The following is a 113,145-nucleotide window of genomic DNA, read 5'->3' as shown; positions in this document are numbered from 1 at the left end:
AGATTAGCCACTCTTCCTACTAAAATGTTTTCGTTTTACGAAATATACGGATTTTTGAACTTAGAAAATGTGTTATTAATATTAATGTGCATTAATATTAAAGTGAGATCATGAAAAAAATGTTTTTTAAATTCTCGGTTTTGATTTCTAATAGTTATGGAGTGCCTGGATGCTCAGTAGTTAGGCGTGGGACTCTTTATCTAAGCTTAGATCTTGATCTCAGAGTCCTGAGTTTAAAACCCTCGCTGGGCTCCCTGCTGGGCATGGAGCCTACTTAAAATAATGATAATAATAATAATTCCTAATAGTTACTATCTGTAGATACAGCCCACATAAAAGTTTGGTGGGGAAGGTCCTTAATAATATTTAAGAATGTGAAGGGGATCTGAGATCAAAAAGTTTGAGAAGCACTGTGCTAGCATGGTAAGTGGTGATTAAGTTCTCTTCTTGTGTCCCACCCTCTCAAATCCTAGCTTACTTGGCTTAGCTTTAATTTCTTTATGGAAAGAAGAAATGACCTACTTTGTTAGTTTGGTTCTTGTAAGGAGTTAAGCACAGAGCCAGGAATGTAGTCAATACTCTTACGGTTGTTAATATTACCACTGTTTCTATATACAAGTCCTTGCGTGAATAAAGGTGAGAAGGATTACCTTCCCTCCTGGAGTCTTGCATTTAATGGGGAAAGACAGACATATCAACAAATTAGGGTGACCAAGTTGCCTAGGAAACCCTTCGGTCCAGATAAAGTGGGACAGTTGGTAACAGTACAACAGATATACACTTGGGAGAATGAATTGGGTTTTATAAAAGACTTGCAAGCAACGTGCCAAGAAAGAACAGCCTAAATAAGAAACCCGACGTGGCATCCTGAACAAGTTGACATTGAAGCTGTCCAGTATAATAGCATTTCCGTAGGATACACTGTCAAGAAAAAGTATTTCAGCATTAAAAGTGAACAAAGACCCTTATGTGTGAAGAGGGGAGATGTATTACAAAGATAAAGCAGTTCCCCCAAAAAATTGTCACAGAGCTGTGCTTCTTCCTTTTCCTGCAGAATACACACCACAATTTGTAATGCATTATTTGTTTGTTTGCTTAATATTTTCAAGCTTTGGGAGGATAGGGAGCAGATCAGTTTTGTTCAGCCTTGCATGGTGGCTACACACCAAGGCATTCCATATATTTGTCCAGTTAATGAATGGAGAAAGAGTGGTATCTAGGGCAAAAGGATGCCTTCTGTGAAACCAAAAGTAATTTCTAAAACCATTCAAGGTCTTTACTTGTAACTCTTTACACCCACAAGGGGATACAGAACCACCACGCATTCTCCTTAAAACCCTTCACCAATTAGTTATTCTCACACACTGCAGGCCTTTATAAACTCCTCCAGCCCTGGCCTTCACCGTCCTGTAGCGGCATTTCTTCTTGCCTCCCCATTTCCTCCTGGTTGTCTATGGAAAAGGCCAAAGGCTGCTCTGGAGAGAAGGGCTCAGCTCAGCAGGCCAAGTTCAAGGCCAGAGAGAAGGAAAAATAAAGAATACTCTCTATGCACATTCAGGCTGTCACATAGGAATAAATTAATTCGTTCATCTAACATGTCATATTTCTATTGTTTATTTGCCTACAGCCTTGGCTGTAATAGGTGCTCAATAAATATCTGCTAAGTGACTATCAAATAATCAAGTATGGCTATAACTTAGGGTATCTGACAGGATGTAGCAGGCTGTACAGCTAAAAAAGTTGGAACCTGCTAGTAGGAAGGACCCTGCCTTGGCATTTGAGTTTTATTTTGGAGATAGAGACAGAGATACAGGTATTTCAAAGCTCCCTATCTATATATAGCTTGGTAATCTGTTTCCCACTAGAAACAGAACTAGAACTGGTAGGATTGCCCTCGCCTGAGCATTTCTGTAACCCTCCCCCACTCCCACCTCTTTAGTTCGTATTTGTCTGGTTCTCAAAATCTGCTTGTCATGGTTCGTAGGGACGGAAAGTACTTTGGGTTTCAAGTCCTTGGTGCCCTCTATTCTCTCAATGTTTTCTTAGATGTGAAAAGGGCCCAGGTAGAATTTTTGAGAGAGGGAGCATGAGTACCTTTCATACTGCCCCCTGGGGCCCTTCCTTTTTCTATCTCCCACCCACACTGTCATCACAAAAGAGTGGGGACTCTGGACCTAAATCTAGAGCTCTCCAGCTGCTACTTGATTGCTGTGTGCCTCTGAGATCCACATATGAATGTCCTGTCAATCAGAGACTGGGGACCGTTGGGGGTCCCTTGTCAAGTGGATCTCAACTTGCTGGCCAGGCCACAGGACTCTTATTGCCAAGCAAGTTCTTTTCAGAAGGTCACTCACCAGCCATACCACAGGAAGACAGGATATGTGGTCAACCCAGAAATCCAGGGCTTTGTCTGGCTGTTATCAGTAACTACCCTTGCAAATTTAAACTCTGATCCTTTATCTTTCTAGTCCCTCACTTCCGCTTCTGTAGAACGTAGAGTTAGCCAACCCCTCAGTCTCTACATCTGGGAATCTTGGAATCCTGCCTTGAGCCCCACTACTAATTTTCCTCTCCATCAATCAACAAATATTTGTGGACATGCACACATGCTCATGCTCCTTGCTTTGTGTGTTTGGTTGCCCATTGCCCTGATTTCTTTAAGGTTTCTCTTTTTAAGCAAAATAATAAAAATGTATAGAGATCTGAGAAATCTGGGAGAAAGTTTCTTACTGGGAGACACTTATTCACCCCCAGAGGAGGTGCTGGGGGATCACTCCAAAGCCATGGCTCATGGAGACAGAGAGGAAGGAGGCCACAGATTTCCCAAGGTTTCTCAGGAGCAGGCCCCAGCAAGCTGTTTCCCTCATTTTCTGAACCTTTCAGGAACCTCCTAGACATACATTCTGTTAGAGATGTTTGAAACTGGGGCTTTGCAGCATTGTAATGCACTGGCATTCACAGGCTTTGGCAACACCAATTTTATCAGCCCTTTCTCCTGACACTTCCGGTAGGTGGGTCAGTGGCTTATTAACCCTGTTTCACAGCTAAAAGACAGCCAGGAAGCAGTTCACCCAGGGTCAGTGAGAGCAGGAAGATAAAAAAAATAATAATAACACAGAGTCTTAAATCTATAGCTGAGGCCATTTCTGCCTCTGATCTCCTTGCATTGAGAGCATCCAAAATGACTTGACACCTCCCCAGATCCATTAACTTTAAACCAAAAATCCACAGGAGAAACTCTCAGCAAAACCCATACTAGACTCTCAACGCAATGAATGACAAAATGAAACTAATCGGAGGCTGCAGGTCTCCGTGGATGCCTGTTGCTATGCCATGAGTCACTCTCCCTAAGATGTCAAGGGTAGAGTCAAGCTACTGAAAGAAGAACTTTACCTATTCTGTATTTTAATATTTTAATTTCAAAGGAAATTTGTTCTTTAATAAGTGCTCAAGGAGATAACAAGGGCATTGCCTGAGATAGGCTGCCAGTCAGAGTCCCACAGGGTACCTAAGCCTGGTGTCATCACACCGCAGAGAGCAGAGGCTTCACCTGCAGTTCAGGCTCTCAGCTGTTCCTTGGAGCCAGATGTGAGAAAGGATGGCCTACTATAATCAGTAGACTGGAATATAAACCTTAAAGGCAAATTCTTAATTTACAAAAAGAAATAGAGACGTTAAGCAGATTGACTCTTTTTTTTACCCCATTGGTGAGCATACAGAGAAAATGAGCTTGTCATCCAAAGAGTTATTGATGAGCATGTTCACTGTAAAGCTTAGAAGTCCAGCTCTACCCCTACTAGCCAGGTGATCTTAATGCCCACGTATAGACTTTATCTCTCTGTCCCACTCAATTTACATGGCTCCAACACTAAAATCCAAAAAAGTATATAATGGGCAGCCCGGGTGGCTCAGTGGTTTAGCGCCTGCCTTCAGCCTGGGACGTGATTCTGGAGTTACACGTTGGGTTCCCCGCGTGGAGCCTGCTTCTCCCTCTGCCTTTGTCTCTGCCTCTCTCTCTCTCTCTCTCTCTCTCTGTGTTTCTCATGAATAAATAAAATCTTAAAAAAAAAAAAGTATATAATGAAACAAAATATTTGTCATCCATCCTGTCACCCAACAGTTTAGTTCCCACTGCCCACCCCCAGGGGGGACTACATCATATTGTTTCATGTTTCTATCCAGGGACTTTATCAATATAGAAGCTAAGGAAAATAAAGATCTTTATTCGGGGAGGGCACAAGTTTCTTAATTTTTCAAGTGTTGACCTCTTTAATGCTCATTAGTCATTAGCCATTTTTATTTTTACTGATAATAATGTTGATAAATCTTCCCAGAGCTCCATATCTCCTCAGGATATGGTCCGTGCCCCCTACCGGCTCCCAGGACCCTCAGGCTTGCCCCTAAGGACCAGCTTTTTTTTTTTTTTTTTTAAGGACCAGCTTTATCTTGGGTTCCCACTTCCTCTTCTATCAACTCTTCTGTAGCTTTTGTTGCTTGAAGATGCCATGTTCTCTAGGCCTTCAAACATACTAGGAACATGATTGGAACATGCTTGTCTTCCTAAAGTGCAGTTCTCCCCCTGAGACTCTATTCCCTGGTTGGTCACCAGCTCATGTTTTAGGCCTTGGCTTAGAATCATTGTGTTTGTGTGACACCTGGGTGGCTCAGTGGTTGAGCGGCTGCCTTTGGTTCAGATGGTGATCCCAGGGTCCTGGGATTGAGTCCTGCATCAGGCTCCCTGCTCAGCTTAAAGCCTGCTTCTCCCTCTCCCTATGTCTCTGCCCCTCTCTCTCTCTCTCTCTCTCTCTCTCTCTCTGTGTCTCTTATAAATAAATAATCTAAAAAAAAAACCAAAAATGAATCACTGTGTTTGTGCCTGTCTCCTTCCATCAGTACCATGCTTTTTCAACTCTCATGGCACTTCACCATTCACACAGTCATTCATAGAGAGTGCTAAGTACATGCCAGGCACTGTTCTAGGCCCATCTGTCACACCATACACTGTCACTGCTTACTTCACTACTTTGTATGGCATTGCACTGTCATTCACATACCATCAAGTTTACCCTGTTAAGTGTGTAATTCAGCAGTATTTAGTATATTCACAAGGTAGTATAAATATCACCATTATTTTTTTTTTATCACCATTATTTTAAAAAATATTTTATTTGAGGGAGGAAGAGAGAGAGAGAGCACAAGTGGCAGAGGTTGCGGGGGGGGGGGGGGCAGAGGCAGAGGGAAAAGCAGAATCTCTGACAATGCAGGGCTTGATCCCAGGACCCCAGGATAGGACCCTAGTGCCACAACCTAAGCTGAAGGCAGATGCTGAACCAACTGAGTTACCCAGGCACCCCTCACCTTTTTTTTTTTTTTAAAGCAGGTTCCATATCCAGTGTGGAGTCCAATGCAAGGCTTAAACTCACAATCATGAGATCAAGACCTGAGCTGAGATTGAGTCGGATTCTTTTTTTTTTTCGAGTCGGATTCTTAACTGAGCCGTTAGGTGCTCCAATAATCACCATTATTTAATATAGAACATTTTCATCACTCTAAAAGGAAACCAACCCATCGGCAGTCATTCTCCATTCTTGCCTCCCCCTCAACTCTGGCAACCACTAACCTCCTTTCTGTCTTGGTGGACTTGACCGTTCCAGAAATTTGATATAAGTGGAATCACACAATACATGGTCTTTTAGGATTAGCTTCTCTTACTTAGTGTAATGTTTTCAAGGTTCATCCATGTTGTAACACATATTAGCACAGAATAATAGTCCACTGTATAGGTACACCACATTTGCTTTATCCATTCATTGGATGATAGACAGTTGGGTTGCTTCTATTAGCCATTTTGCATAATGCCACTATGAACATTCACATACAAGATTTTCTGTCCATATATGTTTTCATTTCTTTTGGAAATATAGGAGTAGAACTGCTGGGTCATAGGATAACTCTTTGCTTAATCTTTTTGAGGAATTGCCGGACTATTTTCCAAAGCAGCTGTACTATTTTCCATCTCCACCAGCCAAGTATGAGAGTTCCAATGGCTGCGCATCTCACTGACACTTGCATTTGTCCTCTTTGATTGTAGCCATCATGAAGCTAGTCGGCATGAAGTGGCTCTTCTGAAGTCCTGGTGAGAACCAGGACTCTGTGACAGATCAGCTCTTCTTTTTTTTCTTGGGGGTGGGGGTGGGGGGCTTCTTTTACTCTCTCTATATATACCTTGTTTTGACTCCTCGATGTGGAAAGGACGTTCAGAGCCAGAAAGTCAGACCAGGGACTGGGTGATGCTCATAGCCAGCCAGCCCCCAGCACTCGAAAAATAGTTGAATGAATGAGCGGATGGACGGACACGAATTTGGGAGAGAGGCATATTGCAAAGTGCAGACTTGGCCGACAAACACTTGTTGAGTACCTACTGTGTCCCACTGTGGTGCATGTTGGAATAAGAGGTAAACTAAAACGGGGATTCGCCTTGGACTAGGGAGTTTCTAAGATCGCCGGTTCTAGTTGTGTCTGCATCTCTGCACTTTCTATCACACGCCTCATGATTTTTCAGGATCCCATTTTAGCTCAGGACTCTACCCTTAGGAAGGAAGGGGAGATCTACTCAGCAACATCCCGGGTCACAAGTGCCCCAGGGCGCTGTGTACCCCCCAAAACAGCTAAGAATCCCCCCAACGCCAGGCTTCCTGCACTTAGGGGCTCCTGGTTGGGAAAGCGCCGCAAGAACGGACAGCACGTCCACCAGAGGGTGCTGTGGGGGCAAATCTGTGCCGGGAGGGAGGCTTGACCGGTGACCCTCAGGCCAGGTAGGCGTCCCGAGCAATTTTCATTCTTCCCTGCGGTTCCTTCCCAGCCCTTTGAACCGTGTCCGCCCCTCCTCCCGTAGGTGGTTCCCCCTCGATAATTAGCCATCTGGGGGGCCGTAAAGAGTGCTGGCCTTGAAGAGCCGCCTGGCTCCTGCTCCCGACGGCCGGTGGCTCGGGCCACGCGGGTCACAGGCCGGTCGCGCGGGCGGGCGCGCGCGGGGACCTCCCGGCGTCAGGGCCCGGCGCCGCGGGGGCCGCGAAGGGGTTAACCCGGCGGGGGGGAGGGGAGGGGGCGCGGGCCGCGCCTGCGCTCTGCCGCCCTCCATTGTCTCCACGGCGGCGAGGAGCGCCGGCGAGCGCAGCCCGGGACCGAGCGGGGCGGAGCGGCTGGCGGGGCCGGCGGCGGCCGGAGCGAGAGCGCGACGCGACGCGCCCGCGGCTTCCCGAGCTCCGCCTGGCCGCCCAGCGCCGCAGCCCGCCCGCGGCCTGGAGGGGTCCGGGCCGGCGTCCATGGTCGCGGCGTCCTGAGGCGGGGGCGGCGCGCGGCGCCCCCAGCCCTCCTCCGCCTCCCCGGGCCGGCGGGCGGCCTCCTCCGGCGCCTCCCTGCGCCCGCCCGCCGCCTCCCTCCTCCTTCCCTGCGGCTCCCCGGGCTTTCGGGAGCCCGGGGGCGGCCTGTGGCGCGCCGAGCCCGCTCCGGACTGCGCCTCTTTGGACCTTGAGGGGAAACATGCGTTTGGCTTGGATCGTTTTGAATTCTTAGTTTGGGATCCCCGCCCGCCTGCCTCTTCCGCCCCGCGGGGGTTTCTTTTCTTTTTTCTTTTTTTCTTTTTTCCCCCGTGTTTTTTTTTTTTCCCCCTCCCGGTCTCCTTTTTGGCGCCCTCCCCCTTTATGCTCGCCCAGCCCTCCCCCCGCTGCTGAGAAGTGGGGGAGGGTCTCGGCCTCCAGGTTCCCGCCCCACCGGGGCCCGGGCGAGCATGGGGGGCAAGCAGAGCACGGCGGCCCGCTCCCGGGGCCCCTTTCCGGGGGTCTCCACCGATGACAGCGCCGTGCCCCCGCCGGGAGGGGCGCCCCACTTTGGGCACTACCGGGCGGGCGGCGGGGCCATGGGGCTGCGCAGCCGCTCGGTCAGCTCGGTGGCGGGCATGGGCATGGACCCCAGCACGGCCGGGGGGGTGCCCTTTGGCCTCTACACCCCCGCCTCCCGGGGGACCGGCGACTCGGAGAGGGCGCCCGGCGGCGGAGGGTCTGCGTCCGACTCCACCTATGCCCATGGCAATGGTTACCAGGAGACCGGTGGCGGTCACCATAGAGACGGGATGCTGTACCTGGGCTCCCGAGCCTCGCTGGCGGATGCTCTACCTCTGCACATCGCACCCAGGTGGTTCAGCTCGCACAGTGGTGAGTCCGCGGGCGGTGGAGGCCTCGGAGGGTGGAGTGCAAGGGAGGGCGCGCCGGGGCGCCCCAAACCTTCGCGCGCTTGCGAACATTTGGATGTGGAGTGCGCGACCTGGGTCTGTCTGCCTTTCCTTTGGTTCCTGGGGGATGAATGGGCTGTCTACCCTTTAGAGAAGAGGCTTCCTGCGAGGCTGCGGAGCCGGGCGTTCTAGGACACCAGGCGTCGGTTCACTTGTGGATGAGCAGAGCGAAACCTGCCCATTGAAGTCCCATTTATCAGGCATCGCCGGCCCCAGAGAGGAGGTCTCCTCTGGTTTAGAGCAAGTCGGCCTTGATGCTTCCTTTCTGTCGCTGCAGCATTGTGCCTACCTAACCGTTAACAGAGAGAGGGATCCAGTTTGACCCAGCAGTTGTCTCCCAAACAAAAGAGTGTGAAAAGAAAGAAAATTGGGGCCAAGCGTTGTATGGATTAGGGCTCTCACTTTTGCTGGGAAGAGGGGTTGCCCAGTTTTGCCACCCTGCTGGAGATGTGTTTGAATTGTTTAAAATGGAGCAGCCGGAAGGCTGCTGCCATAGACAGGTGTGGCCTGCCGAATGGAGGGCCTAGCCAGGGAGCCTCCCTCTGAGGCTTTGCAGGACCAGGGCTCTGGTGGCGGGTGCTGCATGCAGTAGGTTTGGCTCCATGACTCTCACATCCCTCCATCTTTTTTCTTCCCCTCCATGCTAAGTGCTGGGTCTTCCTCCTAATCGGTGTCTTTTTTGTAATGGGAGGTGGGACTTTATTGCCTGGCTCCTGGTACACATTACAGGGGGAAGAAGATGCAAAGAATCCGGATGCATTCATTTTGTGAACTTCTGATGACAGGCCAGCAAAAAGCTGGAGGAGGATTTCCCAGGCCCCGACTGGCAGGGCAGAAAAGGCACTGGCAGGAGCTTTTTGGAAAACAGGTCTGTCTGCTCAGCTAACCTGAGAAGCCAGGTTAGGCTTCTAGAAGATTGGTCAAAAGGGGTGTGGGGCCACTATTTGTTAATTGGCAAGTTGGAGTGAAGAAGTTAGCATATTCAGACTTCTTTGGGAGAGTTAAGAAGATCTAGATATTGTGTAGAAAGAAGAAAGGTTGCCTTATGGAGGATGTATTTGTTGGATCACTGTTCTGGCTATTGTGAAATAGGGTAGACTTTTTGAATCTTTTTTTTTTTTAATTTCTGGAAATGGTCTGGCTTTTGTTTCGATTCTATAAATTTTAATTTGTGAAATAAGTTTTTGAGGGGGAAATAGTGACTAATTTGGGGTAACACTTGAAAGTGGATTTTGAATCGCTAAAGTGGTATTTTATTTTATTTTAATTATTTTTAAGATTTTATTTATTCATTTATTCATTTATTTATTCAGACACACAGAAAGAGAGGCAGAGACGCAGGCAGAGGGAGAAGCGGGCTCCTTGCAGGAAGCCCAAAGCAGGACTCGATCCCGGGATACCGGGATCGTGCTCTGAGCCAAAGGCATATGCTCAACCACTGAGCCACCTGGGTGTCCCTAAAGTGGTATTTTTAATTCCAGAACAGATCTCTAGATATCATCGGAGCTTCCTTGATCTGCATCAGTCTTTGCCCTAAATGAGATGCAAGGTGTGGCTGCTTTGGGCACTTTTAGACATTTGATCATTTTTAGACATCTTGAAATTAAAAATCTTACGCATAAAATTTGGTCCAGAAAATACAGCTAGCTGTATTTGTGAGATGACTGTGATTAACTTTTATTTATTTTTAAGATTTTATTTATTTATTCATGACAGACACAGAACGAGGGGGGGGGGGCAGAGACACAGGCAGAGGAAGAAACAGGCTCCATTCTGGGAGCCCGATGTTGGACTTGATCCCAGGTCTCCAGGATCACACCCTGGGCCCAAAGGCAGCGCTAAACCGCTGAGCCACCTGGGCTGCCCTGTGATTAACTTTTTAAAAGAACTGTCATTAGTATCTGATTTTAAACTGAAAAGCAGTATAAGACTCAAAAATCACAGAATTTTGTGTGTTGCAAAACACGTAATCTTATAGATGCCAATCTGGGGAATGAGTTCCCATTTTGCTAAAATTTCTTATCTGTCTCTTACTAGAAACTTCTTTTTCCTTATTCCACCTGGTACCAGGTTCCATGTTAGAGTTATGAGCTTACAGTTGGATTCCAAAATTTCAAACTCCTCAGCTGTGAAACCTGAATTTAATTTTTTTTTCCTCCAGCTGTGGTGAGGGTGGGAAGAGCCACCAAACCATGAGAATACAGGAAAAGCTGGGGCATGTTAATCCCTCTGGGGTTAATATTAAAGTGTGTGTGAGGCTACTCCTAGTATTTGGGGGAATACATTCTTTTTTCAGATTTTATGTATATAATATATAAAAGTAATCTTTATACCCAACGTGGGGCTTCAGCTCACAACCCCCAGATCAAGAGTCTCATGCTGTACTGACTGAGCCAGCCAGGCCCCCCAGTAATACATTCGCCATAAGACCATCCTGTCTTTTTATAAGATTTGCAGCATACCTGGCCCTGCCCACTACACGCCTCCACAAAATTTCCAAGTGTTCTTGAGCAGGATACCACCCTGATAGGCAACTACTGCTTTAGCGATTCATTTAGGGATTCATTCCTTTTATTATTTTTTTTTAATGGGATTCATTCTTTTATTCAAATAAAGTAATTCATTTTTCCTCTGCAGTTCATTTAAGATGAACCTTCATATTTCTACTCTTCTATGCTGGTGGTTCTCTCTTACTTTCCGGAACAGGCCACAGAATCTTCCTTCCAGGACATCCCTTTCCTCTCTTGTTTATTGCTGTAAGAAGAGAAACTTGTTTCTATTTTGGAGCTTTTGAGTGAGGTCCAAGCAGTTTTTGCTCTTGTGTCGTAAGAGTGGAAGGATAAGGACTTTGGTGCACAATTGACTAGATGCCTAGAAGTTGGTGTGATGCTGTTGCTTCTGTTTTTAAGGTGCTTTTGGGCACCGAAGACAGTTGTCATGGAAATAAGTGTTGGGGGGGGCGGGGGGGTGGTTCATTGAGCATGAAGCTTCCTCAAAGGAAGGGAGCAGATGTTGTGCCCTGAGGTAGAATACTGGGGTCTCAGGCCCTCCTTGGAGTAGCTGTGACCTTGGGCAAGACACATCACCTCTCTTGAGCCTCATCTTTGTTATTTTTTAAATAGATTTGGTAGTCTTTGGCAGCCAGTCTCTGAAGGTTTTCCCCCAAATCCCATAAGGTTACATAGCCATCCCATTTGTCGTCTTTCCATTCCTACACTTCCCCAGGTTGTGACCCTTGCACACCCTGGTCCCTATAATTGGAATGCTTTCCATTCCATTCTGTATATGGATAGCTCTTTCTGATCCCTCACAGCTCAAATTTAAATTTCTCCTTAGAGACCACTCTTAAAAATTGCCTCCTTCCTATTAATCTCTCCAGTCACTCACCTTTTATTGTAACAGCACTTTACACCCCTTATCCGTTTACCTTTTCTAATCTAAGCTGCTCTCTGTTGTCACCAAGCCATCAACTGAGGTTTGTAGAAGGTAACTTTTGGTAAAACTGAACATGCTAGCAGGACATTCACTGGATTTTAAGCTCCATGAGATCAGGACTGTACCTCTTGCTCGCTATCTTATCTTTTGCAGTGTGCATGCCTGGCACAGATATTTGTTGAGTGAATGAATTCGAGTGCCTCATGTCTGTCATCTCATTTAATCGTCACTATAACTCTGTGAGGTAGACGTTTTCATCCCCATTTTATAGGTGAGGAAACGGAGATGAAGGGCAAGGCAAGGAGCGGACACAGGGTCAGGTAGCGAAGAGGTGGCCGAGCTGGAATTGGAATGTGGGTCTGCCAGTGTCAGAACCTGGGCTCCTGACCATTTACACCGCACTGCCTCTCACCCTGAAACCAAAGGAAGCTGGCTTGTGTCCTGGAAATCATGTTGGCCGGCGAGCCAGAGGGCTAGGCTCATCTACTGGTTGGGCTACCAAATAACAGCCTGACTTGTGACCTTAGGCTCATGAGTCATTTAGCCTCACAGTCCCTGTTTTCTCACCTGTAAGATGGAGATAATGCCTGTCTTGTTCACCTTTCAGAGTCATCCTGAGGGTCTCATGAGCTAGTGTTGACATAAGCCAAATAGCCTACATAATGGAAAGGGGTATTCCTGTAGGGGACTTCTCTGACAGTCTGTGCCTTCTTTCCCCTCTGCAGAATTTGCTGGGCAGGGAGATTGAGAACTGTGTGAAATGTTTCCCCAAAATGGAAGCTAGTGCTCTCTACTGAAACCTGACCTACATTGACAGGCTGTTGAAAATAATGAATGCCATTGAGAAGGGTGAGAGTTAGTGTCTCTTCCTTTCCACATTAAAATGTCAAGTTTGCTATAAAGTGTTTAACCTCCACATGGTTTGGCCAGTGTTCTGGAGGGTCTGGTCATTCTTTTGTAGTAGTCTTATTATCTTAGAACGTGGATCTCTAGATGTGGAAGTGAAAACATAGAGCATTTACTATGTTGGAAGGAAGAGTTTGCCTTTTCTGGGTCCTGCTATGAAGTGTCCAGTCATTGAGGGTTTCACTCTAGCTTCTTAGTCACAGGTATGTATACATGTGTATATTCAGAAAAATCTAAACTTCTCTGTTGTTACCAGGCCATCAATGGGGGCTGATAGAAGGTAACTTTTGCTAAGACTTTGAACATGCTAGCAGGACATCTCATGGATTCTATTTGCTGCCATTGTAGGGTTCTCAAGTGATTTGTCTCTTCTTAAATAATTAAATAAAGTCTGGAGTGGATCAGAAAAGCCTCTATATGCTTCACCATAGGTGTGCTAGAGGTAATGATCCTTTACATGGTTTCTGGGGAAGGAAAGGCATTCTGTGTTCTTCAGAGAGCATGATGGGTCCTGCCCTGCAAAAGTTCTATTAATGAAAAATTTTCTATGAAGTGGAGTTTTATAGTACTGTATTATGATGAGGGCTTATTTTCTACAAAATAAAACAAAAGTGTCCTTGAGAAGCTGATAATTCCTTGAAAGTCACAGCTGACTCTTCCTCATTGGGGTTTGAAAGATGTTACAAGAAACAATGGTTTGACTCTTAAAAGTGTTTGTTTTATGGGATGTGTGCATTTTGCTATTAAATAAAGACACACCCCAAATATGTCATAAGGAATACTCTGAGCCAGGCCACTCTGCATTAAAGAAATGCAACTCTGGTTCCTTTTGAGAAAAGGAACATGCTTTGTATTTTACAAATGTGATATTCAACACAAGGTTCTTGGGCACTAATGTTTTAGTAAATCCAATTATAAAACTAATCTTCAATTTTGACAGTTTCTTTTTTTTTTTTTTTAAGATTTTATTTATTTATTCATGAGAGACACACACAGAGAGAGATGCAGAGACCGAGAGAGGGAGAAGCAGGCTCCCCTGAGGGAACCCAATGCAGGACTCGAGGATCACGGCCTGGGCCCAAGACACGCTCAACCACTGAGCCACCCAGGCGTCCCAATTTTGACAGTTTCAGGATTGGAAAAAACCTCATGGAGAAGTGGTCATAATGTAAACAGACTAGTCTTGCCCCTGCTAACCCTTAAATAGGGGTGTTTTTAGTGACCGTGTGTCACTGAGGTTATAGTACTAGAATCTTGAAGTTAGCTCACAACCTAAGGCCTAATCCCAGTCTTTTAGAATGCTGGATGAATATAAATTACCATCTGTTTCTTTTCTAAGTGTTGTCATGGCTTTGTCTGTATCAAATCGTTCCTAGTGATTACTGTGGGTATAGACTTGAGTGTGAGAAGGCACTTCTCATAGACCCAAAAGTTTTCACTTCTGAATCTTATTTTCTCATAAGGACAAAGATTTATTCTTGAATGTAACACTTGGGTTCCTGGTTTTGATATTTGAGGGGTAAGTTGTGGGTGTGAATGAATAACCTGAAGACCAATAGCCCTCAAGTGTAAAGCAAATAAAGAGCCAAGTTTAATCTTGAAGCACTAGCTGGGGTAGCTTCTAGACCAAAGAGACTGTTTACCCTGAGATCTCCCTGGAGTTGTTAGAATTGAGAGTACAGCCTTCATCTGCTGGCAATAAAGAGGAAGGGGGAATTCACTGGATCCCTATAAACACCAAGTCCAGGAAGGCATGGTAAGAATTTATAGCACACTCTTTGGATCTGTAACAAGGAAGCGGAAACAAGCAAGAGCTCTCTTGATTTCTGTGAATGGTTCAGAGGGTTTTCAAACTTGACTGCCCAGTATTCTCTGGGGGGATTGTTAACAATGCAGATGATTGGACCTCACTCCCAGAATTCAGTAGAGCTAAGGAGACACTGAAGAATCTGAATTTGTAGCAAATGATTCTGAAAATTCTTGTCCCAAAGAAGTAATTCTAAATGCTTTTTTGGTAGCACTCATTAACATTATCTTCAATATTACTAAATGAATCAAGTATCTCCTAAGCAGGATCCACACAGTTCTTCCTTTCATCTGCTCCCAGAGGGTCTATTCACCCAGCAAGAGCATTGCTCATGGTTTTGATGGTTTTCTTTTACATGGAACTGAGCATTTTTCTCCTAGAGATAGGCCTGAGCCCATCTGCCTTGGTCCTGAGAATTGAAGTTACTCAGAACAGAAGGTAATTGTGGCAGTGTCCCTTCCCTTCTGTGCTTGCCTTCCCCCGATTTTTCTTCTAAGGCACAGCTGCCTTTGGCTGCTTGTGCTACAGAAGGGCTGAGTGAGCTAGATTGTCTTTTACGTATCCCAGCCAGCAGCTAGGCAAGTTAAGATCCTAGAATGAATTGAAACTTTAAGTGGACAAAATACCTATTTTTTCTTTTCTCCTACAGACCCAAGAGTATAAGACTTTTTGAGTGTGTATATGAAGATCTTTTGAACTAACATTCACTTACTCAATTGGTATTTATTGAGTGCCTCCAGGAGACTAGGACCTGTGTTAGGTGCTGGGACTATAGATTTACTCTAAGGGTGTTTGACATTACTGTGTTCTTTCTAAGTATCTTTGCTTCCTTACCCCTTAAGGGGGAGTCTGAATATTGCTGAATATTTATGGGAGATTTTACCTTTTTCATCCATTCTTCTGTTGAATAAACAAATTCAAGGTTTTGTCCATGAGGCTGCTACACGGATGGTATTTGCTCCCTACTGTTCACTGACACTCTGTTCTTTCTTAAACTCTGTTTCTGGGCTGGAGCAGGTGATTTTTTCTTTGTGGTTCCAGCCAAGTGCCAGTTAAGAAATTCCTCATATATCCTAATACAAGTGGTCCTTTTATCTTCTCAATGAGAATATGAAAAGGAAAAACTGTTTTGTAAACTCTTCGTGTGTAGCTTTGGCTTCAGTATCTTTGTCATCCCTAGAGCCACTTATCTTTCTGGTCATTGAACACTGTTTTCTAGAAGCATGATCCACTACTTTAGTAATCTTTCCTCTGTAAAACTTGTCCCAAGCCACAAATACCCATAAGGAAATATGAGGAACAATTTTTCCCCTTGGTCTTGTATATCTCTGAGCTCCACGGTGTTGACATTTAGTGCTATTTTAAGTGATTTTTCAAGCTTTGGTTATGATAGCCAACATTGGTGACTGAAATGTCCTTCTTACCTCCTCCAAATAATTATTAAATGTGAGTTATATTTGAGGGTTGTTTTGTTTTGTTTTTGCTGAAAGTCAAGGGTTTAAAAGAACGCTTCATGCTCAGAGACCTAATGTGGACTTTGGCTATAAGGTGATACCTTAATTTTTGGAGAAACCTCACCTTTATATTTAGGAATATATAGTCATCTTGATCTTAGTGAATTAGGCTTGTCATAGCTTGGCTCCAACTTTATCGTTTGTAGTATCTTTAATCCTCTAAAAAGTATATTTAAATAAGCCATGCTTCACAAGGAGTTGTTCTGAAATTGGTCACCTTTGTCCTACAGTATCTCTTCAGGTCAAAATTGATTTGTTTGCATGTGGGAGAAACTTAAATCTGGAGTTGCCCAGATGATCTGGGACAGAGTGGGAAAGAACCCTAGACTGCAGCCATTTTGGTCATTTTGCCCACATTTCTCAACTCTTTGGAGATGTTTTCATTTGATTCCTCTCCAGTAATCTTTTTTTTTTTTTTTTTTTTTTTTTTTTCCCCTCCTGCTAAGAGGGTGCTTTTCCTTAGGGAGAGCCATTAGAATTCTTTTATCCTAATGCCTGCGTAAAAGTCCTCTGGGAATCCTACAAGGATTTGAGGGAGTCTTGGGATCCAGCCCAAGCCAATGAAGTACTTGCCTACCATAAATACAAATTAGCTTTCTGTGATATTGTTCTATTTAGATCATTTACGCTTGTAATGCCCTCTAAATAATGCCATCTAAGTCAGCTTTTCAGAGAAACTTTTTATAACACTTCTCACTACTGTAACAGGCATCACCAAAATACCAATGTACACCATATATTATTAGATTTCCTCAGTCCTGGTCAGATATGGTTCGGATAGTCATACCATTGCAGCCAATTGCCCTGGAGAACTATGGCAAATCCAATACCTCTGATTAGGGCTGGCTTGCACGCTAGCTGCCTTCCATCTTGGTACTTGGCAAGCCCAGTCTTGTTGGCTGTGTTTAATTCATTTATTCTCTACCTCCTCTCTCAGCCCAGGGGCCCAAGTGCAACATGAAAGGGTAGTGACTCTAAGCATCTCCAGTATTTTGAGGTATAGGAATTGCCTATGAAGTGGCAGACCTTTAAGAAATAGTATTATGAGCTGTTCTGTTTTTGCTGTGGCTTTGGAAAACCTTTGGATTCTTCTACTGAAAATTTGTTTGAAAAAAAAATCTTTTTAATGAAACAGTGAGTCACAAAGCAGCCACTCCTTCTCATAATAGCATTTCTCACCAGGGGAATTTTTGGTAGCTGTTGGGGGAGGGATTTGAGTAGGTTGTGGATGATAAATCCCTGGGTGGAACATAACCAGAGGCTGCCATATCAGAACTCTGGTGCTTTCCATGCTGACAGTGAGCCCTGAATTCAAAGGACAGGACAGCAGAATAGAATAGGGGAGGCCTGTGCTCAGAGAATTGCCACAGTAGCATGACCAATGAGATTGGAGTTTAACATTCAAACTCAGTTCATTAAAAAACCATTGTAGTGTGAAAGGATCATGAAACTAAGGCCTTGGGTCAGGGGGCCTGAGGCCATTTACAAGAAGAACATCACATTTCTGGATTAAGGGATGACTGTGGACCTAATGATGAGAAGAATATAAGAGTCAGGAGTATGCCTCCTTTTTCCATATGGTGAAGTGGTGGCATGGCACTTGGCACTGACCGTGGGACTCCTTTACAAGGAGACAACTTATACAAGGTCATCTGTGCTCTTAAGAGTTTAGGTTTTAATAAAGCCTTTAGAATGACACCCAAAGTACACACATTATCCAGTCAGCCTCTGTAGGATGGTGCAAAGGAAATGCTGGAGATAATAAGAGTTCAGAACAAGCCAGGATTATGCAGGCTGTCAGCATCCGAAATGCTGTCCTCAACCTCTCTGCCCGCCCAGATCTGAGTTTTAACCGTTCCCCACTTCAGTGACCTATAACTCTTTAAGTCCTCCTGTCTGAACCACTGTCTTATGTAAGCTACAGACAGAGGAAAGTCTGAAAGGTTATTACAACCGTGTTAAGATTTGCTTTCCGTTGGAAAGTCGTAGCCTTCTCCACTCTGTGTTTTCCTGGCTTTGTACTTTTCTTGAAAGCTTCTTACGGATTCCAAGGCCCCCCCCCCCCCCCCCCCCCCCCCCCCCCCGGCTCAATAAGGGGGAGCAGGAAGTCAGCATTTAATGCCTAAGAGCCAGCAAGAACTAATAGAGAAAAGGGCACAAACAAGGGACTCAGAGGGGGATTTCTGGGTCTTAAAGTTCTCAGGACTGTAGGATTCTAGATCTCTGCTTCAGGGAGGATTTCAACCAGGCCTTCAAACAAGGAAAGAGCAAGAGGAACCTTAACTCCAAGAGGACTTTTTCTTGGCTTACTTAGTAGAGGCTCAACATTTTTAATTGATGGCATAATTACAAAGTTTCTTTTGCTTAAGGAGTTCAAAACACTTAAGGAAATGGTCACTTTTTAATTAAGTTTTCAATTTTAATTCCAGTATAGTTAACATACAGATTTACATTAGTTTCACATGTACAATATAGTGATTCATCCATTCACTACATCATCCAGTGCTCATCACAGTTAAGGGTACTTACTCTCAGTCCCCATCACCTGCCTCACCCTTCCCCCACCACCTCCTCTCTGGTAACCACCATCCGTTTGTTCTTTAGAGTTAAGTTCCTCGGTTTGTCTTTCCCTTTTTTTTCTTCTTTTGCTCATTTGTTTCTTAAGTTCCACGTATGAGTGGAGTGGAGTCTTGTGATATTTGTCTTTCTCTGACTTACTTCACTTAGCATTATACTCTCTAGCTCCATCCATGATGTTGCAAATGGCATGATTTCAATCTCTTGTATGGCTGGATTAAGGGATGACTGTGGACCTAATGATGAGTGGATATTGACATAAATTATATATATTCATATATATATGTATTCATTATACATATATAAATATAATAATATATATATTATTATAATAAATAATGTTGCACTCTCCATTGTATGTATATACCACATCTTCTATATCCATTCATCTGTTGATGGACGCTTGGGCTGCTCTCATAGTTTGGCTATTGTAAATAAAGCTGCAGTAAACATGGGGGGGGGGCAAGAATCCCCTTGAATTATCATTTTTTTTACTTTTTGGGTAAATACCCAGTAGTGTGATTACTGGGTTGTAAGGCAGTTCTATTTTTAACTTTTCTATTTTTATTTTTGCTTAATTAAGTAATCTATACACCCCCCAAGTGGGGCTCCAACTCAACAACTCTGAGAACCAAGTATTTCTTGCTCTTCCAACTGAGCCAGCCAAATGCCCCTCTGTGTGCCTGTTTTTATGCCAATACCGTACTGTTTTGAATACTACAGCTTTGTACCATGACTTGAAGTCTGGATTGTGATGCCTCCAGTTTTTTCTTTTTCAAGATTGCTTTGGTTATTTGGGGTCTTTTATGGTTCCATACAAATTTTAGGATTGTTTGTACTGTGTGAAAAATGCTGTTGGTATTTTGATGGCCATTGTATTAAATGTGTAGACTGCTTTGGGTACTATAGACATTTTAACAATATTTGTTCTTCCACCCTACAAGCATGAAATGTCTTTCCATTTCTTAGCTTCACCTTAGATTTCTTTCATCAGTGTTTTATAGTTTTCAGAATACAGGTCTTTCACCTCTTTGGTTAAGTTTATTCTTAGCTATTTTATTGTTTTTGGTGCAATTCTAAATGAAATTGTTTTCTTAGTTTCACTTTCTGCTGCTTCATTATTAATGTATAGGAATGCAACAGATTATTGTGCATTGATTTTTGTATCCTATGACTTTACTTAAATTCAGTTATCAGTTTTAATAGTTTTCCAGTGGAGTCTTTCGGGGTTTTCTGTATATAGTATCATGTTATCTGTAAATAATGGAAGTTTTAGTTCTTCCTTACCAATTTGAATGCCTTTGATTTCTTTTGTCTAATTGCTGTGGCTAGGACTTCCAGTGCTGTGTTGGTTAAAAGTGGTGAGAGTGGACATCCTTGTCTTACTCCTGACCTTAGGAGAAAAGCTCTCAGATTTTCCCCGTTCAATATGATGTTAAATGTCGGTTTTTCATTTATAAGGCCTTTAGTATGTTGAGATATGTTCACCCTCTAGACCTGCTTTGGTGAGAGTCTTTATTTTGAATGGATGATGTTGTACTTTGTCAAATCCTTTTTCTGCAAGGTGATGATCACTTTCATAAAATAGCAGAAATTACTTCCCTACCCCTCTTTTCCTTGAGGATCCTCAGGGTACATCTTGTCATAGGATCCAGGCTGGAACCTGACCTTCCTTCTCCTGTCCGTTCACTTGTATTTGATAAACTTTAAAGTTTCAGTCCTGTGATTGCAAAATGGAAAAGTCACAGGAGTTTATACTATCTCAATTTTGGCTTCATTTGCACATTTCAGGAGATCAAATAGTGGTGTGACTAAATGGGAGCTCTGGTCTCTTGGAATCTTTTCCAAAAAACTGTTTTGGCATTCAAAAGAGATAATGTATTTACCTACCAAACAGATTAATAAATAAACCATTATATATGTAACTGCATAAATCCTGCCTAGTTCCTTTATTTTTCTTTCCCTCCCTGAAGGTAACCATTGCTTGACTCTCCTGTTTATCATCTTCTATACATTCATACTTTTATTGCATGTTTCTGTCTAAAACAATATTCATTTAACTCATCTAAATTTTGTCATATTGCCTCTATATGACATGTGTGTGTATATATATATGTACATATATATATATCAAAATGGATTTGAGATCTATAAATCCATCATACTACTTATTGCTCATGTTGACACATTCATTTTCACTTTGGCACTCTGTTGTATGACTGTACCACAGATACCACCATTTATTGATCCATTCTCTTGGATCAATAGTGGGAATTACAGTTGTTTTCAATTGCTTTGAGAATTTTTTCTGTTTCTTTACGTATTGAGTGAGAGATTTTTTAGGATACATCCTTAGTTATGAAATAGCTGGGTCATAGGGTATACTTATCTTCAGTTATTTTTTTTTAATTTAACTTATTTATTCATGAGAGACACACACAGACACAGAGAGAGAGAGAGAGAGAGAGAGAGAGGCAGAGACACAGGCAGAGGGAGAAGCAGGCTCTATGCAGGGAGCCCGATTCGGTACTCCATCCCGGGTCTCCAGGATCACACCCTGAGCCCAAGGCAGGTGCTAAACCGCTGAGCCACCCAGGGATCCCCTATCTTCAGCTTTTTTTTAAATTATTATTATTATTATTCATAGAGATGCAGAGAGAGAGAGAGAGGCAGAGACACAGGCAGAGGGAGAAGCAGGCTCCATGCAGAGAGCCCAACGTGGGACTTGATCCAGGGTCTCCAGATCACACCCCGGGCTGCAGGCGGCGCTAAACCGCTGCGCCATCGGGGCTGCCCCCCTATCTTTAGCTTTTAATGAGATATTGCCCAGTGGCTCTCCCAATATGCTTGTACCAATTTACATTCCCAAAATAGCATATTTTTACTTCCTTCATGCCCCTGCCAAAACTTGATATCATCATACTTTAATTTTTGGCAAGCTCTGGTGGGTATGAAATGTTATACCACTGTGATTTTGTTATTTATGTATTTGATAGTATGTATTTACATATAGTTAAGATATTAATATCATATATTTAAACAAAATGTTTCCTCTTCTATGAAATGCTTGCTCCTGTCTTTTACCCATATTTATTTTGGATAGTTTGTCCTTTCCTGACTAGTTTGTATGAATTTGTATTTTTGTTTTGTTTCCAGACAATAATTTGTTGTCATAAGTAATGCAGATGTATTTCTCCCTAGTTTGTGGCTTATCTCTATTTTTTTTGTGATTTGTTACAGTTAACTTAATTGTGTAATTGATTATTCCAGTGTTTTTCCTTTTGCCATATGCATTTTGTGTCTTAAATATTTTCTTTCCCTTAGGTCATAAAATATTATATTTTCTTCTAAAAGTTTTTAAATTTTGCCTTTCATATTTAAGTCCTTAATCACTGGAGAATTAAATTGTTTGAATGGGGCAGGATAAGGATATATCTTTCTTTTCCGTATGAATACTCTCCCAGCAGCAAGTGAAGAATGGTGAAGTCCTTTCCTACTGATTTGCAAAGCCACCTCTATCATGTATCAAGTTTCCTTCCAGGCCTGTATTTATTCCTGGGCTTTTTGTTCTGATCCATTGGTCAATTTGTCTATCCTTGTGCTAACACTTTCTTAATTACTGTAGTTTTGTCTTGCTTTGTGAAAGGGCAAATCCTTTCATCTTGTTATTCTTTTTCAAAGCTGTGTTGTCTAAGTGAAGCTTTCTAGGGGACAAATAAGGGAATCAGGGTAGAATAAACAAAATGAAGTACAAAGTACTAGGAACTGCTCTGTTTATAGCTGGTATTCTTAATGACAGGACATCTGGCAAACTGACCCTAATGGGCAGTTTCAAATTTTTTCCCTTACTATGTTGTACAAACAATAACATTTCCCTATGTCTTTGTATTGCAAACAGCAGAATAAACAGTTCCTTCTGTATGTTTCAGACAACAACAATAAAAACAACAAAAACTGGTTAGCTATTTTTGGTAATTTCTGCTCCCAGAATCAGCTTTGTCAACTTCTATGGGGGGAAGCTGTTAGGATATATATTGGAATTACATTGAGTTTATCAATTGCCATCTTTATAAACTTGACTCTACCTATGAACCTGATGGGAATGGATTTACAGATATAATAGAATTTTAAAGTATCTTTTAAAGCTTTGAAATAATTTCAGATTGACAGAAAAGTTGCAAAATTTGCACAAATATTGCATTTGCATCACTCAGAATCCTCAGTTGTTACTAGGGAGATATAAATAATTGAATGTCCATATAGTTTTTGACTCTGTAAAGCAGCTTAAGAAGTTAATGAATGAAGCTTCTCAAGTCTGAGGGATCTACATGGACCTGCTCCTGGGAATGAGCAAATCACACTATCTTAAAAGTGACACGGTTTGAAAGGGTGGCTAGGGATCCCTGGGTGGCGCAGTGGTTTAGCGCCTGCCTTTGGCCCAGGGCGCGATCCTGGAGACCCGGGATCGAATCCCACGTCGGCCTCCCGGTGCATGGAGCCTGCTTCTCCCTCTGCCTGTGTCTCTGCCTCTCTCTCTCTCTCTCTCTCTGTGACTATCATAAATAAATAAAAATTAAAAAAAAAAAAAAAAAAAGAAAAAAGAAAGGGTGGCTAGATCTAATCCTGGAATCTATTTTCGTGAGAGTTGGTCTGTATCCTTAGGATGAACTGAAGTGGATCCAGTCTCAACCTTTGCTCCCAAAGTTTGTGCTCTCATCCCGTCTGTTGAAATAGGGGCTTATTGCTCATAGTTCAAGTTAAGTCTGCCTCATTATGACCTGAAGACTATCTCTTGGAGGCTTGACTCAGCTGAACTAGAGATGCCTTCATGGGAGGAGTGGGGACACCCACTCTTGGGAAAGGCAGTGTAGGGTACCGGTAAAAGTTGCAGGCTTGGAGCTAGACTGCCTTAGATTTGAATCCCAGTGTAGCTGATTTTTAGTTTCAGAATCTTGGGCAAGTGACTTACCCTTGTATTGTAATTTCTCTAATTCTAAAGTGAGGCTAATAATATCTATCACATGGGACTATTTTATGAATTAAACTAGTTTACAGGCATACCCACCATTCAAAAACAGTGCCCAGCAGATAATAAGTGATCTGTAAATGTAACCTCATATTATTACTGAATTGGATAAAGCTTTATAATTTTTTAAGATCTTGAATCCCTTTTGTTAGATTTATCAGTAGGTACCTTGTTTTGGGGTTATGACTGCAAATAGCTTAAAATTTTTTTAATGATTATTTTAGATTTCTTGTGTAATCAGCAAATTTGCTGGACTCTTAGAATAATAGTTATAATGGGAAACATCTACAGAGAAAATCCAAGAGAATCACATCTGCAAATAATGACTGTAGTTCCTTTTTTTCTAATCCTCTTCTGTGGCACTTCTCTCTCTTTTAAGATTGCTGGCTGGTTCCTCCAGTTAAAAAGTTTACTTGAATCTGTAATCATGGGCATCCTTGTTTTCCTCCTATTAAAGGAAGTGCTTCTTGCCTTGGAACCATGGTCTGTTTTTGGTAAATTTCCTTTATTCTCTTCTATTCTTAATTTGTTAGGTATCACAAGTGGCTATTTTATCAGAGTTTTTCTTTGCATTTATTCAGATGGTCTTTCTCCTTTCATTTATTAATGATTACATTAATAGATTTTATAATGTTTAACTATCCTTATATTCTCGAAGTAAACCTTACTTGGTTGTGATACATATATTTTGTATACGTTGCTAGATGTAGTATGGCAGTATCCTACTAGGGATTTCTGCACATATGTTATGAAATTTTGGTCATAATTTTATTTCCTTCTCTTGTTATTAAGGTTAATATAGACTTTTAAAAGAAATTTAGGAATATGTATACGTTCATTCTTTTCTAGAAGAGTTTGTATAAAGGCCTGTTAGAGTTCTGGCTGCAAACAGGTGGCACACTCAGAGAGGTAATTGAATCCAATTTAATTGAAGAGACCATTTACAAAGGTGTGGGCAGGATTAGAGGAACTAACAGTGCATGGGTGGAGCATCTGGAGATTGGCCACATTGGCAGTTTCTTACCACTCCTAGATCTGAAGTGCAAAAGGGGGGAGTTGTTTCAAACCTGGTGAGAATTCTGGCCCTGGAAAAGATGTTCCACAGAACTGGGGTTACATAGTAGAATGAAACTACTGCCCATAGCATAGCTAGGCAAAGAGAGAGCCAGCGAATAAGTACCCCAACCCCTCTATCATCTTGTCCTTGTCTCCTGCTGGTGCTTTCCATTGGCAGAACCCAACAGAGATTTAGGAGATGAAGGAATCTTGTGCAGGCTTGTTAGCCTTGTGGAGCACAGAAGAGAGAGGAAGGTGGGTCTGGAGGAAATAGGTAGAGACAAGGAAATACTTGTGCTTTGAAATTCTACTTCAGTAGAGCTTGCATGTAAAATTCTCCTGTAAAGCTATCTGGGCCTAGGGCTCTTTCTTTCTCTCTCTCTCTCTCTTTCTTTTTTCATGAGTAGGTTTTTATTTAATATGATTCAAGTTCTTCAGTAGTATTGGTATGTTCAAGTTTTCTATTCTTGTGTTAGTTTAGTTTTGATAAGGCATACATTTCCAGGCAATTTCTGTGTCCATGCCTGTACTATGTCCCCCTATCCATTCCTATTATTATTTGTATGTTTTCTTTTTATTCTTGATTAGTCTTGACAGAGCTGTTTTATTAGTTTCTTTTTTTTTTTTTAAGATTTTATTTATTTATTCATGAGAGACCTGGAGAGAGAGAGAGAGAGAGAGAGAGAGAGAGGCAGAGACACAGGCAGAGGGAGAAGCAAGCTCCATGCTGAGAGCCTGATGTGGGACTCCGTCCCAGGTCTCCAGTATCACACCCTAGGCCAAAGGTGGTGCTAAACTGCTGAGCCACCCAGGCTGCCCTATGAGTTTATTTTCAAAGGACCAGCTTTTGATTTTATTGATTACCTTTTACCCCCTCTACTTCATTGCTTTCTGATCTTTTTTTAATAGTTTTTTTTAAAGATTTTTAAATTTATTTTTGAGAGAAAGAGCAGAGCCAGTGAGAGAAAACACGAGTGGGGGAGTAGGGGCAGAGGGAGAAGCAGACTCCTCACTGAGCAGGAAACCCAGTGCGGGACTCTAAGATCATGAGATCATGAGAACCCTGAGATCATGACCTGAGCCAAAGACAGATGGTTAACCAGACTGAGCCAGTCAGGTACCCTCTGCTCTTTTTTTTTTTTTTTTTTAAGTTTGTTTTATTAGAGAGCAAGCATGTGCGAATGGGGGGAGAGGGAGAGAGAACTCAAGCTGACTCCCTATTGAGCAAGGAGCCTGATGCTGGGTTTGATCTCACATCTTGAGATCATGACCTGAGTTCACATCAAGAGTCAGAGGTTTAACTGAGCCATCCAGGTGTCCTGCTTTCTGTTCTTCACTATATTTTATCTTTCCTTCTACTTCCCTTGGGTTTACACTGCATTTTTCTAAATCCTTGAGTTATCATCATACTTCATCCATCCGAGTTAAAATTCTGTCTTCCAGAGGCAGGCTTTAACTTTTTTTTTTCAGTGAGTCTCTTAATGGTAAACTTTTTTTGCTTGCCTAAAAGTGTTTTTATTTATCATAAATCACTGAATGATAATTTAGCTTGATATAAAAATCTGGATTGGCTGTTATTTTTTCTTAGCAATTGGATGCTTTTATTCTGTTTCATTATCTCCTGGCTTCTAATATCGTAATTGAGAAGTCTGCTTCTCAACTCTTACCCATTTTTTTCTCTTACTGCTTTTTTATCTTCTCTTTGTTCATAGTGTTCTACAAATTAACTGTTATATTGATTTATTTATCCTGCTTGCTATTTGTCTTTAAATCTGGGATTTTGTGTCTCTCAAAACACCTGAGAAATTCTCATTTATCCATTCAAATTTTGCTTTTATTTTTTTCCATCTTTCCTTTTGGAAATCCTAGATGTCACACATTGGACTTTCTTATTCTATCTTTCATGTTTCTGAAACTGTTTCATATTTTCCACCTCTTTAGCTCTGTATGCTGCACATACTCTGGGTAATTTCTTACCTGCACTTTTCAGTACACTAGTTCTTTCTTTACTTCCTTTTAAACCCATCCATTGGTTTTTATATTTCATTGAACTACATTTTAAATTCCTTGGAATAAGTTGATGGATTGTTTACCTATTGCCTTCAACTGTATAAAAACAAACAAAAAATGAATAAACCACTTTATTTCCATGGTTCTGACTTTCCTCATTTGGAAAGTAAGTGGGGCTGGCTAGTTGCTTTATCTTCTTGTCCTCAAAAATTCCATGCAACCGTATCATTGGCTTTATACCCTTGAGCAAACAAGCACTAGGCGGAACAGGGAGGTGGGAAATTGTAAGCCTGTCTTCATTGTAGTTCCTGCTCCCAGAGGAAAAGCAGCTCCTGAGTCATGGAGGGAAACCTTTTAGCGCTGTATGTCTTTGGCATGGAAGGGGGTTGGTTCACAGCTGTGACAAGGATCCGTGTCTATGGCAATAGGAAGCTTAATTCTTCTGTACTCAGGGCTTTAGAGCTTTTCATTTTCTCAGGAGGCTGAATTTATTCTCTTCTTTTAGGCAGCACTGTCCAATACAGTAGCCTTAGCCACATGTGGCTGTTTAAATTATAATTAATTAAAATTTAGTTTCTGAGTCACACTAGCCACATTTCAAGTTCTCACTAGCCACAAATTGCTAGTGACTGCTATAATTGGATAGCGTGGATATAGAACATTTCCATCATTGCAGAAAGCTCTTTCAAACTCTTGCATAGTATTCTTAGCAGTAGATAGAGAATTGGTAAACATGAAGTTTCAGGAAATGGTTCAAGTGAACTTGTTGATACCCAGAATCTAGAAGGTTCTCTTTAGAGTTACTAATTATTCTGCACCATCTAAATATAGCAAGAATCCAGAGAGGGCATTACATTCTAAGAATGATTTATGGGATGAAATGGTGTACTGAGGCCTTATGTGTCTTACCTGTAACTTGGTGCCATGGAAGAGGGAAAGCCAGGTAAGTAGAACAGTGAATGAACCCCTGATGTTTAATCAATTGGGAACGTGGAGAAAAGTGACTGCATGGCTATCCTGATTTTATGCAATTGTGATTGAGCTGAGAAGAGGGAAGATAGCCTTGTGAGGTAACTAGAGAAAACTAGCCCAAGTTCTTATTACTTGAAATTTGACTCAGGTTGGAAATTCCTTGTAATGAAGTCATCTTTTTCCGCCCCCTTAAATTGGCATCTCATTCTCCTTTGAGTTGCTATAAAACAGTTAAAGATTCTCAAGAAAAGAAATACTTTCTTTCTACCCCCCCACCACATACACACAAACACCCACACTTTCTTCAAATATAGCCACCTTTCACAGTGATTGGACTCCAGATAGACCAAGAATAAGAGCAATGTAGGTCACACCAGCCCTGGCCCCAACAGACTGCACAGAGAGAGAAAAGCCACTGACCCCATCTTTGTCTAGTGCCCATGGCAGACAGTGCTAAAGCTTACCCTCAGTGTGGACTCAGAATTCTTCTCCACACAGTGCTCTGTTACCTAAACCGTACTAACTAGCTGGTGTTAGCAAGTGAGACTTAAACCTGTTTACTGCCCTTTACTAGGGATCAAGGCTTGGAATTTACTGTTCAGAGAAGGGACATTGTTCTTGTTGATTTCAGAGTGTAGTACCAGTCATGTCAAATGAAGTAGTTGGAGTTCGCCCAGGAGTTCCTGGGCTGGCTCAGTCAGTGGAGCATGCAATGCTTGATCGTGGGGTTGTGAGTTCAAGCCCCATGACGGATGTGGACCCTACTTAAAAATAAATAAATAAAATATTAAAAAAAATTTTTAAAGGTCTATCTTGAGTATTTATGGCCCAATGTAAGAATGGGTACCAGAATAAAAGTTGTTCAGTGAAGATACACATGGGTGATGATTTTAGGGGTGAAGGTAAAGGGAATTCATAATGGAAAGGGGTTCAATACTTAGTTCATTCTGATGATTTTTGTAGAGTTGGCAAAGGTAAGTTGGAGTCAACTTTTTGAAAGAAACTGATCTGAAAGAAAAAGATGGCTTATAAGATAGCTGGGAGGGGTTTGGGAGAAATGCAGAGGCAGCATTTGTAAAAGGAGAAGGAAGTTCTACAAGAAAACAATACAGCAGGTGAAGGAGTAGGAACAGATTAACTAACAGGTAATAGGCACTCTGCAGAAACAAAAAAGTTAGCAGATGTTTGTGATTTCTAAGTCCGCGGTTTTTTGTTTTTTAAGCAAATCTGGAAGCATGGGTTCTTCCTGGGTTTTTTTTTTTAACCTGTCACAAAAATAAATCAGAATATTCATTGTAAAGATTTCAAGCATTAATGTAGAAAGCAAAAGTTTCACATGATTCCGCTGGTGTGTACCACAGACTTTTGCTCCCATGGATGAATGGATATATATAAGACAGTAGGAATCATGTTAACATTTCACAACTTGTGTTTTTTGTTGAATATATTCCTCACTGATCCACGACGTCATTCCGTGTGCATATGTAGATCTTCTTTTGTTTTTGTTTCTGTTGTAGTTTCCAGAAACTTGTAGCTGGAAGTGAAACCTATTCACAGCAAATCCCACCCTCACCCCCCTTGTCCCATAATCACTGCCTGTTTGAGTGAAGTCACAATCATTGTCTGTGAAGTTCGACCAGGAATGGCTTTTGCCCCTTTACTGCTTTGCTACAGATATATCGGCTCTTTGGTCAAAACTTCTCTGTAAGTTGTTATAAGAATATTACAAGGAGAGATCATGAAGCTCCTGCTATAAATTTAGTTCGTTCTCATAGAGCAATTAAATTATAAACTAGAAAGAGCTCAGAGTACATCCCCAGTTGCAGAGAATGTTTGATAAAGAAATCAGACCAGGCAATTGGATTGATCCCTAGGAGCCCATGTTGTCCCCCAGCCTTCAATTCTGAAGCAATCTGATTATGTCTCACCTGTGGGGGAGTTCACTGCTTTCTTTCCATTTTTCTTTCTGGTGAAATGAATGCTCCTTCCAGTAGCTAGACTTGGAGCATGAGAAATTTGTCTCTTGGATCTGCAGTCTCAGCTTCTCTAAAAGAAAAGCACTGATGGGCAATGAGGGTGGAGACACTTTAAGCCAGGCCTGTAAGAGGCTGCTAATCATGGCTCTGCACTTGGCCAGTACTTTTGCATCCTCATGCTCTTGCAAACAGAAAGTGTCAAAACAGGCAGCCGTCTTCTGGGACCTAGCAGCTGTGAGGAGTCTCATGTGGGCTTGAGTCCTATAGCCCCACGTCGGAGTAGCTGTCAGGTGACGGTCAGTCTCCTCCCTGTAGTGACTTGTGTGCACACTAATAACAGGAGCCATCACTAGGTGTCTTATTTGAACTGTAAAAGGAGTCTGGCCTGCTCCCAAATGGACATGTGAAATATTAACAAATAAGAAAAAGAACCCATTCCCAGAGTATTTTATTGAATATATTGCTCTTCCCTGTGGCTGTCTGAGACCAGCTGTGTGAGCAGGAAGGAAAGGCGCTGGCTCAGAACTGGAAATTGAGTTTGGAATGAAGTCGAACCCCTCAACAGCTTACGGCCTTTTTAGATGGTGCGTGTCATTTCTCCCATGCCCCCAGAAAGTGGAGAAATAGGAGAAAAGTGGGGAAAGGACTTGGAAAAATTCTGGAATGACATGGGACTCCACCAGCCTTAATACTTGAGTCTCTGAACTCTTCCCCATGGAGACTGTTGCTTTTACAACAGCCTGTTTTGTTGGTTATTGAATCTTTTAAAAATGAGAAACATAAAAAATAAATAAAATAAATAAATAAAAATGAGAAACATGCACAGTCTCAGCAGATATTTTTTTTTCTCAGCAGATATTAATGTGATTTCTTACTAACAGCAAATGTTTATTTATTGCTTACCAAGTGCTGGGCACCCTGTAAGTGGTTACTGTTACCCCATTTTGCAGATAACTGAGCCCCAGTGGTTAGGGAATTCATCCAGTGTTACACAACTAGGGAGTGATGTGTCTCTAATAGCATCTCCTACTGATAATACCAGCAGTTTGGCCATCACAAATTAAATGGTGAGAGTCTCTTTTAGCCCTGTGTCCTTCCTACCACTTAGGAGCCTACAGTATTCTTTGTAGTTTCATAAAATGGTGGAGAAATAAAACCCATTGTCTTACCATGTCAACTGTAAGAGTTGCCACTCAATGAGTGCATTTTTCTGCTCTTTGTCATAACATTAACCCAGTCAGCTGTCTGACTTCAGCAGGACCTGTAGTTTTTTTTTCTCCCTGTCCTTCATTCCCTCATGCTCTTACTTTCTTAAATAACTTTAAGAATTCCAAGGTCAGTCATTATAAACGCTGCCTCATGTAACACTTGTCACTCCCCTTTCCCTCTTCTGCTTTGCAACACTTACCTGGCTAACCACAACAGGTTAAATTTAAGTCTCTGCCTCCTCTGTGGATATATAGTTCTGGGCTGGAGGAAACACCCAGCACGTTTACAGACCTCACTCTTAATTCATGATCACTCACCTTTAATGCTACCAGGGAGTCCTGCTGTATTTCCACAATTCAGCCATTCTCCCACCATCCCAGAGGACTAGACCAGTCCATATCTACCTCTCCCTTCCCCAAACTCCTTTCTCAGCCTTTGCCAATGACCTTACTTCCTGTTTCATCAAGGAAACATGTTATTGACCCTCACCACCGGATCTGTCCACCTGCTTGCATCTCTAGTTTTTTTCTCCCTTTCCTGTAACTAGTAGGTCTGAGCTGTCCATGCTCCTGGCACAAGGGCCAGGGTGTCCACTTATTTTTTTATTTTTTATTTATTTTTTTTATTTATATATAGAGAGAGGCAGAGACATAGGCAGAGGGAGAAGCAGGCCCCATGCACCGGGAGCCCGACGTGGGACTTGATCCCGGGTCTCCAGGATCGCACCCTGGGCCAAAGGCAGGCGCTAAACCGCTGCGCCACCCAGGGATCCCCAGGGTGTCCACTTATGCACTAGATTTCATTCCTACTTGCTGAGTCAGGAGCAGAGCTCTTCTTAAGTTCCTTCCTCCTCCTGTCTCCTAAATGTTGCTCCTCTGGAGTGGCACTTTTATCAGCTCATAAACTGTGTTTCTTCCATCTTGAAAATAGTAAGAAATTCTCTTAGATCTCTTCTCCAGATACTACCCCATTTCTCCACTTCCTTTTGTAGCAAATTCCTTAAGAATTCTCTTCTTGATTTCCTTTTTTTTTTTTTTTAAGATTTTATTTATTTATTCATGAGACACACACAGAGAGAAAGGCAGAGGCATAAGGCAGAGGGAGAAGCAGGCTCCATGCAGGAAGCCTGATACGGGACTTGATCCCGGAACTCCAGGATCACACCCTCAGCCAAAGGCAGACGCTCAACCTCTGAGCCACCCAGGCGTCCCACTTTTCTTGATTTTCTGATTTTCCTTCTTCTAGTCTCTTCGAAGCCACTTCAATTGGGTATTTGCCCACACTACTGAAGCGAAACTTATCAAGGCCACTGAGGACCTTTATGTAGTAAAATCCAATAATCCCATGTCAGTTATCAATTTGGGAAAGCCAGCTGCATTTGGTCTCCTTGAAACACTTTCTTTTGCTTCCTGGGTACCACCTTCACCTAGTTTTCTTCCCACCTCTCATTGCTCTTATCTCCTTGCTCTCATCCCTCTGCCTCTAATGTTGGAAGGCAATGGAAGCTTAGTCCTTGGACTGTTTCTCCTTCTTTTATATGTCACAACCTTAGTGAAGTCTTCAAGGCTGTGGTTTTAAGTACCACATGTGTGCCGATGTCTCCAAAATTTACTGTCCTGCTCAACAGCTCCCTTCGCCTTTTTTTTATTTAACTGCTTTATTGAGATAGAAGTCATGTGTCATACAATTCACTCATTTAAAATGTACAGTTTAGTGATTTGTTGGTGTATTAGGATTGTGCATCCATCACCACAATCAATTTTAGAACAGTTTCATTATCCCAAAAAGAAACCCTGGAACCATTCTAATTCTGTTTTCCTCAGTCTACCCCAGCACAGGCAACTGCTAATCTATTTTCTACCTGTTTGTCCTAGACATTTCATAGAAGTGGAATTATACAAAATGCGGCTTTTCCCATCTGATTTCTTTCACTGAGCATGTTTTCAAGGTTCATATTATAGCATGTATCATTACTCCATTCCTTTTTTTAAAAAAGTTATTTATTTATTCATGAGAGACAGACACAGAGACATAGGCAGAGGTAGAAGCAGGTTCCCTGTGGGGAGCCTGATGTGGGACTTGATCCCAGGACCCTCAGTTCATGACCTGAGCCAAAGGCAGATGCTCAACCACTGAGCCACTCAAGACGCCCAGTACTCCATTCCTTTTGTGGCTGAATAATATCCCATATTACGGGTATATCACATTTTGTCTATCTGATCATCAGTTGATGGACATTTGAGTTGTTTCCACTTTTTGTCCATTAAGAACAACACTGCCATGGACATTCATGTACAAATTTTTGTGTGAGCATATGTTTCCATTTCATCTGGACATATACCTAGAATGACTGGGTCATACAGTAACTATGTTTGATATTTTTTAGGAACTCCAGGCTATCTTTCAAAGAAACTGCAGCATTTCACATTTCCACCCACAGTGTATGAGGGTTTTGATTTCACCATATCCTCACCGATGGATTTGCCTTTGATAATAGCCATCCTAGTGGTTGTGAAGCAGTATCTCATTATGGTTCTAAGGATGTTGGGCATCTTTTCACATGTTTTTTTATCCCTTCATAGAAATATCTATTAAAGTCCTTTGCCAATTATTTTATTTTATTTTATTTTTTAAAGAGATTTTATTTATTCATTCATGAGAGACACAGAGAGAGAGAGAGAGAGGCAGAGACACAGGCAGAGGGAGAAACAGGCTCCATGCAGGGAGCCTGATGTGGGACTTGATCCCAGGTCTCCAGGATCATGCCCTGGTCCGAAGGCAGCACTAAACCGCTGAGCCACCCAGGCTACCCCCTTTGCCAATTTTTAAATTGGATTTTCTTTTTGTTAAGTTGTAAATTTTCTTTATGTATTTTGGATACTAATCCCTTATCAGATACGTGATTTGCAACATTCTGTTGTCTTTTCATTTTCTTGTCACAGCTTTGAGGCACAGAAGTTTTTAATTTTGGTGAAAGCTGATTTATTTATTTTTTCTTTTATTATGTTGCTGGTGGCATTTAAGAAATTATTTCAAAAAAAAGAAATTATTTCATAATTGAAGGTCACAAAGATTTACCATTGTGTTTACTTAAAAGAATTTTATATTTTAGTTCTTATGCTTAGGTCATTGGTCCATTTTTCATTAATTTTAGGATCGTAATGTAAGGTAAGGGTCCAACTTCATTCTTTTGCATGAGGATATACTCTTGTCTCAGCACCATTTATTGCAAATGCTGTTCTCTCAATTAAATGGTCTTGGTACCCTAGTTGAAAATCAGTTGACCCATAGATATTTGGGGTTATTTCTGTACTGTATTATTTTCCAGTGATCTGTATGTTTATCCTTATTCCAGTATTACTGTCTGAATTATTATAGTTTTGCAGTAAATTTTGAAATAAAAAAAATATGAGCCCTCTAAGTTGTTCTTTTTTAAGATTGTTTTGGCTATTTGATGTTGCTTGCAATTTCATTTGAATTTTAGGATCATCTTATCCATTGTGTGAAAAAGGCAATTGGGATTTTGATAGGGATTACACTGAATCTCTAGATTAATTTGAGGAGTATTGCCATTTTACTAATATTAGGTCCTTCAATGCATGAATATGAGATGTATTTCCATTCATTTAGATCTTCTTTACTTCCAGCTGTGTTTTGTAGTTTTCAATGTACAAGTCTTGCATTTCCTTTCAAAGTTCATTCCCCTCCTAGTTGTTCCAGCACCAGATGTTGAAAAGGTTATCCTTTCTTCTACTAAATTACCTTGGAACCTTTATAGAAACTCTGTTGACCCTGTATGTGTGGGTCTACATCTGGACTCTGTTCTATCCTGCTCTGTAGTCTGTCCTTATGCCAGTACCCACACTTTTAATTCCTGTGCTATTAAAGTGAGTCTTAAAATCAAGTATTGTAAATCTTCTATCTTATTCTTTTTAATTGTGGAAGTATTCACAGTCCTTTGAATTTCCACACACATTTTAGAATGAGCTTATAAATTTCTAGAAAAAAAAGCCTGCAGAATTTTGATTTAGGTTGAATGAAATTTATGAATAAATTTGAGGAGAATTAACATTTTAATATTAGCAGATATCAATCCATAAAAGCAGTATACCTCTACATTTATTTAAGTGATCTTTATAATCTCAGCAATGTTTGTAGTGTTAGAATAAAAGTCTTTCATTTTTAAACATTTATCTTTAGGGATGCCTGGGTGGCTCAGTGGTTGAACATCTAGATAGATGATTGCCTTCGGCTCAGGACGTGATCCCGGGGTTGGGATGGAGTCCCATATCAGGCTCCTCGCTTTGCCTATGTCTCTGTCTCTCTCTGTGTGTCTCTCATGAATAAGTTAAAAAAAAAAAAACTTAAAAAGCTTTTATCTTTAAATATTTCATGTTTGTTTAAAAAATATTTTTAAATTATTTGTGATAAACTACACATAACAAAATTTACCATCTTAACTACTTTTATTTTTTTATTTTTTATTTTTTTAAAGATTTTATCTATTTATTCATGAGAGACACAGAAAGAGGCAGAGACACAGGCAGAGGGAGAAGCAGGCTCCATGCAGGGGGCCCGATGTGGGACTCAATTCTGGGACCCCAGGATCACTCCCTGAGCCGAAGGCAGCCGCTCAACCACTGAGCCACCCAGGCGTCCCTCATCCTAACTACTTTTAAGTGTAGAATTTAGTGGTGGTAAGTATGAATATTCATATTACTCTGTGACCTGCAGAATCTCTAGAACTTATTCATCTGACAAAACTGAAACTCTACCCATTCATTAAACAGTTCCCCACTTCTCCCTCACCCAATCCTTGACAAGCACTATTCTACTTTCTGTTTCTATGAGTTTGAGTACTCTTACTTTATTTACCTCATGTAAGTCAAATCGTATGGTATTTGTCCTTTTGCAACTGGCTTGCTTCACCTAGCATAATATCCTCAAGGTTTCATCCATTTTTTAGCAAGTGCCAGATTGTTTTTCCTTTTTAAGGCTGATTAATATCCCATCGCATGTATATACCACATTTTGTTTACTCATTCATCCATTGATAGGCACTTGGGTTGCTTCCATCTTTTGGCTACTGTGAACATGAGTGTGCAAACGTCTCTTTATGACTTTCCTTTCAGTTCTTTTGTGTATACCCGGAAGTAGTATTGCTGGATCATATGGCCATTCTATTTTTAATTTTTTGAAGAACTTCTATCCTGTTGTCCACAGTGGCAGCGCCAGTTTACATTCCTGCCAGCAGAGCACTAGTGTTCCCTTTCCTCCACATCCCCACCAACATTTGTTATCTCTTGTCTTTTGGATAATAGACATCCTGAGAGGTGTGAGGTGATATCTCATTATGGTTTGGATTTGTATTTCCCTAATGATTGATGATGTTGAGCATCTTTTCATGAGCTTATAGGCTATTTGCTCATCTTCTTTGGAGGAATGTCTTACACAAGCCCTTTATTTGTTGAGTTGTAGAAATTCTTTATTTTTTTTTTTATTTTTATTTTTTTTTTTAATTTTTATTTATTTATGATAGGCACACAGTGAGAGAGAGAGAGAGGCAGAGACACAGGCAGAGGGAGAAGCAGGCTCCATGCACCGGGAGCCCGATGTGGGATTCGATCCCGGGTCTCCAGGATCGCGCCCTGGGCCAAAGGCAGGTGCCAAACCGCTGCGCCACCCAGGGATCCCTAGAAATTCTTTATATGTTCTAGTTATTAACCCCTTATCAAATATGTGACTTGCAAATATTTATTCCCATTGTCTAGGTCGCTTTTTCACTCTTTTGTAGCCTTTGATGCACATAAGTTTTTAATCTTCATACGGTCCAGTTTATCTGTTTTTACTTTTGTTGCCTATGCTTTTGTTATATCTGTTGAAGATATTTTTTAAAACTTTATTTTTCTATAGTTTGTTCCTAGTCTATATAAATACAGTTGATTTTTGTACATTGATCTTGTATACTATGACCTTGCTAAATTAACTTACTGGTTTAGCAGCTTTTGTGTAGTCCCTAGAATTTTCTACACACATAATTACATTATCTGTGAATCAGGACAGCTTTACTTCTTTTCAAATCTGTATGCTTTACTTAATTGCACTGGCTAGGATTTCCAATACAGTGTTGATTACAAGTAGTGACACAGATATCTTTGGCGTGCTCCCAGTCTTAGGGGGAAGTATTTAGTTTTCCGTTAGTGTGATACTAGCTGTACGTGTTTCATAAAGTTTCCTTCTATTTCTAGTTTGCTGAGAGTTATTATTTTCAATGGCTATTGAATTTTATCAAATGCTTATGTATCTATTGAAATGATCATAGGATTTATCTCCGTTGTTAATATGATGAAAAATAACTTATTTCAGTTTGTTCAAATTTCTTTCAATTTGTTAAAATTTTGTTAAGGATTTCTGCTTTTATGTTTATGAATATTTTTTTCCATGCACTGTTTTTGTCTTGTTTTGGTATCAGTAATGTTGACCTCATGCAACAAGTTGGGAAATGCTGCTTTTCTGTTTTTTAGAACATGTTATAGAGTATTATTCTTTCTTAAATGTTTGGTAAAATTCACCCATAAAGCCTTTTGAGCCTGGAGTTTCTTTGTAGGTATAGAGCTATTCGGGTTATTTATTTCTTATCAAGTAAGCCTTAGTAATTTGTCTCTCTCTCTCTCTCTCTTTTTTTTTAAAGATTTTATTTATTTACTCATGAGAGACACACAAGAGACATAGGCAGGGAGAAGCAGGCTTCCTGTGGGGAGCCTGATACAGGACTTGATCCCAGGACCCTGGATCATGACCTGAGCCAAAGGTAGACGCTCAACCACAGAGTCACCCAGGTGCCCCAGTAATTTGTCTCTTCCATGTGATTTGTCCATTTCATCTAAGTTGTTGAATTTATCAATAATTTGTTATTATTATCATCATTATGTTTATAAATATTAGCAAAAAGTTGTTTACAATATTTCCTTTTCATTTTAATGACCATAAGGATGTTTAAGGATGACTCCTCTTTCCTTCCCAACATCGGTAATTTGTGTCTTCTCTTTTTTCTGGTTAGTCTGGCTAGAGATTTAGTAATTTTTTTCATTGTTTCAGTTGAACCAAGTTTTGGTTTCATTGATTCAATCAGTTTGTTTTTCTGTCTTCCATTTTGTTGATTTCTGCTTTTTATTTCATCCTTCTTTCAGTTTAATTTGCTCCCTTTTTAGCTCCTAAAGATTAAAGTTTAGATTGTTGATTTTAGACCTTTCTTCTGTTAAATATAAGCATGTAAAGCCATACATTTCCCTGTAAACACTGTTTTATTTAGCTCTTTTTGTGTTATGTATTCCATAAATTTTTGATACATTGTACTTTTATTTTCACTCATTTCAACATATTTTCTAGATTTTTTTTTCTATGGCTCATAGGTTATTAGAAGTGCCTTATTTGGGGTGCTTGGGTAGCTCAGTTGGTTATGCATCTGCCTTCAGCTCAGATGATGATGTCAGGGTCCTGGGATCGAGCTCAGTGTTGGGCTTCCCTCTTCAGTGGGAAGTCTGCTTCTCTTTCTCCCTCTGCTCCAACGACCCTCTGCTTGTGCGCTTTCTCTCTAATAAATAAATAGAATCTTAAAAAGAAAGAAGTATCTTATTTAATTGCAGATATTTGGTTTTCCAGATATCTTTCTGTTGTGATTAGAAAACATACTTTGTATGACTTGAATCCTCTTAAAATTTTTTTTATTAAGTTTTGGTTTTATTTTTTTATTTTTTTAATTTTTTATTTATTTATGATAGTCACACAGAGAGAGAGAGAGAGAGAGGCAGAGACACAGGCAGAGGGAGAAGCAGGCTCCATGCACCGGGAGCCCGACATGGGATTCGATCCCGGGTCTCCAGGATCGTGCCCTGGGCCAAAGGCAGGCGCTAAACTGCTGCGCCACCCAGGGATCCCTAAGTTTTGGTTTTAATTCTAGTGTTGTTAACATACAGTGTTACATTAGTTTCAGGTATACAATACAGTGAGTATTACTCAGTGCTCCTCGTAAGTGCACTCCTATTCCCTATCTCCTATCTCCCCCCCCTTCCCCCCCTCTGGTAACCACCAATCTCTTTTCTAGAGTTAAGAATGTGTTTCTCGGTTTTTCTCCCTCTTTTCTTCCCTTTGCTCGTTTGTTTCTTAAATGACACATAAGAGTGAAATCATATGATATTTTTCTTTCTCTGACTTACTTTGCTTAGCATTATATTCTCTAACTCCATCCATGTCATTGCAAATGAATCCTCTGAAATGAATCCTCTGAAGCAAATCGAGATTTGTTTTGTGGCTCAGAATGTGTTCCAGTTTGAACGCTCCACATGAATTTGAAATGAAAGTGTTTTCTGCTGCTTTTGGGTGGTTTTTCTATCAATGTCTGGTCAAGTTGGTTGAAGTGTTTTTCAAGTCTTCTGGAATTATACTGATTTTCTTTCTTTGTTTCATAGATTTATTTATTTGAGAGAAAGTGCTTAAGTGCAACCTGGAGGAGGGGAAGAGGGAGAGAAAGAATTTCAAGCAGACTCCTCACTGAGCAGAAAGCCCAATCATGGGGCTTGTGGATCCCACGATGCTGGGATCATACCTGAGCCAAAACCAAGAGTCTGCTGTTTAACCAACTGAGCCACCCAGATGCCCCATACTGATTTTCTGTCTACTTGTTTTATCAGTCACAGAGGCAGGTGTTAAAAGTCTTTAGCAATTATTGTAGCCAGTCCAGCTTTCTTTTGATTAGTGTTTGCATGGTTATCTTTTTACTTTTAACCTATCTCTGTCTTCCTATTTAAAGTGGATCTCTTAGAGAAAGCGTATAATTTTGTGTTGCTTTTGTTTATCAAGACTATCTTTGCCTTTTAACTGGAATATTTGCATTTAATTCAGTTATCCATATGATTGGGTTTAAGTTTACCATATTGTTTGTTTTCTGTCTTTCTCTTTTTTCTTTTTTCCTCTTTTCTTGACTTCATTTGGACTAAGAAAAAAATTTTTTTATTACATTTTATCTCCACTGTGGGTTTATTAGCTTTTTAAAATCTCTTTGGCTTATTTTTTTTTCCCTTTGGCTTATTTTATTAGTGGTTGCTCTAGGTTTTACAATATACATCTTTAACTTATCACAGTGTACCTTCCATTAGTGTTTTATCACTCCATGTACAGGGTGAGAACTTTGCAGCAGTGTTCTGTTTATTTGCCTGCCCCAGGAAATCTCTTCAGTCCTTTACCTATGCCATAGGTTTGGCGCCTGTACCTGGGAGGAGAGTGAATGAGTAAGCCCTAAATGATAAAATTCAGATTTCACAGTTCTTGTAGCAGACGTAAGATCTTGAGCAAATCATATAAAGTTGAGACCTGAAAAGCAAATATAGTTTGTTTGTTTTCTTTTTCTCTTTCTTTTCTTTTCTTTTCTTTTTTCTTTCTTTCTTTCTTTCTTTCTTTCTTTCTTTCTTTCTTTCTTTCTTTCTTTCTTTCTTTCCTTTTTTCTTTTGGTTCTGTGATTTCATTGGCTAAAAGAGTGCGGGAAAGTTTGATGTAACAGACAGATGGAGCCTGGGTTGTGATTAGCAGGTGGTTGCCATTATCAGTTTAATGCCAGTTAAAGGAGGAGAATCTGCTTACTACCTTATGTAAGGATCAAGAAGGGGTCCATAGAGAATCATCAGTCTCCTAAATCCTAGCTGAACTAAGCTCCTCTACCTGCTAGCATCCTTCTGAATGCTAAGACTGTTTGCCCTCTTTCAACGAAGGCCTTCCTCTCTTAAGCAGTAGACTCATTACTTCGTAAAGCTGAAGTTCACTAGCCAGCTCTCAGTTGTGAGTTGAAATCATTAAGACACGCACTGCTTTGGGCTTAGAGCTCATCTCTGCAGTTCTCCTTTTAAGGATCCATCTCTAGACAAGCACGACTTGTTCTCTGGCAGCTAAGTTATCTGCTCTCTCATCCAAAGTACTTTGGACAACCTGTCCAGAAATGTAGAAGCAACTTCATTCATTTTCTTTCTCAGATGTTGACATTTTGAACACCTGAAAGAGATAGTAACACCTGTATGGTATTTGAATGAGTAGTACCTGGATGGTATATGTTTTATATACATACATATGTTTAATTTCGTTGGGCACTATTAACTGAGCCATATGTGATTTAGTTCCTTTATTGTATTTTCTTAGAGTACATTCAAGAAAATCCTAGGGCTATGCAACACGTTATAGGTTCAGTTGCATTGATTTGGGAGGGAAGAGAGAAGAAAACATGAACTTGACATTTCTTGAGTGCTTGTTCAGGGCCAGGCCTCCCGTGGTACAGATAGGAGATGACAGAGCCAGAATTTGAATCTGCCTGACTCCAGCATCATCTTGTGCAGCTTTTGTCATGGTGGCATTTTAAATGTGGTTACGTTTAAACTCCCTCTCCTATTATAAAATTAATACAGGGTTCTTATATGTAGAGGGAAGAGCAGAATGTTTGATACTGTTGAAATCTACATCTTGAGGATCTCTCTTCCTGTTTCAGCAAACTCTAAAGAATGGAACCACATTGTAGGTTGGTGTGTAATGGTGAAGCATGTTTCATTTGGTCTTTAGAAAGGACATAAAATATTCATGTAACTTTTATTTCATGTAACTTTCTAAATGTAAAATTTGGAAAGCAATAAAACCTTTTGCTGGCAGACATGGAAAACTTCTGTGATAAGGAAGGAGATCACATCTGGCTCGTGAATATTTATATTCCCCCACCCCGGACCCTTACCCCCGGCTAAATTCAGGCTCCTCTTACCCCTGAGGTATAGAGATTAAGTCATACCTATTGACTACAAGCTGCATGTCAGTTACCAAAAAGAATGTTCAAGAGTAGGCTTGAAACTCTGTGTTGTCTGTTATTCGGTAACAAAACCAACTCCAAAACTTAATGGCTTAAGATCACAGTCATTGTATATCTGCTCATGATTCTGTGACTCAGGAATTCAGGCAGGGCTCAGCCAGGTGGTTCATTGTATGGCCACAGCAGGGGCATCTCATGAAGTTGTAGGAGTCAAGAGGGCGACTGGAGATGGAACATCTAAGATGGTTTCACTCACGCAGTATGTCTGGCACCTTGATAGGCATGGCTGGGAGGCCAGGACCCCTCCTCTACTTGGCTTAGATTTTGTTACATGGCAGCTGGATTCCAAGAGTGAGCATTCCAAACAGTGAAGGCAGAGCTGTAGTTTGCTCCAGGCCTAGCCTCCAGAGTCGCTTCCTCTGCATTCTGTGAGCCAAAACCAGAATCTGGGCTAGTGCTGTGATAAGGAGTGGGGAACAGAGGGGCAGTTGTGAAGGGCCATTGTGGAGTAGCTTGCAGGCTCTGGACGGTATTGTCTCGACTATCTTTAGGAACACAATTGAAGAGAGAATCCTCTTCCGAGGAGTGCTTGAGCCCCACCCTAGGCCAGTTCAGTCAGAATCTGATGAAACAGCAAGGTGCTATTAGGGAAGTCCTGTGTGTGTACTCTTCCAAGCACGTTTTACATTGAGGCCCTCAGTCTCTTTCTGGCTCATGCAACATGGCATTGCAGTGTGTGAGACTACTCCCACTCCTTTGAGCCATACTGATAAGAGAAATTGAAAATAATTTAAGTGCTGTTACATTTTTTTTCTAGGACACAGTCCTACTTCTATAAAAATTTCCCCCGTCTGTTCCCGCATACACTGATGCTGAGTACTATTGTTTTTGTAATAGTTGGAAAGTATGGTGAATTCCTCCTAAGAAGGAGGCCTTTTGTGCCTGTGACTTTTGTGATAGCACAGTGTTAGACTCCAGTAAGTATGTAGGAAATTGTAGAATTGGACCATTGGCACTGCTGCTACTGAGTGTTATTAGTGCCTGTCATAATTGTCTTCTTATAGATCAGACAATTACACATCCCTGTTAAGAATTCAGAAAAACATGTGATCTTGCACTTGAACAGATTTAAAATTAGATTCAACTTGAAAAGTGACCTAAACATTTTTAAAGGAGAAAACATTTTTTTTAATGTGGAGGCATATTTAGAATACCTTGAATAAATATAATTTACTTCTCTGCAAATGACTTCATTTAGAAGGGCTTAAGGCAGAATACTATTGACTTGGAACCACTTAAAAATATAGGGTATTTTTGGAGTGCCTGAGTGGTTCAGTTGGTTGGGCCTCTGCCTTTTAATTTCAGCTCAGGTTGTGAGATCAAGCCCCACGCATCAAGCCCTGTGTCAGGCTCTGCCCTGGACACAGAGCCCGCTTGGGATTCTCTCTCCCCCACTACCCTATCCCCACCCCCACCTCACCCATGCATTCTCTCTCTCTCTCTCAAAATAAATAAATAAATACACAAAATACAGGACATTTTCTTTGTCACTTTCAACACAGGAACACAGATTTTACTCTTGAAATTACTTATTAGTGGTCCATGTGAGTGTTGTAGCTCATGGAGTACTAAACCATGAGATTGATAAATCATAAGATTCTGGTCCTATAAGAGGTTTGATTCCCAGGTTCTCCTTTCCTAAAGGTCTGATGTAGTCTTGGGTGGGACGTTGGAAGCTGTATTTTTCCCTCATGTTAGAGGAGCTTTTTGGAAATGCAAATTAATGAGCCCCACCGCAGACCTATCTGGAATGGAGGGATATCTGAGGTGTTTCTCTTTCCAAGTGATTCTTACATGTGCTAAAGTTGGAGAAACACTCTTGCAGAGAAATCCATTCCTTAGTACTCTGCCTAAAAGTTCCATTTCTACTAGAAAGTATCCCAAAAGATTTTCACAGTATAGGAACCTGAAATTAGGGACTCTCCAGATAATACAGGTGAGATGGTTGGTTGGTAGCAGTTTTTAAAATTAAGCTGTAGTTTACATACTATAAAATTCATCTCTTGTAAGTGTACGATTCAATGATTGTTTAGTAAACATACAGAGTTGTACAACTATCACTAAAATCTAATTTTGTAATACTTCATCTCCCCGAAAAGTTCCATTATGTCTGTTTGTGATCAGTCCTGCTCCCACCTCCAGTCCCAAACAGCCCCGTATTCAGCCATCTCTAGATTTGTGTTTTCTGGAGATTTCTTTTTGTTTTTTTAATTTTTTTAATTTTTTTAAATTATTTTTTCTTTTTGTTTTTTTAATTTTTTTAAATTATTTTTTCTTTTTGTTTTTTTTTTTTATTTTTTAAAAGATTTTATTCATTCATGAGAGACAGAGAGAGAGAGGGAGACAGAGACACAGGCAGAGGGAGAAGCAGGCTCCATGTAGGGAGCCCAACGCGGGACTCGATCCCAGATCACGCCTTGAGCCAAAGGCAGCACTAAACCACTGAGCCACCCAGGCTGCCCTGGAGATTTCTTTTGAATGAAATAATATGTAGTCTTTTGCATTTGGCTTCCTTCACTAGGTTCATCCATGTAGAACATGTTGTTCCTTTTTATCGCTAACTAGTATTCTGTTGTATGAATTTACCACTTTTATCTATCCATTCACCAGGCAATAAGACATTTGGATTGTTTTTAGTTTGAGGCAGTTAGGAATGATGTATGAATTTACCACTTTTATCTATCCATTCACCAGGCAATAAGACATTTGGATTGTTTTTAGTTTGAGGCAGTTAGGAATGATGCTGCTGTGAACATTCATATACAGGTTTTTGTGTGGTCACATACTTCCATGTGGCGGGTTTGTGTTTAACCTTTTAAGAAACTGACAAACATTATCAAAGTGGCTGTGCATTTCAGCAGTTGAGTGAAGGTTCCAATTTAGTCACATCCTCCTAACACCTGGTATTGTCAGTCTCATGAATTATGGGCATTCTGGTAGGTATGTAGTGGTATCCATTTGTGGTTTTAACTTGTATTTCCCTAATAAGTAATGATGTTGAGCTTATTTTCATGTGTTCGTTAGCAATTCATATATCTTCTTTGGTGAAAAGTCTTCAAATCTTTGCCCAGTTGTTTTTTATTGGATTGTTTGTTGTCTTCATTGAGTTTTAAGAGTTCCTTATATAGTCTGGATATTAGTCTTTTATCAGATACGTGACTTGCAAATATTTTCTCCCAGTTGTCTTTTCATTTTCTTTTATGGTTGTCTTTTGAAGAGCAAATGTTTTTAATTTTGGCTAAGTTCAGTTTTATCATTGTTTTTCTCTTATTGATCATGCTTTTAGTATCTTAAAAAAAATCTATGCCTAGTCCAAGGTCACAAAATTTTCTCCTGTGTTTTTATCTAGAATTTTTCTAATTTTAGCCCTTTACATATGTCTGTGTCCCCCCCCCCCCTTTTTTTTTTTAAAGATTTTGTTTATCTGTTCATGAGACACAGAAAGAGAGAGGCAGAGACACACAGGCAGAGGGAGAAGCAGGCTCCACGCAGGGAGCCCGACACGGGACTCGATCCCCGGTCTCCAGGATCACACCCTGGGCTGAAGACGGCACTAAACCTCTGAGCCACTCGGGCTGCCCTGTCTATGTCCCATTTTGAGATAATTTGGGGGTATGGTGTGAGTTAAGGGTGTAAGTTCTTTTTTTCTTTTTTTTAAACATCAGCAGAAGCAGTTGTCTTGACACCATTTGTTGAATAGACCATCCTTTCCCCACTGAATGGCAAAACCAACTGGCCATAAATGTAAAGGATTATATCTGGACTTGATTCTGTTCCATTGACTTACATGTCTATCACTATCTTGGTTACTTACAGTTTTACAGTAAGTTTTGAAATCTGGTGGTATATGTTTTCCAACTTTGTTATTTTTCAAAATTGTTTCAGCCATACCAGGGGGTTTGTATTTCCATCTGAATTTTAGGATCAGCTTGTCAATTTCTACAAAATGGTTATCTGTTTTTAAATCTTGATACTTTTCATTCAGGAGTCTGAGACTTCTCAGAGAGGAGCTGAAACTGACTCACTGCTCTTTGAGAGGATATAATAAACGGTTCCTGAGAGACACTTGCTGTCCTGGCATTTCTCCAGGCTAGGCATGTTATGTTTAACAGTTAGTGAGAACACAGACCAAGGCCAACTCCAGAATAGCAGTGATGGGGGTGTTTCCCTTCACCTTGGAGTTTCACCGATAGTTGGCACTCCATAAATGTGTAATAGGGGTGAGAGAGCATCTGCACTAAAAAACAAGTTGAGGATGAAGCATTTATCTTCTTTTCTGTTTGAGCCTGCCTTATTTGAAAGCCATCTTGATACCAGTAAGTTTTGAAGCAGCCTGGCCAAGCATGACTCCTTTTCCATTGAGTTACAGGCAGTGTCTTGGCTGATTGCTTTTATCAGATTTTTTTCACCTGTTTTTGCCCAAGCCTGTAACACATTATCACTCAAACCAGACATGCTTTTATCTTTTCAGAAGCTTGCAAGAGGAAGCTCTGGTGCTTTCCTTCCTCAATTTTACTTAGGGGAACATTTTATCTCTTTCTTGCAAAGGTTGGCTGTTCATCTTTTAACATTTTAAATGGGCATTTCTTTTGAACAGGCTACCTTCCAAAAATTGTATAGTTCTTCCTTCTACTTCACCAGGCCTTTTGTGCCAGATTCACTTAGACCCAATAATATTTACTGAGTGTTTGATATATTCAGGCTATCATTTCAGGCCCTAATAGATGTGGAGAAATAGATAAAACCTGGTTCTTGTCCTCATGGAGCTTATAGTCTGGTCAAAGAGTGTGTACTGTGAGTACACAGGTAGTTATAGAAGGCAGCAGTATCAGAGATTGAGAAGATCTCAGAGTTTTCTGAGGAACCTGCTGTGAATCAAAAGCTACCTTTGCTTCATATTTTAAAACCATGATCTTGACTTTCAGAATTTGATTCTTGGAAATCTCTTGTAGTGGTTTAGCCTTGCTGACTATAGAACAGGTAAAGTGTTTGAATTCCGGACCTCCTTATCCTGTTGACTCACTTTGCTATCTGATTTTACAAGACTCTAGGATATATTTTTAATTATGGTTATTTGATGGGCATTCTGTCTTCTCTTGGAAAAAGGGCTGTCTATAGAACAAATGAACCATGAGCGACATGCTTATAAAGGGAGTAACAATTTTTTAAGCACCTCTTCTGTTATTTAATATATTATTTTTAAAAAAAGTGGGATTCTTTTCTCTAATGCTGTTTAATGCTTCCACCAAAGAGGGTGGCAGAGGATTTGAAATAGTAACTTTGTTAGCCTCCTCCCCTGTCCCTTTCTGTACTGTGGGACACCTTCTATAGTCGAATCTCCTGGCAGGTGTCCTGCATGGATCTTTGGGTGGTGCTTCACTGGTGGTCTCATGGATCCAGTTTAGAGACCTATTCTTTGAGCATTTGTTGAGAGAGTTTGTTTTTAATCTAACCCACACCCATGCAACCATGTTCCCCATGCCAGTACCAAAATAACCCTGGCCAGGACTCAAGAAAAACCTGGTAAGTGACCTAAAATTAAATGCATGAACTCTTCTTGCCCTCTTGCATTACATTTTTCTTGTTGTTAGGTATTCATGATTTTTTTTGCTCTTGGAAAAGTCTGAGATGTAGAAGTTTGAGTCATTATCCTAAGCATAGAGAAGGGATGGATGATTAGGGAAGGAAGGTTACTGCTAATAAGCACAGGTGGGTTCAGTGCAAATTTTACTGGATCTAAGATTTTCTTTTTAACTTAGCAATAAAGATTCCATGACATTATCAGTGACTGGTTTTGTCCAAGAGAGCTCACTGAGTACTCCCACGTGTGGAGTATGGTGTATTGAGCCTTGACAGCCTTGAAAAGGTCTTGGTTTTTATCTTTTGCTAGTTTTACCTTCCTGCTAGGGTAGTGGTAGTTATAGGAGTGAGCTTATTGTCTTCTGAAAAGATATGCAGTGTTGTGAGGCTTTTTTTAAAAAACATCATGAGTCCAGGGACACCTGGGTGGCTCAGTGGTTGAGCACCTCCCTTCGGCCCAGGGCATGATCCTGGAGTCCTGGGATCGAGTCCCACATCAGGCTTTGGGCATGGAGCCTGTCTCTCTCTCTCTCTCTCTCTCTCTCTCTCTCTCTCTCTCATCCCACATCAGACTCCCTGCATGGAGCCTGCTTCTCTCTCTGCCTCTCTCTCTCTCTGTGTCTCTCATGAATAAATAAATAAAATCTTAAAAAAAAATCATGAGTCCTTTAGAATTTAATGTTTGCATTTATCTAAATCTCAGAGTTGTGTGTTTCTACCAAAAAAATTAAACATTTCAAGTATATAGAAGAGTATAGAAAATAATGGGGCAAACAGCTATGTGCCCATCACCAAGATGAAATGTTTATATTAATTTTTTTTATCATTCCTGTGAACTTATCCTTACTTGTACCACTTATATGAATCCCTGTGATTTTGTGTGTGTTAAAAATGGATAGACTAATGTATCTTTGTAACTTGCTGTTTTGTTGTTTTTAATTTAGAGTAATATTTTTGTGATGTATCCATGCAGATCCAGCCCATATATATATATTTTTAAGATTTTATTTATTCATGAGAGACACAGAGAAAGAGGCAGAGACATAGGCAGAGGGCTATGCAGGCCCTCTTTGGGGAGCCTGATGGCAGGACTTGATCCCAGGACTCTGGGATTATGACTGAGCTGAAGGTAGATGCTCAACCACTGAGCCACCCAGGTTCCTTGAGCCCATTTATCTTAACTGTTGTGTAGTGTTCCCTTGATATGTGGATAAATATTTTTCAACTTACTTATCTCTGTGCACAGTGAGGGACAGTTAATAAATGCACCTGTTAGTTTTCTCATTGTTGGTATATAGGGAGGGGTGCCATTGGCTTTGTGCATGTGGATCTCTGTCTAGCAGCTTTTCTGAACTTCTGTTAGTTCTGGCCATTTGTTATGGCAGATCCTCCTGCCTTTCCTGATACATATCACACTTGTGTTTCTTCCTTTCTAATCCTTGTATCTCTTCTTTTTCTTATTGTGTTAGTATGCTAAGGCTGCCATAACAAGGTACCACAGGCTGAGTGACCTAAACAACAGAAATTTATTTACTCAAAATTCTAGAGGCTGGAAGTTCAAGATTATAATGTCAGCAGGGTTGATTTCTTCTGAACCTCCCTCTATGGCTTGTAGATGGCTATCTTCTCGTCTTCACATGGTGATCCTGTGTCTCCCAATCTCTGCTTCATTGGGATATAGTCATACTGGATTAGGGCCTGTTGTAGTGACCCTGTTTAACCTTAATTATTTCTTTAACAACCCCATCTCCAAATACAGTCACATTTTGGGTTACTGGGGAAAAGACTTCAATGTTGGAATTTTGAGAGGACACAGTCAGCCTATACCACTATGCTTGCTCAGCCACCTAATCCACTGAATCAAAGCAGTGATGTTGGGCATCCTTTTTTTTTTTTTTTAAGATTTTATTTATTTATTCATGAGAGACACAGAGAGAGAGGCAGAGACATAGGCAGAGGAGAAGCAGGCTTCATGCAGGGAGCCCGACATGGTACTCGATCCCGGGTCTCCAGGATCATGCCCTGGGCTGAAGGCGGCGCTAAACTGCTGGGCCACTGGGGATGCCCTGATGGTGGGTATCCTTGATTTGTTTCTGACTGCAGAGAGGGATTTTAAAGAAAATGTTCTTAAAGTTTCACCACTGAAAGTGATTGTTGCTGTGGATTTGTAGATATCTTTTACTAGGTTAAAGAAATTACTTTCTGTTTCTTGTTTGCTCTCAGGAGTGGATGTTGAAGACTTTCCAACCCTATGAGGGCTCCCTTTGCAAGTTAGAATTAGGAAGCGTAAATCCCTGGCCTTCTTTACAGATGAGTTTAGAGACATGACCTGGGATCCATCCAAAGGCTAATTTGGAAAGAGCAGTTTGAGGTGGTGGAGGCAGCACGCTGACAGAGTCCAGTCCTAGCACATAAATGGCATGGCGGGTGGTGGGGTGGTGGTGGTGGTGGTGGTGGTGGTGAATGTGATGGTGGCGGTTTCCTCAAGTGCCCTCCCCACCCACCCACAGAAGTGGAAGGCTCCTCATCACTCCAGTTTCTATGGTGTGGTATTTGGCTTTGTCACAAGAAACTTAACTTCCAGTTCCTGCTACTCTGCTACCATCCTTTCAGTTAACTTTTTTCCCTCCTGCTCACTGTGGTCATTTTCTGAGGGTTACTATGAGGAACCTTTTCTGGCCCAGTTATCCTCCCTTCCACTCTCTGTTCTCTGGTCCTTTCCTAGGTTTTGGAATTGGACACTCTTATGATTTTCCATTATGTTTATTTTCAAGTATGTGCATTTTTCACATCTTTATTGAGATACAATTTACATACAACTTACCCTTTTAAAGTGCACTGCTCAGTGGTTGTTAGTATATTCAGAGCTGTGTAACCGTCACAAGCATCAATTTTAGAACATTCTCACTACCCCAAAAAGAAACTTCATGCTCTCTAGACATTTCTCATTTTCCCCCAAGTCTCTTGGTGCTGGGCAGTGTACTTCCTGTTTGTATAGATTTGCCTGTTAAGTATATGCATTTTAAATCCCCCTTAGATTCTGCTTTGCTATGTCGCACAAACTATTTTTAATCATAGGGGAATTATTTTTCATCCCCTTTTATTGTTTCTTTTAAAAGATCACTTTGATATTAAGAGGTCTTATGCTTGGTAGGTTAATATTCAGGATTCATGGCTACTGAATATGTAATGAAAATATTATTCTTAGGTCTTTTGGTGAAGTTGGCAATGACATTTGCTTAGATGATCCAGTACAAATGCAAACTATTATCTGCTCTGTTTTAAGTAGTATGAAATCTCGATTCCCTGAAATAAATGAACTAATCGTCCCTCTGAGGAGCTCCCAGGGACTTCCTTATTTCTCTGAGTTACTTGGATTGGAATTCTAACATATCATTAAGTGTTTCCGGTGTTTTCATCCTTTTTTTTTTTTTTAACCTACCCTCATTGCCATATTTAATTGCCTTGATACATACACAGGCTTTTCTTTTTTAAATTTTTTTTTTATATATTTATGATAGTCACAGAGAGAGAGAGAGGCAGAGACACAGGCGGAGGGAGAAGCAGGCTCCATGCACCGGGAGCCCGATGTGGGACTCGATCCCGGGTCTCCAGGATCGCGCCCTGGGCCAAAGACAGGCGCCAAACCGCTGCGCCACCCAGGGATCCCCCAGGCTTTTCTGTTTATAGTTGTACACGATATGTTTTTTTCTTTTCCTAATCTTGTTACTTTGAAAATTTTCAATCCTGTGGAAAACTTGAAACAAACACCTACATACTTCTCACTCAGTCAGTTACATTTTGCCATATTTGAAGTTCTCTTCCATGTATGTCTCATTTTTTTCCTGTACCATTTATTTATTTTTTTAAAGGTTTTATTAATTCATGGGAGAGAGAGAGAGAGAGAGAGGCAGAGGGAGAAGCAGGCTGTCTGCAGGAGCCCAATGTGGAACTCGATCCTGGACCCTGGGATCGCGCCCTGAGTCAAAGGCAGACACTCAACCGCTGAGCCACCCAGGTGCCCCTTTTCTGTACCATTTAAAAGTATGTTGTAGACACCATGACAGTTACTCCTAAATATGATCTAACTAATATATCTAATATTAACATCCTCACTCAAATTTCCATTTGTTCCCAAAGGTCCTTGTTCTTTCCCTCTTTTCTTTCCTCCTTCCCTCCTTTACTTCCATCCTTCCATAGTATCTCATTCTTTGGAATTTTGAATCCTTCTTTATAGCTTTAATGTTCATATATATTATTTCACACTGTTTTCAGATTCCTGTCCACAGTGGATGGTTTCCCCCTGTGTTTTGTAATTTTTGATATCAGGCTTATTTTTTTTTTATTTTTTTAAAAATTTATTTATGATAGTCATACAGAGAGAGAGAGAGAGAGAGAGAGGCAGAGACACAGGCAGAGGGAGAAGCAGGCTCCACGCACCGGGAGCCCGATGTGGGATTTGATCCCGGGTCTCCAGGATCGCGCCCTGGGCCAAAGGCAGGTGCCAAACCGCTGCGCCACCCAGGGATCCCGATATCAGGCTTATTAGAAGCAGGGTCCAGGAGGTGCAGGCCTGTGGTCACAGGTCTCAGGGGAGATTCTTCTGTTCTTTCTACGTGTATAGACAAGCCTTTCTCTAGTCTCACTTTCTCTTTAGTTCTCTCTCTGTTTCTGGCACTTGGGGGATTTCCAGTCCTTTTCTTTTGTTCTCCAGTTGTATAAGGTACTTGTAGCAGTAGGGTTTTCTGGCCTTCCTATTACTGTAATTGGAAGTTCCCCTGACTTTCATTTTCAGAATTGAGACTTGGCACTTCAAAGAATTTAAGGCTCAGGTTTACTCTTCTGCAGACTTCCAGCAAGTGTCCAAAGTGGTTATCTTTCTCCCCATCTAACAAGTCTAGGAGTCTTATTATTAACCCCAGTTACAAAGATCTTGCAAATTCTTCTTATTTTTTAAAATTTTTTTTTTAATTTTTATTTATTTATGGTAGTCACAGAGAGAGAGAGAGAGAGAGGCAGAGACACAGGCAGAGGGAGAAGCAGGCTCCATGCACCGGGAGCCCGATGTGGGATTCGATCCCGGGTCTCCAGGATCGCGCCCTGGGCCAAAGGCAGGCGCCAAACCGCTGCGCCACCCAGGGATCCCCTCTTCTTATTTTTTAAATGACCTGGTGGGGGGCGGTGTTTGGAGAGAAGATGGGGTGTGGGAACGTGGTAGGGAGGGTAGAAAAGCTGTAGAGTCATCCAAGCCAGGAGTGCCTGGTTCTGCTTAATCTTTCCGTCCTTATGGGCGTCAGTACATCACCATTTGAATGTGTCAGAATGGTTTGCTTTTCAGCGTGATCAAGCCCCAGCAAAGTTACTACATTTTGTAAGATGAAAAGAATCGTGGTTCACTCCCCTGCTGAGGTTGTAGTTTGAAGGATTTATGACTTTTTAACATTTTCTTTTTTTAGACAGGATCTTATTTTCAACAACAGATGGAAACAGCTGTGTCTAGAGCATGTTCCCTCCTGTGTCTTGTGAAATTCACCAGCAAACGATGGTTTAGGAGCTCTCAAAGCAGAGAGAACCCCATTTTGACAAACCCAGGCTTGGGTAAGGTGGGTGTGAAACACTCTGGTTTAAAAAAAAAACTTCTTTATAATTTTCAGTTTGCAAATTTGCAGCAACCCCCATGTAACTATAGAAAACATCTGGGTTTTTTTTTTTCCTTCTTGTGGCCCACTTGACCTAAATCATCTATTGATCTCGATCCCAATATTTTATGTTCATATTTCAAGATTCCTATCCCAAGGAGGAAGGGAGGGGATCTTTAGGCACAAATGGCTCAGAAATATTAGTTAGGATTGTTGATAATTAAGTGTCCTTTAGTTTTGGAGTTAGAAGATAAACGTTTCTGTGATTGAGAAACCTCTATGGACTTTGGTTTTCCAAAGATGGTTTTCCATCTGTGTAAGTGGTTAGATGACTTTAGTAGTTCTTAACCAGGGAAATGTTTCAGAATAGTCTGAAGAACTTTTGTTTAACTTTCTACTTTGAAATAATTATAGCTTCTCAGGAAGTTGTTAAATAATACAGAGTGATCCTTGTACATTTATGTAGTTTCTCCCAGTGGTACATCTTCCATAACTTATGGTGTAATATCGAACTGAGGAAATCCACATTGGTACCCTAATATCCACAGACCTCATCCAGATGTCACCAGTTGAACATGCACCCATTTGTTTTTTGTGTAGTTTATGGAGCTTTATCAGATGTGTGGGTTGGAGTATCCACTACCACAATTAAGAGACAGAGTGCTCCATCGCTGCAGAGACCCCTCTGTGCTTTTCTTTATAGTCATAGCCACCCTCACTGCCATTCCTAACCCCTGGCAACCACGAATCTGTTCTCCAGTTTTGTGTGTGCTGTATAAATGGAATCATATGTATGTAACCTTTAAGGTTAGCTTTTTTCACTTAGTGTAATTCCCTTTCTATGTTGTTGTGTATATCAATAGCTCATTCCTTCTTGTTTGTGGGTTAAGTGTATTCCATGGTACAGACAGACCATACTTTACTTAAGCCATCTGTGGAACTTTAAAAAACACCCGCCCTCTGGTACAGCCATACTACCACTTCCACCACTGCCCCCTCAAATATATCTTTTACTGTGCTTGTATTGTTATTACGTGCCTATTCATCTGTCCACTCTTCTGTTTATCTATCAGTCTGATGGTTTTGATGCATTTCAGAATAAATTGCAGACATCCATATACTTTATTCTAAATATTTCAACATGCATACCATTAATTGGTATTCAGTACTTGTTTAGTTTCTCTTGATGTAAAATTTATATCCAATGAAATGCACACATTTTAAGTATATGTTCATTGAGCTTTGACAAGTACATATACAAGCACACCTCAGACTCCTATCAAGATAGAAAAATTACATCATCCTACAAGCCTCAGACTGTGGGTCACCATACTTTACAGCCCAAGCATGAGTTATTTGCAAAAGGTCTCTGATTTTGATAAGACTGATTCTAACGCATACCCGTCTAAAGAACTCCTGGTGAGTTGATAGACCTCTTTCAGGCCAGAAGACTGGCTTAAAGTAAGGCTGGATCTTCTGATCTCGACTGACATCTTTACTCCAGCAAAGCTGCTTCCATCTTCAAGCAAACAGGTCTGCCAGAGACAGTAAAATGGGAGAATTATGCAGCAGACACCCACGTGACCCCCACCTAAACACTACAATCAACATTCCCCCATGTTTGCTTTATCACGAACTGTTCATCAGTGCAGTCCTTCATCAACCCATCTTATTGTTTTGATGCATTTCCCCAAATGCAGTGTTAACCTCTGCATGATCTCTGTGATTCCACTCCTTTGCAGCACAAGCTTAGAGAATTAAAACAGAGCTGGGAACCCATGTGAAAATGAGGAGAATCTGAGCCTGCAGATGTGAGAAGCATTTTCGCTTGCTGCCATTGGGGATGTGACGTGTGTATTCCCGAGGCTAGCTAGACATCCTGTGACTTGGCTCCATAAAGTGTCTGTACTGGAAGCGAAGGAGGAACCTCCCAAGGAAATGGACTCTTTCTTAAAGTCCTGGCTAGGTAGGCCGACTGCCTTCCTGAAGCCCTATTTATAGATCCCAGAGGAAATCTAGGGGATTTTATCTCACTTCCCACCCTACCTTATAAAATTAGTTCAGGTGGGTGGTTAGAATCCTAATGTTAAACACCAATTATCTAAATATACACGTAAGGTGGGAACAGAGGGTCAGAAAGGAATTACATATGCTCCAACTTGAGGACTCCAGCCGACGAGATAAAAACTACAGCGCCCAATGTCTAGCTGTCAAAGGCTACTTGTGATTCCAGAGTTGTTCTTCTCTTTGCATCCGTGATTCCTTTCATGGGTGTGCCTCCTGCTGTAAAACACAATTCGTGTATTAAATAAGCAAATTTGACTCATCTAAATAGTTTTCCTCATAAACTCGGATTATGTCTTTTCAGTCTGCTTTGGTATGACATGTCACATTGTCAAGAAAATCTAGACCTCAGGAGAGAACCTGTAAGGTTCTCTCAACCAACCTGGTTGGTCTGGGGCTCTTGGGCTCCCTATTCAGGCTGCTTTTGCTATAGGGGCCTTTGGCTGGTTTGGTTCATCCTTCGTGGTTCAAATTCTGTTATATTCCCTTTGGTAGTCAGTGTCTTCCCAAGCTCAGGTCAAAACTTCGCTTCTCATTGAGTTAACTATATGTCTCTTTCTTCAGTTTATAGATTTGCTTCCATTTAAAATTATTTCTTCCTCCTTGTTGACAGTTCACTTGGTATTTCCCCCTCCCCAGCAAGGCCTCCTTGGTTTCCTCTGACTTTGTGGCTCCTGTGGAAATGGCAGGAGCCCACATGGAAAATAATCACCCTGCTCTGTGTGTTTGAACGACATGGCATCTTTTTGTACACTTCTTGTGTTCTAGAGCCCCTAGCTGTTCTGCCTACCTTTTTTTTTTTTTTTAAGATTTATTTATTTATTTATGATTGACATAGAGACAGAGAGGTGCAGAAACACAGGAGGAGGGAGAGGCAGGCTCCATGCCGGGAGCCCGACATGGGACTTGATCCTGGGACTCAGACAGGCACCAAGCCGCTGAGCCACCCAGGGATCCCTGTTCTGCCTACCTTGAGGACCTCTTATGGTCAGAGAACAATCTAAGCACAGACTAATGGTCTCAGATCCTGGGCAGAATTCCTCTTTAGACCAGGGTGAGCGGGAAGAGCGGGGAGGGGGTAAGGGTGGGGACACCCATGGAGGAGATCAGTGGGCTCTTGGGCCCCATGCTGCGTTTTCAGTCTTGACTCTGGTCTCTGAGTCAGGCACGTCTAATTAAGGGTCTGGAATCATTGCTTTTTACTTTAAGAAGCAATTTAATAACTTAAGAGTCAATAATACTAGGGCTCTGTGCTTCTCTGACCACCTTCTCCATCTAAGTGCTTTGATGGCATTATGTGTATTGCTCTATGATTTCTTTCCTGATATCAGTTCCATTGGGTGGTTGGCTTTACCTCTTCATGTGGAGCATCACTTACCCTGGAGCGTGAGACCTGCTCCCTGGTCATGGTGCCTTGGCTTTCACTGGCCCCGTCAGTTGGATGATCTCAGCCTCTCCTTGTCTCTCACACCTGGCCTTTCATACTGGTCAGGTCCAAACAAGAGGATCTAACTCTCTTCCTGGTCTGTTCTCCTGTGTAGCTCTCTTGTTTTAGAGCAGTAATTAAAGGAGCAGGGTGTCTGGATGAACCTGTTCCTGTGATCTTATCAGCTTCTCAGAGCAAATGCAGAAAGAAGGCCTTTGTAACAGGCAGAGGTGGGTGGGCCAGCATTCTCTTTCCTTTGTAGAGGGATGGCTTTCCTCTCTCAACAAGCAGGGCCAGGCATCATCCTGTGCTGCATTGATGCAGGAGAGAAGGGAGAAGTGTGGGAACATCATTTAGACTTTTCCCCTTGCTCCCGTGTTATCGTTTTCTAAAGGAACTATTTCTCTGGTTTAAATGAAAGTGACAGCACTGGTTAACTAGAATTGAGAACCATTCCTCCTTTGTTTGTACTCACTCTGCTTTTTCAGTCTCCCCTCTCCTATGATTTAGAATTTCACCCTTGTGCAGAACCAGGGTCCTGATTTAAGGTCCTGGCATCTCTTGTTGAGAAGAACTTGGTCCCCAGCACTTTTGTGCTACTGGCCCAGGAATAGGTCACGTTTTATCCTCAGACACTGGGGTCCTTTTGGACAGGCCGTGGGCTTGATGATCAGTACCGTTTGTCCCTCTGGGAGAGAGGTCTTTTCCTCTGCCCACAAAGCCAAAGATCCTGTGGACACACCAGCTGCCCTCTAGAGTGAGAAATGTCTTCTTGCCAATCTGTGGAACATCATTTCTGTTGGAAACACATAGGAATTGAATGCCAAGTGACCTCTTCAAGTGAGCTTGGAGACCAAAGACTGATTTTACAAAAGGAAAAGCAGCATAAACATGCAGTCTTTTTTTAAAAATATTTATTTATTTATTATTTATGATAGACATAGAGAGAGAGAGAGAGAGAGAGAGAGAGAGAGGCAGAGACACAGGAGGAGAGAGAAGCAGGCTCCATGCCAGGACCTGATATGGGATTTGATCCCGGGACTCCAGGATGGCGCCCTGGGCCAAAGGCAGGTGCTAAACCACTGAGCCACCCAAGGATCCCCCAAACACGCAGTCTTATGGGGGGTAATTACTGCCTTTCCAATGGAAAGGAGCTTACCCTGTGAAGGTCAGCCTTGTCTCTAACTGGATGTACCCTTGAAGGACCAGGAGGGTGTCTCTTGCACCACAAGCTCTGAAGAAAACAAGAAATGTTCCTGCTCCTGTATTTCCTCAGTAAAGGCATTTGCTAGTCCATGACCCAGAGCTGTCCCTGAGCTGCTCAGAATTTAGATCCATTCCTTTGCTGAGACGGCAGGTTATATTTATATATAATCGGGACTGTTTGCTAGTAGAGAAAATTCTGAGGACTGCAGTCATTTTAACTGTTAAAGCTGATGATTATTTCTATAGGTCCCCTTCCCCATATCACTTCAGAAGTCTTTTTTTTAATGTCTGTTTTGAAATATAAGAATCCATAAGATAAATTGGAATCTAGTTCTTCAGAGGTCAGGGCTTAAAGAAGTTGGCTAAAAGGATCATCTTTTTCTACAGATCCCAGTGGCCATTTTAGTTCACATTCCCATCTGGCAGCTCTGGCCAGAGACCCCATAAAATAAGGTATTTGGGTGAGAAGTCTTTCTCTTCTTTTCTTTTCTTTTCTTTTCTTTTTTCTTTTCTTTTCTTTTCTTTCTTTTTTCTTTTCTTTTCTTTTCTTTTCTTTTCTTTTCTTTCTTTCTTTCTCTTTTTCTTTCTTTCTTTCTTTCTTTCTTTCTTTCTTTCTTTCTTTCTTTCTTTCTTTCTTTCTTTCTTTCTTTCCTTCCTTCCTTCCTTCCTTCCTTCCTTCCTTCCTTCCTTCCTTCCTTCTTTCTTTTCTTGACACAGAGAGAGAAAGAGAGAGAGAGAGGCAGAGACAGGCAGAGGGAGAAGCATACTTCATGCAGGGAGCCCGATAAGGGACTCAATCCTGGGACTCCGGGATCATGCCCTGAGCTGAAGGCAGACACTCAACCGCTGAGCCACCCAGGCACCCAAGAAGTCTTTTTATCAATGACAGTCATGTTCACAAGTTCTAGTGCTCATGGCCAGAGCAGTTTGAGAGTCACATACATATAGTTCTACCTAATATTGGTGTTTACCTTTCTTGGTTAAATAGTAAATCAGACAGTAGCTCTCTAACAAGAATGGAACTGTGTACTCATACAAAGTCTTGAAGGTCTTGAGGTTCACATGTCGTATACAGGAGAACTAACTGCCATGGATTTATCTCATGAAGAGACTTTTAATACCTCCAGGTTCGACCACGCACTATGGGAATCCCTTTGAGAAGCATCTAGAAAACCCAGTAGTTCTCTGCCTCTGGCCATTTTTTTGACGGAAAGGTAAGGCCAGGGCGCTCATTTGGTTAAGTGGCTGCCTTTGGCTCAGGTCATGATCCCAGGGTCCTGGGATTGAGCCCCACATCAGTCTAATTCTCCCTCTGCTCCTCTCACCTACTCGTGCTCTCTTGCTCTTGCTCTCTCAAATAAAATCTTTTAAAAAATTAAGAAAGAAAGGTAAAATGAACAGGATTGCAGTGTATGGACATCCTTCATTTCTTAGAACTAACCAAAGTGAAAATGAGTCAGAGTGTTACCTGGCTTACTGTTTTTTTGTTTCATTTTGTTTTGTTTTTTTGGCTTACTGTTTTGAGAACCGGTTGATGTCCTTCCACTTGTTCAGAGGTAAAATTCCCCAGCAGGCATGTTTTTAGAATGACCCTCCAGTGAGTGTGTAAAATGTTTAATCTTTGAAGGGCAAGTGAGCATCCACTCGAGCCCATGGACTGAGCAAGATGGTGAAGATGAGTCTTGGCTGTGAGACCCTGACTCTGTGTAGACTTCTCCATTTTCTCAGGAGAACTTTCCTCCCCTGTGCATTCAATCCTGCGGCAATTTGTGGTTCAGTTTCTTGGATTGTTGAAATTCAAGATCTGGGATTTTTATTCTGATGGCATTTCTCCTTACAGCCTCCTCTGTTGTATTTTCTTTCATATTTGTTCAGAATTTCCTGGGGCTTTCCCTATTCAGAATCTGATAGCTACAGGGCTCCTTTGAAAACCTCCGCCCTCCCAGCCTCCTCCTCCATTGCCCTGCTCCTTTGACTTCCTTGTAACTCAAATGCTTGTCTTATGCTTATTCACGCTAAACAGATTTGTTTTTTTTTTCTTGTTCTTTTTTTTTTTTTTTTTAAGCAAAGTGATGGAAGTTTATTAAGCAGAGAAACAAAGAAAGCTCTCAAAAGTGAGAGGGGTCCTCACAAAGTTGCCCAAACAGATTTCTGATCTAAACAAATTTACTGAGGTTATTCCGGTACAAATATAGATGGCGACAGAGTTTTGTTTTCTTGTTTGCTCAGGCAGGAATCAGGTTTGATCAACACCTGGAGAATTTTACAAATGATTTAATTTGGTCCTACAGGGATCCCTGGGTGGCGCAGCGGTTTGGCGCCTGCCTTTGGCCCAGGGCGCGATCCTGGAGACCCGGGATCGAATCCCACGTCGAGCTCCCGGTGCATGGAGCCTGCTTCTCCCTCCGCCTGTGTCTCTGCCTCTCTCTCTCTCTGTGACTATCATAAATAAATAAAAAATTAAAAAAAAATTAATTTGGTCCTACATTGAGAGGTACTTGACAAAGACAAACTCCTTCAGCCTCAGGACTGAAGAGCCTTCCCATGGCTCATGTGGTTGGCCAGGGCAGGGCAGCAGGCAGACCAAATTCTTGCTGCTCTTTCTTGGGCTTTCTCCATGTCTCTATTGCTTTTGAACCTTCTAGTTCTGGTTCCGAAGTCAGAAGTCTCAGGACGTAAGAGTGGAAACAGCTTTATGGGAAAGAATGCAGACTTCATAAACCCAGATGCATCATCCTTAGGATGGCCATCAGCAACAGCTTTGCCAGGAGGTCGGTGGAGGGGCTTCTGTAAGTGCGCTTCAGGAACTGCTGTTTTCACAGGGAGTTGTGTGTGTGGAAAGGGTGGGGACCAGTACACTGTAAATCCCCTCAATAAATGTAGGGTCTGAGAGAAAAGAACCTCCATTCTGCCCCTCTGGTCCCATCAGTACTCCCATATTTGGCTGCATTTCCTTCTCCACAGGACTGTACAGATATGGTGAGAGCCTGGGGCGGTCCCATTAGGTGGGCTATTTTCATCAGGGGTGTGCAGCTTTTTCCTTTCTGGCTCTCAGTCCAAGGATGATTTCCCCATACCTGCTGGCTCAGCACCACTGCAGGCGGCAGGAACTGAAGGGAAGAAGAGTGACCAAGGCCTCACGAAAGAGTGGGAGAAAGAGTTATGGATGGAGGCAGCTTGGCGTGGAATTGGAGCCCTCCTGGACAGTAGAGGTCCCAACCCCCCATAGCATACTTGGGCAGAAAGTACGCAGCAAACCTCATCACATTGCTTTGAAAAGACATGTTTGGATTGGGTTTGGTAACTTGATAAGAGCTTAAAAGAAGCTGGTACTTATCCTGGCCTCTGGTGCAGCTTTGGGTAGTTGGGTCCAGTAGAATTATTCCATGTGGTCCCTTTCCTCTTCTCCTTTAAATAAATTGAATCTCACCCTGCAGAAGATGTACTAGGCTTTCTGCCTTAGTTAAGAGTTTTATTTATTTATTTTAAAAAAGATTTTATTTATTTATTCATGAGAGACACAGAGAGAGAGAGGCAGAGACACAGGCAGAGGGAGGAGCAGGCTCCATGCAGGAGCCCAACGTGGGACTCGATCCTGGGTCTCCAGGTTCACACACTGGGCTAAAGGCGGCGCTAAACCACTGAGCCACCGGGGCTGCCCCATTAAGAGTTTTAGACCACGTTAGTTTTTTCTTATTCTGATTCTGACCTGCTGCTGTCTCGGGGGCTGCTGCTTGCTAAGCTTTTTGTATTTGAATATAAATGACTAGATACTGGCCTTGATGTCAAGTTCCATGAGCCCTAGGAGCTGTGAAGGAAGCCTTCAAGATGTTCCAGACCTGCCTGCCATAGGAAGAGCCTGCTCTCAGAACTGTTTCCAGATTAGGTCACAGGACTCATCATAGGCACTTTGCAGTTACCCTTCCTGTTTCAGGCTTGGCAGCAAACATCCGTGGATTTCAAAAAAGAAGAGCATAATAAATCAAGATCAAACATGATAAATCTCTGATACTGTGAGGGTTATCAGAGAAAGCTATGGTCTCTTTATTTTTGTTTGTGGTGAAATGATTTAGCTGGCCCATCTCTTGAAGTTTGTTCTTAGGTCTTATTTAATCCTGCTTTTAGATGTGAGCAGAGAAAGATTGGAGCCAGCAGTTAGACAGTTTTACTCTACCTGTAATGATTGGAAGTTGTATAAATCAATTTAAAAGTGGACCATGGACTCCTGCGTGGCTCAGTCATTTGAGTATCCAGCTCTTGATTTCAGCTCAGGTCGTGATCTCAGGGTTGTGAGATAGAGCCTGCTTTGGCTCTGCACTAGGCCTAGAGCCTGCTTAAGATTTTTTCCCTCTCCCTCTGCCCATTCCCCACACATACCTGTGCGCACTCTCTATCTCTGTCTCTCTCTCAAAAAAAAAAGAAAGAAAGAAAGAAAGAAAGAAAGAAAAAGAAAAAAGTGGACTAAAGTTATTGGGCTCATAAATTTGACCACTCCCCTCTCTCTTTCAGGCCTGCTTTTTGTTTCATTTGACCCTTGGAAGCCCTTTTGTTTATGTTCCTGTATCTTTTCTGCACCCCATTTCTCCCTCCATTCCTTTCCTCTAGACTTGGTAAGTGCAAAGAAGTGAAGGTAGAAATGTGGTCTTACCAAATCTAGAGGAACAGATAGAGAGTTGGGGTAGGGTTATATGACCAGACATCCTGGTGTGATTATTTGGTACAGTGTGGGATATGAGGATCCCCTCTCAATTGTGGAAAACCCAGAAGCACTTGGGCTTGCCATTGCTAAACCAAGATGTTGGGCAGTTTTCTAATTTGGGTGGTCCTACCTGGCGTGTGGGTAGGACTAGGGAGATAAATCTCATCTATATATGTAAGCACCAGAGCCATAAAGTCTACCCTGGCACACCAGCCTCAAAGGAGAGGTTAGGAGTACAGAAACCTGGATGGATGGATGGATGGTTGGATGGATGGATGGATGGATGGATTGGTTGATTGATTTGAGAGAGAGAGAGAGAGAGAGCACCAGCAGGGGGAGCAGGAGGGAGAGGGGGAAGGAGACTCCCTGTTGAGCAAGGAGCCTGATGTGGGGCTCCATCCCAGGACTCTGGGATCATGACCTAAGCTGAATGCAGACACTTAACTGAGCCACCCAGGTCCCCCCAGAAACCTGGATTTTAACTTTGGTTGCACCTTTGGTTTGGGGGAAGACTTCCAAGGTCATATCTTCATTTCTCCCCTGTGCTGTGAGGGTCCTAGCATCTCTCCCCTGCAGGAGGAGGAAGCTAAGAAAATGAGGCGAGAGGATCTCAGTAAGGCTGCCTACTGGTGACTTCCCTTCAAGGGACATGATAAATCCAGCCCTGGTAATGGAGCTCTGGTGTTCTTGCTAGCAGGTTTTATGAGGGCTTAGTCAGAAGTAACCAAGGGAGGAAGACATGAGAAGTATAGCACTTCTCAGCTGGTCCTTGTACCCCAGTATAACTCTGACTCCACCAGTTTTCCTAACAGAATTCATCGTTTCGCCATCAGCTTGGTTTAAAGTGTTAATTTGAGGAACTAGCTTTGTAACAGTGTCTGACCTGGCTGTGGCCTTTTAAAGAAAATTGGCCTAAATGTAGTAGTGTTGTGAGAGGCTCCTGCGCCCAAGAGCCTGGCCGCTGAGACAGTAGAGGATGCTGCTTTATATTGTATTTCCCTCCAGTTAATCTGTGAAAGAAACTTAAAATCAGGTTATACTTTTGACTTGTCAGAGTATCAGTGTTCTCGCTGTTATGCTGCTTAGAAGGATCTGAGCAAATGGCTGTTCAGTGACTTCAAAAGGATCGAGACAGTTGAAAGAACTTGCTTTGACAGACCTGTTATATCTCATTTATAATAACATGCTTAGAAGCGGATTTGTTTCGGAGCGCCTCGGAAGAAGGTAATGCTGTGCAGTTGTTCCCTTGGAAGCACCAGGAAGCACCACTCTGGGAGGTTAGGGTATCAGAGACAGACACCTCTCATCTCTTCAGAAATTGTATTTCTTAGTCAGGCGGGAAATACTACTCCCTTCATAAAACCCCTGAGGCCTCTCTGAAGAGCCAGAGAGGTTTCTCCATACAGTAGCTCAAGGTCAGTGCTTTGACCTTCTGCTCAGGTTCAGAGTTGCTGAAGGGAAATGGATTATTTGCCAGAAAAAGTTGATTAAAAGAGCTGAGAGAGAGTGTAGATATGGGCTACATCTTTCCCTTTTCACACCAGCTGTGGCCACGTGCTCCTGAGTTCACTTTGCCACCGTGTTCCCAGCAGTAGGTGTGTAGCAGGCTCACGCCAGAGCTGGGATGTTCCCATTTTGGCCTCCCCTTGGCACTTGTGGCACTCCCCTGCTGTACCTCTCAGTCTTTGATGGCTTTGTGAGAGTCTGTCTCCTTCAGGTCCTGTGAGTGATGGAGGCTAGTGGGGATGGGGTGGGGTCTGTGCAGGGGTCCCGGGAGAGGCATCGGGAAGAGTCACCCAGAGCTTCACCGTCGACATGAGAATAACAGGTATCCCCTCACTCTTTCTCATAGAGGCTTTTTTAAAAAAGGGCATGAATTCTGAAAATATTTTAGAATATTTATCATGTGTGAGGCTTTCCCAGTCCTTTTGTTCACCTGGGAGCAGTACTACCCCGCTTTATAGGGCAGGAGAGCCCAGGGTCCTCCCTGAAAAGAAGGGGAACCTCGGTAGGAGAGGAAACCACACTGATCTCTAACTTTAAATCCACAAACCTTAGAATTAGCAGGAATCTCAGAGACCTAAGCCAGTCTCCTCATTTTATATGTGAAAAATGGAAACTCAGAAATGCTAAGATCTGTCCAGGTTAGAGACAAGATCCTTGATAAGAAAACTCATACTTTTAGCTCCCTGCTGGGTTCTTCTTTTTTTTTTTTTAACCACCCTACCCCCTTCTCCACCATCCGGCCTCGCACCTTCCTGCCCGACACCACACCAGCAGTAGCCTGGCCACTTGGAGTGCCTTTGGGGAGGTAGGGAAGGATACCTCCAGCCTGTGCATTCCTAGAGGCCAAGGGTAGATTCCAGCCTAGATTGGGGTGGTTGTGGATAGCCAGGCTCTACTCGGTTTGCCTTTTACCTCATCCGCCTTCATCTCTGGCCCTCCTTCCTCCTCCTCCTGGGTTCAGCATTTGCCTTGAATAGGTAGGTGTTTGTGTTAGGTAGCTTTGAAAAATATGTATGGTAGCATTCATTTGTATGTTTTAAATTTTAGCCCAAAGAGTTTTATTTATTTTTGAAAGTATTTGAATTAATAAAAAAATGAAGATAATGCGCTATTGGTTTTGAGAATGGATGATGAAGTTTGTGAAGTCGCTTTGGTGAGCTCTGAAGTTCCGCTTTGGTGAGCTCTGAAGTTCCGTAGTTGTCAGGGAGGTGAGTGCCCTGAGCATGTGGTCCCCCTGCCCCTTAGCTCAAGTGATACGGGAAACACTGTTCTTACCAGAATCAAAATGAGAAGGGGGGAAACCAGGCACAAAGCCATCCCTACTTTTGTCCTCAGTAATAAATGTGGGGGATAAGTGGTCTTTTGAGTTGGCTGTGACCTCCCTGCATGTGTCTGCCTCCCTCATGCCAGGTGGGAGTAGCAGAGGAGTGGGAGTTGTCTCCCAGCATACGATTTTTGTTACAACACAAGAGTCCATTCCCCATCATTCTTACAATTCTTCCTGTGTATTTCCAGATCACCCAGAGGAGAATAGGAATATCACTCCTGAAAATATCTCCCCTACCTTGAGTCTTGCTTTAGCTAATCTTGAGATGAGAGCCTGATTTTAAACCAAAACCCAGTTGCTCTGTCAGTGATTGAAAAGGCACAACCAATCAGTGTGGGTTGGTTGGCTTTCTTTCCCCACCTCACGTCCCCATCTGGTTCTTCATGTTGTCCTGAGATCTGTCTGCCCTTCACTTCCCGGAACCTCCGTCTCCTCACAGGTATAGTAGGAATAATAATGGTGTCTAGCACAGAGGTTCGAGAGATGAAATGCAACAAACAAGGCACCCAGAACATGCACCAGGCATATCCAAGTGGCTCTAAAGATACAGGCTGCTGTTGTCCTTTTTTTAATGATTTTTTTTTTAAATTTTTATTTATTTATGATAGTCACAGAGAGAGAGAGAGAGAGAGGCAGAGACACAGGCAGAGGGAGAAGCAGGCTCCATGCACCGGGAGCCCGATGTGGGATTCGATCCCGGGTCTCCAGGATCGCGCCCTGGGCCAAAGGCAGGCGCCAAACCGCTGCGCCACCCAGGGATCCCCTGCTGTTGTCCTTTTTACTTCCTCTTCCTCCTCTTCCCACTGTCCTGCTGGATAGAGAAGCTAAATGAACAGCAGACTTAGAGTTGCTGTGGCAAGAGAATTGAGATTTTTTTTTTCCTGGCTACTCTTGGCTATACTTGCAGTACTTGGCACCAGCATGTCCTTTTGTTGGTGACAGCCAAAGGGGCTTTTCAGAAGGACTTACTGCCTGCCCTGCCCTTGGCTCACTGTGCATTCTTCTCAGCATCACATGTGCCATCCTGTGTCCCTCAGAGGGCCCAGCAAAGAACAACATGGAACACCAGCAGCTGGTACACTGGGGTCAGACCTGGTGGTGTGGGAACTGAGCGTTCAGTTAATTGAGACTGATGAAGCTGCTTTTCTCAGGGGCTTGGAGGCTATTTCTCACCTTACCTTATATGAGAGGTGGGCCGTGTTCCTGTGTTCCTTCCTCAGGAGCTCTCGTGCCTTCAGATAAGGAAAAGGAGAATGCTTTCACAGAGTGAGAAACTATACCCATCCTGTTGCTTTGGTAATTACAAGAGATACATCCAGGCGGTTAGAGCTGGAGAGGGAGAAGCGGGAAGAAATGAGAAGGAAGCAGGGGAAGGCTCTTTCCAGCACAGTCCTCTCCTAAGGGGTGTCGGCTGCTTCTGCAACAGGGGCCTCTGGGGCAGCCCCGCCCATTGCAAGGCTGGCCGTGGTAAGCAGCTCCCTTATGGGGACATCCCCAGAATACTGTGTCAGCTAGCTGCAAACTCTCCCCAGGGGGGTTTTCTACCAGAGTCACTGTTTGGGCCCAGACTGTGACTAAGTAGCAGTCCCAAGCACTGTGACTTACACTGAGATCCCAGGATAAGTGGGATGGGGGTCAGGAGTGGGAGAACTTAACAAAAAGTCGGTTTTGGTTCTTGTAATTATGAAAGTAATTTGAGTCCATTATGAGAAAATCATACAACGCAGAGTATTTAAAGTAAAAGATTGTGGTCCCTTCTCCCCGTCATATCTCCCTGTCTATGGGCAAGCAGGCAGCTACTGTGCAACATGGTTGTGTCTGTGCTGATGTGTGTGGATTTCTGTTTTCTGAGGGCATCACACTCTATTCTGCAACTTTTAAAAAAAATTTAGTTTGTGGACAAATTAGTGTATAAAAGTTTTACTTTTTTGGGGATCCCTGGGTGGCGCAGCAGTTTGGCGCCTGCCTTTGGCCCAGGGTGCGATCCTGGAGACCCGGGATCGAATCCCACATCGGGCTCCCGGTGCATGGAGCCTGCTTCTCCCTCTGCCTGTGTCTCTGCCTCTCTCTCTCTCTCTCTGACTATCATAAATAAATAAAGATTAAAAAAAAAATGTTTAAAAAAAAAAAAGTTTTACTTTTTTACTTTGGCAGTCTTAATGGCCCATCATATGGACATTCCACGTATTATTAGCCAGACTTCTATTAACCTTGAAAATAAGAGGATAGTTTGGATGTCCGAATAAGGAGCCACTCGCATCTTCTCTATCCAGTGATTCTCCTTTCCAGCCCTGCAGCAGATGGTGGGCGGGTGGGGTGGGGGTGGTGCGCTATCTCTAGAGAAACTGAGCAGGAGTTTGTAGACTTAATCAGGCAGTGAGACAGGAGGATCAGACAGGAGTCCATACTGTACCATGAGGCCCCAAACTCCCTTTCCTGTTCAATTTTGGAATCCCAGGGATAAAGGCAAGAGTTTGGAGGATACAGAGGAAAGTATTAATACAGAGGAAAAACCTTTAGATACTAATTAACATTTGGTCACAAATGAAAAATCTCCCTAGCACCTCTGTTACCAAATTCCAAATAAAATATCAGCTAGCCAAATAAAATCTTTAAAATTCTCACCAAATAATGATAAAAGGAACTTTTTTTTCTTTTTGATTTTACTTATTTATTTGACACAGAGAGAGAGGACACACAAGCAAAGGGAGTGTTGAGCAAAGGCAGAGGGGAGAGGAAAATGCAGGCCTACTGAGCTGGGAGCCAGATGCTATGCAAGGGCTCAATCCCAGGATGCTGGGGTCATGACCTGAGTGGAAGGCAGACACTTAAACTGCTGAGCTGCCCAGGTGCCCCTAAAAGGAATTTTCTTTGACAAAAGTTATATAACAAAAACCTATAGTAAACATTATCTCCAAAGTGGAGGTCCTGATCAAACCTGATCACAGGTTAAGGAAAGAAAAAAAAATTAAATATAAGAATTGGAAAGGAAGCGATAACATGGATGGATATGTGGGTGCCCACTGGGGTATCATTTTGATTTTTCTGAATGTTTGAAAGTCTCATTATATCATGAGAACATTTTCATTTTCTCATGATATAATCAGATACAAGGTGAATCTGTGAAATCAGATCATATTTCCCAATGCCAACATTAATCAACTAGAAATATAAAAAATAATAGCAGAAGAAGCCATGAAGTTTCTGGCATTTCACTGAAACAAGAATATGTAGAACCTCTATTGGAGATCCAGATAAAGGGAAAGACATTTTGTAATCTTGCATGAGATCTAATACTCTAAAGATGATAACTTCCTTTCCCATTGATTTATAAATTCAGTGCTATTCCAGTGACTATGGAGTAACAAATTACCATAAAACTTATTAGCTTCAAACAACAGTAATCATTCTCATAATTTTTGTGAACCAGTAATTTGGGAGCAGCTCTCCCAAGAAATTCTGGCTTTTTTTGCCTCTTGTGAGGGTGGCTGTGGATGGAACCATCTCAGAGGCATTTTCACGCACATGCCCCAAGTCTGGTCTGGGAAGACTCAAGCACTTGGGAGCCAGGACAGCCAAGGCCCCTTGGGCATCTCTATTTATGTGTAAGCTTTTCTTTTCTTTCTTTCTTTTTTTTTAAGATTTTATTTATTTATTCATGAGACACAGAGTGAGAGAGAGGCAGAGACACAGGCAGAGGGAGAAGCAGGCTCCACGCAGGGAGCCTGACATATGGGACTCGATCCCGAGACTCCAGGATCACACCTGGGGGCCGAAGGCAGGCGCTAAACCGCTGGGCCACCCAGGGATCCCCTATGTGTAAGCTTTTCACATGATTTTCCCTGCATGGTGCCTTCAGGATACCTGTACTTCTTCCATGTTGGTTCAGGGATCTCACTGCCCTTGTCCCAAGAAAGAACCAGGTGGAAGCTATAGTACCTTTTTTGACCTAGCCTTGGAAATCACAGGGCATTATGATGGTGCACCTCTGCACATTACTGGTTGAAGTAGGTGCAAAAGCTGCTCTGTATAGAAGGGAAGAGAACATAGACCCCATCTATAGTAGAGGAATGTTAATATCACACTGTAAAAAGACCATGTGGGATGAGCATCTACTGATGCAACTATCTTTGGAAAATAAAATCTGCCATCAAGTGCAATTGGATTCAGCACTCTAATTGAATTTTTTTTTTTAACTTTCATTCTTGGGGCACCTGCGTGGCTCAGTTGGCTAAGTGTCTGCCTTTTGGCTCTGGTCATGATTCCAGGGTCCTGGGATCAAGCCCTGCATCAGGCTTCCTGCTTAGCAGGGAGTCTACTTCTCCCTCTCCCTCTGCTTCTCCCACCAACTTCTGCTCTTCTCTTTCTCTCTCTCCAATAAATAAATAAAATCTTTAAAAAATAAAAATAAACTTTTATTCTCAAATGCATTTGAAATAACAAAATTGACTTTTAGAAGAGAACACGGGGACTTTATTACCAGATGTTGTAAGCTACCAAGCATAGTACTAAAAGCAGTATAGTGTTTATGCAAGAATAGGTATTAGGCAAAAATGGAATAAAGATCTCTGAGATAGATCCATGGTATATGGGAACATAATATAAAGGGGCACATGAATCAGTGAGGAAAGGGTGAGTTACCCTATAGGTTGTTGGGATAATTGACTTATGATATGGAAAAACATAAACCAGATCTCCATGTAGTATCATATAAAATTCTAGAATTAAAGACCTAAATGAGAGTGGTAACACCACAAGGCTAATACAGGTCCATCTTATCCACAAATTTGAAATCCAGAAAGCTCTGAAAACCAAAAACTCTTTCATGTAACCCACATGGCAACAAAACTTGAGTTGAGATTAGACTGTTTATTTATAATCATGTATTTATCAAATGCTTAATGTGAACACACATTTCACTGCAGCTTTTTAATTTTTTTATTTTTTAAGATTTTGTTTATTTATTTGACAGAGTGAGAGTAAGTGAGCACAAGTCGGGGGAGCAGCAGAGGGAGAAGGACAAGCAGGCTCCTTGCTGAGCAGGGAGCCCAACACAGAGCTCCATCCCAGGACCTTGAGATCATAGCCTGAGCCAAAGTCAGATGCTTAACCAACTAAGCCACCCAGGTGCCCCTCGCTGCAGCTTTTTAAAAGAACTATTATTATAAAAACTTTCAAACATTCAGAAAAATTTATTTTTTTATTTTATTTTATTTTTTTTTTACATTCAGAAAAATTTAAATGATACTGCAGTGGGTACCCACATATCTACTGCCTGAATTCAACACTTAACATTTTTGCTGTATTTCTTTTATCTATATTATCTATGTATATCTTTTTTTCTGAACCATTTGAAATAAGTTGGAATCATATGACACTTTACCTATATATACTGCTGCATATAGGTATTTCTCAAGAGAAAGGACATTTTGCTGCAGAATCACAGTATAATTGTCAGCCACACTTTAAAAATTAACAACATTTCCATTATATTAGTACCCAACCCATATTCGACTTCTTTTATCTCTACAATGCTTTTCCCCACTCAGTGTTTTTTTTTTAAATATTTATTTATTTATGATAGTCACAGAGAGAGAGAGAGGCAGAGACATAGGCAGAGGGAGAAGCAGGCTCCATGCACCGGGAGCCCGATGTGGGATTCGATCCCGGGTCTCCAGGATCGCGCCCTGGGCCAAAGGCAGGCGCCAAACCTCTGCGCCACCCAGGGATCCCCTCCCCCCTCAGTGTTTATTGAGCATTGGAGTATTATGTTTTGAACAATGTGTAGTGAACATTAGTGAACACCTGATATTAGAAGTCACTATGGAAAATACAAAAATTAAAAAAAAACTTAATTAGGGGCACTTGGGTGGCTCAGTTGGTTAAGTGTCCAACTCTTTTTTAGTGTCCAACTCTTGATTTCGGCTCAGGTCATGATCTCAGGGTCGTGAGATCAAGCTCTGCATTGGACTTCACATTAGGAGTGGAGCCTTCCTAAGATTCTTCCTCTCCTTTTTCCCCTCCCCACCTAAAATGAATAAGACCTGTTCCCTGTCGTCATGAACAATCTAGTGTGAGAGATGCAAACATACATGAGAAGTATGATGTGAGATAGACTGCAGTAGCAAACTTGGTTAGATGTGGGGCCATCCATTCCTTCTGAAGGGGGGGCCTCCTGTTATAGCATATGGGGGAGAACTGCCAAGTCCCTAGTCCTAAGCCACCTTCCTCTCTGCTCAGTCCTTGAATTCTAATTTGAGGGATATTTGGTCTCAAACCAAAAACAGAGTTTTTACATGTCTTTATTGAACTAAGAATTAGTGAGGGTTCATACATTATATTTAGTGGTTGGTCCGTTTCTTGAATTTCTCCTGATCCCCAGAACTCTGTGTGTGCAGGGTGTGTGTGTATGTGAGAAAGAGATACTGACATCTTTATAAAGACCAGAACCAACTGACTTATAGAATGTTCCTCCTTCTGGATTTGTCTGATTGTTTCCTGATGGTGTCATTTAACCTGTTTTTCTATCTGTACTATCCCTGGTGTTTCTTTATAAACTGGAAGCTGGGCTTAAAGGCTTAATTTCAGTTTAAACATTTTGGGGAAGAGCATAGGTGTTACTGCTACATACTTTGTATTGTATCTTATAAGGAGATAAACAATGAATGTCATTCTGGTTTTCTTAAGTTTGATCATTTGGTTAGATGGTAATTGCCAGCTCTTCCCCTTTATGCTTTTTCCCTTGACAGTGAGCAGGTTACTAACAGGGCGATTTGTTGTGAGTTGCAGATACCTTGTTCTTTGGCAACCAAATGATTTTATCATTTTAATGATAAAATTTAATGGTTTTATTTTTATTTTATTATTTTTTTAAAGATTTTATTTATTTACTCATGAGACACACACACACACACACACACACACACACAGAGGCAGAGACACAGGCAGAGGAAGAAGCAGGCTCCATGCAGGGAGCCTGATGTGGGACTCGATCCCGGGACTCTAGGATCACGCCTTGGGCTAAAGGCAGGTGCTAAACCGCTGAGCCACCCAGGGATCCCCAAATTTAATGGTTTTAATATCTATTGATGATCCTTGCCTGGATCACTGACTTCTGCGGTGGGTCACTTCAAAACTGTTCATGTATGTAATTATGTGGTGCTGTCCTGGATGTTAACAGAGATACCACATGACATCATCTTTCTTAAGTCTGGAACAGTCTAAATTCCAAAACTCCCAGGCACAAAGGTTTGCAGATACGGGATCATTAAAAAAAAAAAAAAGGAAAAAAGGCAGAATGTCTTGGTGTCACAGGAGCAAGGAAGTACTTTTTCAAGGACAGATAAGGCAAAAACACGGATATTTAAATCCTCAATACTCAGAAGGGGGAGGATGTAGAAGGAGAACAGTTGAGAGGACCAGAGTCTTGAGACATAACTGTTATTAAGTGGTTGGGAGGAAGAGGAGAAAGAACACAAAAAAGGAGACAGAAGGAGCAACCAGTCCGGGTGAGGAGAACCAAAGTGTGCCGTGTGGAGACCACGTGCAGAAAAAGTGGATCAAAGAGGACCACTGACCTGATCTGTGCTCCCATGAGAGCCCTAGCAGGTGAGGACCGAAAGTGGACCCTTAGGTCTGGCAGCATGGGGCCACTGGTGCTTTTGATGAGTCGCTGTGATGGAGTGGTAAAGGCAGAAGTCTCGCAAAAGTAGGTTTAGGGTGGAAGAGAAGAGAGGCATTAACTGGTATGGGCAACCTTTCGGGAGAGTTTTTGGATATAAGTGGTGCAAAGAAATGGAGACATACCTGTTGGGGGAAGCTGAGTCAAGAGAAGGCATTTTTCCAAAATTGGAGAAATACCAGCATATTTGTTTGCTGATGGGAATGATTCAGTAAAGAGCAAAGTAGTAAAACAGCCACATTCCCAAAATGACAATCCACATTGTGCAAGCACACCTATAAACCAGAGGATGCACAAAAAGTACACTTAAATGGTTGCTTCTGGAGCAGAGGGTCTGGAAGGAAGGACTGTTGGGGATGAAAGGAAACAAGAGAAAGGCTTGTTCAGGCCAGAGTGCCATGAACTGTGGAGTGTGTTAAATCAGCCCTTGCAATCAGAGGGTAGAAACAAAGATGGGGGGGGGCGGGGCGCGGGGGAGAGAGGCCTGACACCTCTGACATCTCGCAGTGAAACCTCCAACCAGCCAGCCCCCCATCCACAGACATGTGAAGTTAGAATTAAGTCATTTGTGAAGTCTCAGGAACCTTGTCCTTTCCCAAGAAGCTGCTGACAGATGTGTTCCCATCCTAATGAGGGAACAAACCAAGAAAGAGGAAAACCTGGAAGCCCATGATGAGGCTCTAGCAAAGGAGCAGATAAATAATAAGAGGGCTATGTCCTTAGAGGATGAAAAAGATACTGTTATCAATAATTACCTCTGGGGAGTTGAACTGGGGACTTTTTACTCTTTTTTTTTTTTTTTAAAGATTTATCATCTATCTATCTATTTATTTATTCATGATAGACACACAGAGAGAGAGGGAGAGACAGAGGCAGAGACACAGGCAGAGAGAGAAGCAGGCTCCATGCCAGGAGCCCGACGCAGGACTCGATCCCAGGACTCCAGGATCGCACCCTGGGCCAAAGGCAGGCGCCAAACCCCTGAGCCACCCAGGGATCCCCTTTACTCTTACTTTTAACCTTGTGCCTTTTCATAGTAGATAGAAGTTGTAAAACATCTGTGTCTTAACTAAGCAGTTTTACTTTGTGAAATTTACCCAAAGGATGAAACTGGACAAGTGCCCAAGATACTCAGGTGCTGTCAAGATGCAGTGTTGTTTCTAATACTGAAGTCAACCTAAATGTCTATCTGTAGGAAATCAGCTAAAGAATTCTATCTCTGTGGGAAGCGAACTAGGGGTGGTGGAAGGGGAGGAGGGCGGGTGTTGGAGGGGAATGGGTGACAGGCACTGAGGCGGACACTTGACGGGATGAGCACTGGGTGTTTTTCTGTATGTTGGTAAATTGAACACCAATAAAAATTAATTAAAAAAATTCTATCTCTGTACAATAGGCTATAATATAATTATGTCTTAAAAGAGATGAGTGAGGTTGTATTATTTCCATGTAAAGAAATGTATTTTAAGATGAAAAAAGGTGGGGGGGACCCCTAGGTGGCTCAGTAGTTGAGCATCTGCCTTTGGCTCAGGCCATGATCCCAGGGTCCTAGGATCAAGTCCCACACCAAGCTTTACCAAGGCACTTCTCCCTCTGCCTATGTCTCTGCCTCTCTTTCTCTGTGTGTCTTGAATGAATGAATGAATGAATGAATGAACAAATAAATACTTTTTTTTTCTTTTTTTTTTTTTTTAAAGGAGAGGGTCGCCTGGGTGCTCTGTTGGGGTAAGCACCTGCCTTTGGCTCAGGTCATGATCCTAGTGTCCTAGGTTTGGGCTCCTTGTTCAGTGGGGAGCCTGCTTCTCCCTCTCCCTCTGCTGCTCCCCCACTTGTGTGGTCACACTTTCTCTCTCTCTCTGTCAAATAAATAAAATTTTTAAAAAAATAGAATGAAAAAAATTCAAAATACTATAGATGGCATGCATAAGAAGAAAAAAATAAACATATAAATATTTTAGCCCAGAAATACATTTTACAATAAAAATCTATTGATCTACATTGGAGACGAAGGATGTCATATCAAACAGGCCTCAGAGTCTACAGCCAAGTGCCGGCATTCCTCAAGGGTGCAGTGCCTTGGTAAAGCCTCAAACTGAAAGATGATGGCAGTTACAATTAATGAACACTTTATAATATGCCGAAGTGATTGGGGGGAGAATTCCCAAGTGCTGTGCCATCCGCAGGGCGGGTACACTACCAGGCTGGGAGCCTCTGTCTGTGTGGGGAGCAGGCAGTGGGGCAGCAAGAACCCCTTCCTCGGGAGGTTGAGTTGAGTTCTAATTCCTACCTGCTGTTCTTTTTTCACCAATTATCTAGTTGGTTGATTGTGCCTTTTGAAGCCAAGCTCAAACATCAGTCAGTCCAAAAAGTTAAAGACCTGGTGATCTGGTTTTGGAGTGTGGCCTCTGGAGACAGGGCGCCCCAGGTGTGTGCGAGGGCCTCCAACACTAGCTGGCGCCGGGAGCAAGGCCAAGGCTGGTTCTGGGGTCTGGAGTCTGTACAGCAAGCCCCGAGTCTCCAGCCAGCCATCCCGCTTCCCTCTGGGATATGGAATATAATCTCCCTAATCCAAGTTTAAAATTTGGCTAGGGCTGGAGAGCGCACTTCCCTTGTCACCCTGGGTCCATTTCCTTACTTGGGTGAGTCTTTTTCCCTCTTCTGCAAAACAGGCCTGAAGCCACCTCACCAGGTCATTTTGGATGCACTCAAAAATAGGAGGGTCCACTCTCGCCTCCCCATTTCAGTCAGCAAATGGATGGCATCAAGCCAAGGCCTGAGGTGAACCAGTAGGACTCAAAGTAAGAGAAGGGTACTTTCTGCTGCTTGTTAGCCAGAGAGAACAGTGTTGTTTTATCATTTTAAAGATCTGAGTTAAGGTTAGCCAAAGTCAAGAGGTAGTCTTTTAGTAACACCACTTTCCAGCTAACAAAAACAAGAACAAAAGGAAAGTAAGAAAGAGTTGCTCTGCAGATAGATAGCTACAGTTTGGAAACTTCATTTGTGTTTTATTTTGTTTTGCTCTGGATCTCAGAGTATGTACTGTAAATATTATTCTTAGCTGTGTTCTTCTACGTCCAGTATCCATGGTATTTGCACTCATGTTTAATTAAGTGTGGTCCTTTAAATGTTAGTTTCCCTCAGGGGCCAGGTTGGGATCCTTATACATTCTTCTAGGGTGGGCTTCTCTGTTCCCATGGCTTTTTTTTTTTTTTTTCCCTTCTCTGTTTTAAAGTGTTTCTACCCTCAGGCACATCCCCACTCCAGACCTTCTCTCTGGGCCTCAGCTCCTCACACCAGATGAGCCAGCTGTCTCCACTTGTGTGTGTCTCAGATTACTCAAACTTGATGTGTTCAGAACTGCCCCTCACCTTCATCCCCACCCCCTTCCCATAACCTATCCTCCTCCTAGGACTCATATGTCCGTAAAAAGCACTATTTATCCACTTTCTGAAGCCAGAAGCTTGAGCATTATTGTTAACTACTTCTGCACCCACTTCTCTGACTTCTAAGATAATAAACCCCAGAATATGAACACCTTTAAGGATCTTTTTAATCCATATACTTTTCTGCCAGGGTTGGGCATAATGTATAAGAAGATGCCAAAAAATTTTTAGTAATCAAGATAAGTAATTGTTCAGGGTTACATCGACCAGATGTCCCTCCTGGATTCTGAGTCTGCCAGATGGCTCATTGGGCAGCCAGTCCAGAGGCCCTAGTGGCATAGGGGACCTTAATGTTTACCAGGGGTTGGCAGGGCAGCGGGGTAGCCTGGCCCAGGCCTGTTTTTCTCCATTCACACCACTTTTGGCCTGAATGACTGCAGCAACCCCCTAATTGTTCTGCAGTCTTTCAGACCAACTCAATCTGTTTACTGCACTGTGACCAAAGTGGTGTTTCTGAAATGTAGTCAATGTCAGAATTACTGGATAGTTTGTAATGTTTCTGGAATAATGCACCTAAGTCCTCGATGTGCCTTACAAGGCCCTATGAGATCTGGTCCCTACTTCCCTCTTTAGCATCCACTTTTTTTTTGGTCACTCTACCTGTCAACATTAAAAGAAGGAAACTTTTTAAAAATTATGGTTTAAAGTACATACAGAAAAGTGCTTATCCACTTTCTTAACAATAACATTATATCGTTAAGTGTGCATTTTGGTGAATTTTCACAAACTGAACAACTCTGTAAGCAGGATCCTAGGAGATCTCCATCATGGCCCTTTCCAGTCACTGCCCCATATCAGGTAACGGTTCTCCTGACTTGTAACAGCATGGATTTGTCTTATAATTGTACTTTAAGTAGATAGAATCACAAACTCTGCACTCTTATGTCTGTTTCCTTCCTCCTCGGTATGTTTGTGAGACGTGCCCATATTGTTAAGTATGGTTGTAGACCTTCCATTTGCTTTGCTGTCACAGTTTTCCATTATATGGATATGCTGTATTTTATGTGTCCAGTTCTTGCACTAGGGCTGCATAGCAAAATAGCCCAAACTAGGAGGTATAAGATAAGTATTATGCTCACAGAGTGTGGCTCTGGTATTTGCATAGAGGACAGCAGGAGCAGCCATGATATCTGGGGCTTCAGCTGGATAACTGGGTGATGGGGTACTGCCTCTTGATGGCCTCTTGACTCACATGGCTGACTCTCGGCCAGAATACTGCTGTGTGTGGCCTCTCCCTTTGGCCTGTGCTTCCTCACAGCATGGCAGCTGGGTTCAGGGGTGCTGGGTCCTGAGAGAGTGCAAGGTGGCAGCTCCGTCTTCCTATGACAGGTTCACAAGTCATAGTGTGTCAGCTCTATTCACTTGGTCAAAACAATCACAAGCCCACCAAGGTTTAAGGAAAGGGAAAACATTCCAGAGCCTGGTGAAGAATGGCAAGGTCTGGAAGTGCATGTGGGACTGGGAATAGTCCTAAGGCCATTTTTTTAAAAACAGTCTGCTGCTACTCCATTCGGCTAGCAATCAGTTTTTACCTTTCTGATCCAGCCACACTGATCATTTTATTTTTTTGAAAGAACAGCCTCTCTGTCCTCATGCCTTTGGCCATGTTGTCCCATCTACTTAGAACTAGAGCCTTCTGCTCCCTTTCCTTCCTTCTGCTTCCTTCTGCTCACTGACCCTAGCTGCCTGGCTGCCTTCCACTTACCCTCCCGTCTGGGCTTCTGGTTCCTAGGTACCGGAAGCCTGACACTCCAGCCCCCAGCCTCAAGATCTCATTGAGGGCTTTACTCCCAGTCCCACTTGGCACCTTGTCCTGTCCCTCTCATCCTAGTGGTTATGAGGCAGTCCACTTGCCTGTGTGCCTGTGTGTATCCCCCATCAGCGTTTAAGCTCCAGGACGGTACTCTTTCTACCTTCTACGCCAGTCAGTGCCTGGCATTTGGCAACCCTCAATAAAATGGAGAAAGTGGATTCAGCTTTCAGTACACAAAATTGAATGTTAGACTTTAATAATATGGATTAATTATGTGGTAGGACACACACATGTGCCCACAAGCACTAAGTATTAGAGCAAGGAGCAACTGTGGCTTTAGATCATCCCATCAAACTCCTCCTCCTTCTGGTAAGAAATGTTAACCAGAGCTGTGACTTGAGTCACCGAGCCGGAAACAGGTGCCTCTGGGACCATCCGTTAGTTCCAGGCCCACACTTTGAGGGACTCTGAACTCCCCACCTACCTTCACCTCTGAAATGCAGGGGCTAAAGGGATGAAACCCAGGTGCTGCCATTTGTCATACCCTTCTCACATGTAAGCAGCAGGAATGAGTGAGGCATCCTGTCAGTCCCCCTGCTCTCCTAGCCCTGATCCTGGGCCATTTGTCAGCCAGTTAGCTAATCAGGTGAAGGAGTGAAAGAGAGCATTAGAAAAATTAAGGCCAGGCTCTACGTTTCACAAGTATTGATTGTTTGCTGGCTTCTGTTAATAGTGTGCTTTTTTTTTTTTTTTTAAATTTCCCTCTGATGCAGAGTGTTGAGTTAATACTGTTTCTCAGTTTGTGGCATTTTATCATTGATCTGGGCAAGGCCGTTCTCTTGGTTTTATTAATTTGTACTTTGATTTACTCCCTTTTATTCCTGTTCGCCATTCTACTCCACAGCCAGCAGTACAGATGTGCTTGATGTGTATTCCCTTACTGGTGTGTTATGAATTGTTGCTTTGTGTGCATATGTGTAGTGTTTATTTTTGGTTTTGCATTTGGATTTTAGTTAATCATGTTTTTCACTTAAGTGAATGGCTTGGTACTCCAAATCCTTTGTTTCTTTCTGTCTCTCTGTCTCTCTTTTTTTACTTGTCACTGTGTTCATTTTCTATCCTGTGTGTATGTTCAGTCCATTGCTGATGCCTGCTACATAATGCTTTAGAGTATACATGCTCTACATGATACTCATATATATGCCTGGAGCTCACTGCTACTCAGTGCTGTAGTGAACACCCTGTGCTATCTTCTGATTGGCCTCTGGGAAACATACCCCAGAGGTGGGGTAGACCAGTGAACTTTCTAGGATCATTTCTTTTGAAGACTCAAAAGAGATGATTGTGTCTTCTTTTTCGCCCCATTCTCTCCTAGTTACTGGGAAGGTAGGCTCCTTAGACTGCCCCAGTTTTTAACCTGGCTCTGGAATCTTATAGCAATACCATCCAGAGACAAAGGTTGGGGTTTTATTCTCTTGTGGGTCAGTTTGAAGTTTGAGTTTCTTCACTTTGAGTTGTTCAGAATCACATTGGTCCTTTTGTGTCCATGTATAAAATAAGCCACAACTGCCAAGGTCTGTTCTGTTACCCTGTTGTCCATGACTGTTTCTAGACCTCCTGTATGGAGGCAGCTTGGTAGTGCAAAGAGGCCACACAGTGGAGGCAATCAGGCATAAGACATAACTGGCTTCTCCATGTGCTTGATAGCCCCATCCATGAGCTGGGGTCACTCCATCGGTCCACAGGGGGGATATAGGGACCCACATGCAAGCACATAGCACAGAGCCTATCCAGGGATAATTTTAACTCTCCTTTCTTGGCTCTTCTGTTATGAGACATGAAAGCCCCCAACAAGAGTGTTGAAAGAGCAGTGTGTAACGGGTGTGGATCTGTATTAAAATATCTGTTACCACAATGTGAATTATTTATAGATGGACTTATGTCTGGAATTTGTTTCAAAACAACCTGGGTGTGGTGGGGAGTGGGTTGGGGTAGAAATCAGGTGACCATATAATTTATTGTCCAGTCCCAGGTATGTTTGAGACTAAAAGAGAGGGCTCTTAACTATACCAGGACAGGAGTGCCAGGGTGGCTCAGTCAGTTAAGCATCTGACTCTTGGTTTCAGCTCACATCATGATCTCATGGGTCACTCTCCCTCTGCCCCTCCACACAACTCACATGCACACGCTCACTCTCTCTTTCTCTCAAATGAATAAATAAATCTTTAAAAAAAATTATACCAGGACAAGCTTAAACCAAGATTGTCCAAGCAAACCAAGAAATGTACACCCCAAGAGAAAATGAGACAGAACTGACTCTGAGTTGATCATTGTTGAAGTTGGATGATGATTACCTGGGAGCTCATTATGTTCTATTTTTTGTCTGCCTAGAAATTTCCATAATAAAAAGTTGTGTGTGTGTTTTTTTTTTTAAGGAAATATATCTATTAGACTTCCAAAGCATTCAGAAGTCCCCACCATCTAGGAAATGGCTATTGGATCTCTAGGCACTTCCATTTGGGGAGAAGTCTATAGAAAGGTCCTGCCTGCTCTTGTTGGTGAGAGGAAAGAGAAACCACAGAGTATTCTAACTCAATATGACTTAGTGTAGCATGGAGGCAGGGCTGACCTCTTTCCTGCCCCCAGGACTTTCAAGCCCTGCCAGGTGGCAACCCAAGCAGAGCCCTTCACATCCGCTGGTACACCATAGTGCTGGTAGCCTGCACTCTGTGTACATGCACATGTGATTACTATCTGCACCCTATGTCAGAACCACGAGTTGGGCAGGAAGCAGCATGACCGCAGTGGGTTTTTAACTACAACACTGCACCATCCTACTTAACTCTCATTGTGGTCTGGCAGTTGGTGGAGCCTTGAGTGGTAGAAGGTGGCCCCTGCTGGGAATGGACTCAAACAACAGTTTGACATACCCTTAATTTGTTATGTCTTTCCAGTTGTACATCTGGGCCTTTTTCACACAGTTGCATGAAGTGTGATATTCATTCATCCAGCAGATATTTTCAAGAGCTTATCATATGTCATGATCTGGGAATACAGCCGTAATAGAAAAAGGCTCTGCCTTCACGGAGCTTATATTGAAATGGGGGCAACAGATAGCAGGTGCATTGGTGGTGAGTGCTTAGAAGAATATAAAGCACATTGGTCCTGGGAGGGTGAATCCGGATTGGTGGCTGTTAGAGAGGTTATGTAAGGAGGCAAGTGGGAACTAGCAGACGTCAGAGGAAAGGGCATTATAGGGAACCAAAAAACAAGTAAGTGTAACGACAGTGTGGTGGGGGCAGGTGGAGGAGGATCACCTTTCTCAAATGCTGCTGAATTTTGGAGAATTCACGTAATCATGCAGAGGTCCTTAGTAATGGCAGTTTTGAGGATTGAGGTAGTTCAAGAGGGAATGGAAGGAGAGGAAGTGAAGAGAGCCATTGCAGATAATTCTTTGAAGGTGCTCTTCATTGTAAATGGGGGCAGTTGCTGAAGGGTGGGTGTCCTTGAGAGAGTATTCTGTAGGCAGGGATGAGTGTATGTATGCAGACTCCTTACAAAGGGAAATTATGTTTAATGGACTTGTTGTAAATGGCTCTCTGATGTGTAAATGTTAAATGACCCTGATCATGAGGTGTGGAGCCCTGGAGGGCCAGGTTCCATATTTTTCTTTTGGCTGGTCCCTCTTCTCCCTACTAAAGGTAAGTCACAAGTGTTGGGTCTGTTTTCAAAATATCCCAAAATGTCAGATAATCTTCTGTCTGTAATCTTTTATTATACAAATGGTTATTAGCTTTTAAGTTATAAGCCCAAAACCTTTTGACAATCCAAGTGTATGGATCCATTCCCCCAGACAAAAAACATCCCTGCCACAGAACCTGCCATATTATTTCAGGATGTTGACAGACCCTAAGATGTTCATTCTAGAAGTGTTCAGGTTAAGAAGCTGCATGTCAGGTATGCTCACTAGATGTTCACTTAAGGCTAGAAAAAATATGAAAAGAATGAGAACTCTGCAGTCATGTTGCCTCTCTCCTTCCTAACAGATCATTATGAGCCTAGAAATTATATTCAGGGCTTTGCCATATTTCCTTACCACTTAATAAACAGAATAAAATGAATGGACAGACAAGACAGGCTGACTCACTTGGTTGCTCATCCAACTTGAGTGTGGCAAATAGTTGTGCAATTTTCAGTGGTGCTCCAAGAGAGGATATCATGCTCCAGCAATTTTTAGCAGTCAGGGAACCCCAGCTACCTCCCCCCTTTAAGATTTTATTGTTTAGGAGAATAACCATGTCTCCTATAACTTTCTTCATTAATTTTCTATTACTGCTATAACAACTTATCACAAATTTGACAACATAAATTTACTCTCTTACATTTTTGGAGGTTAAAGTCTGAAATAGTCTGGGCTAAAAATCAAAGTGTTGGCAGGATCACATTCCTTCTGGAGGTTCTAGAACAGAACCCATTCCCTCACCTTTTCCAGCTTCTAGAGGCTCCCACTTTTCTAGACTCATGGCCTCTTCGATTCTTCAAAGCCTGCAGCGTAGCATCTTCACATCTCTCTTTGACATCTGCTCTCCTGACTCTCCTGTCTCTCTTGTTCCCTTGTAAGGAAATTTGCAATTACATTAGGCTCCCCTGGATAATCTGGGATGATCTCCCATTCTAAAATCCTTAGTTTGTCCCACCAATGAAGCCCCTTTTGTCCTATTCCCAGGAATCTGGGATTAAGATGGGGACGTCTTTGGGGAACCATTATTCTGCCTGTCGCATGTTTGTATAGCTTTTTACACATATGTTTCCATTTAATGGCGAGGCTGGCAGAATTATTCCTGTTTTACAGACCAAAAGAAAAGGAGTTCAAGGAAGCTAGGCGACTCGGCCTTGGCCACATAGCTTATGACTTGAATGGCGGAATTCTGAGTCCAGATCCATGTTGTTTCATGCTGTTTGGTTGCTTATTTTTTTAGATATCATTAAGTGATACTGATCAATATTTAGGTTCCTGATGCCAATATTTTGGGAAGTTGATGTGCTGATTTGAAATGAAGGGATGTCAGGGATGCCTGGGTGGCTCAGTGGTTGAGCGTCTGCCTTTGGCTCAGGGTGTGATCCCAGGGTCCTGGGATCAAGTCCCACATCGGCCTCCCTGCGGAGAGCCTGCTTCTCCCTCTGCCTATGTCTCTGCCTCTCTCTCTGTGTATCTCATGAGTAAATAAATTTAAAAATCTTTAAAAAAAAAAAAAAAGGAGGGGATGTCAAAATCTGTGCAAAAATAGTCATCAAGGTAGAAATGTCAACATGAAGAAGGAATTGTTTATGTGGTCCTCCCATTGCATAAACGTGTATAAGGTGCAACACAGGGTCAGCTTACTGTTTTAATATTTTGTCCACTGAGATATACTTGATTTTACATGTTATATCATATCACAGGTTTTTTGTTTGCCAGCCAAGCAGATTGCTTATCATTGGGAGACCCCTGACTTTCATCACTTTGGGACTAGTACTGTGAATAAGGATTTGTGAGGTATTGCCATGTTCCTGCCACCATGTTGAAGTGTCTTTCCTCTTGCTAACTCCCTGTACCATTTTTGTGTACCAGACTCAAAGCGATCTGAAGCACAGATAGGAAAACCAGTACAGTAGCATGCTTTATGTGTCTTGATAGGGGTCATACGCTATTTTAGGGAGCTTAGAATTGATGATCCTTATAGCTCATGCTTTGTGTCTGAAGGGTCTCTGGGGAATCCTTTTTTAACTCATTGGTCAGTACCTCCTAGCTCTCTAGGTTCTTTGCATCTCCTCTGTGGTACTCATAGCCGTGGATGACAGAAAAGCCAGGAGTGAAGCATGAAGGCTTTCTCTAAACCTTAGAGTTCCCTTTGATAAGATTGATTGTTCTACTGCAGTTAGGCTCTCAAAAACAACTCCATTCTATTCTTTTGGCTTCTTCCTCTTTAGATTTCATTTCAAAGCACAGTTGTGGCCTACAGGACTGTGTCCTCTGAGTTCCTGCTTCCATCTACTTCTGTGTTGGAGGTACAGCTGAGCAGAGGATGCCCTGCTGGGAAAGGGCCAGGTCTAGGCCCAGGCAAGAAGCCAGCCAGCATTCATTCTGCCAAATAGCCAAGCTCAGCCTGCAGTATTGCTGCGTGCCAGGGCCCAAGCTGGAGCTGATAGTTGTTAGGAAGTGAATACAGCAGCACGTGTGCTGCATCCTGAGATTACATTGAGAGCTGTGGAGGAGTTTTCCAGCAGACCTTCAGTGACATGAAGGCCAGGGCTGTCGGCATCAGTAGTGCCAGGCAGATGATGTTTTTTAATATGAGCAGTCACTTAGATGTGAGTGTCATGTCCATTTGCCTGGTGAGTCAGATTCCGGTTGAACATGATACAGTAGTATGTTCAAGTGTTTTCCTTCTTGTCAGTGAAATTCCCATCAACCATATGGACACCGAGGTAGATGATGCCTTCAGGAGCTCAGAAATGAACTATTGATCCTGTATAGATTTTGTGTGAATCTTTGCTTCTTTGTCCTTTCCCTTCCATAACTCTCCTTTTCACTTTTAATTCCACCTCCAAAAACTTCATTAAAAAAAGCAAAGTTCAGGCCAGCCCCGGTGGCTCAGCGGTTTAGCACCGCCTTCAGCTCAGGGTGTGATCTTGGAGACCCGGGATCGAGTCCCACGCCAGGCTTCCTGCATGGAGCCCACTTCTCCCTCTGCCTCTCTCTCTCCTCTCTCTCTCTTCTCTGTGTCTCTCATGAATAAATAAATAAAATCCTTTAAAAAATAAAATAAAATCATAAACTGCAAAAAAAAAAAAAAAGAAGCAGCAGCAGCAGCAAAGTTCGTTGATTTAAAAAAAAAAAAAATCAATCAAGACCCCAGGATTTGAAAAAGAATATCAGAGAAACAGGCCAACAGCAGGGTGGTTCCACAGACCTGGCTGCTGGCACCTGCTGTGAATGAAGCTGGACCTACATGCCTGATGTCCTATTCAGTGTCCCCAACTGGAATTGGAAGAAGTGAGGCTCCCTTCTGTTGCTAATCATTCCACAAATCCTCTGCAGGTGATAACTGCCCTTTTTTGCCCAAAGGGATTTTATTGTTCCCTTTGTCTTTTTTGAGGTGACATGGTTTGTGGCCCCACTGTTTGCTGTTGAATTTATGAAGAAAAGGCTGAGGATTCCTGCGTACGTCTAAGAGTGTTTTCTAGAGTTGCCCAAACACTGGAAAACCCACTTCAGCAGCAACTATGGATATTGGGTCCAAGGGCCATAGATGTGTGGTGTGTTAGGGATTGGAATGAGGTGGAGCAGCCATTGGGAGGAAAGCATGGTATTCAGCTAAGTAACTATGCATTTCCTGGCCAGACCTGTCTCTCCCATTGCCTAGCTTTTAGGTGATCACTAATATCTAAGTATTTAAAGAAATTCTGGCTTGATTCCTTAGACAGTATTACTCTTGTAATAGAGAATCCATCCCTCAAATAAGACATCTCTAAAATAAAAGCCAAATGTTAATCTGGAGTCTACCTACACACTATTTGAATCATGATTGGATGCTCCTGAACTTGACTAAGCATGGTAGCTAGGTGACCAAGGATTATATTTTACATTCATCTTCCCTGGGCACTAGTTGGGGACTTGATCACAGTCACTCTGAGGCTTTTATCTTTTCCATATTCATTCTTGCTCAGGCTTGGATCATCATACCATCATGTTCCCACTTCCCCCTTTCCCCAACACTTCCTCTTAAATAGTCCTAGGGACTCTCTCTGGAAGAAGTAGGTTAGAGTGGCAAAGGAAACAGAACAGATTAATAGCCATAGCTCCTGTTCTGGCGAATGCCTTTCCTCTTATTCACTTGGCTAGAATGCTGTTTTTGGGCTCCACCTGCCTAGAGTTTCTATAAAAGCGGAGTGGGCTTGATGTCATCAGACACACACATATCCATGTGCACACCCTGCAGATCTTCCCTTTGTTCCCTCTGTAGATATCTTGATTGAGCCAGTTCTCATTTGCAGTAAATAAACAGGAGTAAAAAAAAAATAAAATTTAAAAAAAAATAAAAAATAAACAAAATAAACAGGAGTAAATGTATCGGGTATATGATTGGGATTTGGTCTATATATGTAGATTTAAATATCCATATATGTATTTCTCATATATTCACTGATTCTAAGGCACATGCATTTCACAATTTAACAACTCAAAAATCAGTATGTATCATATCATCACACCTTAAAATTATAATTGGCAGAGGTTTTCTTTTTTTTCCCTCTCTTGAAGGTTTATAATAATGTCTCTTTAAATTGATGGCATCTTAGAGTCCACAAAATATGTTATGTAGGATCAACTCATTTTTCATTTCTTTGCCTGTTCTTCAGACCAAGAAATAAAATAGGGAGATTTAACAGTTAGCCTTAGTATATTTGAGCTGTACTGCATGCAGCATAAGTAAAATGGCCACCTCACATTCCACATATCTTTTTCTCTGTACAGAACACTCTTTAGAGTGTTTAGAACAACACTGGGCACTATATAAATACTGCTAAATAGCTTGCAAAAGACCACCTGGCTAGTGATAGGGAGAGCCTGGTTCTTCTGACTCTTGACACAGTTTTCTTTCCTTCAAACCAGTCAGCTGGAATCCAGAAACAGCAAAAATATGTTGGGGGTGGAATATTCTGTGCTTAGAGTAGAGAGATTGGAGATCACTACTGAGAGAATCTTTATAGTAGGTAAAAATTGGGAATCCAAACACCCACAAAAGGAAAAAGCTAAGCACAATATATTAACACTATAGAATACATAGACATTAAAAATGATATAAGTATGTGAATTGTTGCTGATGCAAGGAAGTGTGTATATTTTAAAAATAGAATATTAATATCCAGACAGAGAGGATCTTGGGACAGTAATGGCTGGAATGCACATTTCATCTTTTTGACTTACAATGCCAGCTATTTACCTCTTCGAGCCAAGCAGCAGGGCAGGCAGCCATGGCCCAAGAGTTAGAGAGGCTGAGTTCCTGAGAAAATGCTAAGACACAGAAGTTATGGAGTTGGAGGTAAGAGACCTGGAAGAGGTACAAGAAATTTGACATACCAGTAATAGGAATATTAGAAGGAAAAGAAGGTAGAAGAAGAGTGTATTGGTCAGGACAGGCTAGAACTAGGTTGATGATGTAATAAAAATAGTCCCACAAGCTCAGTAGTTTAAACTCAACAGATTCATTTTTTTCTCCCACAGTACAGTACCCAGTACAGGTTACAGTTGCCGGGTGCAGTGGCGGTATGTGGAGTGGTAGTCTGCTCATTGTTACCTAGGAACCTCAGGTGGTAGAGGGTTCATCTCAATACAGCAGTGCAGGTCTGTGGTGAATCATAAGCTAGTGCTTAAAGTCTGCTGTCTGCTTGGCAGTGTATACATTATTACTTTTACTCACATTTCACTAACCAAAGCAAATCAAAACCTCACTTTTAACTTCAAAGTGAATAAGCAAATGCAATCTTACTATAATATATAGCTAGGAGGAGGAACACTAGAAATAATTGGTGAACGAACTCATGACTTACCACTAAGGGAATAATTAAGACACATCTAAGCATATCCTGGTAAAATATCTGAACTCTAAGGATGACAGGAAAAATCTTCCAAACTTTCAGGGCAAAGGAAAACATTACTTACAAAGAAAAAAGAATATCAGATTTTCTATTTGCAGCATCAAAAAGCTAGAATATGGTAGAATTTTATCTGTAGACCGTTGAGGAAAAAACAGAAAACAACTTAATAATCCTATACTCAGGCCGACTTTTATTCAACATAATATTAAAAGTCCTAGCTAGAGCAATTAGGCAAGAAAAAGAAATAAAAGTCCTCCAAATTGGAAAGGAAAAAATAAACTATGAAATGACATAGTATTATTATATAGAAAATCCTAAAGCCTCCACCAAAAAATTGTTGTACCTGATAAACAAATTCAGTAGAGTCAGTGATGTATCAGAAAAAGAAATTAAGAAAACAGTTCCATTTACAATAGCATCAAAAACAAATACTTAGGAATAAATTTAGCAAGAAGGTGAAAGATTTGTACCTGAAAACTATTAAGACACTGATGAAAGAAATTGAAAAAGACACAAATAAATACATTTCATGTTCATAGATCAGAAGAATTAATATTGTTAAAATGTGATCTACACATTCAGTGCAATCCATATCAAAATTCCCGTAACATTTTTCACAAAAATAGGAAAAATAATCCTAAAATGTGCATGGAACCACAAAAGATCCTGAATAGTTAAAGCAATCTTAAGAACAATAAGACTAGAGATATCATACTTTCTGATTTCAAATTATGTTACTAAGCTATTGTAATCAAAACAGTATGGTATTGGCATAAAAACAGACACATAGACCAATGAAACAGAATAGAGGCCCAAAATAAACCCATGCATATATGGTCAGTTATTTACAAAGGCACCAAGAATATACCATGAAGAAAAGATAGTTTGTTCAGTAGTGTTAGTTGGGTATTCACATGCAAAAGAATGAAACTGGATCCCTATCTTACACCATATACAAAATCAACTCAAAGTAGATTAAAGATGTTAGTAAACGACCTGAAACCCTAAAATCCTGCAGTGTATGATGGAAATTTGCTAAAATTTTAAGTCTTCTGGGACACCTGGGTGGCTCAGTGGTTTAGCATCTGCCTTTGGCTCAGGCCATGATCCTGGGGTCCTGGGATCGAGTTCACATCAGGCTCACCACAGGGAGCCTGCTTCTCCCTCTGCCTATGTGTCTGCCTCCCTCTCTCTCTGTGTCTCTCATGAATAAATAAATAAAATAAAGTAGAAAATCTTAAGTCTTCTCACCCAAAAGAAGAGTTATGTAAATATGTGAGGTGATACATATATTAACTCAGTTGTGGCAGTCATTTCACAATGTATTATATATTAAATCATCACATTGTGCACCTAGAATTTTATTTGTTAATTATACCTTAATAAAGCTGGAGGAAGAAAAGAATCCTCTATCCAGACAAGATAATCCATTCAGCTTTCAGAATAAATGAAAAGTATTTGAGCATAGACAGTAAGAGAGCATGTCCCCACTGTCCCCTGCCACCTCTGGTACTTACTGTGCTTGTGACTTGACCCTTATTATCCTAACACACCAAGTTCTCTGGCACCTGTCACCCCCTCAGAGGGGCCTTCCCTGACCACTGTAGCTAAATTAGCATGCATGTACACACACACACACACACACCCTCACTGCTTGATACTTTTTTGATGATTTACGATGAAAATTTCAAATATACAGGAACATGGGAAGAAGTTTAACTTATGCATCATTTTTATGCATTTCATCTCAATGCACATGTCAGTACACGTTGCTCTAAATGCTTCAGCATGTATACCATTAACTACAGTTTAATATTTGCTTAGTTTTTCTTTTTTCTGGTTACAAACAATGGAATCTCAAATCTTAAGTGTGCATTCATTGAATCTTGACATGTACATGCATATGTGTAACCCAAATCCTCTTCATGATTTAGAATATTTCACCCCCTCAAAAATGTCTCTATCCCTTCTTCAGTTCATTTCTGCCCCAGCTCCTACCACCTGGAGACAGGCACTGTTCTGATTTTTTTCCACTATAGAATTTTCCCAGTTGTAAAGCTTCATACATTTGGAATCATAATATGTACTCCTTTATGTCCGTCCTCAGCATGTTTTTAATATCCATCTGTGTTGAAGCATATATCAGTAGTCATTGCTCTTTATTGCTGAGTGGTGATCTATTATAACCCATCATGCTACAGTTTATTTACCTCTGCTGATGGGCAGTTATTTCCAGTTTTTGCTTGTTATAAATAAAGCTGTGATGAAATTCTTATAAACATTTATTTGTAGACCTATCTTCATTTCTTTTGGGTAAATGTGTAAATGAGGAGTTGCTTATGTCAGGCTAGCTATATAAAGAACTACCAGACCATTTTCCAAAATGGTTCCTGCCAGCAGTATCTGAGAGTTCCAGTTGTTCTACATCCTCACCAACATTTGACGTTGCCAGTCTTTCAAGTTTTATTGTTTGGCAGTTTAATTAGTAGATGTATTGGGGCTCTGCAAAGAAACCAAGCCGAGCCATTGGTGGAGGAAAGGAGGGAGGGAAAGAGAGAAAGTGTTTTAAGGAATTGTCTCCTACAGCCCAGGTGGCTCAGCAGTTTAGTCCCGCCTTCGGGCCAGGGTGTGATCCTGGAGACCTGGCAACAAGTCCCATGTTGGGCTCCCTGCATGGAGCTTGCTTCTCCCTCTGCCTGCGTCTCTGCCCCACCCCCCCCCTCTCTCTGTCTCTCATGAATAAATAAAATCTTTAAAAAAAAAAAAAAAGGAATTGGCTCATGCAAGTATAGAAGCTAAGAGATTCCATGATCTGTCACCCGCAAGCTGAAGATCCATGAACCCCTTCTGGAGTTAGTTCCAGTTTGAGTCTGAAGGCCTGAGAACCAGAAGAACCAATACCATACGTCCCAGTCTGTGGACAGGAGAAGACCAGTGTCCCAGATCATTCAGGCAGACAGCTCAAAATTGGATTGGATGATGACCATCAACACTGGGGAGGGCTGTCTGCTTCACTTAGTCTACCAATCAGATGTTAATTTCATCCAGGAACCCCCTCCTAAATACACCTGTAGATAATGGGCATTCCCTGACCCAGTCAAGCTGACATATAGAGCTACTGTCACAACAGACATGTTAAAAAATACACGAATATGTTAACTGATTTTAGGTGTCAGTGTGGCTCTCTTCTGGTATCCACTTATGAGAATTTTCTTGGTTCCTGGGGCGAGCCTCAGCCCCTGGAATGGAACTGCAGAGGCTGAGTCCACAGAGGGGTTTTGAAAGAAGCAAGTCAGAAGTGCTGGGCCTTTTTCTAGTTCAGAATGTTCTCCAAGCAAGACTGTCCCATGCCTTACCAACTCAAAAACTGTGCATTGGTTTCCAGTTATTTCTCAGGGATTGGGCAGGAAAGTACGTGTGAAGAATATGATACCTACAGCCTCTGCTCTTGGGGGCACATCTCTTCGACAGTATAGAAATGTCAAAAGTCATCCCATGTTACCCCCCTGATCTTTATTTTGTAAGAAATCCCATATTACTGAATTCATTTAGTCAAGTCTCATGTCACAGACAAGCACCACAGGATGTGAGGGGAGAGCTCCAGGGTGGAAACTAGGAACTGAATAGTAGGGGACTCAGCCTCTGCGTGAGAGGGATCTACAGTAGCCCCTCTTCCCGGGGACGCAAGGGCCTGCCTGGACAGCCTAGCTTCCTTCTCCCTGGTTGCTTCTTTAGATGCTTCTCCCTTTAGGTGATCCCAGAGACAGGCAGAACTGGGGCAGCGTTAAAATAGCGCATCAGCATCACAGGGAGGGTCAGGGAGGGAACTGGGGCAACATGCAGAGCACACGTCCCGCGCCCCAGAAATCAGGTCTTAAAGGAGAAGGTTGCAGTTCTGGGAAATGAGAAGAGCTGATTAAATCCCAAGATAAATGTGGAGGACCAGGAGAATCACAGCCTGAGTCAGTGGCTCCTGGCCTTCCTCAGTTGTCCCATCAGCCGTGGAAGGACCTGGGTGCAGGAAGATGCTTACGGTACAGGACATGTGTGTGCTCCCGGGGCCTCTGTCGGGTCACCTACCAGTGGGCTTACCCTGACCTTGCAGTTCCAGGGGCCGAGGCCCTGCCCCAGGTGGGCAAGGCGGGGGAGCTCTGGTTTGTAGCCAGCTGAGGATTCCCCCCTTTACGCAATCTGCTATTGAAAGACAGGAAGCAGCTGGGCTCTGGCTGAACACAACGCTCATGGGCCGTTCTGGCAGTATCATTTTCAGCTGATCTGATGACGAGAACGAACAGAAGTAAGGTCTCCATTAGAAGGGCTCCTCTGGATTGGGGGGGAGGAATCCTGTAGCAGCACTTGCTTATAGAGCCCATCTGCTGCAGCACTGGGTGATTACAAATTCCCTCTTGCTGCTCTGCCATTCATTCCTTCCTCATTTTGAGAGATTGGCAGAGAAAGAGTAGGAACCACATAACTTCCTTGTCTCTGCCACAGCTTGGTGGGAGCAGGTGATGGCTTAGGGGAACCATTGTCAGCCTCGGCCGGCACTTCACTCTGTCAGGGGCACATATTAAGGACATGACACGTGCCGGACGCTGCCTCCGCCAGAGAATGAGATAGGAGAAGGGAGAGCAGCTGGGTGGGTTTGCTCTGCATCCCAGCTCCCTATCTGGGCTCGGATGCTGGCAGGGAGTGTCCCAGCGGCTCTACCTCTAGCTTTCCCATGAACGAAGAGAAAGCATCTCTTGCACACACTTCCTCAATGATGACGAAAGGCTCTTATGAAATTTGCCTAAATCTTGTCATTTGAGTGACTTTTTGTGGACCTTTGGTTTGTCTTTGTTCACAGAGCTGATTTTAATTTGGCTTGAACTTTTCTCCAAAATGGTATCAGAATTTCCTAGATGTTTTAACCTTCAGATAGCTTATAAAGATCACAGTACTTATCATTCCGTAGGGCTGTTGATGCTAAATTGTGACTGAACATTTACGAGAAAAGATTGGGGCAATAGAGTGGGAAAATCCATCTCGGTCATTGGATGACCTTTCAGGAAAGAAGGTGGAGACATTAGTTTTTAACCCTTAGCTCTCCATGTTTTTCCAGCCCTCTTACCTTATGTCCTTTATTTTCCATTTAAAAGGTAATTTGCAAACTCAGCATCTTACCAACCAGTGACAGGTTCAGTCCCAAGTAGAAAGCACAGCTCTGTCCTTCCATATTAACACAATTTCCAGAAATTCTCAATTGTTTCCATCTACGGGATTATCCAGGCCCACCATGCTTCAAAAGAAATTGGTGGGATGGTGTGGAGGATTTGAAGTTATTTAGTAATAACCAGTAGTCTGTGTAGCCTTGATGTTTCTTTTGCCATATAACACCTCCTCCTTAGACCAGCCTGCCTGTCCCACGGCTCAGCAAGCAGGGTACACTCTGGGCGGTCAGTCTTCCTGGGTGCTGTGTGCCAGCTCTGGCTCCCCAGCTCTTTTTTTTTTTTTTTAAAGATTTTCTTTATTTATTCATGAGAGACACAGAGAGAGAGAGAGGCAGAGACACAGGCAGAGGGAGAAGCAGGCTCCATGCAGGGAGCCCGATGTGGGACTTGATACCGGGTCTCTAGGATCATGACCTGAGCCAAAGGCAGAAGCTCAACCACTGAGCCACCCAGGCACCCTCCCCAGCTCTTGATGTCTTCTTCTGCGAGGTAGAGTTAACATGAGTGCTCACTTCGTAATATGGTAAATGAGGAGACACATATAGCCCAGTGGCTGCTCACAGTAACGACTCAATATTTGTGAGCTATTAATTTGTCATCACATACAGGAGTGAAAGCCATGGAGGCTAAACAGGCCTCATCCCACACTGGCAGTATGGAAAGTGCCATGCACAGTGCTTCAGAGGTTCAGAGGAAACAGATGGGGCAAGCAGAGATGGCTACCGCCCACCGACTCTGGCACACTTTTCAGGACCTGTGGCCTCTATGCCCTGTTGCTCCACTACCACCCCCCCCATCTCTCAGCCCCCTAAATCCTTCCTCTTTTCCTTCCTCCTCAAGTACTGCTGGGCTTGATGATACATTTGATTAGCTTCTTCGTAGGGTGCTTTCAGGTTTCTTGTTTCATCTGATCCTTGCAAGAGAGAGGCACAGTCCTCTTTTTTTTTAGATGAGAAAACAGGGCCGGAGAGTGTAGATCACTTACCATATCTCAAAGCTGGAAAACCTAGGTCATTTTGTCATTTCCCACTCATGTAATAGACTGAGTTATTTTTTGATCTTTACATGCCCCACCCCCATGCCAGAGAAAGGTGAAGCAAGTGGCACTAACCCTGCTTTTGCTAAAATGTAGGTCTCTCCCTACCACAGTGGTGCTTCTTCTCCAGTTGTAATATTTCCCAACCCACCTCTTTCTTAAAACTGTGTTCTGGTGTGTGTTTTCCCTGTACCACCAAGCAGTTAACTCAGTTTCAACACTGTCTACGTGGAGATAACATCAGACCACACAAGTGAAGGTACCATTCCCCCAGGACTGCCCCCCACTTCAGACACTAGTCACAGATTCAGGTTGTCACCTGTGCTTCTGTCCGACTGGTTCTTAATCAGAGGTTCCCATGACTCCCTTCTCAGGTTCGTTTAATTTGCTAGAGCAGCTCACAGGATTTAGAGAAACATTTTACGGGTAGCCCGGGTGGCTCAGCGGTTTAGCGCTGCCTTCAGCCCAGGGTGTGATCCTGGAGACCTGGGATCGAGTCCCACGTCAGGTTCCCTGCATGGAGCCTGCTTCTCCCTCTGCCTGTGTCTCTGCCTCTCTCTCTTTCTCTCTCTCTCTCTCTCTCTCTCCTCTCTCTGTCTCTCATGAATAAATAAATAAAATCTTAAAAAAAAAAAGAGAAACATTTTACTTACTTGTTTACCATTTTATCATAAAAGGATATTACTCCAACAGCCAGATGGAAGAGATGGCAGAGGACAAAGTATGGGAACAGGGTGTGAGCCCCCGTGCCCTGTCCTGGGGCACCCCGCTCCCTGAATCTTCACAGGTTCACTGTCATGGAAGCTCTCTGAACCCCATCCTTTGGGGTTCTTATGGAGGCTTCATTACATAGGCATACCTGAATAAATCATTGGCCATTGGAGATTGAACTACATCTCTAGTCCCCCACTCCCACCCCCGTCCCCAGAGGTTAGGGGTTGGGACTGAAAGTTTGGACTCTCTAATCAGCTGGTTGTTTCCCCTTGCAACCAGCCCCCATCCTTAGTTTACCAAGGAGCTTTCCCAAAGTTACCTCATTAACATAAATTCTGATATGGTTGACAGGGACTCGTTATGAGTAACAAGACATTCTTTTCACCTTATGGCTCTGGAGCTATTTTGGGAACCAGTGACAAAAGACCAAATACTCCTGGTAGGAAATTCCCAGGGTGTTAGGAACTCTGTGCCAGAAACAAGACGAAGACCAAATACATAGTTCTTTTTTTTTTTTTTTTCCTTTAATACATAGTTCTTATTGTAAGTCACAATATCACGTGTAGTCAGCTCCTTCCTGGATGGAAAGGACTTCAGATCGCCAGCTAAGAAATCTGACCGGTTGAGACCCCCTTGGTGTTTGAACCCGTGTCTTCCTCAAGGCCTCTTTCTCTTTACAATGAGGGCACAGGCCTAAACCTGGGAGTCTCACCTTGGTTTGTTTTTCTAGGGCATAAATGTCCAGTGACGTTTCCTCATAGACCTTCTCGTTTGGGTGGCCTACTTCCTAGTACCTTGGCTATAACTCAACTCCCTGTCCTGCATTCAAGGAGTCATTTTGGGATGCAGGGGTGATTGATGCTATTATAGTGATAACCATGAATCTGTTCTCAAGGTTATCAGAAAAGTGGATAATGTGAGGTGTAAGGCCTTTTATCAGTAGTAACAATTCACTTTAGCACCTGACTATATCAGGGCCTGGTGTTAGAGCAGCTGGTCCAGAGCATGTCCACCCTGGCAGTGCCCTCAGCCCCAAGCCTATAGACAGGGTGCTAATGTAACAGGTTTAAACTAGAAATGTCCTGTGGTCATTTAAGGTATCATAAAACCTTGGTCTTTGGAGAAAAAAAAAAAAGATGAAGGAATCTCTGAAGAAAATGAGACAATCTCCCAATGGTTGGTCATTCTGTGGAATGTTACTTAATGCTGGTTTATTTGCAGAGCCCAGGCATGAGGGCAGAACTGAGATTACAGAGGGACCTAGGGTAGATGTGAAGACAGCCACAAGACTCAAGTTCATTACTCACCTGTCCACAGCATGTGTCACACTGGGTCTGTAGATTTCTAACCTTGGTTAGAAAAGAATCAGCCTGCCACATCTGAGAACTGGTTTTGCCAGAAAACTGAGAATGGATCCTCCCCCACCATGCTTCTCTTCAGTCTTCTGGCTTAGTTATTAATGGATTCATAACCACCCAGAGATCAGAAAATACAGCTCTTGCTCAAACCTGGCTAGAGTCCTTGGATTGATAGCACTTGTAAGATTCTTTAGCTGAGATACAGGATGCTCATGATTGTTGAGGGAAGGGGTCAGGGGAACGAGGACTGTGCCATGGAGTCTGAGGTCCACTTTGTCCATAGTTAAGTGGACCCTGGATTTTCTGGCTGGTCCTATAGTTCCTTGTCACTGAAAAGATGAGGGTTTGGAGAACACTAAGCAAAGTGCTTGTGCCCTACATGGGAACACAGGAACTGCTTTGCTTCCTGTCTTGGCACTCACAGCTGTCAATGTCCAGGGCTTTCCATAGAGAAAGAACAAGGCCCTGGGAAAGAAAGGTACGACTTCCTCCTCTGTCCAGAAGCACTGAACAGGCAATACGAGCCCTCTGCCTTTTGTCTGTTTCATAGGAAATGTCGTTGGCAGATATTACCAACATCCAGTGTGCGTGGAACGCTTTGACTAAAAATGTAACAGGAGAGTCACATCTTTACAAGATTTAGATGTGCTGTGTTGGACCTAGGAAATCCAGGCTGGGTGGGTAGGTATTACAATCACAAAACAGAGAAGTGGCAATATGTGAAATTTGATGTGGACAAATAAATAACTTTCCATTGGTATTACATCTTTTCAGTAGCACGGAAAAGAATCGATCGTTTGAAAATAATTTCAATACAAATAGAATGAGGGAAATTAGGAACCATTTATCTTTAAAAAGTTGTTTATTAAAAAAATAAGTCAAAAAAAAAAATAAGTCAAGGGACTGTGTTTGCGTAATGGCGTTCAGCTCAGAAGATTTTCAGCAGAAATCTCCAATATTGGTACAATTCTGACAAAACTCCCCAGATGTATAAGCAGTCCAGAGTCCCGGAAGTGGGACAGTGGGGTCACAACAGCCTGTGTTTGCCGGGTGTTGTGCAACAGCTGTTACTCTTAGTGGCACATAGCCAAGGCATGCATGGCATTTGGGAAGGTTTTGGAGGGCCACCCTGCTGCTCCACACACTCAGAGGACAGCTGCCTGAGCCACAGGGAGGCCAGGTGCCCTGGGTGAGGGATAGAGAGGTGGACCGGAGGGGGAGCCAGTGAGGGATGGAGGTGCTGACCGAGGTAGGGCTTCCTCCCACAGGTGGTCCAGCCACGTGGTTAGAGGGCTGTGAGGAGGAAGGGCATTAAATATTTTGTTGGTCAAAGATGAGACTGATGATTGGGGCACCTGGGTGCCTCAGTCCATTAGTTAAGGTTAGTTAAGCAGTTAAGCTGAGCATCTGCCTTTGGCTTGAGTGTAATCCCAGGGTCCTGAGATCGAACCCACATCAGGCCCCCTGTTCAGCGAGGAGTCTGCTTCTCCCTCTCTGCTCCCCACCCCACCCCGACCCCTGCACTGCTCTTGCGCTCTCTCTCAAATAAATAAAAAATATTTTAAAAAGCAGCAACAAAGACTGATGACTTGTTTGCCTTGATTGTATTCCTCCCTGTCCCTGCTGCCCACTAGACTCCCTGGGAAAGGATCTAAAGGAAAATAAAACTCAAACCAGCTGCCAGTGCCTTCTGAGAAGCTCCTCCGAGCGGCTGACAGGACAGTGGGAGTCGGGAAGCCTCGGATAAAATCACAAAATTAATGAAGGAGAAATTGGGTGTAGGGTGTAAGAAGATGGTAATTCTCCACACTGACCCCAACCCGACATGGCCGCAGCTGTCTAAGGGCCTCTGTGTTTATGCTTGGTTTTGAGGAAGCATTTCACAGTGTTTTCCTCTCTTTCAGGTTTCAAGTGCCCCATTTGTTCCAAGTCTGTGGCTTCTGATGAGATGGAAATGCACTTTATAATGTGTCTGAGCAAACCTCGCCTCTCCTACAACGGTAAGGCTTTGGCTGGGGGAGCCTCCGAGTGAGGGTCTTCCCAAGTTCACATGGCTTCGGGCAGCATTGCCACCCCGCTTTCTGGCAGGAATGTCTATCCTTTGTTAAGGAATCAACTGTTCAAGGAATTGGTGCACCAGCTGGAGAGGAAGCGGAGTAGAACAGGAAGGAAGGCCCAGGGGTCAGGCCAATGGCACCGGAAGTCTCTCTCGGGTTGCCCACTTAGGCCTTTTGTCCCGTGAGTTCCTGGGACCTCGGGTTGGGACATGCGGCCTTTGCCCATTTATACAACTGACAGCAGAGGGCCTGGGAAGAATGCCACCTCACCTCTGGGTGTGCATGACATGCCTAAGCCTTGACTGTCCACAGCAGAATAAGTTCAGTAAGTGGACACCCTTTAGGGATTAGAAATGCTGACCTGCCACCTAGTCACTCCTTCAAGGCTACACCACTTCCTACTTTGGAAGCTGCCTAAGGGCTGAGTAGTGAGTACAATCACCAGACCAGGCCATCCCATGAAACACAAGTCTATCTCCCTAACATGGTAGCTCTGTGAATGAAGTAAGTGTCAACATCTGTCTAGTATGCTGTGGGTAAAGATTTGGAACCCAGCTGATGTGAATTCAAAGTCTGCCTCCATCCTTTACTGACTGTATAATCATAGACAAGTTGCTCAGCTTAGTAGAGCCTTGGTTTTCTGGTCTGTGAAATGGGGCTGTCAATAACATGGCTCTTAGGATTTCTGCCAGAATAAAGTAAGACATTTACACCTCAGACCCTTCAATACAGAGCTCAGGAAGTTACAGCTGACATTGATCAAGACTGTCACCTTCAAAGATGGGAGCCTGTCCGTGGGTTTTCTTTCGTCATTTTCTGGAGAGTGGACTGACCGCTCTTTAGTGCTGGGCACTGTGAACTGCTGGCAGCTCTCTGGTTTTCCACTCTTATGTACTTAATCTGGTCTTCAGACCACATTCATCGGAGAGCTGCATCTTTTTTTTTTTTTAAGATTTTATTTATTTATTTGAGAGAAAGAGAGAGCTAGTGTGTGTACAGAGTCAGAGAGAGAAGCAGACTCCCCACTGAGCAGGGAGCCTGACACGGGGCTCGATCCCAGGACCCTGGGATCATGACCTGAGCTGAAGGCAGACACTTAACCAACTGAGTCACCCCAGCGCCCTGGAAGAACAGGCACTGGATCTGGGGGGGGTGCGTGCTCTAGCCCATCACTGGGCTACCTTCTGGGGTTGAAGTCATAGCAGTGCTCAGGATGAAGTCTGGGATTTCTCAGTCTGTGGACTGGATGGAAGGTGAGCTTGGGATCACTTGAACCCCATCCTAATGATGAAAGTTTCCTGGGTATACTCTCCTTACAGAACTGTCCTTAGGTCCTACCTCCTCAGACCCACAGTTACTCTTGCCTTCACACAGCATTCACCTAGGGAGACCTGATGATTCCAGATTGTTCCTGCAAAGTAAATCTGACGAACAGATCTACTCCTTCTCCTAAAAACACACCCCACTATTCTTTTGTTTGTTTGGTTGGTTGGTTTTATTTTTTTAGATTTTATTTATTTATTAATGAGAGAGAGAGAGAGAGAGAGAGAGGCAGAGACACAGGCAGAGGGAGAAGCCTGCTCCATGCAGGGAGCCCGACACGGGACTTGATCCCGGGTCTCCAGGATCACGCCCTGGACTGAAGGCGGTGCTAAACCGCTGAGCCACCAAGGCTGCCCCCCCACTATTCTCTTATCTCTTACTTAATTGCTCAGCCAAAAGATTCTGAATGCATGTAGCCAGTTACCTACGTATCTCAGCTGCACTCAGTGTGGTCATATTTGTTCAGAGGATCAGCTGTAGGGAAAGCTGTGGCCCTGCCTCTGCCCCTGGCATTTCCTTCCTCTTTATTTCCTACTTGGTGCCCAAAAGCCCCTCTTCTACCCTGTGGACAGCCTCTTCCTGTCCCCAGACACTGACTGCTGCCACTTCTCTGAAGCCATTGTCATGTGAGCTCTGGGCATCCTGTCAGACTTGTCAGTGTACGTTCCTTAAAGGATGATGCTCCAGCCCCACTTTCTTCTGCTCTTCATCTCTGCCTGGGACCATGAAGGGAGACGAGTCTTCTCCCGAGGCCCACAGCTTTCCCCAGCCATGGCCTCAGAAACTGTGTTCACTTATTCTCTACATGTGCAGAGCCCTCATGAAGACCGCTTTTTGTCCTGTGGGTTGCTGGGGAGAGTTCTCTGTAGACACTGCCTTGCTGTCATAAGAACACAAAGCAGCTTCAGAGTGGGCTCCACCCAAGAGGACTGGGCTCTTGACATCATCAGGGAGAACTCTGTAAGAGCAGCTGTGGAGGACAGAGTGCTCTTGGGGCCGCCTGAGTGAGAGGTACCCGCACACCCATTGGGAGAACAGGGAAGGCAAGGGGCTTGTAAGTGCCCGGTGCTACCCGGAACTCTCCTCCCACCCACAGCTATGGGAAGGGTCCCCTCTCCCTGTCCCCCTCACTTCCACAAGAGAGCCAGCATGGCAGCGCGGCCTGAGCACATGCCATCTGCAGAAGTCACGTTCCCGAGTCAGAGTCCCCTGAGAGGAAGAGGAAGTTGGCCAACCAGCCTGAGACACAGGACTGAAGCTGTTCCCCTTCTGGTCCCATTTTTCCCTCTTCCTCTAATTGAAAACCACCTCTACAGGGTGTGTGTGTGTAAACTAGAGGCTTTAAACTCAAGGTTGTCTTGCAAAAGCCATCCTTCCCAGCAGAGGCAAGGAGAGGCATGTTGCATCTGGTCCTATCAGTGGAATTTGACTTATGGCCATGAAGATGCTTCAGAAATGACGGCTGGCCCCTCTGTGGACACTTAACTGCCATCTTGGCTGGGCTTCCGTTAGCCCAGCCGCTAGTCTCTGTGTTTGCTGAGACATTTGAACCCTCCAGATGAGAGAAGGCCTTTGCCACCTGGGGTATGTATGTGCAGTGGAAGTCTCCAGAGCTGGTCTAGGGCCTGTTCTAGTTCACACAAAGCACTGGCCTTTCAGCTTCCATAGGCCAAAGTCCCAAGTCAGGACCTCTGGGTGTTTATTTTGGTTTTGCGAGGAACGTACTTTACCCATGATTTCTCATCATCCCATTCTCACCTTCACTTTATCTTAACTGTTCAAAAGAAATGTGAGGAGACTTAAAGAATGTGTGAAGTGTAGAGTTCCCAGAATCTTCTAGAAAGTAGGCAAGATGAGTCTTTCTGAGTGGATAGAGAGCAAAATGCTATTTCCTTTTGAAGACTCACCAGAACTCCCGGTCAGTCCCATAGAGATTTCTCTCTCTCTCTCTCTCTCTGTCACACACACACACACACATAAACACACACACACATACACACACACACTCTTTCTGTAATTGCTGGCACTAATTGGGGAAATTTCTAGAAAATTTACAGTGGTTATATAAGATGAAATTTAGTTAACCACCAGAGGAGAAAAAAGTAGAAACCTCCTAAATGAGGCAGATAGAAAGTAGTATTTTTCTTATTATGAGGGTTGGCCTGAGCTGCGGGTTGGAAAGCCTCCAGTAGCGGCCTGCCAGACTTAAAAAAAAAAAAAAAGAAAGAAAGAAAGAAAGAAAACCAACTTAGGAAAGGCAAGACTAGTTTAACTGGTTCACCCAGTGCTCAAGAGAAATGTAAAGCCCAGGAGCTGGTGCTCCCAGTGCAAGCACCTGGCTAGGAAGGCTCATGAACAGCTACCTCACAAGGTGCTGAGGGTGCAGGGAGGGTGCTAGACCGCAGAGCACTGACTGTGCCATTCTTCCTTCTCCTTGTCCACAGGCAGCTCTGAACTCAGGACCCCTACAAGATAAGGGAGGCGTTGGTGGGTCCCACTTACCTGGGTAAAGGTGGTGAGCTTGAATGGACCTTTAATTTCTCTCCCTTTCCAACATCTGCTTGTAGTTCTGAGACCAGAGAACTCACCCTCAAGAATATGCACTCAAATTTGACCTCACATTGCTCAGCTAGCAGAATGAGCTTTGAGATGGGATGGGGGACCTGAGTTTGCTGTGAACAGAAGAGAGTCCTAATACTGTGGGGGGCATGACAGATGGCCAGCCATTCATAGAAAGTTTAAGGGGCCTTGATTCCAGGACCAGCCAGGGGCCCATGCCTTTGCTAGATTCTGGGGTATTTCATGTTCCTTTGCCAGTAGTATTAAGGAGAGCTTGGTGGTTTCAGGAGATCCTCTCCTCTCAGCTTTCTTCTGGAGTGCCGATCCATGCCCTGCTTCTTAAGGTCCTGACTACCCTCTTTCTCTGTCAGAAGTCATTGCTCCCACCTGCATGTCACACAAAGTTTCTTTAAAGGAGAGAGAATCTGACTCCCCTAAAAGCAGAAATACCTCCTGCTCATTTATCCCAAGCTAGCAGACTTGTGTAAATGGGTACTTATTTGGCCTGTGTCCCTGCTTGGGACCCTGAGTCTGTGATGGAAGTACCTTTCCTTAGGCCTGGGAGAACCGGGGCCTGGCCATGGAGTGTGCCCAGCCCAGTGAGGCCCTGCCAGGGACTATTGTTAGATGCTATAGCAATGCCAAACTCCAAGGTGTCTGTTCTGGTGCCCCTCCCGGAAGGGAGGGCCTGAGGGAGCTCCAGCTGCTGCTGACCAGAGGGCTGCTGGGGGAGTGAGGAGTCAGTGGGCAGGAGACCCACAGAAGCTTGCCACACTGGGGAAACTAGAATCAGGTGGCTACAACAGAAGGGGCAGAGTGGAGTCACGCTGGGGAGCCTCAGTAAAGATGAAGCCCACCAGGCCTGAGCTTTATTGGTTGACCCTTCTGGGCTACCATCATTCCAGTCAATCCACCAAAACAATTGGAGCACACCCCACAATCCAGGGTGTTGAGGTGGGGATGCCACTGCTTGCTGGTAGGGGAACTCTCTGCTCTTCCTCTTTTTCCTGGAGATTTCTCAAGAAGGGAGCTAGGGAGACCTGGCATTGATGGCACTGCCCCTCCCCAACCCCCGGGAGGTGGGGCCCAACACCTCGGCACTTGCTGAGAAGGCAGCAGGGTCAGGCTTGCTGCCCCTGGGCTAGAAATGAGGCTAGGAGGTGGAGCTGGCGTCTCTGTGTCACTTGCTAGGGGTTCTCCCTCTGGCTCCTACCTTCCTTCCCACCAGGGCCTTGACTGCCATTCGACACAAGGGGAAATGCATTATGTATAGTCCTGCTCTCAGCTTCTGGCTCTGAGCCGCACCAACTTCATTTTCCCTCCAGGGTGCCAGCAGCAATGGATCTGTGGCTGTTTGGACCTTCCCACCCCCTTCATGACGCCAGCAGCTCTGGAAGTCCCATGGGGAATGTGGGAGCCAAGGCTCTCCACAGGGCAGCTAAGCCTCAACAGTGGTACCTGGGGGCAGCAGTGCAGTTCCCTACAGCTAGCTTCCTCCACCCTTCTTGGGCCCCTGCATGCACACATTCACAAGAAGAGAAAGATCTGAAGCTGTCCGTGAGATGGGCGGTGTTTCCCATCCCCAAGGGAAGAGACCCTATTGCCTGGTCTGTTAAGGAAAGGAGGTAAGGTGGCCAAGTAGAAGGAACTTGTCTTGGGAGTCATGACCACTTAGCATCTACATGAGCTGATGCAGAGACACCCCTCCACCCCCCACCCCCCCGCCAAAGGGTCTTTAGGATTCACTGAGATGTTCCTATGAAGTTCTGGCATACAGCTGGTCCCAAAGAAAAGAAGCCTCCTTTTTCTCCTCCTAGATCTTTCTTTGACAAACAGCAGCTGTCAGTGCTCCCCCGATATCTCAGGGAAGGAGAAGTATGCAGTCACTTCCCACCCTAGCCCACCCCAGCCCTTGCCAGGCATCACCCCTCCCACCGTGGCGCCAGAGAGCTTTGCCTCTGGTTTGGCTCCCTAGTCTAGTTGGAGGGACAGCCTTTGGCATCATTGAACACCACCCCCAGCCAGACCAAACACTTCTAAACTCCCCCCTGGACAGTGACACTGGCTTTGCACAGGGCATCAGGAAGCTGGGATGGGATGGGGTAGGGAGGTGGTTAGGAGCCAGTAAGAAAAAGGTAGAAAGCATTGCTTCATTCCTGTGTACTCATCAAGGAGCATTGGTTGAGGCCCCCTCCTGTGGGTACCTGGTGATGCCAAGGGGCATCTACAAGGTGGTCTCCATTTGTGTCAGGCCCAGGGTCCTCAGCTTCAGGCCTAGAGGTCCCCAACAGTGGGCAGCAGCTTCCTACAGGAATACTATGGAAATCCCATAGGAACCAGTGGATAGCCAGGCAGCAGTTTCAGCCATTTCCACCCCCCTGCTAGCTTCCAGGGACATCTGGGGGCTGCTGATTCCAGGGCTCCAGGGATTGGGACAGGAAGTTTTACTCAGCCCACTCAGGCCTGTGGCCAGATCTGTGCACCTCTTGCTTTCCACTCTGGGAAGAACACTGCCCCCTGGGCTCCATGCTGGGTGTAGACACTGCTGGCCTGCCCACACTGTCAGGTCCTCCCTACCCTCGGGACCTCCAGGCCCCATTTTGCAGCCGGGGCTCCAGGCCCCAGTGTAATGTGCTCCCTGCTGTGTGGCCCAGCCCTATGGGGCAGTTCCCAATTTCCTCCTTCCCACATCTGCAGCCCCAGGTCGGGTGGTGAGGCACAACACTGCACCATTTGTGAACGTGTTCCACAAAGTGTCGTGTGCTGGTAATTGATTATTAGTAAGAAAATGCAGCTGACCTTCATGTGCTCAAGCCTAAGTCCTTGATAAGAAGAGGAATCGCCCTGTGTCTCCCACCTCCTATGTCTTCCCCTTTCCTTAATGACATCCAGTGTGAAAAGAGAGGAGGGTCAAGTCTAATCCTATTGAAAAAGCCAACCTCAAGTCTCTCCATCTCTGGCTCCTATCCCCCTCTCTCCATCACCTCTACCCTGGCCTGGAGTCAGTGACAGGGAGACCACAGCTGGAGGCACAGGAAACTGTGTGGGACCCAGGGAAGTCTAATCTGCCCCTTGGGCTCACAGCTGGGGTGCCAGTTGGTGGGGGGAAATGCAAGGGACACTGATTTGGAATCTGTACCATTACTGCACCACAAGGATAAGAAATCATCCATAAGTGTGGGGAGGAGTACATACATGAAAGGGAGCTGGGGCCCAAACTCATTCTCCCAACGAGACGCCTGAGGCGGAGTGCATAGAAATCAGCGCCCAGGACGACTCTGCCTTCTCGAAGCCAGACTGGTTTTCTTCCCATCATCATTGGAGATTTTTCCTCTAATATTTTATTATGCAAGTGTCAAACACACAGCAAAGCTTGAGGATTGTACAGTGAACACCCAAATACCCACCATGTGGAGTCTCCATTTTACTGTATCACATGTTTCTGTCCACCAGTCCATCTTAACCTGTTGATGCATTTCAGAGCTAGATGAAAACAGTACGTTTCCTTATTGGGGTTTTTAATTATAAAGGTAATACATGTGCAGATAAATTTAAAAATACCTAAAAACAATTTGCTTTTAGTCTTCTTTCCTCCACCATTAAAGCATCTATCCTCCCAGGAGTTTTTGGGCTTACACAAACAGAGGCACATGTGTATTTCAGTATGGCAGGAATCTGGTGCTTTAGGATATGGGATCATACACATTTACTGATCCGCCACTTGCCACACTTGGAGTCTCAGGTGAGAGGTAGACTGATGATGTGCCATCTGCTTTTTCTGTTCTTGTCACCCTTTCAGGTGGGCCTGTGAGTTAGCTTGATGTTAGCCAAAAATGACCGCAGGTTGTTGTGGCCTGGAAGCTGAGAGTGACTTCTCTCACAACTCATGTGTACAGAGACTTTATACTGAACTGGTCCTATCTTAGGCTTTTTCCTCAGCGTTCCTGCTAGGGAACTTGGGGGCACATTAGCCCTCTAGGCTGTGAAGAATCCTCATTTTCTGAGTCCCAGATGTTTTCCTTCCTACCAGAGTAATCAGGGAACACCCAGAAACAGCAGTGGAGGGGGCACCAAGTGGAGGATTTCAGACCCTGCATCACAAACCCCCAATTTAGGCAAGATGTTTGACTTTTCTGGCTTCTCCTGAAGGCAGATCCTCCTTTGCAAGATAGGAATAGCACATATGCCCTGCCTGGTGCATGAAATTGTGAGGCTCGATTGAACACACACACACACACACACACACACACACAGTCTCAGTACCATTGGCATTACTCAGGAACAACTGAAATCTGTTAGTAGTGAGGAACTGATCCTGCTTCAAACTTTCCTTCACATCCATAACCCCACCGTCTCAGAATTTCTCCTGTAGTTTAGGACCTTTTAGTTTTCTACCTTCTTGGATTCCAGTTGAATCTCTATCCCACATCTACCTCTGTCATCCACATTTCTCCCCTCAACCCCAGATCCAGGCTCCAGTGGACTCTTGGAGGTTCCCATCAGCATGTCCCAATGGAGACACCTGGTCGACACTCCCACCCAACTCTGAACTCACTTCTCATACCTGTCCTCCTCTTCCTGGGCCCCCTCTCATAGTGATGAACCCCTGCCACTTGTCCAGCTGCCCTGGTCAGCCCATGCCATTGCTCCCTCCTTGCCCCCTGGGGCTAATGCAAGCCCTGAATCCTTCTCTCCTGCATTGCTGTGTTGGCCTGCAGAGTGGGCTCCACATCCCTGAGCTCTGCAGCCCATTCTCCAGTAGTCAACAGAGACTAGCTGTGATCAGAATGCGTCTCCAGGGCCCCTCGGTGAACCAGATGAAGCCCAGGTACCACGACAGAGCACAATTCATCCTGGGGGGACTTGGTCTCGCCTCCCACTGTGGCCCCACATCTCAGCACATGCTATGGCAAGCCTCCTGCTGTTCCGTTTGAAATGCCCTTCCCTGAGCAGTCCCCACCCTGATAAAGGCATCAGTCATACCCTCATACCTGGGCTTCTATGCATAAGGCTTCCTAGAAATTCCCATGCTGTTCATTTCCATTTTCTTGTCAGTTTCCCCTGTGAGACTAGAACTTCAATCCTGATACCGTGGCTTATCCACTGAGTTGCCAGTGATAATGTCCTAGAAATTTAATAAAGCGCTGCTGACTCAGCCATGGTGCTCTCCCATTCTGCTCTGGCTTTTCCAGCTGTGGCTGTGCTAAGGGCCTGGGGTGTGCAGTAGCTTCCTTCTATTCCTTTTTTGTGAGGCAGCTTTTTTTTCTTCTTTCTTAAATTGGGTTGTAGTAGCATTTAGGACCTTCACAATGTCATGCTGCTGTCATCTCTGTCTAGTTAACAAACATTTTCAAAAGAAAACCCCTCGCATGATTGTGCTTTTATCTAAAGTATAGTACAGGGATGCCTGGGTGGCTCAGAGGTTGAGCACTTGCCTTTGACTCAGGGCATGATCCCGCAGTGCCGGGATTGAGTCCCACGTCGGGCTTCCTGCATGGAGCCTGCTTCTCCCTTTGCCTGTGTCTCTGCCTTTGTGTGTGTCTGTGTCTGTCATGAATAAATAAATAAAATCTTTAAAAAAAAATCTCTCAGGAGGGTAGATCTCATCATAAGTGTTCTTACCACCAAAAAAGGGGGAAAAGAAAACCCCTTTCCCATCACAGAGTCTCTCTGCATCCCTTCTGCCCCAGCGCAGCCCTACTTCTCATCTGAATTGGCCTATGCTGCACACTTCAGATAATGGAGTCGTCCAGTAGATGACTGTGTGTCTGGCTTCCCTCACTTAGTTTTCCAAGGCTGTCCACACTGCAGCCTGCCTTGGTGCTCTCATCCTTTTGCACGGCTGAGTGATACTCTGCTGTATGGGTAGATCACATCGGTTAATCCATTTAGGTGTTGGGGGCACTTGGGTTGTTTCCACCTGTTGGCTGTTGTGAATGATGCTGCTCTGGACATGCATGCCCGAGCAGTTGCTGGAGCTCCTGCCTCTTCCATTCCCTCTTGCCTCGCATCCCATCTCAGTGCCTTGCCAAACCCCATGCACCTGGTCCGTGTGTGTGTGTGTGTTTGGGGGAATGTATTCAGGGAAACAGTTTGCCTCTCCTCCATGCCTGTTCGCTTTCAAGCCCTTTTCACCCTCCATCCCCTAGCCACGTATTTGGTGATTAATCCCATTTTGTCTTCAGATAATTACTGTGTGGTGTGCCTGTCTTGTCTCTGCACTAAGGGCCTTCAGACCAAGGTACCCCTTGGGTTCTATTTCGCTTACAGAGCCTTGCCCGCTTCAGGTGACCCACGCAGTCCTGACCTGCTTTGTGGCACCTGTCTGCTGGCAACTGACCCTCTCCTCTGTCCTCCCTTTGCAGACGATGTGCTGACAAAAGACGCGGGGGAGTGTGTGATCTGCCTGGAGGAACTGCTTCAGGGGGACACGATAGCCAGGCTGCCCTGCCTGTGCATTTATCACAAAAGGTACGAAAGGGCCACCAGGGCCAGCTCAGCCCCATCTGAGATCCCAGAGGGCTCCTTCCCTGAGGTGGGCAAGAGAAAGGCAGACCCTCATCACTAGCCATCCAGTCTTCTTTGCTTGTGGGATGACCTCTCCTCCTGCCAAGGGCTCAAAGATCAAAGGTGTGAAAATGCCAAGTGCAGGGCAGAGCAGGTGTTTGGATAGTGAGGGCTGACAAGGAGACCTGTGGAGCGCCATAGGTTGTAGGCACTCAGGATCCCACCTGCAAGGTTGATTCTCCATCCATCTCCCTGAGCCTTTTCTTCTTCCATGGGCCCCTCTGCTCCACAGCGTGAGGACCTCATCTGTGCCAGAGGAGCAACATGGAGGGGTATGCAGGCTGCCCCTGCACCGCGCCTTCTCCCCAGAGGGCCAGAGGCAGGAATAGCTGATACCTGTGCAGCCACGGCTCTAAAAGCTACTATAATTAGCAGGGCTGAGAGTCGTCCTCAGGCTCCAGTATGAGCCTTGTTCTTGTTTCCAGCTAGAAAGAAGACACCTCCTTACCCAAGATGGGAGGACACTCTGTGCCATCTGCTCTTGGCTTCTTGAGTCCCAGAGCTGCTTCTGACACACAGGCTTTTTCAAAGCCTGACTCACAGGGCTACTGGCCACGAGGCAGTTGTGGTGCCTGGCACACAGATGTAGCTGGTGCACGAGAGGCTGGCTCTGGGAGAGAGGGTCTTGGCCTGGGCCCAGCACAGATTGCTCTAGTGCCCCAGGGAGGCACCATTCAGAACAAGAAGATGGAAATCTTTGGCTCTGGGGGAGAATTATGTAAATTATCAAAAATACCCAGATGTTGGCTTACAAATCAGAAAGCTATATTGGGGCAATCTCTGTTCCCTGTCTGGTTCAGATGGTCATTTCTATAAACACTAGAGACTAGGGTTTCACTGTCAGCCTCCTGTCTGGCCCTCCCCAGCAACGTCACTAAGCCAGAGAGGTGGTCCTGCCCTTCTCACCTTCTCCAAGAAAGACTCCATGCCATCCACCACCCACAACTGACCAAGGCAGGTAGAGGTGGGGGGGGGGTGTCTCCTGAGAAGTCCCACCAGGGAGGAAGCCTCAGGGCTGCCCCTTTGATCAAAGAGGGGGCTCTCAAGACCCCAGAGCTTAGAGCAACAGTCAGCCTGCTGGGTCTCGGTTCCTGTCCTCTGTGTGCTTTAAGCCGGAGACACGGTGGGCTTACTGGCCTGCTCCACTGTCCTGCCCTCACCTTCTCCCTGCTAGCTGTTGCCACCCTCTGGGCTCCATGCAGGCAAGACCCTGGTCCCTCTCAAGGCCACAGTCCCCCCCACCCCCCGCAGCATCCAGATCCACCCAATCCTGTACCCACCATGCCAGGCTGATGCCTCAGGCTGAGCCAAGATCAGTCCTGGGGTTCTCCCTTCTTCCTGCTTCAAAAAGTGGGTGTCTGGGGACACAGTTGTTTTCCCCTGAGGTCCTCACAAGCAAAATTTAGCAAACCTCTACTCAGAAGCCTGACCTGGGAGAGCGCCCCCTAAGGAATGGCCTGGTCAGCCGGTAACATGTTTCCCCTTGCCCACCTCCCTGCCTCAGTTGCATAGATTCGTGGTTTGAAGTGAACAGATCTTGTCCAGAACATCCCGCTGACTGACCCTGCTGGGCTCGCTTGCTGACTCCTCTCAAAGGTGAGCCCATTGTTGGGGGTGCTCCAGGCTCAAGGCCTGGAGTCAGGTCACTCTGGGGCCTGGAAGATAGGGGGCTGTTGTCCTTACACACCCCACCAAGAGGGGAGCATCTTATCAGTTAGTGGTTCTGTTGGGGGAGGGGATGTGACTCCCCGGGAAGGATAGGAAATACAAACTCACATGGTTATGAAGGAGAACCTGCTCAGCAGAATTAGATTAGTTGGGAACAGACCAGTATTTTCCAGACATCTAAAATGAGTCTCTCCTAAAATGAGGTTCAGAAAGATCCCTTGGAATGTGCCAGGTAGGAGAAGCATCAGCAGCACGAGCTCTGGGACCAGACACTGGGTTTGCACCCAGCTCTGTCTCGTGGTTGAGGAGCAGCTCGAGCAAGTCCTGCCTCTCAGAGTCTCTGCTTCTTTTGGGCCAGGGAGATAATCTCACACCCTATACCCATATGGACATCCCACTTATTAAACAAGACAGCTGTGGGATGGTCTGTTGTCCTCTGCAGTGCTCATCAGTGATCATTTCACTGCTGGTTCTTCCCGCCTGCAGGCCACCTGCCTCTCTTTCACACACGCGCGCGTACACACACACCGCTTCCAGATGAATCACTGCAGCAGGCCAGCACAACCTTCCACACCAAATATGCACACATGGTCCCCTATGTAACCATGTGGTCTGACTTTCTATCTCTTCCCCAGGGAACCCTGCTTTTTTGCTGACCATCCTGTCCTGTCCCCCATCCTACCTGTCCCTTGTGAGTTCTGGGCTGGCACTTTGTTTTTTTCTGGCAAACAAACAAAAACCCCAGAGAAACTAAAACCCTGACTCCACCTCATTTCACAAAGGTTTTTGGGGCCTCTTTTCTTCTCTCTCTCTCTCTTTCTCTTGTTTTTGTGTGTTTGTTTTGTTTTCCTTTGTTCTTCATTAGGTTTATTTTATTTATTCCAAGTAAACTCCCAGAACAGCTGATGATGTCAGACAAATCAGGGACATTTGCTCTTTTTACCTTCCCCTCAAAAACTGAGGACACGGGGAGAAGAAAAAGCAAGGGTGAGAGTGAGGCAGAGGGACTAGGCCGGCGCCAGAGTGGGAGTCCAAATCCCGGCGTGACGTTTGGCTTCAGGCCCCAGCGCAGAACCACAGACACCCGGCCAGCCTCGGCGGGATGCACGCCGCTGGACTCGGCCACCACAACGCGACTTACGTGTTCCGGTCCACACAGGGACAGCCAGCCCCCGTTCCCAAGAGGAGGCATCGGACACGGGCAGAGCTGAGCTGGGGACGCCAGTGGGAACAGGGCACCCCTTCTGCACTGACTTCCAGAAAATGGTTCTCCCTTTCTCCCTGAGGACACCAAATTGGATGACAGCGAGTTTGAGAGAAGAATCAACTGCTATCCTTCCCCTCACCCCTCATCCCGAGAGGGAAAGGGCATTTACTTTTACACCTTTGAAAGGCGTTGTGGGTCTGTCTAAAGTGTTTACAAAAAAAAAAAATTATAAAAAAAAAGTCTAGTGTCGACTGGTGTTTTCCCTCGTGATGTTTACAGATTGCTGTCTGCTGCCCAGTTAGAACCCACTCTGTGATGGAGACGAGCAGGGCCACGCATTCTGCTGGCGCATGGTCTCCTCCTGTGCCTGGCGCCCTCCCATCAGCCCTCTATCACCAACTGCTCTGCCTTGGGTGGTTTGGTTTTTGTTTTGGGGTTTTTTGTTTTTGTTTTTTCGGTTATTTTCCCCCCTCCATTTTTTTGGCTTGGTTTTGCACTTTTCTCCCCTTGGGACCCTGATAATGTAACTTCATTGCCAAAAAAAAAAAAAAACCACCCCATCAAGGAGCTTCTCTTCTTTCCCTTTCCCTCTCCTCCTTCCCTCATGGTTCTGGTTGGTTCAGAGGATTTAACAATCACAAGTGTCCTGCAAAAATGCCGGAACATTTTTCTTAGACCCTTGTGGATTTTTTTTCCCCAGAAAAAACTTAAACAGACAAAAGACTTATTAAAGGAATATGTACAGTTATCCTTGTTTTCAGGCAGTCTGTTTGAGAACATTTTAGCCATCGATGTTCACACGTGGCATCAGCCCATGCAAGATAGGTTTCTGTATTTATATATTAAAATACAAAAAAAAAAACCTTATAAAATGTTTAAAAAAATGTTCAAAGCTTGGGGGAAAAGCTTTCTTCATTAGTCAAGGTGTTTTGATATGGTATTAAAATGTCTAATAAAAGATGCACTGTGTGACTTTATTTTACTGAGGCATTGTTACACAATCAAGCAATGGAGGCTGAAGACCTGTCCCCCACTCCCTCACCTACCTCCTTAGCCTTCCTCCAGGCTGCTATTTGGCACTATAGGAGTGTGAAGTGGTCCTTAGAACAGCCCTGCCTGAGCAGAGGGAACCTGGCAGGTCCCACCCGAGTCCACGAGGGCGACTGACCCTCCAAAGCATCGCGGAGTCAGTCTGCTGTCACCTGTGGAGCAGTTGGGACAGAACTCCTCAGAAAAGATCTCCAGGGGCAGAAGACCTTGTGGCCAGTGGCGGCTGCAAGGATACGGCTTCTTCCAGGTATCGGCCCAGTCCCCGCCCTCCTCCTCAGCTTCCCATCCTACGTCCCGTCCTGCCCTGCCTGTTGCTCAGTCTGCATCTCAGTGCTGACTCATGGGCATGCTTCATTGAGGCCCAGAAAGAGGCCCTGCTTTGGGGCTGAGCCAGCTCAGAGCCCTTGAACTAGAACCAGCCACTCAGGGCTCACAAGAGTTGGCACACCTCGAGCTGGGCGGGAAGCTCAGAGCAGGGGTAGGACGCATGCCCGGCCTCTGTCCCGTGCCAGACAGGCTCCTGGAGCAGCATTCCAGAGTCTCCTGCAGAGCCTGCAAAGGAAAGCTCTGGAGGGAGATGCCACCAAGCTTCTCCAATCACACCCCTCTTTGAGCTTCATGTGCTGTTGCCTGAGGGCTCTAACTCCACCAGGTCCTGGCTCTGCCATCATCTTCTGTCACATGCTTCCTGAAGCACCTACTCTGTGCAAGGGCAGTGCAGGACAGTGGACAAATGTGAACCAAGGCCCAGGCTAGCT

At 43.5% G+C, this 113,145-nt stretch overlaps 1 protein-coding gene across 3 annotated transcripts; it reads left to right on the top strand.

The window, feature by feature from the left end:
- The first annotated feature begins 7,205 nt into the window (after positions 1-7,205).
- On the top strand, positions 7,206-112,297 carry ZNRF1 (zinc and ring finger 1). Of its 3 annotated transcripts, none has more exons than XM_041772574.1 (5): positions 7,206-8,213; positions 97,861-97,956; positions 108,261-108,366; positions 109,967-110,058; positions 111,191-112,297. In XM_041772574.1, exons 1-4 carry the CDS (start codon positions 7,790-7,792, stop codon positions 110,022-110,024), a joined length of 684 nt encoding a protein of 227 aa, XP_041628508.1. In that variant the 5' UTR covers positions 7,206-7,789; the 3' UTR covers positions 110,025-110,058; positions 111,191-112,297. The 3 variants fall into 3 exon arrangements, with proteins under 3 accessions (XP_041628508.1, XP_041628506.1, XP_041628505.1); XM_041772572.1 differs by having other exon boundaries at positions 110,996-112,297; XM_041772571.1 differs by having other exon boundaries at positions 7,209-8,213; positions 111,290-112,297.
- The last annotated feature ends 848 nt before the right edge of the window (positions 112,298-113,145 follow it).

This window comes from Vulpes lagopus, chromosome 10 (genome assembly GCF_018345385.1).
Source record: "Vulpes lagopus strain Blue_001 chromosome 10, ASM1834538v1, whole genome shotgun sequence".
NCBI lineage: Eukaryota > Metazoa > Chordata > Mammalia > Carnivora > Canidae > Vulpes > Vulpes lagopus.
Note: the sequence above shows the minus strand (reverse complement) of the source record. Positions and strands in the feature narration are given on the sequence as shown.

Coding starts and splice junctions, on each gene's coding strand:
- ZNRF1 (XM_041772574.1), top strand. CDS start 7,790: ATGGGGGGCAAGCAGAGCACGGCGGCCCGCTCCCGGGGCCCCTTTCCG. Junction 8,214..97,860: donor GTGGTTCAGCTCGCACAGTG/GTGAGTCCGCGG, acceptor CCTCTCTTTCAG/GTTTCAAGTGCCCCATTTGT. Junction 97,957..108,260: donor ACCTCGCCTCTCCTACAACG/GTAAGGCTTTGG, acceptor CTCCCTTTGCAG/ACGATGTGCTGACAAAAGAC.